Here is a 144,179-nt window from a genome sequence, read left to right as displayed (position 1 = left end):
TCCTCACAGTCACCCTGAATTTTTTGTCACTAATGTAAGTCTCCCCATGTCTGTCCCTTCCTTAAAGTCAGTTACAAATGTCTGTCCCCTCCTCATAACCAGCCTACCCTAGTCCGCCCACTCCTCAAAATCAGTCTCTCATTTCTGTCCCCTCTGTCAGCACCCATGTATATGCCTCCTCCTCATCGTCGGCTTCTTTATGTCTTCCCTTCTTCAAAGTCACCTTTACCTGTCTTTACTCACTGTCAGCCTCCCCTGTCCCCTTTCTGTCCTCTCCTCATAGTCAGCCTACACTTGTCTGCCCACTCCTCACAGTCAGACTCTTATGTCTTTCCCCACTGTCAGCACCCATATATTTGCCCCCTCCTGACAGTCAGGAGAGCAGATTTCCTCCTCACCTCTGTACCTGTCATCTAGTTGTGTTATACTAGTAGCGTCTATAGAAGATACACATTTAATAAAACATGTATCATCATGTAACAGAAACATATTACCACACCACTACAGGTCTAGAACTCATGTCTAGCCTGAGTGTTATCAGTAATTAATATAAATATTAATTACCTGTCCTGAGATCCTTCTCACTGCTGACAGGGATGGACATCACATCTCTTTTCCCTGGGAAGCCGTCACCTATAAAAAGTCAGAGGTGTGATAATATGTTCCTGCAACACGCTGTAGAGGCTACTAGGTATAACATTTTAAGGCTAGAATTACTTATCTCACAAATAATGTACCCATATGTCTGCCCACTCCTCTCTGTCAGCCTCCCCATGTCTGCCCCCTCTCCACAGTAAGCCTCCCATGTCAGTTTTTACAGTAAGCTTCCAATGTCTGTCTCCAAAGGCAGCCTTCTATGTCTGCCCCCTATTCACTGTCAACTTCCTCGTGTCTGCCCATCCTCACAGTCACCCTCAATTGTCTGTCCCCAAAGTCAATCTCCAAATGTCTGCCTTTTCCTTACCGTCAGCCTCCAATGTCTATGCCCTCCACATAGTCAGCCTACCCTTGTCCGCCCACTCCTTATTGTCAGATTTTTATGTCTGTCCCCACTGTCAGTGCCCATATGTCTGCCCACTCCCGACTGTCAGCCTCCCCATGTGTGCCCCTTATCTATAGTAAGCCTCCCATGTCAGTTTTTACGGTAAGCTTCCAATGTCTGTCTCCAAACGCAGCCTTTTATGTCTGTACCCTCCTCACAGTCGACTTCCTCATGTCTGCCCGTACTCACAGTAACCCTCACATGTCTGTCCCCAAAGTCAGTCTCCCAGTGACTGCCTTTTCCTTACAGTCAGTCTCCAATGTCTATCCCCACAGTCAGCCACCTATGTCTGCCCCCTATTCACTGTCGACTTCCTCGTGTCTGCCCATCCTCACAGTCACCCTCACTTGTCTGTCCCCAAAGTCAATCTCCCAATATCTGCCTTTTCCTTACCGTCAGCCTCCAATGTCTATGCCCTCCACATAGTCAGCCTACCCTTGTCCGCCCACTCCTTATAGTCAGATTTTTATGTCTGTCCCCGCTGTCAGTGCCCATATGTCTGCCCACTCCCGACTGTCAGCCTCCCCATGTGTGCCCCCTATCTACAGTAAACCTCCCATGTCAGTTTTTTACGGTAAGCTTCCAATGTCTGTCTCTAAACGCAGACTTCTATGTCTGCCCCCTCCTCACAGTCGGCTTCTTCATGTCTGCCCTTACTCACAGTAACCCTCACATGTCTGTCCCCAAAGTCAGTCTCCCAGTGACTGCCTTTTCCTTACAGTCAGTCTCCAATGTCTATCCCCACAGTCAGCCACCTATGTCTGCCCCCTATTCACTGTCGACTTCCTCGTGTCTGCCCTTCCTCACAGTCACCATCAAATTCTGTTACCAATGTCAGTCTCTCAAGTCTGCACCGTCCTCCCAGTAAGCCTCCCATCTCTGTCCCATCCACATAGTCAGCCTACCCTTGTCCCCCCACTCCTTACAGTCAGATTTTTATGTCTGTCCCACTGTCAGCACCCATATGTCCGCCCACTCCCGGCTGTCAGCCTCCCCATGTGTGCCCTCTACCCACAGTAAGCCTCCCATGTCAATGTTTACGGTAAGCTTCCAATGTATGTCCCCACAACCAGCCTCCCATGTCTGTACCCTACTCACAGTTGGCTGCCTCATGTTGGCCTTTCCTCACAGTCACCCTCACATGTCTGTCCCCAAAGTCAGTTTCCCCATATCTGCCCCTTCCTCACAGTCATCCTCCAATGTCTGTCTCCAAAGTCAGCCTCCCATGTCTGCTTCCTCCTCAGTCGACTTCCTTGTGTCTGCCCTTCCACACAGTCACCCTCACATGTCTGTCCCCAAAGTCAGTCTCCCAATGTCTGCCTTTTCCTCACACTCAGCCTCCAAAGTCTGTCTCCAAAGTCAGCCTCCTATGCCTGCTTCCTACTCGCAGTCGACTTCCTCGTGTCTGCTGTTCCTCACAGTCACCCTGAATTTTTTGTCACTAATATAAGTCTCCCCATGTCTGTCCCTTCCTTAAAGTCAGTTACAAATGTCTGTCCCCTCCTCATAACCAGCCTACCCTAGTCCGCCCACTCCTCAAAATCAGTCTCTCATTTCTGTCCCCTCTGTCAGCACCCATGTATATGCCTCCTCCTCATCGTCGGCTTCTTTATGTCTTCCCTTCTTCAAAGTCACCTTTACCTGTCTTTACTCACAGTCAGCCTCCCCTGTCCCCTTTCTGTCCTCTCCTCATAGTCAGCCTACACATGTCTGCCCACTCCTCACAGTCAGACTCTTATGTCTTTCCCCACTGTCAGCACCCATATATTTGCCCCCTCCTGACAGTCAGGAGAGCAGATTTCCTCCTCACCTCTGTACCTGTCATCTAGTTGTGTTATACTAGTAGCGTCTATAGAAGATACACATTTAATAAAACATGTATCATCATGTAACAGAAACATATTACCACACCACTACAGGTCTAGAACTCATGTCTAGCCTGAGTGTTATCAGTAATTAATATAAATATTAATTACCTGTCCTGAGATCCTTCTCACTGCTGACAGGGATGGACATCACATCTCTTTTCCCTGGGAAGCCGTCACCTATAAAAAGTCAGAGGTGTGATAATATGTTCCTGCAACACGCTGTAGAGGCTACTAGGTATAACATTTTAAGGCTAGAATTACTTATCTCACAAATAATGTACCCATATGTCTGCCCACTCCTCTCTGTCAGCCTCCCCATGTCTGCCCCCTCTCCACAGTAAGCCTCCCATGTCAGTTTTTACAGTAAGCTTCCAATGTCTGTCTTCAAAGGCAGCCTTCTATGTCTGCCCCCTATTCACTGTCGACTTCCTCGTGTCTGCCCATCCTCACAGTCACCCTCAATTGTCTGTCCCCAAAGTCAATCTCCCAATGTCTGCCTTTTCCTTACCGTCAGCCTCCAATGTCTATGCCCTCCACATAGTCAGCCTACCCTTGTCCGCCCACTCCTTATTGTCAGATTTTTATGTCTGTCCCCACTGTCAGTGCCCATATGTCTGCCCACTCCCGACTGTCAGCCTCCCCATGTGTGCCCCCTATCTACAGTAAGCCTCCCATCTCAGTTTTTACGGTAAGCTTCCAATGTCTGTCTCCAAATGCAGCCTTTTATGTATGTACCCTCCTCACAGTCGACTTCCTCATGTCTGCCCGTACTCACAGTCACCCTCACATGTTTGTCCCCAAAGTCAGTCTCCCAGTGACTGCCTTTTCCTTACAGTCAGTCTCCAATGTCTATCCCCACAGTCAGCCATCTATGTCTGCCCCCTATTCACTGTCGACTTCCTCGTGTCTGCCCATCCTCACAGTCACCCTCACTTGTCTGTCCCCAAAGTCAATCTTCCAATATCTGCCTTTTCCTTACCGTCAGCCTCCAATGTCTATGCCCTCCACATAGTCAGCCTACCCTTGTCCGCCCACTCCTTATAGTCAGATTTTTATGTCTGTCCCCACTGTCAGCACCCATATGTCCGCCCACTCCCGGCTGTCAGCCTCCCCATGTGTGCCCTCTACCCACAGTAAGCCTCCCATGTCAATGTTTACGGTAAGCTTCCAATGTATGTCCCCACAACCAGCCTCCCATGTCTGTACCCTACTCACAGTTGGCTGCCTCATGTTGGCCTTTCCTCACAGTCACCCTCACATGTCTGTCCCCAAAGTCAGTTTCCCCATATCTGCCCCTTCCTCACAGTCATCCTCCAATGTCTGTCTCCAAAGTCAGCCTCCCATGTCTGCTTCCTCCTCAGTCGACTTCCTTGTGTCTGCCCTTCCACACAGTCACCCTCACATGTCTGTCCCCAAAGTCAGTCTCCCAATGTCTGCCTTTTCCTCACACTCAGCCTCCAAAGTCTGTCTCCAAAGTCAGCCTCCTACGCCTGCTTCCTACTCGCAGTCGACTTCCTCGTGTCTGCTGTTCCTCACAGTCACCCTGAATTTTTTGTCACTAATATAAGTCTCCCCATGTCTGTCCCTTCCTTAAAGTCAGTTACAAATGTCTGTCCCCTCCTCATAACCAGCCTACCCTAGTCCGCCCACTCCTCAAAATCAGTCTCTCATTTCTGTCCCCTCTGTCAGCACCCATGTATATGCCTCCTCCTCATCGTCGGCTTCTTTATGTCTTCCCTTCTTCAAAGTCACCTTTACCTGTCTTTACTCACAGTCAGCCTCCCCTGTCCCCTTTCTGTCCTCTCCTCATAGTCAGCCTACACTTGTCTGCCCACTCCTCACAGTCAGACTCTTATGTCTTTCCCCACTGTCAGCACCCATATATTTGCCCCCTCCTGACAGTCAGGAGAGCAGATTTCCTCCTCACCTCTGTACCTGTCATCTAGTTGTGTTATACTAGTAGCGTCTATAGAAGATACACATTTAATAAAACATGTATCATCATGTAACAGAAACATATTACCACACCACTACAGGTCTAGAACTCATGTCTAGCCTGAGTGTTATCAGTAATTAATATAAATATTAATTACCTGTCCTGAGATCCTTCTCACTGCTGACAGGGATGGACATCACATCTCTTTTCCCTGGGAAGCCGTCACCTATAAAAAGTCAGAGGTGTGATAATATGTTCCTGCAACACGCTGTAGAGGCTACTAGGTATAACATTTTAAGGCTAGAATTACTTATCTCACAAATAATGTACCCATATGTCTGCCCACTCCTCTCTGTCAGCCTCCCCATGTCTGCCCCCTCTCCACAGTAAGCCTCCCATGTCAGTTTTTACAGTAAGCTTCCAATGTCTGTCTCCAAAGGCAGCCTTCTATGTCTGCCCCCTATTCACTGTCAACTTCCTCGTGTCTGCCCATCCTCACAGTCACCCTCAATTGTCTGTCCCCAAAGTCAATCTCCAAATGTCTGCCTTTTCCTTACCGTCAGCCTCCAATGTCTATGCCCTCCACATAGTCAGCCTACCCTTGTCCGCCCACTCCTTATTGTCAGATTTTTATGTCTGTCCCCACTGTCAGTGCCCATATGTCTGCCCACTCCCGACTGTCAGCCTCCCCATGTGTGCCCCTTATCTATAGTAAGCCTCCCATGTCAGTTTTTACGGTAAGCTTCCAATGTCTGTCTCCAAACGCAGCCTTTTATGTCTGTACCCTCCTCACAGTCGACTTCCTCATGTCTGCCCGTACTCACAGTAACCCTCACATGTCTGTCCCCAAAGTCAGTCTCCCAGTGACTGCCTTTTCCTTACAGTCAGTCTCCAATGTCTATCCCCACAGTCAGCCACCTATGTCTGCCCCCTATTCACTGTCGACTTCCTCGTGTCTGCCCATCCTCACAGTCACCCTCACTTGTCTGTCCCCAAAGTCAATCTCCCAATATCTGCCTTTTCCTTACCGTCAGCCTCCAATGTCTATGCCCTCCACATAGTCAGCCTACCCTTGTCCGCCCACTCCTTATAGTCAGATTTTTATGTCTGTCCCCGCTGTCAGTGCCCATATGTCTGCCCACTCCCGACTGTCAGCCTCCCCATGTGTGCCCCCTATCTACAGTAAACCTCCCATGTCAGTTTTTTACGGTAAGCTTCCAATGTCTGTCTCTAAACGCAGACTTCTATGTCTGCCCCCTCCTCACAGTCAGCTTCTTCATGTCTGCCCTTACTCACAGTAACCCTCACATGTCTGTCCCCAAAGTCAGTCTCCCAGTGACTGCCTTTTCCTTACAGTCAGTCTCCAATGTCTATCCCCACAGTCAGCCACCTATGTCTGCCCCCTATTCACTGTCGACTTCCTCGTGTCTGCCCTTCCTCACAGTCACCATCAAATTCTGTTACCAATGTCAGTCTCTCAAGTCTGCACCGTCCTCCCAGTAAGCCTCCCATCTCTGTCCCATCCACATAGTCAGCCTACCCTTGTCCCCCCACTCCTTACAGTCAGATTTTTATGTCTGTCCCACTGTCAGCACCCATATGTCCGCCCACTCCCGGCTGTCAGCCTCCCCATGTGTGCCCTCTACCCACAGTAAGCCTCCCATGTCAATGTTTACGGTAAGCTTCCAATGTATGTCCCCACAACCAGCCTCCCATGTCTGTACCCTACTCACAGTTGGCTGCCTCATGTTGGCCTTTCCTCACAGTCACCCTCACATGTCTGTCCCCAAAGTCAGTTTCCCCATATCTGCCCCTTCCTCACAGTCATCCTCCAATGTCTGTCTCCAAAGTCAGCCTCCCATGTCTGCTTCCTCCTCAGTCGACTTCCTTGTGTCTGCCCTTCCACACAGTCACCCTCACATGTCTGTCCCCAAAGTCAGTCTCCCAATGTCTGCCTTTTCCTCACACTCAGCCTCCAAAGTCTGTCTCCAAAGTCAGCCTCCTATGCCTGCTTCCTACTCGCAGTCGACTTCCTCGTGTCTGCTGTTCCTCACAGTCACCCTGAATTTTTTGTCACTAATATAAGTCTCCCCATGTCTGTCCCTTCCTTAAAGTCAGTTACAAATGTCTGTCCCCTCCTCATAACCAGCCTACCCTAGTCCGCCCACTCCTCAAAATCAGTCTCTCATTTCTGTCCCCTCTGTCAGCACCCATGTATATGCCTCCTCCTCATCGTCGGCTTCTTTATGTCTTCCCTTCTTCAAAGTCACCTTTACCTGTCTTTACTCACAGTCAGCCTCCCCTGTCCCCTTTCTGTCCTCTCCTCATAGTCAGCCTACACATGTCTGCCCACTCCTCACAGTCAGACTCTTATGTCTTTCCCCACTGTCAGCACCCATATATTTGCCCCCTCCTGACAGTCAGGAGAGCAGATTTCCTCCTCACCTCTGTACCTGTCATCTAGTTGTGTTATACTAGTAGCGTCTATAGAAGATACACATTTAATAAAACATGTATCATCATGTAACAGAAACATATTACCACACCACTACAGGTCTAGAACTCATGTCTAGCCTGAGTGTTATCAGTAATTAATATAAATATTAATTACCTGTCCTGAGATCCTTCTCACTGCTGACAGGGATGGACATCACATCTCTTTTCCCTGGGAAGCCGTCACCTATAAAAAGTCAGAGGTGTGATAATATGTTCCTGCAACACGCTGTAGAGGCTACTAGGTATAACATTTTAAGGCTAGAATTACTTATCTCACAAATAATGTACCCATATGTCTGCCCACTCCTCTCTGTCAGCCTCCCCATGTCTGCCCCCTCTCCACAGTAAGCCTCCCATGTCAGTTTTTACAGTAAGCTTCCAATGTCTGTCTTCAAAGGCAGCCTTCTATGTCTGCCCCCTATTCACTGTCGACTTCCTCTTGTCTGCCCATCCTCACAGTCACCCTCAATTGTCTGTCCCCAAAGTCAATCTCCCAATGTCTGCCTTTTCCTTACCGTCAGCCTCCAATGTCTATGCCCTCCACATAGTCAGCCTACCCTTGTCCGCCCACTCCTTATTGTCAGATTTTTATGTCTGTCCCCACTGTCAGTGCCCATATGTCTGCCCACTCCCGACTGTCAGCCTCCCCATGTGTGCCCCCTATCTACAGTAAGCCTCCCATCTCAGTTTTTACGGTAAGCTTCCAATGTCTGTCTCCAAACGCAGCCTTTTATGTATGTACCCTCCTCACAGTCGACTTCCTCATGTCTGCCCGTACTCACAGTCACCCTCACATGTTTGTCCCCAAAGTCAGTCTCCCAGTGACTGCCTTTTCCTTACAGTCAGTCTCCAATGTCTATCCCCACAGTCAGCCATCTATGTCTGCCCCCTATTCACTGTCGACTTCCTCGTGTCTGCCCATCCTCACAGTCACCCTCACTTGTCTGTCCCCAAAGTCAATCTTCCAATATCTGCCTTTTCCTTACCGTCAGCCTCCAATGTCTATGCCCTCCACATAGTCAGCCTACCCTTGTCCGCCCACTCCTTATAGTCAGATTTTTATGTCTGTCCCCGCTGTCAGTGCCCATATGTCTGCCCACTCCCGACTGTCAGCCTCCCCATGTGTGCCCCCTATCTACAGTAAACCTCCCATGTCAGTTTTTACGGTAAGCTTCCAATGTCTGTCTCTAAACGCAGACTTCTATGTCTGCCCCCTCCTCACAGTCGACTTCTTCATGTCTGCCCTTACTCACAGTAACCCTCACATGTCTGTCCCCAAAGTCAGTCTCCCAGTAACTGCCTTTTCCTTACAGTCAGTCTCCAATGTCTATCCCCACAGTCAGCCACCTATGTCTGCCCCCTATTCACTGTCGACTTCCTCGTGTCTGCCCTTCCTCACAGTCACCATCAAATTCTGTTACCAATGTCAGTCTCTCAAGTCTTCACCGTCCTCCCAGTAAGCCTCCCATCTCTGTCCCATCCACATAGTCAGCCTACCCTTGTCCCCCCACTCCTTACAGTCAGATTTTTATGTCTGTCCCCACTGTCAGCACCCATATGTCCGCCCACTCCCGGCTGTCAGCCTCCCCATGTGTGCCTTCTACCCACAGTAAGCCTCCCATGTCAATGTTTACGGTAAGCTTCCAATGTATGTCCCCACAACCAGCCTCCCATGTCTGTACCCTACTCACAGTTGGCTGCCTCATGTTGGCCTTTCCTCACAGTCACCCTCACATGTCTGTCCCCAAAGTCAGTTTCCCCATATCTGCCCCTTCCTCACAGTCATCCTCCAATGTCTGTCTCCAAAGTCAGCCTCCCATGTCTGCTTCCTCCTCAGTCGACTTCCTTGTGTCTGCCCTTCCACACAGTCACCCTCACATGTCTGTCCCCAAAGTCAGTCTCCCAATGTCTGCCTTTTCCTCACACTCAGCCTCCAAAGTCTGCCTCCAAAGTCAGCCTCCTATGCCTGCTTCCTACTCGCAGTCGACTTCCTCGTGTCTGCTGTTCCTCACAGTCACCCTGAATTTTTTGTCACTAATATAAGTCTCCCCATGTCTGTCCCTTCCTTAAAGTCAGTTACAAATGTCTGTCCCCTCCTCATAACCAGCCTACCCTAGTCCGCCCACTCCTCAAAATCAGTCTCTCATTTCTGTCCCCTCTGTCAGCACCCATGTATATGCCTCCTCCTCATCGTCGGCTTCTTTATGTCTTCCCTTCTTCAAAGTCACCTTTACCTGTCTTTACTCACAGTCAGCCTCCCCTGTCCCCTTTCTGTCCTCTCCTCATAGTCAGCCTACACTTGTCTGCCCACTCCTCACAGTCAGACTCTTATGTCTTTCCCCACTGTCAGCACCCATATATTTGCCCCCTCCTGACAGTCAGGAGAGCAGATTTCCTCCTCACCTCTGTACCTGTCATCTAGTTGTGTTATACTAGTAGCGTCTATAGAAGATACACATTTAATAAAACATGTATCATCATGTAACAGAAACATATTACCACACCACTACAGGTCTAGAACTCATGTCTAGCCTGAGTGTTATCAGTAATTAATATAAATATTAATTACCTGTCCTGAGATCCTTCTCACTGCTGACAGGGATGGACATCACATCTCTTTTCCCTGGGAAGCCGTCACCTATAAAAAGTCAGAGGTGTGATAATATGTTCCTGCAACACGCTGTAGAGGCTACTAGGTATAACATTTTAAGGCTAGAATTACTTATCTCACAAATAATGTACCCATATGTCTGCCCACTCCTCTCTTTCAGCCTCCCCATGTCTGCCCCCTCTCCACAGTAAGCCTCCCATGTCAGTTTTTACAGTAAGCTTCCAATGTCTGTCTTCAAAGGCAGCCTTCTATGTCTGCCCCCTATTCACTGTCGACTTCCTCGTGTCTGCCCATCCTCACAGTCACCCTCAATTGTCTGTCCCCAAAGTCAATCTCCCAATGTCTGCCTTTTCCTTACCGTCAGCCTCCAATGTCTATGCCCTCCACATAGTCAGCCTACCCTTGTCCGCCCACTCCTTACTGTCAGATTTTTATGTCTGTCCCCACTGTCAGTGCCCATATGTCTGCCCACTCCCGACTGTCAGCCTCCCCATGTGTGCCCCCTATCTACAGTAAGCCTCCCATCTCAGTTTTTACGGTAAGCTTCCAATGTCTGTCTCAAACGCAGCCTTTTATGTATGTACCCTCCTCACAGTCCACTTCCTCATGTCTGCCCGTACTCACAGTCACCCTCACATGTCTGTCCCCAAAGTCAGTCTCCCAGTGACTGCCTTTTCCTTACAGTCAGTCTCCAATGTCTATCCCCACAGTCAGCCACCTATGTCTGCCCCCTATTCACTGTCGACTTCCTCGTGTCTGCCCATCCTCACAGTCACCCTCACTTGTCTGTCCCCAAAGTCAATCTCCCAATATCTGCCTTTTCCTTACCGTCAGCCTCCAATGTCTATGCCCTCCACATAGTCAGCCTACCCTTGTCCGCCCACTCCTTATAGTCATATTTTTATGTCTGTCCCTGCTGTCAGTGGCCATATGTCTGCCCACTCCCGACTGTCAGCCTCCCCATGTGTGCCCCCTATCTACAGTAAACCTCCCATGTCAGTTTTTACGGTAAGCTTCCAATGTCTGTCTCTAAACGCAGACTTCTATGTCTGCCCCCTCCTCACAGTCGACTTCTTCATGTCTGCCCTTACTCACAATAACCCTCACATGTCTGTCCCCAAAGTCAGTCTCCCAGTAACTGCCTTTTCCTTACAGTCAGTCTCCAATGTCTATCCCCACAGTCAGCCACCTATGTCTGCCCCCTATTCACTGTCGACTTCCTCGTGTCTGCCCTTCCTCACAGTCACCATCAAATTCTGTTACCAATGTCAGTCTCTCAAGTCTGCACCGTCCTCCCAGTAAGCCTCCCATCTCTGTCCCATCCACATAGTCAGCCTACCCTTGTCCCCCCACTCCTTACAGTCAGATTTTTATGTCTGTCCCCACTGTCAGCACCCATATGTCCGCCCACTCCCGGCTGTCAGCCTCCCCATGTGTGCCTTCTACCCACAGTAAGCCTCCCATGTCAATGTTTACGGTAAGCTTCCAATGTATGTCCCCACAACCAGCCTCCCATGTCTGTACCCTACTCACAGTTGGCTGCCTCATGTTGGCCTTTCCTCACAGTCACCCTCACATGTCTGTCCCCAAAGTCAGTTTCCCCATATCTGCCCCTTCCTCACAGTCATCCTCCAATGTCTGTCTCCAAAGTCAGCCTCCCATGTCTGCTTCCTCCTCAGTCGACTTCCTTGTGTCTGCCCTTCCACACAGTCACCCTCACATGTCTGTCCCCAAAGTCAGTCTCCCAATGTCTGCCTTTTCCTCACACTCAGCCTCCAAAGTCTGTCTCCAAAGTCAGCCTCCTATGCCTGCTTCCTACTCGCAGTCGACTTCCTCGTGTCTGCTGTTCCTCACAGTCACCCTGAATTTTTTGTCACTAATATAAGTCTCCCCATGTCTGTCCCTTCCTTAAAGTCAGTTACAAATGTCTGTCCCCTCCTCATAACCAGCCTACCCTAGTCCGCCCACTCCTCAAAATCAGTCTCTCATTTCTGTCCCCTCTGTCAGCACCCATGTATATGCCTCCTCCTCATCGTCGGCTTCTTTATGTCTTCCCTTCTTCAAAGTCACCTTTACCTGTCTTTACTCACAGTCAGCCTCCCCTGTCCCCTTTCTGTCCTCTCCTCATAGTCAGCCTACACTTGTCTGCCCACTCCTCACAGTCAGACTCTTATGTCTTTCCCCACTGTCAGCACCCATATATTTGCCCCCTCCTGACAGTCAGGAGAGCAGATTTCCTCCTCACCTCTGTACCTGTCATCTAGTTGTGTTATACTAGTAGCGTCTATAGAAGATACACATTTAATAAAACATGTATCATCATGTAACAGAAACATATTACCACACCACTACAGGTCTAGAACTCATGTCTAGCCTGAGTGTTATCAGTAATTAATATAAATATTAATTACCTGTCCTGAGATCCTTCTCACTGCTGACAGGGATGGACATCACATCTCTTTTCCCTGGGAAGCCGTCACCTATAAAAAGTCAGAGGTGTGATAATATGTTCCTGCAACACGCTGTAGAGGCTACTAGGTATAACATTTTAAGGCTAGAATTACTTATCTCACAAATAATGTACCCATATGTCTGCCCACTCCTCTCTGTCAGCCTCCCCATGTCTGCCCCCTCTCCACAGTAAGCCTCCCATGTCAGTTTTTACAGTAAGCTTCCAATGTCTGTCTCCAAAGGCAGCCTTCTATGTCTGCCCCCTATTCACTGTCGACTTCCTTGTGTCTGCCCATCCTCACAGTCACCCTCACTTGTCTGTCCCCAAAGTCAATCTCCCAATGTATGCCTTTTCCTTACCGTCAGCCTCCAATGTCTATGCCCTCCACATAGTCAGCCTACCCTTGTCCGCCCACTCCTTATTGTCAGATTTTTATGTCTGTCCCCACTGTCAGTGCCCATATGTCTGCCCACTCCCGACTGTCAGCCTCCCCATGTGTGCCCCCTATCTACAGTAAGCCTCCCATCTCAGTTTTTACGGTAAGCTTCCAATGTCTGTCTCCAAACGCAGCCTTTTATGTCTGTACCCTCCTCACAGTCGACTTCCTCATGTCTGCCCGTACTCACAGTCACCCTCACATGTCTGTCCCCAAAGTCAGTCTCCCAGTGACTGCCTTTTCCTTACAGTCAGTCTCCAATGTCTATCCCCACAGTCAGCCACCTATGTCTGCCCCCTATTCACTGTCGACTTCCTCGTGTCTGCCCATCCTCACAGTCACCCTCACTTGTCTGTCCCCAAAGTCAATCTCCCAATATCTGCCTTTTCCTTACCGTCAGCCTCCAATGTCTATGCCCTCCACATAGTCAGCCTACCCTTGTCCGCCCACTCCTTATAGTCAGATTTTTATGTCTGTCCCCGCTGTCAGTGCCCATATGTCTGCCCACTCCTGACTGTCAGCCTCCCCATGTGTGCCCCCTATCTACAGTAAACCTCCCATGTCAGTTTTTACGGTAAGCTTCCAATGTCTGTCTCTAAACGCAGACTTCTATGTCTGCCCCCTCCTCACAGTCGACTTCCTCATGTCTGCCCTTACTCACAGTAACCCTCACATGTCTGTCCCCAAAGTCAGTCTCCCAGTGACTGCCTTTTCCTTACAGTCAGTCTCCAATGTCTATCCCCACAGTCAGCCACCTATGTCTGCCCCCTATTCACTGTCGACTTCCTCGTGTCTGCCCTTCCTCACAGTCACCCTCACTTGTCTGTCCCCAAAGTCAATCTCCCAATATCTGCCTTTTCCTTACCGTCAGCCTCCAATGTCTATGCCCTCCACATAGTCAGCCTACCCTTGTCCGCCCACTCCTTATAGTCATATTTTTATGTCTGTCCCCGCTGTCAGTGCCCATATGTCTGCCCACTCCCGACTGTCAGCCTCCCCATGTGTGCCCCCTATCTACAGTAAACCTCCCATGTCAGTTTTTACGGTAAGCTTCCAATGTCTGTCTCTAAACGCAGACTTCTATGTCTGCCCCCTCCTCACAGTCGACTTCTTCATGTCTGCCCTTACTCACAGTAACCCTCACATGTCTGTCCCCAAAGTCAGTCTCCCAGTGACTGCCTTTTCCTTACAGTCAGTCTCCAATGTCTATCCCCACAGTCAGCCACCTATGTCTGCCCCCTATTCACTGTCGACTTCCTCGTGTCTGCCCTTCCTCACAGTCACCATCAAATTCTGTTACCAATGTCAGTCTCTCAAGTCTGCACCGTCCTCCCAGTAAGCCTCCCATCTCTGTCCCATCCACATAGTCAGCCTACCCTTGTCCCCCCACTCCTTACAGTCAGATTTCTATGTCTGTCCCCACTGTCAGCACCCATATGTCCGCCCACTCCCGGCTGTCAGCCTCCACATGTGTGCCCTCTACCCACAGTAAGCCTCCCATGTCAATGTTTACGGTAAGCTTCCAATGTATGTCCCCACAACCAGCCTCCCATGTCTGTACCCTACTCACAGTTGGCTGCCTCATGTTGGCCTTTCCTCACAGTCACCCTCACATGTCTGTCCCCAAAGTCAGTTTCCCCATATCTGCCCCTTCCTCACAGTCATCCTCCAATGTCTGTCTCCAAAGTCAGCCTCCCATGTCTGCTTCCTCCTCAGTCGACTTCCTTGTGTCTGCCCTTCCACACAGTCACCCTCACATGTCTGTCACCAAAGTCAGTCTCCCAATGTCTGCCTATTCCTCACACTCAGCCTCCAAAGTCTGTCTCCAAAGTCAGCCTCCTATGCCTGCTTCCTACTCGCAGTCGACTTCCTCGTGTCTGCTGTTCCTCACAGTCACCCTGAATTTTTTGTCACTAATATAAGTCTCCCCATGTCTGTCCCTTCCTTAAAGTCAGTTACAAATGTCTGTCCCCTCCTCATAACCAGCCTACCCTAGTCCGCCCACTCCTCAAAATCAGTCTCTCATTTCTGTCCCCTCTGTCAGCACCCATGTATATGCTTCCTCCTCACCGTCGGCTTCTTTATGTCTTCCCTTCTTCAAAGTCACCTTTACCTGTCTTTACTCACAGTCAGCCTCCCCTGTCCCCTTTCTGTCCTCTCCTCATAGTCAGCCTACACTTGTCTGCCCACTCCTCACAGTCAGACTCTTATGTCTTTCCCCACTGTCAGCACCCATATATTTGCCCCCTCCTGACAGTCAGGAGAGCAGATTTCCTCCTCACCTCTGTACCTGTCATCTAGTTGTGTTATACTAGTAGCGTCTATAGAAGATACACATTTAATAAAACATATATCATCGTGTAACAGAAACATATTACCACACCACTACAGGTCTAGAACTCATGTCTAGCCTGAGTGTTATCAGTAATTAATATAAATATTAATTACCTGTCCTGAGATCCTTCTCACTGCTGACAGGGATGGACATCACATCTCTTTTCCCTGGGAAGCCGTCACCTATAAAAAGTCAGAGGTGTGATAATATGTTCCTGCAACACGCTGTAGAGGCTACTAGGTATAACATTTTAAGGCTAGAATTACTTATCTCACAAATAATGTACCCATATGTCTGCCCACTCCTCTCTGTCAGCCTCCCCATGTCTGCCCCCTCTCCACAGTAAGCCTCCCATGTCAGTTTTTACAGTAAGCTTCCAATGTCTGTCTCCAAAGGCAGCCTTCTATGTCTGCCCCCTATTCACTGTCGACTTCCTCGTGTCTGCCCATCCTCACAGTCACCCTCAATTGTCTGTCCCCAAAGTCAATCTCCCAATGTCTGCCTTTTCCTTACCGTCAGCCTCCAATGTCTATGCCCTCCACATAGTCAGCCTACCCTTGTCCGCCCACTCCTTATTGTCAGATTTTTATGTCTGTCCCCACTGTCAGTGCCCATATGTCTGCCCACTCCCGACTGTCAGCCTCCCCATGTGTGCCCCCTATCTACAGTAAGCCTCCCATCTCAGTTTTTACGGTAAGCTTCCAATGTCTGTCTCCAAACGCAGCCTTTTATGTATGTACCCTCCTCACAGTCGACTTCCTCATGTCTGCCCGTACTCACAGTCACCCTCACATGTCTGTCCCCAAAGTCATTCTCCCAGTGACTGCCTTTTCCTTACAGTCAGTCTCCAATGTCTATCCCCACAGTCAGCCACCTATGTCTGCCCCCTATTCACTGTCGACTTCCTCGTGTCTGCCCATCCTCACAGTCACCCTCACTTGTCTGTCCCCAAAGTCAATCTCCCAATATCTGCCTTTTCCTTACCGTCAGCCTCCAATGTCTATGCCCTCCACATAGTCAGCCTACCCTTGTCCGCCCACTCCTTATAGTCATATTTTTATGTCTGTCCCCGCTGTCAGTGGCCATATGTCTGCCCACTCCCGACTGTCAGCCTCCCCATGTGTGCCCCCTATCTACAGTAAACCTCCCATGTCAGTTTTTACGGTAAGCTTCCAATGTCTGTCTCTAAACGCAGACTTCTATGTCTGCCCCCTCCTCACAGTCGACTTCTTCATGTCTGCCCTTACTCACGGTAACCCTCACATGTCTGTCCCCAAAGTCAGTCTCCCAGTAACTGCCTTTTCCTTACAGTCAGTCTCCAATGTCTATCCCCACAGTCAGCCACCTATGTCTGCCCCCTATTCACTGTCGACTTCCTCGTGTCTGCCCTTCCTCACAGTCACCATCAAATTCTGTTACCAATGTCAGTCTCTCAAGTCTGCACCGTCCTCCCAGTAAGCCTCCCATCTCTGTCCCATCCACATAGTCAGCCTACCCTTGTCCCCCCACTCCTTACAGTCAGATTTTTATGTCTGTCCCCACTGTCAGCACCCATATGTCCGCCCACTCCCGGCTGTCAGCCTCCCTATGTGTGCCCTCTACCCACCGTAAGCCTCCCATGTCAATGTTTACGGTAAGCTTCCAATGTATGTCCCCACAACCAGCCTCCCATGTCTGTACCCTACTCACAGTTGGCTGCCTCATGTTGGCCTTTCCTCACAGTCACCCTCACATGTCTGTCCCCAAAGTCAGTTTCCCCATATCTGCCCCTTCCTCACAGTCATCCTCCAATGTCTGTCTCCAAAGTCAGCCTCCCATGTCTGCTTCCTCCTCAGTCGACTTCCTTGTGTCTGCCCTTCCACACAGTCACCCTCACATGTCTGTCCCCAAAGTCAGTCTCCCAATGTCTGCCTTTTCCTCACACTCAGCCTCCAAAGTCTGTCTCCAAAGTCAGCCTCCTATGCCTGCTTCCTACTCGCAGTCGACTTCCTCGTGTCTGCTGTTCCTCACAGTCACCCTGAATTTTTTGTCACTAATGTAAGTCTCCCCATGTCTGTCCCTTCCTTAAAGTCAGTTACAAATGTCTGTCCCCTCCTCATAACCAGCCTACCCTAGTCCGCCCACTCCTCAAAATCAGTCTCTCATTTCTGTCCCCTCCGTCAGCACCCATGTATATGCCTCCTCCTCATCGTCGGCTTCTTTATGTCTTCCCTTCTTCAAAGTCACCTTTACCTGTCTTTACTCACAGTCAGCCTCCCCTGTCCCCTTTCTGTCCTCTCCTCATAGTCAGCCTACACTTGTCTGCCCACTCCTCCCAGTCAGACTCTTATGTCTTTCCCCACTGTCAGCACCCATATATTTGCCCCCTCCTGACAGTCAGGAGAGCAGATTTCCTCCTCACCTCTGTACCTGTCATCTAGTTGTGTTATACTAGTAGCGTCTATAGAAGATACACATTTAATAAAACATGTATCATCATGTAACAGAAACATATTACCACACCACTACAGGTCTAGAACTCATGTCTAGCCTGAGTGTTATCAGTAATTAATATAAATATTAATTACCTGTCCTGAGATCCTTCTCACTGCTGACAGGGATGGACATCACATCTCTTTTCCCTGGGAAGCCATCACCTATAAAAAGTCAGAGGTGTGATAATATGTTCCTGCAACACGCTGTAGAGGCTACTAGGTATAACATTTTAAGGCTAGAATTACTTATCTCACAAATAATGTACCCATATGTCTGCCCACTCCTCTCTGTCAGCCTCCCCATGTCTGCCCCCTCTCCACAGTAAGCCTCCCATGTCAGTTTTTACAGTAAGCTTCCAATGTCTGTCTCCAAAGGCAGCCTTCTATGTCTGCCCCCTATTCACTGTCGACTTCCTCGTGTCTGCCCATCCTCACAGTCACCCTCAATTGTCTGTCCCCAAAGTCAATCTCCCAATGTCTGCCTTTTCCTTACCGTCAGCCTCCAATGTCTATGCCCTCCACATAGTCAGCCTACCCTTGTCCGCCCACTCCTTATTGTCAGATTTTTATGTCTGTCCCCACTGTCAGTGCCCATATGTCTGCCCACTCCCGACTGTCAGCCTCCCCATGTGTGCCCCTTATCTATAGTAAGCCTCCCATCTCAGTTTTTACGGTAAGCTTCCAATGTCTGTCTCCAAACGCAGCCTTTTATGTCTGTACCCTCCTCACAGTCGACTTCCTTATGTCTGCCCGTACTCACAGTCACCCTCACATGTCTGTCCCTAAAGTCAGTCTCCCAGTGACTGCCTTTTCCTTACAGTCAGTCTCCAATGTCTATCCCCACAGTCAGCCACCTATGTCTGCCCCCTATTCACTGTCGACTTCCTCGTGTCTGCCCATCCTCACAGTCACCCTCACTTGTCTGTCCCCAAAGTCAATCTCCCAATGTCTGCCTTTTCCTTACCGTCAGCCTCCAATGTCTATGCCCTCCACATAGTCAGCCTACCCTTGTCCGCCCACTCCTTATTGTCAGATTTTTATGTCTGTCCCCACTGTCAGTGCCCATATGTCTGCCCACTCCCGACTGTCAGCCTCCCCATGTGTGCCCCCTATCTACAGTAAGCCTCCCATCTCAGTTTTTACGGTAAGCTTCCAATGTCTGTCTCAAACGCAGCCTTTTATGTATGTACCCTCCTCACAGTCCACTTCCTCATGTCTGCCCGTACTCACAGTCACCCTCACATGTCTGTCCCCAAAGTCAGTCTCCCAGTGACTGCCTTTTCCTTACAGTCAGTCTCCAATGTCTATCCCCACAGTCAGCCACCTATGTCTGCCCCCTATTCACTGTCGACTTCCTCGTGTCTGCCCATCCTCACAGTCACCCTCACTTGTCTGTCCCCAAAGTCAATCTCCCAATATCTGCCTTTTCCTTACCGTCAGCCTCCAATGTCTATGCCCTCCACATAGTCAGCCTACCCTTGTCCGCCCACTCCTTATAGTCATATTTTTATGTCTGTCCCTGCTGTCAGTGGCCATATGTCTGCCCACTCCCGACTGTCAGCCTCCCCATGTGTGCCCCCTATCTACAGTAAACCTCCCATGTCAGTTTTTACGGTAAGCTTCCAATGTCTGTCTCTAAACGCAGACTTCTATGTCTGCCCCCTCCTCACAGTCGACTTCTTCATGTCTGCCCTTACTCACAATAACCCTCACATGTCTGTCCCCAAAGTCAGTCTCCCAGTAACTGCCTTTTCCTTACAGTCAGTCTCCAATGTCTATCCCCACAGTCAGCCACCTATGTCTGCCCCCTATTCACTGTCGACTTCCTCGTGTCTGCCCTTCCTCACAGTCACCATCAAATTCTGTTACCAATGTCAGTCTCTCAAGTCTGCACCGTCCTCCCAGTAAGCCTCCCATCTCTGTCCCATCCACATAGTCAGCCTACCCTTGTCCCCCCACTCCTTACAGTCAGATTTTTATGTCTGTCCCCACTGTCAGCACCCATATGTCCGCCCACTCCCAGCTGTAAGCCTCCCCATGTGTGCCTTCTACCCACAGTAAGCCTCCCATGTCAATGTTTACGGTAAGCTTCCAATGTATGTCCCCACAACCAGCCTCCCATGTCTGTACCCTACTCACAGTTGGCTGCCTCATGTTGGCCTTTCCTCACAGTCACCCTCACATGTCTGTCCCCAAAGTCAGTTTCCCCATATCTGCCCCTTCCTCACAGTCATCCTCCAATGTCTGTCTCCAAAGTCAGCCTCCCATGTCTGCTTCCTCCTCAGTCGACTTCCTTGTGTCTGCCCTTCCACACAGTCACCCTCACATGTCTGTCCCCAAAGTCAGTCTCCCAATGTCTGCCTTTTCCTCACACTCAGCCTCCAAAGTCTGTCTCCAAAGTCAGCCTCCTATGCCTGCTTCCTACTCGCAGTCGACTTCCTCGTGTCTGCTGTTCCTCACAGTCACCCTGAATTTTTTGTCACTAATATAAGTCTCCCCATGTCTGTCCCTTCCTTAAAGTCAGTTACAAATGTCTGTCCCCTCCTCATAACCAGCCTACCCTAGTCCGCCCACTCCTCAAAATCAGTCTCTCATTTCTGTCCCCTCCGTCAGCACCCATGTATATGCCTCCTCCTCATCGTCGGCTTCTTTATGTCTTCCCTTCTTCAAAGTCACCTTTACCTGTCTTTACTCACAGTCAGCCTCCCCTGTCCCCTTTCTGTCCTCTCCTCATAGTCAGCCTACACTTGTCTGCCCACTCCTCACAGTCAGACTCTTATGTCTTTCCCCACTGTCAGCACCCATATATTTGCCCCCTCCTGACAGTCAGGAGAGCAGATTTCCTCCTCACCTCTGTACCTGTCATCTAGTTGTGTTATACTAGTAGCGTCTATAGAAGATACACATTTAATAAAACATGTATCATCATGTAACAGAAACATATTACCACACCACTACAGGTCTAGAACTCATGTCTAGCCTGAGTGTTATCAGTAATTAATATAAATATTAATTACCTGTCCTGAGATCCTTCTCACTGCTGACAGGGATGGACATCACATCTCTTTTCCCTGGGAAGCCGTCACCTATAAAAAGTCAGAGGTGTGATAATATGTTCCTGCAACACGCTGTAGAGGCTACTAGGTATAACATTTTAAGGCTAGAATTACTTATCTCACAAATAATGTACCCATATGTCTGCCCACTCCTCTCTGTCAGCCTCCCCATGTCTGCCCCCTCTCCACAGTAAGCCTCCCATGTCAGTTTTTACAGTAAGCTTCCAATGTCTGTCTCCAAAGGCAGCCTTCTATGTCTGCCCCCTATTCACTGTCGACTTCCTCGTGTCTGCCCATCCTCACAGTCACCCTCAATTGTCTGTCCCCAAAGTCAATCTCCCAATGTCTGCCTTTTCCTTACCGTCAGCCTCCAATGTCTATGCCCTCCACATAGTCAGCCTACCCTTGTCCGCCCACTCCTTATTGTCAGATTTTTATGTCTGTCCCCACTGTCAGTGCCCATATGTCTGCCCACTCCCGACTGTCAGCCTCCCCATGTGTGCCCCCTATCTACAGTAAGCCTCCCATCTCAGTTTTTACGGTAAGCTTCCAATGTCTGTCTCCAAACGCAGCCTTTTATGTATGTACCCTCCTCACAGTCGACTTCCTCATGTCTGCCCGTACTCACAGTCACCCTCACATGTCTGTCCCCAAAGTCATTCTCCCAGTGACTGCCTTTTCCTTACAGTCAGTCTCCAATGTCTATCCCCACAGTCAGCCACCTATGTCTGCCCCCTATTCACTGTCGACTTCCTCGTGTCTGCCCATCCTCACAGTCACCCTCACTTGTCTGTCCCCAAAGTCAATCTCCCAATATCTGCCTTTTCCTTACCGTCAGCCTCCAATGTCTATGCCCTCCACATAGTCAGCCTACCCTTGTCCGCCCACTCCTTATAGTCATATTTTTATGTCTGTCCCCGCTGTCAGTGGCCATATGTCTGCCCACTCCCGACTGTCAGCCTCCCCATGTGTGCCCCCTATCTACAGTAAACCTCCCATGTCAGTTTTTACGGTAAGCTTCCAATGTCTGTCTCTAAACGCAGACTTCTATGTCTGCCCCCTCCTCACAGTCGACTTCTTCATGTCTGCCCTTACTCACGGTAACCCTCACATGTCTGTCCCCAAAGTCAGTCTCCCAGTGACTGCCTTTTCCTTACAGTCAGTCTCCAATGTCTATCCCCACAGTCAGCCACCTATGTCTGCCCCCTATTCACTGTCGACTTCCTCGTGTCTGCCCTTCCTCACAGTCACCATCAAATTCTGTTACCAATGTCAGTCTCTCAAGTCTGCACCATCCTCCCAGTAAGCCTCCCATCTCTGTCCCATCCACATAGTCAGCCTACCCTTGTCCCCCCACTCCTTACAGTCAGATTTTTATGTCTGTCCCCACTGTCAGCACCCATATGTCCGCCCACTCCCGGCTGTCAGCCTCCCTATGTGTGCCCTCTACCCACCGTAAGCCTCCCATGTCAATGTTTACGGTAAGCTTCCAATGTATGTCCCCACAACCAGCCTCCCATGTCTGTACCCTACTCACAGTTGGCTGCCTCATGTTGGCCTTTCCTCACAGTCACCCTCACATGTCTGTCCCCAAAGTCAGTTTCCCCATATCTGCCCCTTCCTCACAGTCATCCTCCAATGTCTGTCTCCAAAGTCAGCCTCCCATGTCTGCTTCCTCCTCAGTCGACTTCCTTGTGTCTGCCCTTCCACACAGTCACCCTCACATGTCTGTCCCCAAAGTCAGTCTCCCAATGTCTGCCTTTTCCTCACACTCAGCCTCCAAAGTCTGTCTCCAAAGTCAGCCTCCTATGCCTGCTTCCTACTCGCAGTCGACTTCCTCGTGTCTGCTGTTCCTCACAGTCACCCTGAATTTTTTGTCACTAATGTAAGTCTCCCCATGTCTGTCCCTTCCTTAAAGTCAGTTACAAATGTCTGTCCCCTCCTCATAACCAGCCTACCCTAGTCCGCCCACTCCTCAAAATCAGTCTCTCATTTCTGTCCCCTCCGTCAGCACCCATGTATATGCCTCCTCCTCATCGTCGGCTTCTTTATGTCTTCCCTTCTTCAAAGTCACCTTTACCTGTCTTTACTCACTGTCAGCCTCCCCTGTCCCCTTTCTGTCCTCTCCTCATAGTCAGCCTACACTTGTCTGCCCACTCCTCCCAGTCAGACTCTTATGTCTTTCCCCACTGTCAGCACCCATATATTTGCCCCCTCCTGACAGTCAGGAGAGCAGATTTCCTCCTCACCTCTGTACCTGTCATCTAGTTGTGTTATACTAGTAGCGTCTATAGAAGATACACATTTAATAAAACATGTATCATCATGTAACAGAAACATATTACCACACCACTACAGGTCTAGAACTCATGTCTAGCCTGAGTGTTATCAGTAATTAATATAAATATTAATTACCTGTCCTGAGATCCTTCTCACTGCTGACAGGGATGGACATCACATCTCTTTTCCCTGGGAAGCCATCACCTATAAAAAGTCAGAGGTGTGATAATATGTTCCTGCAACACGCTGTAGAGGCTACTAGGTATAACATTTTAAGGCTAGAATTACTTATCTCACAAATAATGTACCCATATGTCTGCCCACTCCTCTCTGTCAGCCTCCCCATGTCTGCCCCCTCTCCACAGTAAGCCTCCCATGTCAGTTTTTACAGTAAGCTTCCAATGTCTGTCTCCAAAGGCAGCCTTCTATGTCTGCCCCCTATTCACTGTCGACTTCCTCGTGTCTGCCCATCCTCACAGTCACCCTCAATTGTCTGTCCCCAAAGTCAATCTCCCAATGTCTGCCTTTTCCTTACCGTCAGCCTCCAATGTCTATGCCCTCCACATAGTCAGCCTACCCTTGTCCGCCCACTCCTTATTGTCAGATTTTTATGTCTGTCCCCACTGTCAGTGCCCATATGTCTGCCCACTCCCGACTGTCAGCCTCCCCATGTGTGCCCCTTATCTATAGTAAGCCTCCCATCTCAGTTTTTACGGTAAGCTTCCAATGTCTGTCTCCAAACGCAGCCTTTTATGTCTGTACCCTCCTCACAGTCGACTTCCTTATGTCTGCCCGTACTCACAGTCACCCTCACATGTCTGTCCCTAAAGTCAGTCTCCCAGTGACTGCCTTTTCCTTACAGTCAGTCTCCAATGTCTATCCCCACAGTCAGCCACCTATGTCTGCCCCCTATTCACTGTCGACTTCCTCGTGTCTGCCCATCCTCACAGTCACCCTCACTTGTCTGTCCCCAAAGTCAATCTCCCAATGTCTGCCTTTTCCTTACCGTCAGCCTCCAATGTCTATGCCCTCCACATAGTCAGCCTACCCTTGTCCGCCCACTCCTTATTGTCAGATTTTTATGTCTGTCCCCACTGTCAGTGCCCATATGTCTGCCCACTCCCGACTGTCAGCCTCCCCATGTGTGCCCCCTATCTACAGTAAGCCTCCCATCTCAGTTTTTACGGTAAGCTTCCAATGTCTGTCTCAAACGCAGCCTTTTATGTATGTACCCTCCTCACAGTCCACTTCCTCATGTCTGCCCGTACTCACAGTCACCCTCACATGTCTGTCCCCAAAGTCAGTCTCCCAGTGACTGCCTTTTCCTTACAGTCAGTCTCCAATGTCTATCCCCACAGTCAGCCACCTATGTCTGCCCCCTATTCACTGTCGACTTCCTCGTGTCTGCCCATCCTCACAGTCACCCTCACTTGTCTGTCCCCAAAGTCAATCTCCCAATATCTGCCTTTTCCTTACCGTCAGCCTCCAATGTCTATGCCCTCCACATAGTCAGCCTACCCTTGTTCGCCCACTCCTTATAGTCATATTTTTATGTCTGTCCCTGCTGTCAGTGGCCATATGTCTGCCCACTCCCGACTGTCAGCCTCCCCATGTGTGCCCCCTATCTACAGTAAACCTCCCATGTCAGTTTTTACGGTAAGCTTCCAATGTCTGTCTCTAAACGCAGACTTCTATGTCTGCCCCCTCCTCACAGTCGACTTCTTCATGTCTGCCCTTACTCACAATAACCCTCACATGTCTGTCCCCAAAGTCAGTCTCCCAGTAACTGCCTTTTCCTTACAGTCAGTCTCCAATGTCTATCCCCACAGTCAGCCACCTATGTCTGCCCCCTATTCACTGTCGACTTCCTCGTGTCTGCCCTTCCTCACAGTCACCATCAAATTCTGTTACCAATGTCAGTCTCTCAAGTCTGCACCGTCCTCCCAGTAAGCCTCCCATCTCTGTCCCATCCACATAGTCAGCCTACCCTTGTCCCCCCACTCCTTACAGTCAGATTTTTATGTCTGTCCCCACTGTCAGCACCCATATGTCCGCCCACTCCCGGCTGTCAGCCTCCCCATGTGTGCCTTCTACCCACAGTAAGCCTCCCATGTCAATGTTTACGGTAAGCTTCCAATGTATGTCCCCACAACCAGCCTCCCATGTCTGTACCCTACTCACAGTTGGCTGCCTCATGTTGGCCTTTCCTCACAGTCACCCTCACATGTCTGTCCCCAAAGTCAGTTTCCCCATATCTGCCCCTTCCTCACAGTCATCCTCCAATGTCTGTCTCCAAAGTCAGCCTCCCATGTCTGCTTCCTCCTCAGTCGACTTCCTTGTGTCTGCCCTTCCACACAGTCACCCTCACATGTCTGTCCCCAAAGTCAGTCTCCCAATGTCTGCCTTTTCCTCACACTCAGCCTCCAAAGTCTGTCTCCAAAGTCAGCCTCCTATGCCTGCTTCCTACTCGCAGTCGACTTCCTCGTGTCTGCTGTTCCTCACAGTCACCCTGAATTTTTTGTCACTAATATAAGTCTCCCCATGTCTGTCCCTTCCTTAAAGTCAGTTACAAATGTCTGTCCCCTCCTCATAACCAGCCTACCCTAGTCCGCCCACTCCTCAAAATCAGTCTCTCATTTCTGTCCCCTCCGTCAGCACCCATGTATATGCCTCCTCCTCATCGTCGGCTTCTTTATGTCTTCCCTTCTTCAAAGTCACCTTTACCTGTCTTTACTCACAGTCAGCCTCCCCTGTCCCCTTTCTGTCCTCTCCTCATAGTCAGCCTACACTTGTCTGCCCACTCCTCACAGTCAGACTCTTATGTCTTTCCCCACTGTCAGCACCCATATATTTGCCCCCTCCTGACAGTCAGGAGAGCAGATTTCCTCCTCACCTCTGTACCTGTCATCTAGTTGTGTTATACTAGTAGCGTCTATAGAAGATACACATTTAATAAAACATGTATCATCATGTAACAGAAACATATTACCACACCACTACAGGTCTAGAACTCATGTCTAGCCTGAGTGTTATCAGTAATTAATATAAATATTAATTACCTGTCCTGAGATCCTTCTCACTGCTGACAGGGATGGACATCACATCTCTTTTCCCTGGGAAGCCGTCACCTATAAAAAGTCAGAGGTGTGATAATATGTTCCTGCAACACGCTGTAGAGGCTACTAGGTATAACATTTTAAGGCTAGAATTACTTATCTCACAAATAATGTACCCATATGTCTGCCCACTCCTCTCTGTCAGCCTCCCCATGTCTGCCCCCTCTCCACAGTAAGCCTCCCATGTCAGTTTTTACAGTAAGCTTCCAATGTCTGTCTCCAAAGGCAGCCTTCTATGTCTGCCCCCTATTCACTGTCGACTTCCTTGTGTCTGCCCATCCTCACAGTCACCCTCACTTGTCTGTCCCCAAAGTCAATCTCCCAATGTATGCCTTTTCCTTACCGTCAGCCTCCAATGTCTATGCCCTCCACATAGTCAGCCTACCCTTGTCCGCCCACTCCTTATTGTCAGATTTTTATGTCTGTCCCCACTGTCAGTGCCCATATGTCTGCCCACTCCCGACTGTCAGCCTCCCCATGTGTGCCCCCTATCTACAGTAAGCCTCCCATCTCAGTTTTTACGGTAAGCTTCCAATGTCTGTCTCCAAACGCAGCCTTTTATGTCTGTACCCTCCTCACAGTCGACTTCCTCATGTCTGCCCGTACTCACAGTCACCCTCACATGTCTGTCCCCAAAGTCAGTCTCCCAGTGACTGCCTTTTCCTTACAGTCAGTCTCCAATGTCTATCCCCACAGTCAGCCACCTATGTCTGCCCCCTATTCACTGTCGACTTCCTCGTGTCTGCCCATCCTCACAGTCATCCTCACTTGTCTGTCCCCAAAGTCAATCTCCCAATATCTGCCTTTTCCTTACCGTCAGCCTCCAATGTCTATGCCCTCCACATAGTCAGCCTACCCTTGTCCGCCCACTCCTTATAGTCAGATTTTTATGTCTGTCCCCGCTGTCAGTGCCCATATGTCTGCCCACTCCTGACTGTCAGCCTCCCCATGTGTGCCCCCTATCTACAGTAAACCTCCCATGTCAGTTTTTACGGTAAGCTTCCAATGTCTGTCTCTAAACGCAGACTTCGATGTCTGCCCCCTCCTCACAGTCGACTTCCTCATGTCTGCCCTTACTCACAGTAACCCTCACATGTCTGTCCCCAAAGTCAGTCTCCCAGTGACTGCCTTTTCCTTACAGTCAGTCTCCAATGTCTATCCCCACAGTCAGCCACCTATGTCTGCCCCCTATTCACTGTCGACTTCCTCGTGTCTGCCCTTCCTCACAGTCACCCTCACTTGTCTGTCCCCAAAGTCAATCTCCCAATATCTGCCTTTTCCTTACCGTCAGCCTCCAATGTCTATGCCCTCCACATAGTCAGCCTACCCTTGTCCGCCCACTCCTTATAGTCATATTTTTATGTCTGTCCCCGCTGTCAGTGCCCATATGTCTGCCCACTCCCGACTGTCAGCCTCCCCATGTGTGCCCCCTATCTACAGTAAACCTCCCATGTCAGTTTTTACGGTAAGCTTCCAATGTCTGTCTCTAAACGCAGACTTCTATGTCTGCCCCCTCCTCACAGTCGACTTCTTCATGTCTGCCCTTACTCACAGTAACCCTCACATGTCTGTCCCCAAAGTCAGTCTCCCAGTGACTGCCTTTTCCTTACAGTCAGTCTCCAATGTCTATCCCCACAGTCAGCCACCTATGTCTGCCCCCTATTCACTGTCGACTTCCTCGTGTCTGCCCTTCCTCACAGTCACCATCAAATTCTGTTACCAATGTCAGTCTCTCAAGTCTGCACCGTCCTCCCAGTAAGCCTCCCATCTCTGTCCCATCCACATAGTCAGCCTACCCTTGTCCCCCCACTCCTTACAGTCAGATTTCTATGTCTGTCCCCACTGTCAGCACCCATATGTCCGCCCACTCCCGGCTGTCAGCCTCCACATGTGTGCCCTCTACCCACAGTAAGCCTCCCATGTCAATGTTTACGGTAAGCTTCCAATGTATGTCCCCACAACCAGCCTCCCATGTCTGTACCCTACTCACAGTTGGCTGCCTCATGTTGGCCTTTCCTCACAGTCACCCTCACATGTCTGTCCCCAAAGTCAGTTTCCCCATATCTGCCCCTTCCTCACAGTCATCCTCCAATGTCTGTCTCCAAAGTCAGCCTCCCATGTCTGCTTCCTCCTCAGTCGACTTCCTTGTGTCTGCCCTTCCACACAGTCACCCTCACATGTCTGTCACCAAAGTCAGTCTCCCAATGTCTGCCTATTCCTCACACTCAGCCTCCAAAGTCTGTCTCCAAAGTCAGCCTCCTATGCCTGCTTCCTACTCGCAGTCGACTTCCTCGTGTCTGCTGTTCCTCACAGTCACCCTGAATTTTTTGTCACTAATATAAGTCTCCCCATGTCTGTCCCTTCCTTAAAGTCAGTTACAAATGTCTGTCCCCTCCTCATAACCAGCCTACCCTAGTCCGCCCACTCCTCAAAATCAGTCTCTCATTTCTGTCCCCTCTGTCAGCACCCATGTATATGCTTCCTCCTCACCGTCGGCTTCTTTATGTCTTCCCTTCTTCAAAGTCACCTTTACCTGTCTTTACTCACAGTCAGCCTCCCCTGTCCCCTTTCTGTCCTCTCCTCATAGTCAGCCTACACTTGTCTGCCCACTCCTCACAGTCAGACTCTTATGTCTTTCCCCACTGTCAGCACCCATATATTTGCCCCCTCCTGACAGTCAGGAGAGCAGATTTCCTCCTCACCTCTGTACCTGTCATCTAGTTGTGTTATACTAGTAGCGTCTATAGAAGATACACATTTAATAAAACATATATCATCGTGTAACAGAAACATATTACCACACCACTACAGGTCTAGAACTCATGTCTAGCCTGAGTGTTATCAGTAATTAATATAAATATTAATTACCTGTCCTGAGATCCTTCTCACTGCTGACAGGGATGGACATCACATCTCTTTTCCCTGGGAAGCCGTCACCTATAAAAAGTCAGAGGTGTGATAATATGTTCCTGCAACACGCTGTAGAGGCTACTAGGTATAACATTTTAAGGCTAGAATTACTTATCTCACAAATAATGTACCCATATGTCTGCCCACTCCTCTCTGTCAGCCTCCCCATGTCTGCCCCCTCTCCACAGTAAGCCTCCCATGTCAGTTTTTACAGTAAGCTTCCAATGTCTGTCTCCAAAGGCAGCCTTCTATGTCTGCCCCCTATTCACTGTCGACTTCCTCGTGTCTGCCCATCCTCACAGTCACCCTCAATTGTCTGTCCCCAAAGTCAATCTCCCAATGTCTGCCTTTTCCTTACCGTCAGCCTCCAATGTCTATGCCCTCCACATAGTCAGCCTACCCTTGTCCGCCCACTCCTTATTGTCAGATTTTTATGTCTGTCCCCACTGTCAGTGCCCATATGTCTGCCCACTCCCGACTGTCAGCCTCCCCATGTGTGCCCCCTATCTACAGTAAGCCTCCCATCTCAGTTTTTACGGTAAGCTTCCAATGTCTGTCTCCAAACGCAGCCTTTTATGTATGTACCCTCCTCACAGTCGACTTCCTCATGTCTGCCCGTACTCACAGTCACCCTCACATGTCTGTCCCCAAAGTCATTCTCCCAGTGACTGCCTTTTCCTTACAGTCAGTCTCCAATGTCTATCCCCACAGTCAGCCACCTATGTCTGCCCCCTATTCACTGTCGACTTCCTCGTGTCTGCCCATCCTCACAGTCACCCTCACTTGTCTGTCCCCAAAGTCAATCTCCCAATATCTGCCTTTTCCTTACCGTCAGCCTCCAATGTCTATGCCCTCCACATAGTCAGCCTACCCTTGTCCGCCCACTCCTTATAGTCATATTTTTATGTCTGTCCCCGCTGTCAGTGGCCATATGTCTGCCCACTCCCGACTGTCAGCCTCCCCATGTGTGCCCCCTATCTACAGTAAACCTCCCATGTCAGTTTTTACGGTAAGCTTCCAATGTCTGTCTCTAAACGCAGACTTCTATGTCTGCCCCCTATTCACTGTCGACTTCCTCGTGTCTGCCCATCCTCACAGTCACCCTCAATTGTCTGTCCCCAAAGTCAATCTCCCAATGTCTGCCTTTTCCTTACCGTCAGCCTCCAATGTCTATGCCCTCCACATAGTCAGCCTACCCTTGTCCGCCCACTCCTTATTGTCAGATTTTTATGTCTGTCCCCACTGTCAGTGCCCATATGTCTGCCCACTCCCGACTGTCAGCCTCCCCATGTGTGCCCCCTATCTACAGTAAGCCTCCCATCTCAGTTTTTACGGTAAGCTTCCAATGTCTGTCTCCAAACGCAGCCTTTTATGTATGTACCCTCCTCACAGTCGACTTCCTCATGTCTGCCCGTACTCACAGTCACCCTCACATGTCTGTCCCCAAAGTCATTCTCCCAGTGACTGCCTTTTCCTTACAGTCAGTCTCCAATGTCTATCCCCACAGTCAGCCACCTATGTCTGCCCCCTATTCACTGTCGACTTCCTCGTGTCTGCCCATCCTCACAGTCACCCTCACTTGTCTGTCCCCAAAGTCAATCTCCCAATATCTGCCTTTTCCTTACCGTCAGCCTCCAATGTCTATGCCCTCCACATAGTCAGCCTACCCTTGTCCGCCCACTCCTTATAGTCATATTTTTATGTCTGTCCCCGCTGTCAGTGGCCATATGTCTGCCCACTCCCGACTGTCAGCCTCCCCATGTGTGCCCCCTATCTACAGTAAACCTCCCATGTCAGTTTTTACGGTAAGCTTCCAATGTCTGTCTCTAAACGCAGACTTCTATGTCTGCCCCCTCCTCACAGTCGACTTCTTCATGTCTGCCCTTACTCACGGTAACCCTCACATGTCTGTCCCCAAAGTCAGTCTCCCAGTGACTGCCTTTTCCTTACAGTCAGTCTCCAATGTCTATCCCCACAGTCAGCCACCTATGTCTGCCCCCTATTCACTGTCGACTTCCTCGTGTCTGCCCTTCCTCACAGTCACCATCAAATTCTGTTACCAATGTCAGTCTCTCAAGTCTGCACCGTCCTCCCAGTAAGCCTCCCATCTCTGTCCCATCCACATAGTCAGCCTACCCTTGTCCCCCCACTCCTTACAGTCAGATTTTTATGTCTGTCCCCACTGTCAGCACCCATATGTCCGCCCACTCCCGGCTGTCAGCCTCCCTATGTGTGCCCTCTACCCACCGTAAGCCTCCCATGTCAATGTTTACGGTAAGCTTCCAATGTATGTCCCCACAACCAGCCTCCCATGTCTGTACCCTACTCACAGTTGGCTGCCTCATGTTGGCCTTTCCTCACAGTCACCCTCACATGTCTGTCCCCAAAGTCAGTTTCCCCATATCTGCCCCTTCCTCACAGTCATCCTCCAATGTCTGTCTCCAAAGTCAGCCTCCCATGTCTGCTTCCTCCTCAGTCGACTTCCTTGTGTCTGCCCTTCCACACAGTCACCCTCACATGTCTGTCCCCAAAGTCAGTCTCCCAATGTCTGCCTTTTCCTCACACTCAGCCTCCAAAGTCTGTCTCCAAAGTCAGCCTCCTATGCCTGCTTCCTACTCGCAGTCGACTTCCTCGTGTCTGCTGTTCCTCACAGTCACCCTGAATTTTTTGTCACTAATGTAAGTCTCCCCATGTCTGTCCCTTCCTTAAAGTCAGTTACAAATGTCTGTCCCCTCCTCATAACCAGCCTACCCTAGTCCGCCCACTCCTCAAAATCAGTCTCTCATTTCTGTCCCCTCCGTCAGCACCCATGTATATGCCTCCTCCTCATCGTCGGCTTCTTTATGTCTTCCCTTCTTCAAAGTCACCTTTACCTGTCTTTACTCACTGTCAGCCTCCCCTGTCCCCTTTCTGTCCTCTCCTCATAGTCAGCCTACACTTGTCTGCCCACTCCTCCCAGTCAGACTCTTATGTCTTTCCCCACTGTCAGCACCCATATATTTGCCCCCTCCTGACAGTCAGGAGAGCAGATTTCCTCCTCACCTCTGTACCTGTCATCTAGTTGTGTTATACTAGTAGCGTCTATAGAAGATACACATTTAATAAAACATGTATCATCATGTAACAGAAACATATTACCACACCACTACAGGTCTAGAACTCATGTCTAGCCTGAGTGTTATCAGTAATTAATATAAATATTAATTACCTGTCCTGAGATCCTTCTCACTGCTGACAGGGATGGACATCACATCTCTTTTCCCTGGGAAGCCGTCACCTATAAAAAGTCAGAGGTGTGATAATATGTTCCTGCAACACGCTGTAGAGGCTACTAGGTATAACATTTTAAGGCTAGAATTACTTATCTCACAAATAATGTACCCATATGTCTGCCCACTCCTCTCTGTCAGCCTCCCCATGTCTGCCCCCTCTCCACAGTAAGCCTCCCATGTCAGTTTTTACAGTAAGCTTCCAATGTCTGTCTCCAAAGGCAGCCTTCTATGTCTGCCCCCTATTCACTGTCGAGTTCCTCGTGTCTGCCCATCCTCACAGTCACCCTCAATTGTCTGTCCCCAAAGTCAATCTCCCAATGTCTGCCTTTTCCTTACCGTCAGCCTCCAATGTCTATGCCCTCCACATAGTCAGCCTACCCTTGTCCGCCCACTCCTTATTGTCAGATTTTTATGTCTGTCCCCACTGTCAGTGCCCATATGTCTGCCCACTCCCGACTGTCAGCCTCCCCATGTGTGCCCCTTATCTATAGTAAGCCTCCCATCTCAGTTTTTACGGTAAGCTTCCAATGTCTGTCTCCAAACGCAGCCTTTTATGTCTGTACCCTCCTCACAGTCGACTTCCTCATGTCTGCCCGTACTCACAGTCACCCTCACATGTCTGTCCCTAAAGTCAGTCTCCCAGTGACTGCCTTTTCCTTACAGTCAGTCTCCAATGTCTATCCCCACAGTCAGCCACCTATGTCTGCCCCCTATTCACTGTCGACTTCCTCGTGTCTGCCCATCCTCACAGTCACCCTCACTTGTCTGTCCCCAAAGTCAATCTCCCAATGTCTGCCTTTTCCTTACCGTCAGCCTCCAATGTCTATGCCCTCCACATAGTCAGCCTACCCTTGTCCGCCCACTCCTTATTGTCAGATTTTTATGTCTGTCCCCACTGTCAGTGCCCATATGTCTGCCCACTCCCGACTGTCAGCCTCCCCATGTGTGCCCCCTATCTACAGTAAGCCTCCCATCTCAGTTTTTACGGTAAGCTTCCAATGTCTGTCTCAAACGCAGCCTTTTATGTATGTACCCTCCTCACAGTCCACTTCCTCATGTCTGCCCGTACTCACAGTCACCCTCACATGTCTGTCCCTAAAGTCAGTCTCCCAGTGACTGCCTTTTCCTTACAGTCAGTCTCCAATGTCTATCCCCACAGTCAGCCACCTATGTCTGCCCCCTATTCACTGTCGACTTCCTCGTGTCTGCCCATCCTCACAGTCACCCTCACTTGTCTGTCCCCAAAGTCAATCTCCCAATATCTGCCTTTTCCTTACCGTCAGCCTCCAATGTCTATGCCCTCCACATAGTCAGCCTACCCTTGTCCGCCCACTCCTTATAGTCAGATTTTTATGTCTGTCCCCGCTGTCAGTGGCCATATGTCTGCCCACTCCCGACTGTCAGCCTCCCCATGTGTGCCCCCTATCTACAGTAAACCTCCCATGTCAGTTTTTACGGTAAGCTTCCAATGTCTGTCTCTAAACGCAGACTTCTATGTCTGCCCCCTCCTCACAGTCGACTTCTTCATGTCTGCCCTTACTCACAATAACCCTCACATGTCTGTCCCCAAAGTCAGTCTCCCAGTAACTGCCTTTTCCTTACAGTCAGTCTCCAATGTCTATCCCCACAGTCAGCCACCTATGTCTGCCCCCTATTCACTGTCGACTTCCTCGTGTCTGCCCTTCCTCACAGTCACCATCAAATTCTGTTACCAATGTCAGTCTCTCAAGTCTGCACCGTCCTCCCAGTAAGCCTCCCATCTCTGTCCCATCCACATAGTCAGCCTACCCTTGTCCCCCCACTCCTTACAGTCAGATTTTTATGTCTGTCCCCACTGTCAGCACCCATATGTCCGCCCACTCCCGGCTGTCAGCCTCCCCATGTGTGCCTTCTACCCACAGTAAGCCTCCCATGTCAATGTTTACGGTAAGCTTCCAATGTATGTCCCCACAACCAGCCTCCCATGTCTGTACCCTACTCACAGTTGGCTGCCTCATGTTGGCCTTTCCTCACAGTCACCCTCACATGTCTGTCCCCAAAGTCAGTTTCCCCATATCTGCCCCTTCCTCACAGTCATCCTCCAATGTCTGTCTCCAAAGTCAGCCTCCCATGTCTGCTTCCTCCTCAGTCGACTTCCTTGTGTCTGCCCTTCCACACAGTCACCCTCACATGTCTGTCCCCAAAGTCAGTCTCCCAATGTCTGCCTTTTCCTCACACTCAGCCTCCAAAGTCTGTCTCCAAAGTCAGCCTCCTATGCCTGCTTCCTACTCGCAGTCGACTTCCTCGTGTCTGCTGTTCCTCACAGTCACCCTGAATTTTTTGTCACTAATATAAGTCTCCCCATGTCTGTCCCTTCCTTAAAGTCAGTTACAAATGTCTGTCCCCTCCTCATAACCAGCCTACCCTAGTCCGCCCACTCCTCAAAATCAGTCTCTCATTTCTGTCCCCTCTGTCAGCACCCATGTATATGCCTCCTCCTCATCGTCGGCTTCTTTATGTCTTCCCTTCTTCAAAGTCACCTTTACCTGTCTTTACTCACAGTCAGCCTCCCCTGTCCCCTTTCTGTCCTCTCCTCATAGTCAGCCTACACTTGTCTGCCCACTCCTCACAGTCAGACTCTTATGTCTTTCCCCACTGTCAGCACCCATATATTTGCCCCCTCCTGACAGTCAGGAGAGCAGATTTCCTCCTCACCTCTGTACCTGTCATCTAGTTGTGTTATACTAGTAGCGTCTATAGAAGATACACATTTAATAAAACATGTATCATCATGTAACAGAAACATATTACCACACCACTACAGGTCTAGAACTCATGTCTAGCCTGAGTGTAATCAGTAATTAATATAAATATTAATTACCTGTCCTGAGATCCTTCTCACTGCTGACAGGGATGGACATCACATCTCTTTTCCCTGGGAAGCCGTCACCTATAAAAAGTCAGAGGTGTGATAATATGTTTCTGCAACACGCTGTAGAGGCTACTAGGTATAACATTTTAAGGCTAGAATTACTTATCTCACAAATAATGTACCCATATGTCTGCCCACTCCTCTCTGTCAGCCTCCCCATGTCTGCCCCCTCTCCACAGTAAGCCTCCCATGTCAGTTTTTACAGTAAGCTTCCAATGTCTGTCTCCAAAGGCAGCCTTCTATGTCTGCCCCCTATTCACTGTCGACTTCCTTGTGTCTGCCCATCCTCACAGTCACCCTCACTTGTCTGTCCCCAAAGTCAATCTCCCAATGTATGCCTTTTCCTTACCGTCAGCCTCCAATGTCTATGCCCTCCACATAGTCAGCCTACCCTTGTCCGCCCACTCCTTATTGTCAGATTTTTATGTCTGTCCCCACCGTCAGTGCCCATATGTCTGCCCACTCCCGACTGTCAGCCTCCCCATGTGTGCCCCCTATCTACAGTAAGCCTCCCATCTCAGTTTTTACGGTAAGCTTCCAATGTCTGTCTCCAAACGCAGCCTTTTATGTCTGGCCCCTCCTCACAGTCGACTTCCTCATGTCTGCCCTTACTCACAGTAACCCTCACATGTCTGTCCCCAAAGTCAGTCTCCCAGTGACTGCCTTTTCCTTACAGTCAGTCTCCAATGTCTATCCCCACAGTCAGCCACCTATGTCTGCCCCCTATTCACTGTCGACTTCCTCGTGTCTGCCCTTCCTCACAGTCACCCTCACTTGTCTGTCCCCAAAGTCAATCTCCCAATATCTGCCTTTTCCTTACCGTCAGCCTCCAATGTCTATGCCCTCCACATAGTCAGCCTACCCTTGTCCGCCCACTCCTTATAGTCAGATTTTTATGTCTGTCCCCGCTGTCAGTGCCCATATGTCTGCCCACTCCCGACTGTCAGCCTCCCCATGTGTGCCCCCTATCTACAGTAAACCTCCCATGTCAGTTTTTACGGTAAGCTTCCAATGTCTGTCTCTAAACGCAGACTTCTATGTCTGCCCCCTCCTCACAGTCGACTTCTTCATGTCTGCCCTTACTCACAGTAACCCTCACATGTCTGTCCCCAAAGTCAGTCTCCCAGTAACTGCCTTTTCCTTACAGTCAGTCTCCAATGTCTATCCCCACAGTCAGCCACCTATGTCTGCCCCCTATTCACTGTCGACTTCCTCGTGTCTGCCCTTCCTCACAGTCACCATCAAATTCTGTTACCAATGTCAGTCTCTCAAGTCTTCACCGTCCTCCCAGTAAGCCTCCCATCTCTGTCCCATCCACATAGTCAGCCTACCCTTGTCCCCCCACTCCTTACAGTCAGATTTTTATGTCTGTCCCCACTGTCAGCACCCATATGTCCGCCCACTCCCGGCTGTCAGCCTCCCCATGTGTGCCTTCTACCCACAGTAAGCCTCCCATGTCAATGTTTACGGTAAGCTTCCAATGTATGTCCCCACAACCAGCCTCCCATGTCTGTACCCTACTCACAGTTGGCTGCCTCATGTTGGCCTTTCCTCACAGTCACCCTCACATGTCTGTCCCCAAAGTCAGTTTCCCCATATCTGCCCCTTCCTCACAGTCATCCTCCAATGTCTGTCTCCAAAGTCAGCCTCCCATGTCTGCTTCCTCCTCAGTCGACTTCCTTGTGTCTGCCCTTCCACACAGTCACCCTCACATGTCTGTCCCCAAAGTCAGTCTCCCAATGTCTGCCTTTTCCTCACACTCAGCCTCCAAAGTCTGTCTCCAAAGTCAGCCTCCTATGCCTGCTTCCTACTCGCAGTCGACTTCCTCGTGTCTGCTGTTCCTCACAGTCACCCTGAATTTTTTGTCACTAATATAAGTCTCCCCATGTCTGTCCCTTCCTTAAAGTCAGTTACAAATGTCTGTCCCCTCCTCATAACCAGCCTACCCTAGTCCGCCCACTCCTCAAAATCAGTCTCTCATTTCTGTCCCCTCTGTCAGCACCCATGTATATGCCTCCTCCTCATCGTCGGCTTCTTTATGTCTTCCCTTCTTCAAAGTCACCTTTACCTGTCTTTACTCACAGTCAGCCTCCCCTGTCCCCTTTCTGTCCTCTCCTCATAGTCAGCCTACACTTGTCTGCCCACTCCTCACAGTCAGACTCTTATGTCTTTCCCCACTGTCAGCACCCATATATTTGCCCCCTCCTGACAGTCAGGAGAGCAGATTTCCTCCTCACCTCTGTACCTGTCATCTAGTTGTGTTATACTAGTAGCGTCTATAGAAGATACACATTTAATAAAACATGTATCATCATGTAACAGAAACATATTACCACACCACTACAGGTCTAGAACTCATGTCTAGCCTGAGTGTTATCAGTAATTAATATAAATATTAATTACCTGTCCTGAGATCCTTCTCACTGCTGACAGGGATGGACATCACATCTCTTTTCCCTGGGAAGCCGTCACCTATAAAAAGTCAGAGGTGTGATAATATGTTCCTGCAACACGCTGTAGAGGCTACTAGGTATAACATTTTAAGGCTAGAATTACTTATCTCACAAATAATGTACCCATATGTCTGCCCACTCCTCTCTTTCAGCCTCCCCATGTCTGCCCCCTCTCCACAGTAAGCCTCCCATGTCAGTTTTTACAGTAAGCTTCCAATGTCTGTCTTCAAAGGCAGCCTTCTATGTCTGCCCCCTATTCACTGTCGACTTCCTCGTGTCTGCCCATCCTCACAGTCACCCTCAATTGTCTGTCCCCAAAGTCAATCTCCCAATGTCTGCCTTTTCCTTACCGTCAGCCTCCAATGTCTATGCCCTCCACATAGTCAGCCTACCCTTGTCCGCCCACTCCTTATTGTCAGATTTTTATGTCTGTCCCCACTGTCAGTGCCCATATGTCTGCCCACTCCTGACTGTCAGCCTCCCCATGTGTGCCCCCTATCTACAGTAAACCTCCCATGTCAGTTTTTACGGTAAGCTTCCAATGTCTGTCTCTAAACGCAGACTTCTATGTCTGCCCCCTCCTCACAGTCGACTTCCTCATGTCTGCCCTTACTCACAGTAACCCTCACATGTCTGTCCCCAAAGTCAGTCTCCCAGTGACTGCCTTTTCCTTACAGTCAGTCTCCAATGTCTATCCCCACAGTCAGCCACCTATGTCTGCCCCCTATTCACTGTCGACTTCCTCGTGTCTGCCCTTCCTCACAGTCACCCTCACTTGTCTGTCCCCAAAGTCAATCTCCCAATATCTGCCTTTTCCTTACCGTCAGCCTCCAATGTCTATGCCCTCCACATAGTCAGCCTACCCTTGTCCGCCCACTCCTTATAGTCATATTTTTATGTCTGTCCCCGCTGTCAGTGCCCATATGTCTGCCCACTCCCGACTGTCAGCCTCCCCATGTGTGCCCCCTATCTACAGTAAACCTCCCATGTCAGTTTTTACGGTAAGCTTCCAATGTCTGTCTCTAAACGCAGACTTCTATGTCTGCCCCCTCCTCACAGTCGACTTCTTCATGTCTGCCCTTACTCACAGTAACCCTCACATGTCTGTCCCCAAAGTCAGTCTCCCAGTGACTGCCTTTTCCTTACAGTCAGTCTCCAATGTCTATCCCCACAGTCAGCCACCTATGTCTGCCCCCTATTCACTGTCGACTTCCTCGTGTCTGCCCTTCCTCACAGTCACCATCAAATTCTGTTACCAATGTCAGTCTCTCAAGTCTGCACCGTCCTCCCAGTAAGCCTCCCATCTCTGTCCCATCCACATAGTCAGCCTACCCTTGTCCCCCCACTCCTTACAGTCAGATTTTTATGTCTGTCCCCACTGTCAGCACCCATATGTCCGCCCACTCCCGGCTGTCAGCCTCCACATGTGTGCCCTCTACCCACAGTAAGCCTCCCATGTCAATGTTTACGGTAAGCTTCCAATGTATGTCCCCACAACCAGCCTCCCATGTCTGTACCCTACTCACAGTTGGCTGCCTCATGTTGGCCTTTCCTCACAGTCACCCTCACATGTCTGTCCCCAAAGTCAGTTTCCCCATATCTGCCCCTTCCTCACAGTCATCCTCCAATGTCTGTCTCCAAAGTCAGCCTCCCATGTCTGCTTCCTCCTCAGTCGACTTCCTTGTGTCTGCCCTTCCACACAGTCACCCTCACATGTCTGTCACCAAAGTCAGTCTCCCAATGTCTGCCTATTCCTCACACTCAGCCTCCAAAGTCTGTCTCCAAAGTCAGCCTCCTATGCCTGCTTCCTACTCGCAGTCGACTTCCTCGTGTCTGCTGTTCCTCACAGTCACCCTGAATTTTTTGTCACTAATATAAGTCTCCCCATGTCTGTCCCTTCCTTAAAGTCAGTTACAAATGTCTGTCCCCTCCTCATAACCAGCCTACCCTAGTCCGCCCACTCCTCAAAATCAGTCTCTCATTTCTGTCCCCTCTGTCAGCACCCATGTATATGCTTCCTCCTCACCGTCGGCTTCTTTATGTCTTCCCTTCTTCAAAGTCACCTTTACCTGTCTTTACTCACAGTCAGCCTCCCCTGTCCCCTTTCTGTCCTCTCCTCATAGTCAGCCTACACTTGTCTGCCCACTCCTCACAGTCAGACTCTTATGTCTTTCCCCACTGTCAGCACCCATATATTTGCCCCCTCCTGACAGTCAGGAGAGCAGATTTCCTCCTCACCTCTGTACCTGTCATCTAGTTGTGTTATACTAGTAGCGTCTATAGAAGATACACATTTAATAAAACATATATCATCGTGTAACAGAAACATATTACCACACCACTACAGGTCTAGAACTCATGTCTAGCCTGAGTGTTATCAGTAATTAATATAAATATTAATTACCTGTCCTGAGATCCTTCTCACTGCTGACAGGGATGGACATCACATCTCTTTTCCCTGGGAAGCCGTCACCTATAAAAAGTCAGAGGTGTGATAATATGTTCCTGCAACACGCTGTAGAGGCTACTAGGTATAACATTTTAAGGCTAGAATTACTTATCTCACAAATAATGTACCCATATGTCTGCCCACTCCTCTCTGTCAGCCTCCCCATGTCTGCCCCCTCTCCACAGTAAGCCTCCCATGTCAGTTTTTACAGTAAGCTTCCAATGTCTGTCTTCAAAGGCAGCCTTCTATGTCTGCCCCCTATTCACTGTCGACTTCCTCGTGTCTGCCCATCCTCACAGTCACCCTCAATTGTCTGTCCCCAAAGTCAATCTCCCAATGTCTGCCTTTTCCTTACCGTCAGCCTCCAATGTCTGTGCCCTCCACATAGTCAGCCTACCCTTCTCCGCCCACTCCTTATTGTCAGATTTTTATGTCTGTCCCCACTGTCAGTGCCCATACGTCTGCCCACTCCCGACTGTCAGCCTCCCCATGTGTGCCCCCTATCTACAGTAAGCCTCCCATCACAGTTTTTACGGTAAGCTTCCAATGTCTGTCTCCAAACGCAGCCTTTTATGTCTGTACCCTCCTCACAGTCGACTTCCTCATGTCTGCCCGTACTCACAGTCACCCTCACATGTCTGTCCCCAAAGTCAGTCTCCCAGTGACTGCCTTTTTCTTACAGTCAGTCTCCAATGTCTATCCCCACAGTCAGCCACCTATGTCTGCCCCCTATTCACTGTCGACTTCCTCGTGTCTGCCCATCCTCACAGTCACCCTCACTTGTCTGTCCCCAAAGTCAATCTCCCAATATCTGCCTTTTCCTTACCGTCAGCCTCCAATGTCTATGCCCTCCACATAGTCAGCCTACCCTTGTCCGCCCACTCCTTATAGTCAGATTTTTATGTCTGTCCCCGCTGTCAGTGCCCATATGTCTGCCCACTCCCGACTGTCAGCCTCCCCATGTGTGCCCACTATCTACAGTAAACCTCCCATGTCAGTTTTTACGGTAAGCTTCCAATGTCTGTCTCTAAACGCAGACTTCTATGTCTGCCCCCTCCTCACAGTCGACTTCTTCATGTCTGCCCTTACTCACAGTAACCCTCACATGTCTGTCCCCAAAGTCAGTCTCCCAGTGACTGCCTTTTCCTTACAGTCAGTCTCCAATGTCTATCCCCACAATCAGCCACCTATGTCTGCCCCCTATTCACTGTCGACTTCCTCGTGTCTGCCCTTCCTCACAGTCACCATCAAATTCTGTTACCAATGTCAGTCTCTCAAGTCTGCACCGTCCTCCCAGTAAGCCTCCCATCTCTGTCCCATCCACATAGTCAGCCTACCCTTGTCCCCCCACTCCTTACAGTCAGATTTTTATGTCTGTCCCCACTGTCAGCACCCATATGTCCGCCCACTCCCGGCTGTCAGCCTCCCCATGTGTGCCCTCTACCCACAGTAAGCCTCCCATGTCAATGTTTACGGTAAGCTTCCAATGTATGTCCCCACAACCAGCCTCCCATGTCTGTACCCTACTCACAGTTGGCTGCCTCATGTTGGCCTTTCCTCACAGTCACCCTCACATGTCTGTCCCCAAAGTCAGTTTCCCCATATCTGCCCCTTCCTCACAGTCATCCTCCAATGTCTGTCTCCAAAGTCAGCCTCCCATGTCTGCTTCCTCCTCAGTCGACTTCCTTGTGTCTGCCCTTCCACACAGTCACCCTCACATGTCTGTCCCCAAAGTCAGTCTGCCAATGTCTGCCTTTTCCTTACCGTCAGCCTCCAATGTCTATGCCCTCCACATAGTCAGCCTACCCTTGTCCGCCCACTCCTTATTGTCAGATTTTTATGTCTGTCCCCACTGTCAGTGCCCATATGTCTGCCCACTCCCGACTGTCAGCCTCCCCATGTGTGCCCCTTATCTACAGTAAGCCTCCCATCTCAGTTTTTACGGTAAGCTTCCAATGTCTGTCTCCAAACGCAGCCTTTTATGTCTGTACCCTCCTCACAGTCGACTTCCTCATGTCTGCCCGTACTCACAGTCACCCTCACATGTCTGTCCCCAAAGTCAGTCTCCCAGCGACTGCCTTTTCCTTACAGTCAGTCTCCAATGTCTATCCCCACAGTCAGCCACCTATGTCTGCCCCCTATTCACTGTCGACTTCCTCGTGTCTGCCCATCCTCACAGTCACCCTCACTTGTCTGTCCCCAAAGTCAATCTCCCAATATCTGCCTTTTCCTTACCGTCAGCCTCCAGTGTCTATGCCCTCCACATAGTCAGCCTACCCTTGTCCGCCCACTCTTTATAGTCAGATTTTTATGTCTGTCCCCGCTGTCAGTGCCCATATGTCTGCCCACTCCCGACTGTCAGCCTCCCCATGTGTGCCCCCTATCTTTAGTAAACCTCCCATGTCAGTTTTTACGGTAAGCTTCCAATGTCTGTCTCTAAACGCAGACTTCTATGTCTGCCCCCTCCTCACAGTCGACTTCTTCATGTCTGCCCTTACTCACAGTAACCCTCACATGTCTGTCCCCAAAGTCAGTCTCCCAGTGACTGCCTTTTCCTTACAGTCAGTCTCCAATGTCTATCCCCACAGTCAGCCACCTATGTCTGCCCCCTATTCACTGTCGACTTCCTCGTGTCTGCCCTTCCTCACAGTCACCATCAAATTCTGTTACCAATGTCAGTCTCTCAAGTCTGCACCGTCCTCCCAGTAAGCCTCCCATCTCTGTCCCATCCACATAGTCAGCCTACCCTTGTCCCCCCACTCCTTACAGTCAGATTTGTATGTCTGTCCCCACTGTCAGCACCCATATGTCCGCCCACTCCCGCCTTTCAGCCTCCCCATGTGTGCCCTCTACCCACAGTAAGCCTCCCATGTCAATGTTTACGGTAAGCTTCCAATGTATGTCCCCACAACCAGCCTCCCATGTCTGTACCCTACTCACAGTTGGCTGCCTCATGTTGGCCTTTCCTCACAGTCACCCTCACATGTCTGTCCCCAAAGTCAGTTTCCCCATATGTGCCCCTTCCTCACAGTCATCCTCCAATGTCTGTCTCCAAAGTCAGCCTCCCATGTCTGCTTCCTCCTCAGTCGACTTCCTTGTGTCTGCCCTTCCACACAGTCACCCTCACATGTCTGTCCCCAAAGTCAGTCTCCCAATGTCTGCCTTTTCCTCACACTCAGCCTCCAAAGTCTGTCTCCAAAGTCAGCCTCCTATGCCTGCTTCCTACTCGCAGTCGACTTCCTCGTGTCTGCTGTTTCTCACAGTCACCCTGAATTTTTTGTCACTAATATAAGTCTCCCCATGTCTGTCCCTTCCTTAAAGTCAGTTACAAATGTCTGTCCCCTCCTCATAACCAGCCTACCCTAGTCCGCCCACTCCTCAAAATCAGTCTCTCATTTTTGTCCCCTCTGTCAGCACCCATGTATATGCCTCCTCCTCACCGTCGGCTTCTTTATGTCTTCCCTTCTTCAAAGTCACCTTTACCTGTCTTTACTCACAGTCAGCCTCCCCTGTCCCCTTTCTGTCCTCTCCTCATAGTCAGCCTACACTTGTCTGCCCACTCCTCACAGTCAGACTCTTATGTCTTTCCCCACTGTCAGCACCCATATATTTGCCCCCTCCTGACAGTCAGGAGAGCAGATTTCCTCCTCACCTCTGTACCTGTCATCTAGTTGTGTTATACTAGTAGCGTCTATAGAAGATACACATTTAATAAAACATGTATCATCATGTAACAGAAACATATTACCACACCACTACAGGTCTAGAACTCATGTCTAGCCTGAGTGTTATCAGTAATTAATATAAATATTAATTACCTGTCCTGAGATCCTTCTCACTGCTGACAGGGATGGACATCACATCTCTTTTCCCTGGGAAGCCGTCACCTATAAAAAGTCAGAGGTGTGATAATATGTTCCTGCAACACGCTGTACAGGCTACTAGGTATAACATTTTAAGGCTAGAATTACTTATCTCACAAATAATGTACCCATATGTCTGCCCACTCCTCTCTGTCAGCCTCCCCATGTCTGCCCCCTCTCCACAGTAAGCCTCCCATGTCAGTTTTTACAGTAAGCTTCCAATGTCTGTCTCCAAAGGCAGCCTTCTATGTCTGCCCCCTATTCACTGTCGACTTCCTCGTGTCTGCCCATCCTCACAGTCACCCTCACTTGTCTGTCCCCAAAGTCAATCTCCCAAAGTCTGCCTTTTCCTTACCGTCAGCCTCCAATGTCTATGCCCTCCACATAGTCAGCCTACCCTTGTCCGCCCACTCCTTATTATCAGATTTTTATGTCTGTCCCCACTGTCAGTGCCCATATGTCTGCCCACTCCCGACTGTCAGCCTCCCCATGTGTGCCCCCTATCTACAGTAAGCCTCCCATCTCAGTTTTTACGGTAAGCTTCCAATGTCTGTCTCCAAACGCAGCCTTTTATGTCTGTACCCTCCTCACAGTCGACTTCCTCATGTCTGCCCTTACTCACAGTCACCCTCACATGTCTGTCCCCAAAGTCAGTCTCCCAGTGACTGCCTTTTCCTTACAGTCAGTCTCCAATGTCTGTCTCCAAAGGCAGCCTTCTATGTCTGCCCCCTATTCACTGTCGACTTCCTCATGTCTGCCCATCCTCACAGTCACCCTCAATTGTCTGTCCCCAAAGTCAATCTCCCAATGTCTGCCTTTTCCTTACCGTCAGCCTCCAATGTCTATGCCCTCCACAAAGTCAGCCTACCCTTGTCCGCCCACTCCTTATTGTCAGATTTTTATGTCTGTCCCCACTGTCAGTGCCCATATGTCTGCCCACTCCCGACTGTCAGCCTCCCCATGTGTGCCCTTTATCTACAGTAAGCCTCCCATCTCAGTTTTTACGGTAAGCTTCCAATGTCTGTCTCCAAACGCAGCCTTTTATGTCTGTACCCTCCTCACAGTCGACTTCCTCATGTCTGCCCGTACTCACAGTCACCCTCACATGTCTGTCCCCAAAGTCAGTCTCCCAGTGACTGCCTTTTCCTTACAGTCAGTCTCCAATGTCTGTCTCCAAAGGCAGCCTTCTATGTCTGCCCCCTATTCACTGTCGACTTCCTCGTGTCTGCCCATCCTCACAGTCACCCTCAATTGTCTGTCCCCAAAGTCAATCTCCCAATGTCTGCCTTTTCCTTACCGTCAGCCTCCAATGTCTATGCCCTCCACAAAGTCAGCCTACCCTTGTCCGCCCACTCCTTATTGTCAGATTTTTATGTCTGTCCCCACTGTCAGTGCCCATATGTCTGCCCACTCCCGACTGTCAGCCTCCCCATGTGTGCCCCCTATCTACAGTAAACCTCCCATGTCAGTTTTTACGGTAAGCTTCCAATGTCTGTCTCTAAACGCAGACTTCTATGTCTGCCCCCTCCTCACAGTCGACTTCTTCATGTCTGCCCTTACTCACAGTAACCCTCACATGTCTGTCCCTAAAGTCAGTCTCCCAGTGACTGCCTTTTCCTTACAGTCAGTCTCCAATGTCTATCCCCACAGTCAGCCACCTATGTCTGCCCCCTATTCACTGTCGACTTCCTCGTGTCTGCCCTTCCTCACAGTCACCATCAAATTCTGTTACCAATGTCAGTCTCTCAAGTCTGCACCGTCCTCCCAGTAAGCCTCCCATCTCTGTCCCATCCACATAGTCAGCCTACCCTTGTCCCCCCACTCCTTACAGTCAGATTTTTATGTCTGTCCCCACTGTCAGCACCCATATGTCCGCCCACTCCCGGCTGTCAGCCTCCCCATGTGTGCCCTCTACCCACAGTAAGCCTCCCATGTCAATGTTTACGGTAAGCTTCCAATGTATGTCCCCACAACCAGCCTCCCATGTCTGTACCCTACTCACAGTTGGCTGCCTCATGTTGGCCTTTCCTCACAGTCACCCTCACATGTCTGTCCCCAAAGTCAGTTTCCCCATATCTGCCCCTTCCTCACAGTCATCCTCCAATGTCTGTCTCCAAAGTCAGCCTCCCATGTCTGCTTCCTCCTCAGTCGACTTCCTTGTGTCTGCCCTTCCACACAGTCACCCTCACATGTCTGTCCCCAAAGTCAGTCTCCCAATGTCTGCCTTTTCCTCACACTCAGCCTCCAAAGTCTGTCTCCAAAGTCAGCCTCCTATGCCTGCTTCCTACTCGCAGTCGACTTCCTCGTGTCTGCTGTTCCTCACAGTCACCCTGAATTTTTGGTCACTAATATAAGTCTCCCCATGTCTGTCCCTTCCTTAAAGTCAGTTACAAATGTCTGTCCCCTCCTCATAACCAGCCTACCCTAGTCCACCCACTCCTCAAAATCAGTCTCTCATTTCTGTCCCCTCTGTCAGCACCCATGTATATGCCTCCTCCTCACCGTCGGCTTCTTTATGTCTTCCCTTCTTCAAAGTCACCTTTACCTGTCTTTACTCACAGTCAGCCTCCCCTGTCCCCTTTCTGTCCTCTCCTCATAGTCAGCCTACACTTGTCTGCCCACTCCTCACAGTCAGACTCTTATGTCTTTCCCCACTGTCAGCACCCATATATTTGCCCCCTCCTGACAGTCAGGAGAGCAGATTTCCTCCTCACCTCTGTACCTGTCATACTAGTAGCGTCTATAGAAGATACACATTTAATAAAACATGTATCATTATGTAACAGAAACATATTACCACACCACTACAGGTCTAGAACTCATGTCTAGCCTGAGTGTTATCAGTAATTAATATAAATATTAATTACCTGTCCTGAGATCCTTCTCACTGCTGACAGGGATGGACATCACATCTCTTTTCCCTGGGAAGCCGTCACCTATAAAAAGTCAGAGGTATGATAACATTTTCCTGCTACAAGCTGTACTGGTTGCTATGTAGAAAACATTAAGGGCAGAATCAATTATCTCACAGATAATCTACCCATATGTCTGCCTCGTCAAAGTTAATTAAAGATAGGCAGATGCAATAGAAAAATATAATAATCTTTATTCAAAATAACAAAAAATATTTAAAACACCAACAATTCGGGTGAGAGCTCAAATCTCCCCAATATCGACCATTAAATAAAAATAAATAAATACAAAGATATACACCTTACAATAAATAAAGTTGTCCTCCTAAAAGCAGACTTGGGCAAAAATATAGTTAACAATAGTAGATGCTAGTGTCATGGCAAAACATGCAAAGTAGTATTATAATGTGCAACCAAAGCTAAATTGCAACCACTGCTAAAGTGCAATAGAATATTGTCGCTATTTTATGGTCGATATTGGGGAGATTTGAGCTCTCACCCCAATTGTTTTAAATGTTTTTAATATATTTTTTTAAATTTTTAATAAAGTTTATTATATTTTTCCATTGCATCTTTCTTTTTTTGATGAATTTTGGCTATAACTCTATAGATGTGGAAGTATAGTTACATTACAGACCCCATTTATTATCACTGTCAGACCCCTTATGTCAGCTCCCTCCCCACAGTCAGCCTACCATGTCTGTGCCCACAGTCAGCCCATCATGTCTGTAGCAGCAATCAGTCTCCCATGTTTGCTCCATCCTCGAAGTCAGCTTCCCCATGTCTGCCAATTCTTCACTGTCTGCCTCAAAGTTTCTATAGTAAGGCTCCAATGTGTATCCCCAAAGTTAGCCTCATTTGTCTACCGTTCCCATTGTCAGCACCCTGTCCCCTCATCATAGTCAGCTTACCCTTGTCTGATCACTTCTGACATTCACACTCTCACTCTGTCCCTAATTTCAGCACCCATATTTTTCCCCTCCTCACAGTCAGGAGAGCAGATTTCCTCCTCACCTCTGTATCTATAGTTGTGTTATACTAGTATCATTTATGGAAGATAAACATATAAAAAACATGTATCATCATATAACAGAAACATATTACCACACCACTATAGATCTAGAACAGTGGTTCTCAACCTGTGGGTCGGGACCCCAGCGGGGGTCGAACGACCAAAACCGGGGGTCGTCTAAAGCCATCGGAGCCGAAATTTTACTGTGTTTTTACTGCGAGTTGCATGGTTTGGGGTCACCACAGCATGAGGAACTGTATTGCGGGGTCACAGCATTAGAAAGGTTGAGAACCACTGATCTAGAACATGTCTGTACCCTCCATGTAATCAGTACATTATATGCCATACAAAAACAAGCATTGCTCAGTGGTAAAATATTAAAATTCTTTTGTTAGCACAGCTTTTATTAAGATAACAAAATTCATTTTAAAAACTTTATTGTAAACACCAAACTAGAAATGTTCAGCTTAAAGCCAGTTTACCAGATTTTAAGATTATATATATTTATTGTCCACTCATAAAGAGCGACTTACCGTATATACTCGTGTATAAGCCGAAAAAAATGTGCTGAAAAAACTCACCTCGGCTTATACACGAGTCAAGTAAAAAATTAAAAAACGTAATACTCACCCTCCGGTGTCCAGATCGTTGGTGCATGGACGCGATCTGCCGGCTAGAGAAAAAAGAAGAGAGAAGAGGAGCCGCCGGGAACAGTACCGAGGATCGGGAGCCTCGCGCTGAAGATTGGGACCCGCGCCAACGATCCGGACACCGGAGGGGGAGTATTACGTTTTTAATTTTTTTATACGCTTGGCAGGGGGCTGGCTGTATACTTCATGGGGACTGGCTGTATACTACATGGGGGCTGGCTGTATACTTCATGGGGGCTGGATGTACACTTCATGGTGGCTAGTTGTATACTACATGGGGGCTGGCTGTATACTACATGGGGGCTGGCTATATACTTCATGGGGGCTGGATGTATACTTCATGGGGGCTGGCTGTATACTACATGGGGGCTGGCTGTATACTACATGGGGGATGGCTGTATACTACATGGGGGATGGCTGTATACTTCATGGGGGATGGCTGTATACTAGATGTGGGCTGGCTGTATACTAGATGTGGGCTGGCTGTATACTACATGGGGGCTGGCTGTATACTACTTGGTGGCTGGCTATATACTACATGGGGGCTGGCTGTATACTACTTGGGGGATGGCTGTATACTTCATGGTGGATGGCTGTATACTACAGGGGGCTGACTGTATACTACAGCTGGCTGACTCTATACTACATGGGGGCTGGCTAGCTGCATACTACACCCTCAGCTTATACTCAAGTCAATAGGTTTTCCCAGTTTTGGTGGTAAAATCAGGTGTCTCGGCTTATATTCGGGTCGGCTTATACTCGAGTCTATATGGTACCTATCCTTCAAAAAATGGCTGAGACTAATACAATTACAACATTCTTCATGACTACTCAAAAACTCCAAATCTAAAAGAAAAATGTAGTGGTTGAGGGGCAGCTCTGAAATAACTCTGACAGGATGATTGAACGATCCTGTCAGAGCAAGTATTTATCTCACAAACCCCACTTTCTCACCCAATCCAGCAGTGTCACCAGGGGAAAGATGGAAAAGCCACTCCGGTGACAATTCCCCATTAGTCCAAACCTTTGTTCAATAATAATGTAGAAAGTTGCATAATAACCTAAGCTTCCAGAAGCGGGAAATTTCACCTCCTAAAACAGGGGTCGGGAACCTATGGCTTGCGAGCCAGATATGGCTCTTTTGATGGCCGTATCTGGCTCGCAGCCAGGGCTCCTATCCAGGGGCATTACTACAGCCGTGGCATCTGCTGCGCTGCCTGTCAAGACCAGGGGCCCTTACCTGGCTCCTGTTGTGCCCCTGGCTGTAGTAATGCCCCTGGATGTAATGGGCAGAGCAGCGCAGGGTCCGCGGGGTTAATTCTGGGGCGGCACCTCCGTCTCCCTCCCTGCAGCAGTCTCCTCCGTGTGTGAGAGAGGGAGGGGAGGAGACTGTGTGCCTGCAGCCAATCCCGGGGCTGGATGTAGCAGCGCGGGAGATTCAGACAGAGGAGACCAGAGAGCTGCATACTGAGGAGACATCCAGGACCTGAGGAGAAGGAGTCAGCAGCCGGGGATCAGCCACAGATAAGTGCTCCCTCCCCCCCAGTGTCTCCTCACACTCTGCACTAACCCCTTAGTGTCCTGTGTGCAGGAGCAGCTATGAAGCTCCTAAGTGTCCCTTACAGACCCCTCTGCATCATCCCCTCATATCTTCCCCCACCACTGCATTTCTACATTAATGTGAGGTTCTGCAGCAGCTGAGATACAAAATAGCTAGGACCTAAGACAAAATTGTGGTGCATGTCAGTAATAAATGTGGCACATGGTCCGGCTTAGCAGTAACAACAGTCTAACAGTCTTGTGGGACACAGAGCAGCCGCCACATAAAACTGGCGCAGACACTTTAACAAATGTGTATTGGGATGTTCTGCGGGGGGTGGCGTGTGTATTATAATGTTCTGCGCGGGGTGGCGTGTGTATTATAATGTTCTGCGGGGGGTGGCGTGTGTATTATAATGTTCTGCGGGGGGTGGCGTGTGTATTATAATCTTCTGCGGGGGGTGGCTTGTGTATTATAATGTTCTGCGCGGGGTGGCGTGTGTATAATAATGTTCTGCGGGGGGTGGCGTGTGTATAATAATGTTCTGCGGGGGATGGGGTGTGTATAATAATGTTCTGCGGGGGATGGCGTGTGTATAATAATGTTCTGCGGGGGGTGGCGTGTGTATAATAATGTTCTGCGGGGGGTGGCGTGTGTATAATAATGTTCTGCGGGGGGTAGCGTGTGTATTATAATGTTCTGCGGGGGTGGCGTGTGTATTATAATGTTCTGCGGGGGGTGGCGTGTGTATTATAATGTTCTGCGGGGGGTGGCGTGTGTATTGGGATGTTCTGCGGGGGTGGCGTGTGTATAATAATGTTCTGCGGGGGGTGGCGTGTGTATAATAATGTTCTGCGGGGGGTGGCGTGTGTATAATAATGTTCTGCGGGGGGTGGCGTGTGTATAATAATGTTCTGCGGGGGGTGGCGTGTGTATTATAATGTTCTGCGGGGGGTGGCGTGTGTATTATAATGTTCTGCGGGGAGTGGCGTGTGTATTGGGATGTTCTGCGGGGGGTGGCGTGTGTATAATAATGTTCTGCGGGGGGTGGCGTGTGTATAATAATGTTCTGCGGTGGGTGCCGTGTGTATAATAATGTTCTGCGGGGGGTGGCGTGTGTATAATAATGTTCTGCGGGGGGTGGCGTGTGTATAATAACGTTCTGCGGTGGGTGCCGTGTGTATAATAATGTTCTGCGGGGGGTGGCGTGTGTATAATAATGTTCTGCGGGGGGTGGCGTGTGTATAATAATGTTCTGCGGGGGGTGGCGTGTGTATAATAATGTTCTGCGGAGGATGGGGTGTGTATAATAATGTTCTGCGGGGGATGGCGTGTGTATAATAATGTTCTGCGGGGGGTGGCGTGTGTATAATAATGTTCTGCGGGGGGTGGCGTGTGTATAATAATGTTCTACGGGGGGTGGCGTGTGTATAATAATGTTCTGCGGGGGGTGGCGTGTGTATAATAATGTTCTGCGGGGGGTGGCGTGTGTATAATAATGTTCTACGGCGAGTGGCGTGTGTATTATAATGTTCTGCGGGGGATGGCGTGTGTATTATAATGTTCTGCGGGGGGTGGCGTGTGTATTATAATGTTCTGCGGGGGGTGGCGTGTGTATTATAATGTTCTCCGGGGGGTGGCGTGTGTATTATAATGTTCTGCGGGGGGTGGCGTGTGTATTATAATGTTCTGCGGGGGATGGCGTGTGTATTATAATGTTCTGCGGGGGATGGCGTGTGTATTATAATGTTCTGCGGGGGGTGGCGTGTGTATTATAATGTTCTGCGGGGGATGGCGTGTGTATTATAATGTTCTGCGGGGGATGGCGTGTGTATTATAATGTTCTGCGGGGGGGTGGTGTGGGTATTATAATGTTCTGCGGGGGGGTGGCGTGGGTATTATAATGTTCTGCGGGGGTGGCGTGTGTATTATAATGTTCTGCGGGGGGTGGCGTGTGTATTATAATGTTCTGCGGGGGGTGGCGTGTGTATTATAATGTTCTGCGGGGGTGGCGTGTGTATTATAATGTTCTGCGGGGGGTGGCGTGTGTATTATAATGTTCTGCGGGGGTGGCGTGTGTATTATAATGTTCTGCGGGGGTGGCGTGTGTATTATAATGTTCTGCTGGGGTGACGTGTGTATTATAATGTTCTGCGGGGGGTGGCGTGTGTATTATAATGTTCTGCGGGGGTGGCGTGTGTATTATAATGTTCTGCGGGGGGTGGCGTGTGTATTATAATGTTCTGCGGGGGTGGCGTGTGTATTATAATGTTCTGCGGGGGGTGGCGTGTGTATTATAATGTTCTGCGGGGGGTGGCGTGTGTATTATAATGTTCTGCGGGGGGTGGCGTGTGTATTATAATGTTCTGCGGGGGATGGCGTGTGTATTATAATGTTCTGCGGGGGATGGCGTGTGTATTATAATGTTCTGCGGGGGGTGGCGTGTGTATTATAATGTTCTGCGGGGGATGGCGTGTGTATTATAATGTTCTGCGGGGGATGGCGTGTGTATTATAATGTTCTGCCCGGGGTGGCTTGTGTATTATAATGTTCTGCGGGGGGTGGCGTGTGTATTATAATGTTCTGCGGGGGGTGGCGTGTGTATTATAATGTTCTGCGGGGGATGGCGTGTGTATTATAATGTTCTGCGGGGGTGGCGTGTGTATTATAATGTTCTGCGGGGGGTGGCGTGTGTATTATAATGTTCTGCGGGGGGTGGCGTGTGTATTATAATGTTCTGCGGGGGTGGCGTGTGTATTATAATGTTCTGCGGCGGGTGGCGTGATCCCCGACAAAAATGTGGCCTCAGGACCCTCAGTAAATAAGCCCCATTGTACGGCTCTCGCAGAATTATATTTTAAAATATGTGGCGCTTATGGCTCTCTCAGCCAAAAAGGTTCCTGACCCCTGTCCTAAAAGGTTAAAAGGTCAATAATGCTATGGCATTATATGGTATACAAAAACAAGCATTAAATAAGAAAACAATAACAAATGCTTAGTGGTAATACAGTATATTAAAATTGTTTTGTTGCTCTTTATTAAGATAACAAATTTAACAATTCATCTTAAAAACTTTATTTTTCTCACAATACCTTAAGTCACAGCTTCTCAACCATAATAGTCTAGGAATACTTTCAGAAACAATTACCTTCACCTCTGGAAATGAACAGTAGAGCTACAACAGACTTTGTTTCTTTTTGAATACCAAATCCACTGTCCCTTCTTTACCAATATCATTACCCTTAAAGGGAACCTGTCACCAGGAGACCCATTTTTAGCACTCTTCCAGTCCCCACAGAGCATAGTACATACACTGCCAAAGTGTTTTTGTATAAAAAATAGGTTTTACAGAAAAAAAATATATGTTATATTGTACCTTTCATTAGCATGTGCTGTGTGACTAGGCAGTTGCCTTTTGGGAGGAGCTGGAAAGGAGCAGTTCCCCCCCCACCCTTGGGGAACAGCTTCTCCATGTGACCTTTTCAAATATATGAAAACACCCATCACTGGGCTTACCGACGCCCCCTGTTCCTCTACAGCCAATCCCGAGTGTTGGGAGTTATCCATATATTTGAAAAGGTCACATGTTTCCCAAGGGTGGGGGGGAAACTGCTCATTTCCAGCCCCTCCCAATTGGCAACTGCCTAGTCACACAGCAGATGCTAATGAAAGGTACAGTATAACATCTCTTTTTTTCTGTAAAACCAATTTTTAATACAAAAACACTTTGGCAGTGTATGTACTATGCTCTGTGGGGACTGGGGGAGTGCTAAAAATGGGTCTCCTGGTGAAAGATTCACTTTAAGATGCACAACAATGAATTCAGGAGGAGGAACCATGCCAAGCATAAATAAGACCTGCTCCAGCAAACCTCTTACTCCCATCTAGAAAATCCTTGCTCTGTCCCTTGGTAACAAAAAGTTGGTAGAATATGAATGAACAGCAGCTCTCCTCTATGCCCAGAATATAAAGGAATGCCATAAAATCCACACATTATGAACTGTGAAAACGAAATAAAAAGGATAATCAACGAACATATATACAATAACATTTTGAATCCCTCCACCCTAAATGCTTTATGACAGACTCGCTGAGCCCAAGGAAAGCGTGCGTAGAGAAATATTTATCACCTAAACCTATATGGAACAAACACTTCTTGAGAACCACCCTAAACTGAAACTTTGTTAGTGGAGCATAGTCTCTCAGAAACTGAGAGACTGAGAAACTGTAGGCCTATATAATTGGTAGCGTCTAATACAGGCCACTGGGCAAAACGCAGAACCCAATTCCTGCTATGAGATCCAAGATTCCTACCACACTGGTCAGTTTTTGGAATAAGGTTAAAATAACAAAACAAACTCCCCTTGAAGTTGAACATGTTGCAACAAGAAACCCTTGTCACTGACTCCACTTCTGGGCATCAACTCCCCAATATGCAAAGCGCCAAAATATAATAATATAAAAGGAGTAGAAAACAAAATACATTCAAAGTTAGAATAACAGACAGAAGTAGCTGCACAAATGGCCAACAAAATCTCTGGAGAAACATAATGATCTGTTTTATATCCTTTTTAAAGCTGTTTAATAAAAAAAAATTCTGTCAAAGGCCGTTGACCAAACACTTTCATAACAAATATTCCTGCCAATTTTTTACAAACACTTGAATGAGCAAGATAAAAATGGGGCACATCTACTAAGGGCAGTGCACCAGTATTCTGTCTGACTTTTCACATTCTGTTAGGTGCAAACTGCTTGCACGGGTATTTAAGAAGTGCCTGCACCATAATTGTGTCGCACGCAACCCTTTTGTGGCGCAGCTGCACTAGTATTCATGCAACACAAATTAGGGGGTGTTCCGCTGCTCAATCGGACCATGCGCCAGATTTGTCATGCCCTGTTCTTAGTAAATGTGCCTAAGATGTGCTTCTGTTCCCGCAAAAATATACTATGACCAAATTAATCTTCAAAGATGATCAGGGATTCAGCTGACTCCGCACCCCAGCACCAGCTCAAAAAGCCAGTGAAGCTGAAAAGAGAGGGAGTCAGCTATGGAATTATCAATCCCAGGAATGTGCAGAGCCTTTATTCAGATATTTAATTTTAAACAAAGGAACACCAAATGTCTCAACAAATTAACTTCCAATGAGGATTAAGATCACAGACAGTTGACAGCAAATATTATTCCTTTGTTATTAGAATTCAAGAGGAGCCGCTTATTAGAAAAATAAGCGACAACTACTGGAAATAACTCCAACAAGACTAAATTATGCATAACTTTAGCCTATACCCACGATGGATGCCATTTTTTCAGCACACCACCTACCTCGTCAAAAATCACCAAAACCTACAGAAGCTGAAGCATCTTTATATAACTCTAAAGCATGGGCCGACACTAAACTATCCTGGAACATAAACTGGCCATTAAAATGAGCCATGAACTCCATCCATACTCCTAAATCCTCCTTAAAGAGGACCTGTCACCCTTATATTCCCTCTAGGGGCTGCTTACTAAAGTTAGCAGCTCCCTAGCCCTACCCCAGTAATAGCAGTGTTAAATCACTAGCTTAAATGGAACATACCCATTAGCAAACACTGCATTACAAGCTTACAGCGGTCCAGCGTGTTGTTCAAGAGGGGGCAATCCGAGGAAATCCCCTATCTGTAGCTTCTCCCCCGGACCGCCCCTCCCACACCATATGTTGACGGCGATTGGCAGGCTTCAAGCAGCAGTCACCGCCTGTTGGGTACTGCTTTAGCCAAATGACATACTCTTTGGTTGTAGGCTGGCCCACTGCAAACGATTTCTTAAAACATCTGGACCACGGATAATGCCTCCACATAAAGAGCATTAAAGGGGTTTTACCACCTCAGCATTTTTTTTTATGTTTATTCAAAAGAGGTTGGGTAGAGATTCATGTGACTAATATGCTTTATTTTAAAGAAAAATATGTGCAAATGGCGATAAATGTTTTTACATGGGGCTAACTTGGCCCTTAGTTACAGGTCATGTTGTCCCTAGATACGGCCAGCGCCCATGCAGCAGCAGAGGTGGCCGTGCAGGTGCTTGGTATGTAGCTTTACGACAGTGAAATAAAGATAAGAATATGTGAGCACGCATATCACTTGTTCAAGCTCTTATACAGCTTATACAGTGCAATACAGATTGCGCTGTGTAATGCGCATGCTCAGTGTCTTACAGCCGGGTCAGCGTAATAGTACTGCAAATTGAGGGAACGCACCTCCCGCGATGCAGTACTATTACGTCAAATGTCGGGAGGGGTTAAATAATGCATATTAGTCACATGAATCTCTACCCAACCTCTTTTAAATAGACATTAAGAAACAAAAAAATTGCTGAGGTGGGAATACCCCTTTAATGCTTGTACTTGCAGGAATGTGGCCATAGACACTGAGATTCATTAAAGGGGTATTCCCATTTCGGCAAATTAATGTTATTGTATGTATAATAAAAAGTTATACAATTTTCAAATATACTTTCTGTATCAATTATTCACTGTTTTCTAGATCTTTGCTTGCTGTCATTCTATAGGAAGCTTCTATGTTTACTTCCAGTGGACAGAAATCTGACCATGGTCACACAGGTGCACAGCTCGTTATATCACAGAGAGTAATCAGAGCTGTGTGATATAGCGAGCCATGCACCTGTGTGACCATGGTCAGATTTCTGTCCACTGGAAGAAAACATAGAAGCTTTCTATAGCATGACAACAAGCAGAGATCTAGAAAACGGTGAGGAATTGATACAGAAAGTATATTGGAAGATTGCATAACTGTTCATTATAATATAATAACATTAATTTGCTAAATAACTCTTGAAAAGCAAAGCAAGTACCCTTCCTAAGTGTGGAGCAATTAGAAGATTGACCCTTTGAATTTAGAGAATAAGAAGAATTTAGCCAAAAACCCACATCTTTCACTCCCCATTTAATGGAAATCAAGTCAGAGAGCTTCTGGCGAAATTTTTTGTCATCATAAAACCATTGTAAACAATTGTATAAGCATCCAATATAATGGGGCAGATTTACTTATCCGGTCCATTCGCGATCCATCGGCTCGTTCTCTGCGGTGGATCTGGGTCCGGCCGGGATTCACTAAGGTAGTTCCTCCGACGTCCACCAGATGTCGCTGCTGCACTGAAGTCCGCCGAGGCCCGCCGGAATGCACTGAAGTTCACCGGCCTATTCCTAGTGAAGGTAAGCGCGAGTCCCGCGACACTTTTTTTTCTTAAATGCAGCAGTTTTTCCGAATCCGTCGGGTATTCGTTCGGCCACGCCCCACGATTTCCATTGCGTGCATTCCGGCGCCGATGCACCACAATCCAAGCGCCAAAATCCTGGGGCAATACAGGGAAAATCGTCGCAAATCGGAAATATTCAGGGAACACGTCGGGAAAACGCGAAACGGGCCCTTAGTAAATGACCCCCAATATCTACATGGCAGAACATACCCGCACAACACTCAGGGAACTTTTCAACCACCAAAGAAGCATATACTGTATACAAAATGCCTCCAACCAATTATTAAAACTTTTAGTCATAGGACATCACCTGTCATCCTTAGAATGCTAATTCTTATCCAATTTCTTATCTTAATAATGTTCAGAAACAGACGAGATAAAATGTCTATATAATAACCCCTCCAAATCTTCTCTTTAACAGTAGCAGAGAGGTGAAAGCGGAGTGATGTCACACATCATAGCCTCCTTGTAAGAGAACTTAGAAGCCCCTTTTACACAAAATTGTGTGGAAAGAACACTATCAGTGTCAGCATCCCAGCAATCTATCTAAATGACACCATGCATCCGCTACATAACCACTTACCCTACCTACCCCCTTGAATCCCTAATGAGGGGAACTACTTGGGCAGTCTGAGGGGGTTTGCACTGATGATGAGACCACGGCAGGGGGATTGTTAGGCAAAACTCTTTGCAAAGTGGATAGTAAGGAGGCCAAATTGGACATTATGGGGGAGACTGATCAGAAGTGTCTGAGGTAAAATTGTTCTAGTTGCCCATGGAAACCATTCAGAGCTGAGCTTTTAATTCATAAACAGCTGTGGGAAAATGAAAGCTGAGCTCTGATTGGTTGCCATGAGCAACTAGAACGATTCTGCTCTAAGAGACTTCTGATAAATTTCCCCTTTGTGCGGTAGTGCTGCAATGCAGTTCAACTCACCACCTCCACCTGAGCGCCGACTCCATCCGAGACACGACTGCTTGAGCGGCTGACAATTCTTCTTCTGCTACGGGTCCCAGAGTCGCAAGACCAAGCTCTGCCAGAGGCTGCGGCTGGTCACTGCCACTCCGCCTCCCATGCCTACGATCCACAATGGAGAATGCACTCACCAAAACACAGCTCCTGCGCTCCTCTTCTCTGCACTCCTCTGACATCGGCCGCTCTCAGCTGCTCTTCCTTTTTGAACGCTCTGCACGTCCGTCTGCTGGGCTTCTCCTTCGGTCATGGCTCCACTATCTGCAACACAAGTAACTCCGGACACTCTTACCGATGTCCCAACCATTGGCAGCCGCAATATACAAGAATATAGCAGTTCCTGGGCACCATATTCTCCAGCTAGCCTCCACAACCTGGATACCAGTTGGACGATACATACAGCTGCAGCTCTTGGGTAACTCTGACAGGATAACTGAACCATCCAGAAATGTCACCAGGGGGAAGATGGAAAAGCCACCCTGGTGACAATTCCCCATTGGTCCATACCTTTGTCCAATAACTAGCCACCCTGGTGACAATTCCCCATTGGTCCATACCTTTGTCCAATAACTAACCACCCTGGTGACAATTCCCCATTGGTCCAGACCTTTGTCCAATAACTAGCCACCCTGGTGACAATTCCCCATTGGTCCATACCCTTGTCCAATAACTACGCAGACAATTTGAAAATTACCTCAGCTCCTGGTGACTCCATTACCTGTCTATACACATAAGGCAATAATTACTTCTCTCAGAGATTATGGGTGAGATTTATCAGAAGTGTCTGAGAGCATAACTGTTCTCGTTGTCCATGGCAACCAATCAGAGCTCAGGATTCATTTTATAAACAATTGTGGGAGAATTAAAGCTGAGCTCTGGTTGGCTGCTACAAGCAACTAGAAAATCTCTGCTCTCAGACACTTGTGATACATATACCCCAATGTACCCACATGTTTGCTCACTACTCACTGTCAGCCAGTCATGTCTGTGCCTACAGCCATCCTCCATAGCTTCCTCATGTCTGCCCATTCTTCACTGTTATCCTCCATGGACCATATCATCCCTCTCCCCACAGCTATACTTGAGTATCCACATAGTCAACTTCCTCATGTCTGCCCTTTTCTCAGAGTCCGCCTTGCATATCTGTCCCCACAGTCAGTTAAACTGAAGCTAGCAGTAGGATTGCCCACAAACCAGCGACTATTAGCACCTGGAGGCTGCTGCCAGTGTTGTCCAGTAATTTACTGGTGAATTTCAACTGCTCATCACTCAATGACTTAAATCTAATGTGGTTTGGAGCAGGGGCTATATGTAGATGGGGAGTTTGATTTGTGGTTTGTAAAAATAAAGCTGTCCATTATAGAAAGTCATGCCTGGTCTATATAGCTGAAAAATGATTTTGGAGTTCTAAATATCTGGATGGTTTTATAGGTATGGTTGAATATATTAGAGATTCTGGGGTCTGTTGACACTGGGAGGTTGGATATGTGTAAACTTTACTTATGGGCGGGGAACAAAGGATGTATTGATGACACATTATTCCAGAATTAGTAAATTTGGGAAGTTCATTGAATTGGTAGTTAAGGGGATGCATCACTTTAAATATAGAGAGTTAGAAGTATAAACATTCCTCACCAGTGTTGCTAAGACTTGTATCTCCATTAGCTGCAGATGCTTTATCTATCCTACTGTGATTTCCTAAAGTCTTGCTGTTCCCCTCTTTACATCTTGCTGTTACCTGGTCAAGACCCGGACTGACTGATCTTGTTGCATGCAGCAGCTTCTATACCTTTGCTAGGTAGGTGGATGGGACTGCAATATTTTGCTCCTGATCGGTCGCTTCAGGATTCTAGAGCTAGTGACATCATAATGGAACCATGGTAATACGATTATCCACACACTATCTACTATTAGTACCTGGAGGCTGCTGCCAGTGTTGTCCAGTAATTTACTGCTAAATTTCAACTTCTCATCACTAAAGACTACATCTAATGGGGTTTGGGGTATGGGCTATATATAGATGGGGACTTTGATTTTTGTTTTGTAAAAAAAAGCCGTCAACAGATAGAAGATCATGCCTATGGTCTATATAGATGGAAAAATGGTTTTGAAGATCTAAATAACTAGGTGGTTTTATAGGTATGGTTGAATAGATAACGGGTTATGGAGATACTGGGTGGTTGGATATGTTTATACTTTATTTATGGGCTGGGCACAACGGATTTATTGATGATACATTATTCCAGCCTTAATTAGCCAATATGGGAAGTTCATTGAAATGGTAGTTAAATAAATATAGTTAAATAAATATAGAGAGTTAAAAATATAAACATTCCTCACCAGTGTTGCTATCTCCATTAGCTGCAGATGCTTTATCTATCCTACAACGATTTCTTCAGGTCTTGCTGTTCCCTTCTTTACGTCTTGCTCTTACCTGGTCAGGACCCTGGAAAGACTGATCTTGTTGCATGCAGCAGCTTTAATACCTCTGCTAGGTGGGCGGGACTAGAATATCTTGCTCCTGATTGGTCGCTTCAGGATTCTAGAACTAGTGACATCATAATAGAACCATAAATGGAAGCTGGAAATGGGATTATCCACAGACCAGCTACTATTAGTATTGACCAGTAATTTACTGTTGAATTACTCATCACTCAAGACTACATCTAATGGGTTTTGGGGCAGGGTTATATGTAGATGGGGAGTTTGATTTGTGGTATGTAAAAAAAAGTCGTCTACAGATAGAAGGTCAAGCCTATGGTTTATATAGATGGAAATATGGTTTGATATGTTCGATCTATCAAAATATAATAAACATTTATTCCCAGAGTTTAACCCCAAAACGTAAAATAGCGCCAAAATGTCCAAAACGCCCAAATGTGCCATTTTGAAACCTATTAAAAAATGTTTAAAAAGGGATCAAAAGGTCATACAGTCATCAAAATATCATCTTGCAAAAAATGACACCTCTGTACATTGAAGATGGCAAAATGAGGATTTTTTTTGTACAGAATTCTTAATGTATGAAAACACAATAAAACCTGTATAATTTAGTATCCAAGTGATCGTACCGATCCAAAGAATAAAGGAGACATGTCATTTGGGGTGCACAATGAAATTGGAATGTTAAAGAGGACCTGTCAGCTCGGAAAACCCACAGACCAAATGTGGCCCCCATAATCCTCCCCCAGCCCCTTTCTCCCTAGCCGGTCTTTTTATTAATTTCTGTACAGTAAATTGATTTAACACGATCCGACCTCTTACCAAATAAGAGGTCGGATCGTGTATCTGACGCGCTGGCAGTCGGCGTTATTCATTAGGGGGAGTGCCGTCACACCCCCAGCACGCCCCCGCCAGCGGTCTCATTGTAGGAGAAGCCGGCAGCACCGCATCACTGCCGGCTCTCCGTGCTGTTTTAAAGAAGCCTGGCTCGGCCACAGCCGCTGACAGTGCGGCGCGGCCGACCGGCAATGTGAGTGAGCCAGGTTGCGGCCGCTGTTAGTGCGGTGCGGTCGAACAGCGGAGAGCCGGCAGCGATGCGATGCTGCGGGCTTCTCCTACATTGTGACCTGTTGGCAGGGGCGTCATGGGGGTGTGAATAGGGGGCAGAATGAATGAAGCATAATGAAGCAGAAAACAAGCCCTCACACAGCTCTGTACATGGAAAAAATAAAAAAGTTACCGTATGTATTTTTGAAGGTGGGGAGTGAAAATTTGAAATGGAAAAATAAAAAAGGGCCTGGTGGTTAAGGGGTTTAATATCAGAAAAATGGGCCCATGTCTTCTTTCTGCCATTAATTATGGCAACATAATGGTTCTGTATACTGAAGTCAATGGGGAACAAAAGGTGAATAGAATAGCTAATATTATATTAAATTAAAATGTAACTGCAAGCAAAAAGTGAAAATTCAGGCTTTATTTATTATGCTCCCTGCCATATAATGTGCCATTTCCAACAACTCCCCTCTAAAATTCTCTATTCTTGCAGCTGCCCCCTTTTCTGTAGCCTCCTGATTCTGTTGTGCTCCTATAAGAAGGGAGAAAAATATAAATATACCATACATTCCCGAGTATAATAGTATAAGCAAAGGCACCTAATTTTACTACAAAAAAATCTGGGAAAAAGTATTGACCAGATAAGTCAGTCAAGCTGGATAAGCCATATAAGCCCTAGGGAGGGAAGTTCGGCTGCTACTCTAATAAAATGTCCAGCAGCAGCCACACCCCATTAATAAAATGTCCAGAAGCCTCCCATCACTAATGAAATGTCCACTGTAGAGTCCAGCGGCGTAACTTGGGAAGGCAGCCCCCCTTAGCAGACATCTGAATGGGGCCTCCCTACACCCTCAGAAAATATACATATTTGTATACTTACACATTTATACACTGCTGTATATTATATACAATGTGCAGCATAATATGTATATAATGGTGCAGATGCTCCATTCTTTAATGAGTCAGGTCAGATCCCAGGGTTCCCTGACACTGTGGGCCCCATAGCGGCTGCTATGGCTGCTACTGCTGTAGTAACACCCCTGGAAAGAATGCCTCTTTAAAGATATGTCCACAGCAGAGCCCCCTTTAAAGAAAGGTTCAAAGCAGAGCCCCTCTTTAATGAAATGTCCACTGCAGAGTCTCCCCTCTATTGAGAGGGGAGGAGTGAGCAGCACTCACCTCTCCTCCTCTCCAGCACGCTATGGGTGGGCATACGTCCATGTGATTGCAGCCTAAGGTATCTACGTGTTTTTTAACCCTAAGTGTGTTGCTTGAAGATTTCTTATTCTATCTATCTATCAAATTCTCCTTAAAGGAATTGTAGCAGTATCGATAAGACAAAATAGATGGAAAATACTCACCCACTCTCATCTTCATGTTGATCCCTGTGGTGGTCTTTGTTAATCTTGACACGCCGGGATCAGCTAGAAAAAATAATTATAATTAGCAGCCTCTGCCGGAGAGGGAGATGATGTCACGCAGGAGGCGTGAATAATTAACATCTCGTCCCTGCGCTCTGACCTGCTAATTACAAGTCTTTTTTTAAAGGTGTGCAGGGAAGCGACCCAAGTTGGGCGCACGATGTTAGTGAATCACGGCACAGTGCATTGACGTCGGACAATGCACTTTCGGGATCTCCTCCAGACCGGGTAAGTAAATGTGCCCAATGTTTCCTATCAGATTCAAATAAATTAAACTTTAACCACTAAAATGAATTGTGGACCGCTTCTTCTCTGTCCTCACGACTAAGCAAAGGTGAGTCTAGCATTTTGATTATTTTTGCTAATGAGAAGTTTAGTCACTGCAGTCCAGTTTAGCTTTCAGTTCAAATGCTCTTAAATGTCGAAACACTGTATGACAAGACAGATCCTTACCCTGTACAGTGCCAAACTAGCTAGAAATACTAGCTGCAGTGTGAAAACAATTACTTATGGAGATTCTCTGCATTATCCTGTCCTGTCTTCCATTTGTCTTTGGAGGGCGACCAGCCTTCCTTGGGACTTAAAAGAGTTTTTGATGTTGTACAGATGCCTTGTTCTAGATATCAAAGAATTGGAATAACCAATTGCTCTTGCTTTGACCTTCATTTGGACAACCTGATACCAGGGGGAAAGGTTGTCCAGTCAGTTTGCAAATGCACACCATTTTTGCAAAGTCAGTAAAAACTGGAAAGTTAGGCTACCAGTTAAATTAGGTTTGTCAGGTTAATAAAAGGAAATCAACCATTTAGAGATTCATTATTCCTTATTCATTATTCCTAATTATTCCTTTATGTATATATATATATATATATATATATATATATATATATATATATATATATTCACGTATGATAATATTCATACGTGAAATATTCATATGACTACTGGAACTTGCACTGACAACAAGAGTTCTGTTCCCCCACTTAAAGGAAATCTACATCAAAATCAAGTAGGATAAATCAGGGACACTTACAGATTCCAGTACAAGACTGTGGGAATCTTCTTATCTTTGAGATCCATGGCCTCCTTCCTTCTAAAGTTTAAAAATTTTACTAATGACCCAGAAGGGCTCTGGGGCGCGTTGCCAGAGCCCCTCATTGCTGCAGGTAAGAAGAGCCCCTCCCCTTTGCTCCCTCAACATGTCCCCCTCCCTTTGCCTGATGTAATCTCACTGTAGCAGAGAAAGGTTCAGCACGCAGGAGGAGGGGGGAAGTGCTTCTGCAAAACTGTGACAGCCTGTGAAGCTACAGCACAGAGAGGCTCTGGTAACAACCCCCATCATAATTTTAAAAGTTCATTTTTGTAGGAAGGAGACCATGGATAGCAAATATAACATTAACACAGTCACGGTGCCTGTAAATATGAGTAAGTGTCCCTGTTTTATAATTATTGATTTTGTTGGTTGATTTCCTTTAAATTGATCTCCAGGTCATGCAGGTTTATTGCTTTCCAAATAAGTGTCCATGGGACTTCTGGAGATAGTGAAGTGTTTTACTGAACTATCTCTAGTAGTTCCATAGAGAATTAATTGAGCATTAGTTAGTTAGAGGGACCCGACACTTACTTCAAGTACATTGAATTTCGGTATTCTGCAATGGACAAGAAAGGAATTTGAGTTGATCCGAACAACTGTTAGATAAATAACCAGGTGATTAATACGGTCCATTATACAGACCTTCCTTATATATATGCTCTAGCTGTAAATCAGCCCCTTCTTATAAAACACAGTGGGGCACATTTACTAAGAATGTAGGAAACTGCACTAAAAGTGCTCTGCCTGTGTATAATGCTCAGTGCACCAGATTCATTAACCCCTTAATGAGGTTTTTTCGCTCATTTCTCGCTCTCCGTCTTCAAAAATCCATAACTTTCATTTTTCCGTATACAGACCTGTGTGAGGGCTTATTTTGTGCATAATAAATTTTACTTTGCTGTGATGTTATTTATTATTCCCTGCCATGTATTGGGAAGCCGGAAAAAAATGCATGTGCATCACGTCCTTCAGGGCTCAGTTTTTACGGCTTTCACTCTTCGCTCCAAATAACACCTCTACTTTATTCTTTGGTTCAGTACAATCGCGGTGATACCAAATTTATACATGTTTTATTGCGTTTTAATATATTTTTAAAAATTAAACGATGTGTGTACAAAAAATGTTTCCTGTTCTTAGCTGAAAGGAGTGGCACTCGGTGTGGTCTTCTGCTGCTGTAGCCCATCTGCCTCAAAGTTCGACGTACTGTGCGTTCAGAGATGCTCTTCTGCCTACCTTGGTTGTAACGGGTGGCGATTTGAGTCACTGTTGCCTTTCTATCAGCTCGAACCAGTCTGCCCATTCTCCTCTGACCTCTGGCATCAACAAGGCATTTCCGCCCACAGAACTGCCGCTCACTGGATGTTTTTTATTTTTCGGACCATTCTCTGTAAACCCTAGAGATGGTTGTGCGTGAAAATCCCAGTAGATCAGCAGTTTCTGAAATACTCAGACCAGCCCTTCTGGCACAAACAACCATGCCACGTTCAAAGGCACTCAAATCAGCTTTCTTCCCCATACTGATGCTTGATTTGATCTTGACCATGTCTACATGCCTAAATGCACTGAGTTGCCGCCATGTGTTTGGCTGATTAGAAATTAAATGTTAACAAGCAGTTGGACAGGTGTACCTAATAAAGTGGCCGGGGAGTGTACCCTTCATAGCACCGTGGCGGATATATCAGTCATGGAGCGTGAAGGGGTTAAGAACGTGCATCAGAAATCATGAATCTGGCGCTTCCCTGCACTGGCCTGAGTTCACCAACTTTTTTGTGGTGCGACTTTAACATAGGCGTGCAACAGACTTTGCGACATAAATCTGGCGCACGCGCCGACTAAGCATCCAGAATGCCCCCTTATTTGTGTCGCACGGAGGCTAGTGCAGCTGCGCCACAAAATGGTTGCTTGCAACACATTTGTGGTGCAGATTCTTCTTAAATTCCTGACCGAAAACTGTCCAAAACCCTTAGTAAATGTGCCACGGTATTCTAAAGAATGTGCAAGTGACAGCACACGGCTATCCTGTCAGTCCCATAGACATTGCATGGAGCAGTGGCCACTTGTGCAATGGTGTGCCATTATCACTTGGATTCTGACCCCTCGTTCTCCTGATTGTGGGTGGTGCCCAGTGGTAAGTCCCCCACCAATTATAAGTGCAACACTCATTTTGTGGAAATATAATATCGAAGATCATCTTTTACAAAAATTTCCATATAATCTACAAAAATACATTGATCATGATCCATGTACAAAAGTTAACTTTTCTTTTATTTGCTAAAGATGAAATCACAACTTTTTACATTTTATAAAAATATGTTATGCAAATAAAACAACACATTGTATCTTTTACATTATCATTGGAGGACATTATTGGAGGAGTCTCATGCATATAATGACCAGCAGCTCTTTCCAATGACTGTTCTTGTAGATATGACTGCCTCTACATGGGAATGTAGCTGTGTGGTCACCAGTCTCCCCTCAGGAATTGCTCTTTGTCAATTCAAAAGTCATTTCCTGGGCGAACAAGAGACTATTGAGCAAAGAAAAAAAATCAGGTTAAATGTTACAGATTTTTATACATCAACTCAACTTGGGTTTCCATTTTTTACCATTTCAATATCTCTGTGTTTCATCAGTGGGTGAAAACATTTTCATTGTTAAGGCGCAACAATGTAAAGACTCCTTATGCTTTCATATGCAACAATTTTTAAACCTATCAACCAATTATCAGGGATTTGCAAAATGTTGCCAATTTAGATGAAAGATTACTATTGCTTTGTAGGGGGAGGGGTTGCAACATCTGACCACAAGACAGCATTGCCAAACAAACATTTATGTTACATATGGTGCTGCATATTAATCTATTTAATATTCCAAGCTAATTGTGACAATACATGGAGAATTCCATTAGGCCTTATCAGAAGCTGTTTAAAAAAATTTCCAGAATTTTATGTTGACAGCCTATTCTCTATATAGGACATAAATATAGAACGATATAGAAGTAAACTTAGGGCTCTTTCACATTGGGTTGTTTTTCACATGTGTGGTTCAGTGATTTCCACAGATGCCTCGCTGAGCCATTGTTTTCTATCTGTATTTTCACATTAGTGTTTATTGTCATTGATTTGTTGTCTGGAAAAAAAATTAATTATGTACCATTTTTCAATAGTTGCGGATCATGGAAGGCAATAGAAGTCTATTAGAAAGCAAAAAACCTGATCTGTGTTTTTTTTTCACTGATGAGTCTGAGAATCCAGGTGTGATCTTTTCAAAGCATTGTCAAACCTTCAGCAGAGCCAAGACAAAATCAAAACGGAGACACAACACAGTTCAGTGATTTTCACTGATACCTCACTGACCCATTATTTGTGTGTTTTCACATTGGTTTTTATTTTCACTGATCCTTTGTTCGTGGAAAAAATTTAGAAACCTGTCCTTTGATTTTCACTGATGCGATAGAAGTCTATGGGTCCGCAAAAAAAACGGACAACAGGTCAGTTTTTTTCCACTGATGAGGGTGAAGTCACACGTGGTGTTTTGAATCCATTTTTGGCCCATTTTTAAGCAGTCCATTAAAAAAAAAACACATGCATGTTTTCCCAATTATCTTAATTAAAACCAGTCAAAAACGCATGCGTTTTTTAACGGACTGCTTTAAAAAGGGCCAAAAAGTGTTCAAAACACCACGTTTGACCTTACCCTGAGGCTGGAAACGTAAGCGGAGCACACACGCCAATGTGAAACCAACCTTGGGGTAGCTTCACTGTGGCATTTTTTTTCTCTGAACCCATTTTGGCCTATGGACACATATATATAAAGAGAAAACCATCTGTATGTGTCCATAGGCCAAAATGGGTTCAGTGAAAAATCACTCATGTAAAAAAAAACACCAATGTGAGTCCATCCTTATAGGGAGGATTTTATCATATGCTGGCCTGTGTATGATGAAGGCACTGGCCCACTCTGCTGCCCCTTCACACCCCTCACTTGGCTTGGAGATGGTGTAAAAGGGGAAATTAAAAAAAAAGTGTAAAAGTGATTCCCCTATCTAGAGGGTAGGCAAATCTATCAGATTTATCTACTGTGACCTGAACTGACAACAAGAACAGTCCTGTTCCTCCTCCATTTAAACGGAGCCCCTGGTCTTGTAAGCTGATATACTGACTCTGTTTAAAACTGTCTAAGTTGCTAATATTTTGTGAAAAAAAGGATTTGTTTCTTGTAGCAAACCCTACATCTAAAATAGACAATCTTGCCCAGTGCTCAGATTTTGTAATAACCACCCCTACACACAAGTAATCTTTACCACCACTGATAATTTCCATATGAAAATGTCAAAATGTGCAATAAGGTAGGAAATTAAAGGTTGTGTTATGCACTACTAAGGATTCTAGATATGGAATAAGGAAATAAGTATTCCATCATGGAAAAAGGAGAACTTGGCCTCCAGTGATACCTTAAATAAGGCATGAGTGTCTGAATGGACTTCAGACAGTTCTGTTTCATAATCATTGTTCCTCATCACTACAGAGTAGGACAATGGTTTGGTTAGGTGCGAGGCTAGAGATGTAGATCAGAAAGGAAATGATTCTTGGAGATTCAGAGTCACTAAAGATTCTGGGTATGAAATGTAAAAATAAGTTTTCCAGGGTGGAAAAAATGGAAAATTATGCCTTCAATCCAACCTTAAATAAGGCATCTCCCTATACAATAATGTCTACTTGTTCAGTCCAGAAATCTGGTTTGGCTATTCACCACTAAACTAGTTCCCTTTACTGTTCTGAGAAGATGCAATATAATCCAAAAAGTCTTCTGTTGGGTGTCTAATCCTTTTACAAAATACTTCCTGGTTCGGTTATTATAGTATGCCATGTCACTAGGCTTCTTGAATGAGACATAGATATTGATGCCTTATTTAGAGTGAATCTGTCAGGGAGATTAAGTACACTAAACCACTTGCAGGTCCTTATGGAGGGTTAGTTTAGTGTCTCAAATTGTTCACTACACAGTAGCATTGAAAAAAAAACATTCATACTTACCTGCAGTCCTGTGCATTGCGGCTAGTGAAGCTGACGTAGTACACCCCAACTTCACTGTGCAAACACTGAAGGAACGGAGCACGCGCAGTGAAGCTGGGGTAGTGTCTCGGCTACACTTCCCACAAGAGGAGGGGCTGGCGTGGGATCTGTTTATGTGTGGCCGATGTGCCTCATCAGACTCACATCTAGGTAAGTATTAATGTTTGTTTTTAGACCACTCTAATTTAATATTCTGGTCGATTGGGGGCCTAAAGCCCAGGTCCATACAAACCTCTAGGTGATTTAGGGTCCCAAATTGAAATTTTCCAAACCATATGGAAAACATATTTGTATAACTTCCTCTGGTTGCAAAATTACAAGGGATGATTCATCACTGAAGTGAGGACAGGCCATCTTGATTAACCCCCTTTAAAGATTTTGTTATAGGAACAGAAAAACAAATATTCTGGAATCAGTATTTGACACTCCTTTCACCTCTGGCACTGATGTGAACCAAGCCTAGATTGGAAGACTGGATACAATCTATGTCATAGCTGAAAAAAGATTCTGACTGTAATACCATTCACTGAAAGCAACTAGAGATCTTGAAGATGGGAAGTAAATGCAGCACATATGACATTTGAAAGTTGTATACATTTTGGGGTAAAAATCTTTATTGACACAAAGCTGGAAACCCCTTGAACCTTGTCAGAGTCTATTACATGTGAAATTTACATTGTCTTGTAGTATAACGAATGAGAAGACTATTCTTCACTCTCACCTTGGTCATGGCCTTATAGTGCGCTCGGGACTCTGCGTGAGATTCCATCCATTGCTGCACTTGAAAAATTAAAAATTATGAAAGGATAGATAAGGCAGATCCGGAATAACTGAGAAGTAATTCAATTGCTGATTTATATACTAAGCCGGTGATGTCTACTGGGTCAGTGCCGAGAAAGGTTCTGTTCCATAGATGACTTACATGTGCATTGCTGGAAGTGTTGTAGTAGGACCAGTGACATGGTGCACAGCCTGAGGGAATCCCCCCATTTGCCCCATGGTGTTTGAAGGCATCATTTGAGGCCACATTGGATATCCCATTGGTGGCTGCATTGTTGGAGGCGCTGCCGGAAGGCCTGGTGGTGTATAGTGGTGGTGATGGTGTACTGAAGATGGACGGATCTTCTCAGTTTTCAGCAGTACAGGGTTCCCAATCTGAAGATCCTGTAAAGATGTAGAAATATAATGAAAATTCATTTAATGGCCTATTATTAGGCTATAAGAATTAACCCACAAAGGTAATCTTTGCCATATGACCTCTTAGTACTAGGGGAAACCAGTGCTTGAGATCTATCTATATGAGCCAGAACATAGGTATGTTCTTTATAAGTGTCTCTCTTTCTAATTGAGCTATCCTTTTATTATATGAATGGCAACTGTGGCTCCAACTCTACAGCAAACTAGTAATGATCATAATGCCAGTTGCTCAAATCAGGGCGCATAGCAACCTAGACACACATAGGAAAAAGACAACTCAAGCCAGCTCACCAGGTGATGAGAGTCTCCCAGTCAATCTGTTTCCCACAGCTGAGAGGTAGGGATAAGTTCGGCCATGAAAAAAAGGGGGGAAAGATGCACATTTGTTGACGCGTTTCGGAAAATTAATCCCTATTCGTTATTCCACACACTATATATATATATAAATAAATAAGGATTTATTTTACGAAATGTGTCAATAGGTGTGCATCTTTCCCCCTTTTTCACGTGCACATGATAGTTTTTAAAGGACATCTACCACCAGGATGAAGGATTGTAAACGAAACACACCGACATACTGGTGTGTGCCCCCTCTGGCAGGATCTGCTCTTCTTTTAGCTTCTTATGCCCTGGTTTTCACAAAAAAAATTTTTTTTAATTATGCACATGAGCATAAGGGGGTCCAGGCTCCAAAGGAGTTAATCCAGCCTGGAGCCCCTCAGGCTCATTTGCATAATGAGCTTTCTTAAAAACAAGGGCATAAGCAACTAAAAGAACAGCAGAACCTGCACACCAGTATGTCGGTGTGCTTGGTTTACAATCCTTGATCTGGTGATAGATGTCCTTTAAAATGGACTAAATAAATCTTTGTTTTTAAACCTTCCCTTTTTCCCACGCTGGAGCAACCATTATTTATACTATTCACATAGCAACCTACCTGTGACTGAGGTAGTGCTTGTGGTGCATTTCCAGCAGTTTGTGACAAAGCCATAGGGGGCAGTGCTTTCAGCATCATGTTCTGCATAATGATCTGGTGCATCTGAGCGTTCTGCATAAGCATCATCTCCACCATATCTGTAAGAAAGAACAGGTTATAACTAGCCACATTCATGTCTGGGTAGATGGGTGATCAGTAATATCCATGAGGAACAAAAGTCTTAATCCTATTCAAGTACATGGACAACCTCCTACCTTCTTTAATGCTCCCAGAACGTGGCGGATAGGCTTGTGGAGGAGGAATTTGAGTGATCAGTGGCTGCTGAGGAGGTAACTGCTGGATTATAGTTGCTGGCTGCTGGGGTAACTGAACAAAAAGGATTTTTTTGATTTTTTCATATTTTTATTAAGGCAGCACATTACAAAGGAAGCTAACAGATCCAAACTAACAGACTTCAGCGAGTTTGACAGGTTTTACAATATTCTGATTTTTTGGGAAAGTAATTAATCTTAAGGATATTGTAGTGGGGATTCTACAAACTGGAGGCCTCTATGAGCCATATGAGAGCACCATAAACATGTAGTATCTGTCATTTGAATAGTTATATGTAAGAGATCAGGGGATTTATCGAACATTATATAATAATAATAATAGTATTATTTTATAGGAATTATGTATTATGGGAACATTATAAACTGACACGCTGGTGTCACGGATCGCACTTTCATCGGACTTTCCATATTTTTCAGGATTTGCGCAGCTTGGACAGGTATTTAGCAAGTGTCTGCGCTGGGAATGTGTTGCACGTGATTGTTTTTTGTCTCCGCACGTGTGGCTTGTATGCGACACAATTTAGGGGTAAAAGGTGCACCACAAAAAAGATGGTGCACTCTGTGGGACCTGAGCAGGGAAGCGACACATGCAGGATATCGGGCACACAATCTTAGTGAACTACGTTGGACAGGTAAGTAAATGAGCCCCATTGTGTTTTTGTAAAAGAATGGCAAATTGGTCCTCTAATATTGAGCATGTTATAAATCAGAAAGAACTAAGCAGATTATAAATAGTATACTGAGGGCAGCATGTTACAGAACAGGAGGAGCTGAACAGATTGGGGCACATTAACTAAGAGCAGTGCAAATTGAACTATGTGCAGTTTGCCTGTGTAGTGTGTCCCCTACACACTACACAGGCAAACTGCACATAGTTAAATTCAGGATTTCTGGCGAACATTCGTCATGAATCTTGCGCCCTCTGCACCGCTCCGTCAGAGCGCACCGCATTTTTTGGGGCAACTTAAACATGAGCTGTGTAACACAATTCTGTCGGACTTTGCATGTTAAATGTCCGAATCTGCACCGGAATACCCTTCAGTGCAAAACATGTTTGGCGCGGACCCTTCTTAAATACCTGTGCAAGCAGTTTGCACTAGAAAGAACTTGAAAAGTATGACAGAATACTGGCGCACAGAGCTTAGTAAATGTGTGCCATTGTTCATAGTGTCCCATCCGTAGGCAGCAGTTTATAGAGCAAGAGGGACTGAGGAGACTGTACAGTTTCCTGTCTTTACATATTGTAGATAGATAGGCAGCATGTTATAGAGCATTAGTAGCTGAGCAGACTGTACAAAGTGCCCAAAGTGTAGCTTTGCGCATACCTGTTGTTGGATGATCCTTGGTGGCTCTGGTGGCGGTGGCGGCGGCGGTGGAGGATAATAACGCATTGGTGGTTCTGGAGGAGGCGCAGTGTGATAGAGATGTAGGGGGGCAATTTGATCTATGTTTACTTTTTTCCTGCGTGTCCCTTCCCAGGTATGAGGCCTAGCTATCTCATCTAGGAGTTGTTGCTCCTATGTTCAAAAAGTCATAATAAAGAAAATTCAGGAATGCGCCAATATAAAGGATAATATGAATTGTCTTACAATTTCAGATGGTCTAGAGACATGATAAACTTACTCGTAATTTGTGCAGCAGATCTTTTCTCCTGCGTAGTGCAGATTGTAAAGCCTCTTCCTGACCATCAAAGCTCCCTGATAAAACAGATTATGGTCATAGTGTATTCAACCCTCCTTCATGAGTCACAAAAGTGTTTTCACTTGTGTTTTGCAGTGGGATATGTGCAGGCATAATATGCGCACCCACCACCCCCAGACTCCTTGTTGTAATAATAAATGGTCAGTATACTGCATGTCTCTGTCCATAATGATGCAGCAACCAATGCTGTTCTATACAGTAGCAAAAAGTTTTGCATTCCTGGCTCATACTCCTGTTGATTGCATGATGAGGGGTCATTTCAAAAGTGAACCCTGTTAACATAAACATTTAGAGTGGATTTTAATCAATTTCTCCGTTCAGGTAATAAAGATCTTCAATCTGGGGGTTTTGGCTGTTACCACCAATTGTCCAAGGACATAGCATGGAAGCACGAAACATACAATACAATTTGTGATTAAGATCTAAATTCTTACTTGCTGTCACTGGTTCTATATCAGACGAATCATCAGCAATATCACGCTCATTTTCTAATCTCTATAATGACAAGATAAAAATTTTATCTGAAAACAACACACAGCGTCACCAGGTATGCGCTATCATTGGACAGTGGTCACCAATGCTCACGGCTGTAAGCACATCCAAACTAGCAATATTATAATTCCATTTCCCAATCAATTAGCAATATCAACATGGATGGTATAATATAGCATAATACTATACATTGAGTTACATTTTACATTAAATATTCAAAGTTATATCCAGACGATACTGTCATCATAAATGCTGGCTAAGCCCTTTCATTTTTCTTTCAGTCATATGTATAAAAAAAATATACGTTTTATATTGCAAGGTGATGGACAATTGGACAAATATATATTTAGACTATAGGCATATGGTAAAACAAATATTAACCTTACCTTTTCTAAAAGTTTTAGTTTGAGCCTAGTCATATGATCCACCATATTGGGGTCTGTCATGTTTGAGAATCTATTAAAAATATGAAAAAGACTTTGTGAGTTTTGTGAATGGGGCGGCATTTATGGGGGGAGGAGAATAAAATGCTATACTTCACTGAATGCTGCGCAGCCATCCATACCCAAGTGCTCCTTTTCTGACAACCATTGAAATCATAATCAGCAGGGAATGATTGAAAACCAGTTGCACCCTCTGAAGTGGTAAGTATAGAGTTGCATTTTAGGCTGCGATGACAGGTGGCGATTGCCTTGTTGCCCTATCACATATATGCTTCCATGATAACACATGCAATTGGTAACCTGCCCCTGTTGTCTTGCATTGTTCCTGGCTTGGGCAGTATTTTTCGCTTGATATTGGTGTGTTTTAACTGTTCTTTGCTGCCGAGAGCAGTCTATATTCATATGCATGAGAAGTCAGGTTCTGTTTCCATTGCATTCTGAGATGCAATTCAAACGCTAGGGGGATGGACTTGGTGTGATGGCATATGGGTTTCCACTGAATCACACTCTATCGGTTACGAGCACCTCATATTTTGCATTGTTTCCAAACAATACACATGGTGCTCATTCCCAATCGCATGCATTTCAGTAAAAACACATCTGCTATTGGGCCAAGCACCTTCCCGTTGTGTTTGAATTGCATTTCAGAATGCAAATGAAACACAACTTGTGAACGCAGCCTTAGTCTATGTGCAGTCCAAAATGACCAGCTTGAACCCAGTTCAGCTGTATTTAGTTTAGATGTACAGGCAATTCCCAGGTTATGTACAGGATAGATTGTATAGGTGCATCTTAAAAGAAATCAATGATTAAAAAAAAACATATATAAAAATACTAACCCTCACTCTTCTTGATGTTGATCCGGCGCTGTTCTCCACACCAGGAGGCCTAAAAAACAAACTTATAAATAGGAAGCAGCACCAAGCACAGGGACAAGATATCCGGCACTCCGGGCTGATTATTATGCACACCCTCGCTCTTCCCTCTCCCATCCTGGAAGCATGGGGAATTGATGTGATATCACGTGAGATGTGTCAATTCATAATTAGCATGATGAAATGCATAATTAGCAGCCTGGAGCGCTAGACGTCTTGTCCTCGGTCTCAGGGCTGCTAATTATAAGTTTCTTATATCCTTGCGTGTCAAGACTAGCAACGGACGACGCAGGGATCAACATCAAGAGGAGTGGAGGTGAGTATTTCTATGTGTTTTCTTGCTTTTTCAAATGTTTGATTTTGTTTAAGTTTTGTATGTAAGTTGAGACAGGTATATTTAGTAAGTGTTACTCTGGACAAATTTCTGGTTGACAAGAGAACAAGGATTAACAATAAAGCTTCATTGCAGACACCTTTCAACCTATGATTGCAACCTAGGGCTAAAGTTCAACAAATAACCAGCTTCCTGAGAGATTCACCAGAGGTCACCGTGGATAAAAAGATTGGTCTGTAACTAGGAATTGTCTGAGGGCGCATTCACACACTTTGTTACGCTTTGGTTGCGTTTTCATTGCGTTTTAAAACTTATTACAACAGGTGATAAAACAGGAGGAGAGGTGATTTGCCTAATTACATTATTGTTAACATTTGCGTTTACAATCGTGATGTCAAAGCATGATGACAACAATTGTCTCATGTCTTATTTGCTGATTTAAGGTTTTAAAAGTTAACATAAGCATAAGTTTAACATGTATACACATGTAACTTAACATAAGCATTTAAAGATTTTATATATATATATATATATATATATATATATATATATATATATATATATATACAATTGTGAACAGATCCTGACATAAATTTGCCGCAATATCTTTTACTTAAGACATCTTATTCCAGACTAATTGTGTAGATCACAATGTTGAAGATGGGTTTATGTAGTGTAACGTCATAATAAGCCTCAAATTGAAATACAAAATATATCACTATAATAAATCTGATATACAAATACAGCTAAATTTGCCTACGAGACCTTGCAAATGATAAATTTACCTTGATGTGTGACCCCTGCTTCTAGTAATGGGTCCTTAAAATCTGTGTTTGCACTGATTCACCCCACCGTTCGAGGTTGATGTATGTAAGAGTGCAGTTACCTGGATCCTTTCGTCTTTATCCGCAGCAATATATTATCTCTGATGTGGTCTTATTCCCTCTGCTGTAGTGCTTGTTGCCGGTCACTACCTGTAAACAATCTTGTATCTAAGGCATGTGACTAGTGATGACAATCCCCCTCCACGCCCAGGATCACTCACTATTCATTGTGCTATGTGTACTGTTCCATAGAGACAGTTATCTGATGTCATCCCTGACTCCTCACCCATCCTCAGTGTATTGATCTGCCTGTGGATTTAACTAGACCAAAACGTGGGAAACTTACAGGACAAATGGCAATACTTCCAATTTAAAGGAAATCTACCACCAGGATCAATGATTATAAACCAAGCACACTTACATGCAGGTGTGTGCCCCCCTGTTCTGATCTAGGCCCCGGCGGGGGATGTTGCACTTCCTGCAGTATATACTCAGTGAAGGCCATAATAACCTACGGATGTCACTTTATGGCCTCCATCCCTGGCTGACGCTGAGTTTATACTGTGATTGTTCCCCAGTGGTATATGAGATTCATAAAACAAAAATCGGACTCCGAGGCGCCACTTCCACATAGACAGAATAATTTATTTATAAATAAGAGGGATGTCCTCCCTCGAAACGCGTCATCCTCATATTTATAAATAAATTATTCTGTCTATGTGGAAGTGGCGCTTCAGAGTCCGATTTTTGTTTTCTGAATCTCATGAAACCCTACTGGACAGTACTATCCAGGTTACAGGACATTGTGCGGCCATCACTACTATAGGCGTACCTTCTAGCCTATCTCAGGTAATTCCCCACCTATTGGGACCCAGGACACCTGTGGGTTAGTCCACCTGATTTGACTCCTCTTACTACTCTATGGGAGAACGATCTCTCTTTTTTTGTATTTTTTCCAGTGGTATATGGGGATACCATGAACATCAGCAGCAGAACCTTTGGAGGACCATCAATGGTCCTGAAATGGCTCTTGTGTACAGGAACAGATGTATGAGGATTTCATGGGTGAAGGTTCTTCTGTGTATAAAGTGTGGTAGGTTGTTTGGGTGTCCATGGACCCCCTAGAAGACTTGAGCCCCTGCCTAAAATATAATACACAACTGATGCTGCTGCCCTCCGTTGTAAAGCTACGTCAGGAATCATCCTGAAATGTTTACATCATAGGGAATAAAACGTGATCTGAATATAGCCTTATGTGCAGGCACAATTTAAAGGGTGTTATGGTGACATTGGAGTGGCTGAGACAGACGCGTTTACTTTCAATTCTGACCTGCATTAGGGTAATACAGCAAAAATTATAATACTTTAACCCCTTCACGCTCTGCACGGCATAGAGATGTGGGGGCTGCATGAAGAGATCTCACGGGCTGAGCCCTCTCCATGCAGAGGAGGGATCTGCTACATATTGAAGCAAACACCCACCGCCAAGGGTGATGGCACACGTGGCGTTTTGAACGCGTTTTTGGCCCGTTTTTAAGCAGTCCGTTTTTGACCAGTTTCAATTACGATAATTGGTCAAACCTTTCAAAAACGCATGCGTTTTTTAACGGACTGCTTAAAAAGGGCCAAAAACACGTTCAAAACGCCACGTGTGCCATCACCCTTATACCCGTGGACGGTGTTAGCACCGATCGAAGGTATTAACCCTGCTGATGCTGCCGGGATGGTGGCACGTGGGCGCTGCCATCTTTGTTCCGATTGTTGCTGCCCGGAAAGGAGGAATTGAGGAGCAGCGATCAGTTGCTAAGACAGCCTCAGGTCTTCATCAGACGCGAGGCTGTCTGGTTTCTGCAGTTTCGTTACAACGAGCCTTTGGCTAATTGTAATGAATACTGTGTAAAAATGCTATATATTGCAATATATTAGTATTGCAGGTTATGGTAGGAACAATCAGACTATCTAGGGTTAATTTACCATATAGGGTCTAAAAATAATAGTAAAAAAAGAGAAAGTTAAAAAAAAAGTTTAAAAAAATTATAAAAACCTAATAATTTAAATCACTCCCCTTTCCCAAGAACTGATGCCCGATCAAAATATAAAAACAGTTATTGTTGGTGGTGAACCCCATACCGAAAAATAATCCCCAAATGTCCAAAACGCCAATTTTACATCATTTTACATCACAAAAAAATATAATAAAAAGGGATCAAAATGTTGCACACTCCTCAAAATGGTAGCAATGAAATCGTCAGCTCATTTTCGCAAAAAATGAGACATCACACAGCTCAGTACGCCAATGTATGAAAAAGTTCTTAGCGTCAGAAGATGGGAAAAATATATTATTTTTTTCGTACACATTTGTTTCATATTTGAAAATGTATTAAAACACAATAAAACCTGTATAAATTTGGTGTCACCCTGATCGTACCGAGCCAAATAAAGCAGAGATGTTATTTGGTGCGCACAGCAATAGTCGTAAAAACCCACAAAAAAAAGCCCACAAAAAAGTGACGCAAATTCTTTTTTTTTTTTTTTGCGAATTTTCCGGCTTCCCAGTACACAGCATGGAATAGTAAATAACGTTACTGTGACATAAAATTTGTCATGCAGAAAATGAGGCCCCTTCCACACTAGCGTTGCATTTCACGTCATGGTGCAATGCGTGAAAAACTGACGTTTTTGGCTGCTTTTTTGTTCCATTTTGTTCCGTTTTAAATGGATGGGTTGCTAGGTGACATGAATCAGTGATTTTCAACCTGTGTGCCGCGGTACACTAGTGTGCCGCGACACATGGTTGAGTGTGCCGCGGGGAAAGTTCCCCGTACCATGGTGTCCATGTGTAATGCTGCCGCCGCGCCCCCTGTGTTTCTGCCCCATACTTACCTACAAGCCCCGCGTCGGCGATCCGCCCATCTTCTGTAGCTCCTGCACCGCACGGCCCATGTCACGTGACTGGCGCATCCTGACGTCAGGTTGCGTAAGTCACGTGACCAGAGGCGCGCGGTGCAGGAGCTACAGAAGGTGGTCAGATCGCCATTAGGATTGAAGGTACGCGGAAGAAGACATCAAGGGTAAGTATATAAGGTTATTATTTGTATAGGGAAGGAAGCTAGGGTCTTTTTTTTAATTAGTAAAGGGGGGCCTCTAGGGCCCTTTAATTAGTAAAGGGGGGCCTCTAGGGCCCTTTAATTAGTAAAGGGGGGCCTCTAGGGCCCTTTAATTAGTAAAGGGGGGCCTCTAGGGCCCTTTAATTAGTAAAGGGGGGCCTCTAGGGCCCTTTAATTAGTAAAGGGGGGCCTCTAGGGCCCTTTAATTAGTAAAGGGGGGCCTCTAGGGCCCTTTAATTAGTAAAGGGGGGCCTCTAGGGCCCTTTAATTAGTAAAGGGGGGCCTCTAGGGCCCTTTAATTAGTAAAGGGGGGCCTCTAGGGCCCTTTAATTAGTAAAGGGGGGCCTCTAGGGCCCTTTAATTAGTAAAAAGGGGGCCTCTAGGGCCCTTTAATTAGTAAAGGGTGGCCTCTAGGGCCCTTTAATTAGTAAAGGGGGGGCCTCTAGGGCCCTTTAATTAGTAAAGGGGGGGCCTCTAGGGCCCTTTAATTAGTAAAGGGGGGCCTCTAGGGCCCTTTAATTAGTAAAGGGGGGCCTCTAGGGCCCTTTAATTAGTAAAGGGGGGCCTCTAGGGCCCTTTAATTAGTAAAGGGGGGGCTCTAGGGCCCTTTAATTAGTAAAGGGGGGGCTCTAGGGCCCTTTAATTAGTAAAGGGGGGCCTCTAGGGCCCTTTAATTAGTAAAGGGGGGGGCTCTAGGGCCCTTTAATTAGTAAAGGGGGGCCTCTGGGGCCCTTTAATTAGTAAAGGGGGGCCTCTAGGGCCCTTTAATTAGTAAAGGGGGGCCTCTAGGGCCCTTTAATTAGTAAAGGGGGGCCTCTAGGGCCCTTTAATTAGTAAAGGGGGGCCGCTAGGGCCTTTTAATTAGTAAAGGGAGGCCGCTAGGGGCTCTTAGTAAAGGGAGGCCGCTAGGGGCTCTTAATTAGTAAAGGGAGGCCGCTAGGGGCTCTTAATTAGTAAAGGGAGGCCGCTAGGGGCTCTTAATTAGTAAAGGGAGGCCGCTAGGGGCTCTTAATTAGTAAAGGGGGGCCGCTAGGGTTTTTTTTATTAGTAAAGGGAGGCCTTTTATGACTGTTTTAGTGTCATTTTGTGCTATTTTGGTTGGTGGTGTGCCCCAGGATTTTCTAAGTATAAAAAGTGTGCCGCGGCTCAAAAAAGGTTGAAAATCACTGACATGAATAATTCCCCTGCTCGAGATCGAGCATTTAATTAAAAAAACACAGTGAAGAACAGTGAAGAATAGAATAAAAACAGTGAACACAGGATCATTTAAGTGAAAAACACAGTGAAGAATAGATTACAGATGTTCGGCACATCTGCTTACTTGTCGGGAGATACGTGCGGAGCGTTGCGAACAAAATAGCATGTGAAGAACAATATATATGTGTGAAGAACACATTGCAGAACTTGCATTGCACTCTGTCCCATTGTTTCCAATGGGTCTTTCCTCATTTGCGTTGTTTTTCACGCGCGTGCTTGCGTTTGTTTTGACGCGCGTCAAAATCGCAGCATGCTCTACTTTTGCATCTCGAGCAGGGGAATTATTCATGTCACCTAGCAACCCATACATTTAAAACGCATTGCACTTGCAATGCTTGCGAGTGCAATGCATTTTTGATGCGTTTCCATAGACTTGAATTGGACGGGAAAAAACGCGCGTGAAACGCAAAAGTAGAGCATGCTGCGATTTTGACGCGCGTCAAAACAAACGCAAATGAGGAAAGACCCATTGGAAACAATGGGACAGAGTGCAATGCAAGTTCTGAGCGTCAAAAGCACGCGCAGAACTCGCGCGTGAAAAACGCTAGTGTGGAAGGGGCCTAAGCCTCACAAGAAAAAAGTTATAGATTTTTGAAGGTGGAGAGCGAGAAATGAGAGAAAAAAACCTTAAGGGGTTAAACAATGTTAATAATGCCAATAATAATAGTTAAGGGCACGGTCACGCAGTGTGTTTTGAAACGCATTACAACAGATGAGATGAGGGGGATTTGCCCAATTACATTACTTTTAACATTTGCTTTTACAAAACACGACGTTAACGCGTGTGTTAACAATGTGTTAACAAATGCATTAACATCACATGTACACTGCGTTTTGTAAACGAAAATGTTAACAGTAATGTAATTAGGCAAATCACCTCATCTTAGCGCCCTAAAGGAGTTTGCCATTTTTGGACCTTCTCTGTAATGTGATTTGTATCAGCTATGGCCATATAACAATCCCCATGTAGTGTTTGTAATTGTCACCGCGCTTGTCCAATCACTCTGTACGTGTCTTGACTGAGGAATGAAATCTCGTATTTCCCGGTCCACTATATGCCCCTCTCTGATTGGTGGTTTAGCCCAAGGGGGTGTGGCTATACCCAGATGATGTTTACTGAGAACGGTCACTGTGCAGGAAAAGAAGAAGAGCCGCAAGGAATCCAATCCAATACCATAGCTACGAGGACACGCCCCCTTATAGGGGGCGGCACCAAACTTATTATTCTCACCAATCACATAGCCGCGATACAAGTTCGTTTTGTGGGCGTGACGACAGTGAATGTTAGAGAGTTGATTGGCCGAAACTTTATAACGATTGGGTACGGATTTTGGCGGATGAGGCGGGCTCGTTAGCGCCATGTTGTTGAGTCTTGGAAGTGACAGTTAGTGCAAAGTATGGAGGGGACCGAGGAGGAGCAGCGCAACAAGAAGCTGCAGGCGGGCAGGGAGAAGGTGAGGCTGTGCTGGAATGTGCTGAGATCCTCTGTGCTGCTGTGCGCGGCCTCCAGGGCTATTGTGTCTACTCAAACTTCTGCTACAGGTGTCAGCTGATGAGCAGAGCCTGCTGGTTATAGCAGTGTATGGAGACCCCGGATGCAGGGGCAGATATAGGGGGCACATCCTATGTCAGATATAAGGCTACAGGCTGGTGGGAGCCTCGGGCCACAATTTACCTGACTCAGATGTTCTGGGCCTAAAGTTCTCTTTTTCCCACCCATGAAGTGTACACTGTGCTGGATACACTTGTGGGTTTTGCACCAATGTGTGTGTTTGTAATGTGTGTGTGTGTATAGATATAGAGATAGATAGATATAGATCTTTAGAGGATTCCCCTTTTTATGTGAAATCTCACCCGTTAACCTCCCCTATAAAAAGCATAGAAGCGTCATTTGTTGCCTCAGATGAGTCATGTTTTGAGGCTGAAGGAGCAGAATTTCTTCTGACCTGACATTACCTTTGGTTCTATGATGCCTAAAAACAGTTGATTTTTGTCATAGTAAAGTGAAGAGTTTAATCTTTAAAGGAAACCTTCATATCAGCAATCTACCCGTTGCGGTACATCTGATGGTAGGTTCCCCACTTAACTGGAACATATCTTTAGGTAATCCTAGAATACACAGAATCAGGGAGGCAACACCTTGGGAGGAGCAGGTAGGCAGGAGCAGAAGTGTGGAGTAGCCTTTGCCCCCACTGGCTGGAGAGGCTAGTCCACGCCCCAGTAGCCTCTGCTGTAAAATTAGCATATTGGTTATATAATCTGTAGTTTAATGTAGAAAATAATATAAGATAGATTAGGGTATAGAAGGTCACTGGGAACCTACCATCAGATCTGCTTTAATAACTAGGTTTCCTTCAAAATAAAACCAGAATTGTGATTCTGTATGTATAAAAAAAAAACTTGGATACAAACAGTTATTCTAGGAAATGTGAGCTGCAGATAAGAATCTCATTCAGGCCTATGTCATTAGCTTCCTCTATCTCTGGTTCTATAGCTCCCAGAACCACAAGCCTGATGTAATTTGAAAGATTCCTGTGTTCACTATCGTAACCGCATGGTTCTAGGTCAGTGATGGGGAACCGTCTAGAGAATGAGCTACCAAAACCCACATAATTATCGCCAACAAGTGCCAACATGGGAATTTCAGCAATAACTTATTGCTCCCTGTCATGCCAACAGCTTCAATAGTATCTTTGTCCTGAGGACACCAATGGCATCCCTCCAGTCCATCTGTCCACTGGGACAATGTCCTGAGTGCCACCTTTGGTACCTTCCTATAGGTTCGCCACTACGGTTCTCGGTACTACAGAGCCCATGATAGTGATTTTTCCTTCTGGCTCAGTGACTCACCTCAGGCAAATATGACAATTCGCTACTTATTTTCCCATGACTTTAAAGGGATTAATAAATAAATTAGGGATAGGCTGGGGCAATCTTTTAAAAAAAAAATAAACGTGTCCCCACCTCCTCCGGCGCTGCTGATATCCCCCGCTGCGGTCCATCTGATCTGTGCTCCGGTTTGTTTACAGGGGCGCACATCCGACACCCTCTCCCAGCGAGGAACAGGGACCGATTTGGCGAGCTCTGTGCAGTGTAATCTGTGTAGTGCTATATAAATGAATTATTATTAATTACCTGGAGAGGCTCTTGGTTAAGTGGTATAGTTTGTCTTTTTAATGTCCATTCATCCCAGTAACTGCCATGTAAATGTTCCTAGCTGACTGCTGCTTTCATCAGAACAATGGGCAGCATGCCAAGAGCGGGCACCCAAGCCCATCAGCAGGTCTCCCTGGGGTGGACACTAGGAAAGGTTTTGGTTTTGCAGAATCTGTACTGATGAAGGTTTCCTTGCTCTCTTGTACAGATGTTGTGTCTATACATAAAATTCTGGATTAATGAGAATGTTTAAACTATTCCGTGACTAGTGAAAGTTCTGTGTGGTACACCCCTTTGCTTCTCAACTGAAAGATTTTTTTTTTTTTTTTTTTTTTTTTTTTTTAACTTAAAGGATAGGTGATAAGTTTCTGATCAGTTGGATTTGACTACTGGGATCACGGGAATGGGATTTCTGTACTCCACATATGATTAAAGTGGGGGCACTGCTTGTTTGACTGTTGCATGGCATTGAATGGATCAATGTGCTTTTACAGTAGGGTCTGTAGACATTCTGTGGATAGAGGAAAACTTAAGTGCGTTGCGACCCCTTTAAAATACGGAATATTTATTGGGAAGTATTGAAGTGCATCATAAAAATAACTATGAATCGGTGATCTCGATTCATGGATAAAGATTTTGATCATCTTTACTTGGGGAGGATTATAAATATCAGATTGGTAAAACAACTTTAACCGATAAACCGCAGACATCCGAAAACGCAACTAAAACAGAGATTGAAACTGGAAGCGCCACTGTTCATGTCGTGGCCAAGTCACTGCAGCTCAGCTCATATTCTAGAGGACTAGCAGTTATAATAATCTTTATATAACATCTTCAACAAAAATCGGCAGCACCGAGCTCCACTTTTTTTGGCTAGTGTTGGGCATGGCTGCACATGTTCTGCAGAGAATCTGATGTAGATATGATTCGTATTTTTCCCATCCTGTGGATCCAAAACCTGCCGCATAAATTAATGCGCTGCAGGATTTTCTCTTTACACAGCATGAGAATGGGATTTGTATAAACGTCATCGGTTCCTTTTTATAACTCCTGTGTATCCTTAGCCTTGGGTATTTTGCATATTGAAATGTAGAGTTGAGCAGTGTACCTGACGTGGTGCAGGTGGATCACCATCACCTTTGTTGTCTACTTAGTGATGCTTTAGCTTTTCTAGGCAGTATTTATGCCGTCACACTGCAGCCCGTATTCTGCAGCATCTTCCGGTTATGCAGGGGTCCTACAAAGAAAGAGAATAGACTTCCTCCCCCAATTATATACAGGTGAAACAGAGGCCCATATACAAAACCCCAAATGTGCAATTATACCTGCAGACTGTGAAGGCATCACCCTCAATAATATCTCTTAGCAATGTTTGGATTACCTAGCTGGTGCATTCTGGTGCTGAGTACTGGAGCACAACTCAAACACCACTATCTCCTCTCCCAGTGATTCAAATCTTGTGCCTGTGCTATGCATGCGCCCACCTGAAGCAAGATGACGACTTTTCAGGCACCTTGAAGTCTCTCCCTTTACTCAGAAGAGCAGTGGTTCTCTTAGGTTCTGGTCACACGTTCTGTTAGCATTGCGTTCACAATGCAATGCTAGCTCGCGGGCCTAGGTCCGATCGCTTATGGGTTTCTAGGGAAACACATGCGATTGTTAACCATGCCACAGTGTCTTGCATTTAAACAATACAAGACACCGGGGCCTGGTTACTGATTGCATGCGTTTCCTTGAAACACTATGGGGGACATTTACTATGGTGTTTCCGCCAGTTTTGTGGCGCTCTCACCACATGTTCTGCTCTCAGACCTATTTATTAGCTGTCGGGGACAGAAAAAATGCCTTTTTCCGTCTGCTCCGACTCTTCTCCGAAAAGGGGCGTGGCTTTGGCGGAGTGGAAACTCAGACAGAATTAATATGTGTCACAGCCATTTTTGGGTGCTGTAAACTGGCGGAAAGTAGACCAAAAGGAAACTGTTGGACATATTTCTGGTGCTCTGGACAGATTTTGGTCCCAGGGACAGAAAATGGTCTCGGGGACAGAAACGTCTCTGCACAGCTCTACAAAATTAAATGTGTATCTTCTTTCCGAGATCAGGTCGGTAACAAAGCCAATGCAGACACCGACACTTTAAGTAAATGTCCCCCTATGAATGCAATGCTAGCGGAACGTGTGACCGTGGCCCAAGGTCAGCTGTCCAATTGGAAGACTAGACTATGTGCCAGCCAGTGGCGTAACTTGAAGCTGTTGGGCCCCAGTTCATTCATGGCAGACTGTATGGTTTATAATACTAGCCTTCTCATATGGGTAAGTGACACCTTAAAGGGGACCTGTCACCAGCTGTATATGTGCAAATGTGGTGACATTTAAGTGAATTCTCTTTAAAGAAAATTCTGATGTAAACTTTACCAACTAATAGCTGGTGAACTCCACAGTTCTAAACTACTCCAAGTACACCATCCATATGGGGCAAAATAACACTCTGGAGTCTGAATCTACACTGATCTATTCACTTTTTAAACATCTCAGTTGTATTCTTTGATCGTACTAGACTAGAGGGATGCTATATATTCATTTTTCTAATAATTGATACATGTATCATTGCTCTTGTCTTTGTTGTGTGAGCCCTGTGTGTAATATTTAAGCAGGTGCGCTGTACGTCTAAATCCCTAATCCATCTCAATCTTCTTATGACTGTAGTGAAGTGTTTAGGTGACTATATGTGGCTTCTGCCGTTGAGCTTGAGTGCCTTTACTCTTGTCTCTACGCAATGCTTTCGGTTCATTTTTGGGGGATTTTTTACGTTTGCCGTTATCTGTGTACTCATGGACGTCGGAGTGAGGACTGAAGGTGTTGCTGAGCGGATCCCTGGCGCATCCATGCGCTCCACACGTTATAGGAACAATGACGGTTTTGTGGCCCTGCTACCTCTTCCTCACCTACCTCTCACTTTATCTTTCCTTTACTTTCCTGTGCAGCTTGCTCACTTCAGACAGCGCAAAACAAAAGGGGAAAGCTCAAAGGCGCAAAAAAAGGCGCAGAAGAGGAAGAATAAGGCTGTACACGCGAATGACGTTTCGAAGAAGGAGGACTCGCTAGTTCAAGACGAATACTCAGAACGGGTGACGCTGTCTGGGGCGGATGATGTTACAATAGAGGTATGAGCTTAGGGCACTTAAACCCTTTAAGGTGGTGGTCACTTATCTAACCAACATGGACTCTACACATTCTGGTTCTTGTCCTCTTGTGTAAATAATGTGTTACATATCTCTGCGTAAGATGGGAGCTCTATAGTATGCTAATATAGATGAAATTATTACCTGTACGTCCAAAGAACTTGTTTGATCTTCAGCCTTCTAAGTACGCCTATAGAAATGTGACCTACTTTATATCAACAGTAAAAGTATAGTCGCCTATAGGCCTAAAAAATTGCAGCTAGTTTAGGAAGGTAAAAGCTGATGACAGGTTCCCTTTCAAGGTAACCTGTCATCCCACTAAACTAGCTGCCCCCACGGGTAATCCTATATCTTGGATTCTATTGCGACTAGATTCATGTTTCTAGTATCGAATTAAGGCTACTTGCATAAGAACTTAGTTGGTCCAAGGAAACTGATTTGTGCACTAACTAGTCTGTTCCTACGGGAGACCTTGCATTTTAGTGAAATTATTGTGCCAATTAAATTGGTGGATTAGATGTCTCAGAGTGTAGTATATAAAATGTATATAGAACTTATTACTATGGAAAGAATATCAGATTTATTTTTTTTATTTGTGTAGATCCTAATAATAAGGTTAATAAATATTCTTTTCAGCAGAGCATGAACAGCTTGTTGGATGTGTCTGAATGTCAGGACAAGACAACGGATCTGGAAGCCAGACTGAAAACAAATGACTTTGAGGTCCTGAGAAAACCTCTGCATGGATTCCAAACACCATTGGAAGACAATCTGACCCCAGAGCCACATGAGGTACTTGGATTTTCATGAATTGGCAGAATAGTACAGTGAATGACTATTCTGTGACTCTGAGGGGGAGGAGGTCCACTTGTAGAAAAGCCCCATTCACATTAGATGGTTGGCTGATCCAACTAATTTGATATAAAATGTGTATGGTGGCTTTATTCTGAAATGTCATCATTTTACGATGTATAACCACAGTCAGTATGTTGCATGGACACGTCAGGCGGACATAGCTTTACAATGTAGGTCTGGAATCTAGCTTATAGCGTGATACGTTGTACTGTCCACTGCTGCATATTTCCATCCATTGTTTTCTACTGGATGGGATGTATACTGAACAGACGCCTCCGCCTGCCAGTATATGCCTTTGGATACCTTCAGAGTGTATCCCCGGAGCTTTCCAGTCATATACGGTGAATGTATCCAAAAATTGTGATGTGGATGTAACCTAAACGCTTTAGTTAAGTCACTATAGCCATCTTACTACAGCCATTTTCTAGGTGTAATTGTATAGTAGTTGCTTCTCCAATGCTGTTTATTTTAAAAAAATATATATATTTTCCCCTGTAGGAAACTAAAGAAAATGAGTATAAAGTAGCAAAACTAGAACATTTGATGCAGGACCAACAGCTGAAAGTTGAACTTTTGCAGAGGAAGCTGGAGACATCTGAAAATTCTGTGTCTCTTTTGCAGCAAGAACTTTCTGATCGAAACCTTGAAATTACACAACTTAAAAATAAGATGTCTGGGTCCATTCGGACAGAATTCTCACCCACCAGTCTTCAAAGTGACATTGGAGGTGGTGGGGAATCCTCACGAAGTTCCAATGGAATGGACACTGAATCACTGGCTGCATTGGTTGTAGATCTGAAAGAAAGACTTGCAGAGTCAGAAACTCTCCGGGAGAGCTTACGTCTGAAAATTGAAGAACAAATGAAGGCATTTGAGATGGAAAGGTCTGCCTGGGAACAAAAGCACAATGACACGGTGGCTAATCTGACTCTTCGACTCCAGCAAGCTGAGGAGATGGCCGTCCAGGACAAGGATGAGAAAGAGCGTTTGAACCAAGAACTCCGCAATCTTAAAAATAATCTTAGGTTAGAAGCTGAAAGTAGTCAAGCCTTGAAACTGCAGCACGAGCGAGACCTGCAAATGTACGATCTTAAACTACAGAGCTTGGAGGAGGATAAGACTAAACTCAACCAACAGCTGTCCATTACCTGGAAACCTCTGGACTCTGAAGAAAGAGTTGATATAAAGGTGATTGATAAAGATACTAGAGTTGATTTTAGACCGGAGTTAGAAGATCTTAAAAAGAACCTGAACAAAGTTAAAGCCAGAAAAGAACTTGAGAATTCGAAAGCCATGGAACTTCCCATAGAGGAAGATGAAGTGGCTACTACACCAGCTTTGACTTCCATGGATAGATACCTGATCCCAAATCTCTCTGAACTTGATACTAGCCAAGAGGACTTGAGTGAACATAGTAAATTTGAGCTTGATAGTGACTTTCTTTTGGAACAAAGTATAAACTCCACTATGGATGGGAATATTAATCTCCTTTCTTCTCCGATGCCCATTACTGGTGTCCTGGCAGATGGCGCTACCTTAGGGAGGCTCTTGGATCCAGAGTCGTTTGCGGTCTATCTGTCTAGCAATACTGGGAGTAATGTGGAGGCAGAGCTCAGTCCTGTGATGACCAAAGACTTGGTACAGAAATGCACAATTTTGATAGAAACTCTTCAGAACAAGGAAGAAATGTTACAGAGAAGCTCTGAGGCTCTGGAAGAAGCTTTACAGAAGTGGAGAGATGTGACTAGTGAGCTTGCAGTTGCAAAACTAGAACTGGAGAAGGCCCCCAAGATAGAAAACTGGGAAGAACAACAGAAAATGTTAGAGGAAATAAAATCTGAGAGGGATGATCTAAAAACAAGGATAACTGACCAAGAACAACTTCTAAGAGAGGTCCAAGAGCAGAAATCTACAAATGAGGAACGATTATCACATCTGGTGGAAGAGAAGGCTTCCTTAGTGACCAAGCTGGCTGCAGTAGAGGAAGAGCTGGAAAAGACTCTGGAGTTGTATAAAGATCTAGAGAATAGCCACCTTAATCTTTCCCAGAACTTGCAGAAATCTGAAATGTCTCGAGAGTCTGAACGTCAGGAATTTGATAATAAGCTTAATTCTAAAGGTGTAGAGCAGCAGCTACTGGAAGAGTCAATACGGGCCAAGGAAAGCGAATTCTATCAGAGAGAGGAGAACCTGCAGGAAGAAGTGGCATTATTAAGGCAGGTGAAGGAAGATCTAGAGAGCAAGCTGCATGAAGAGGTTCGTAGAAGTGTATAGTAATATAAACTGGGGTCCTATTCTGTGTTTGATCTTTTTATTTCTTATTTCTCCTCCTAAACAATGCTTGTTTAACCTAATCTATAGTTTATCTAATATGCAAATTAGATAAGAGGCTACTGGGACGTTGAGTAGCCTGAAACGGGAGCAAAGGCTACGCCACACCCTAGTAGCCAGAGCTCTGCCTTAGGCGCACACATCGTGTGCTTGTGCCCAAAGTTCAACCCATTCTCTGGTTGAGTTGATTGGGAATGGATTGTGATCATGGGTTTAAATCCTGAAAAAAACACCCTGGAACACAGGAACAGAGGTCCAAAATGTTGGTCATCCCTGCTTGAATTTAGAGATGGTCTTTATTGACCTTTATGGAGTTGCCAAACGTAACAGGGTCCAGTTCATACAGTGTGTTAAGGCTGTGTGCATGTAAGTGTTTAGCTGTTTATAGGTGACAATAGCCTTTGCTATTCTAAATTTTAAAATGCCTTAGTTTTATAAAAGTGCTGAAATAATTCAGAATGCAAACAATTTCACATTACCTGGCTTCCTGCCAGCAGCATGGGGTGAGTCCTAGGGGTAGAGCTGCAGCAAACTGTTTGTCTTCTCTCGATTGACACCACCACCACCACCTTTCTGGCATGTGCATTGAGCAGGCAGGGGAGTGATGGGGATGGTGTGTAGGAGAGGAAGAATTAAGCTATTGGAACCTGTCACAAGCCTCAAATGACATTTCTTGTGACTGAAAATATCAAGCATTAAAAACCAGGGATACTTGCTCACAGATCCAGGGACTGTGACCATGGCTCCCAACTATCCTGGATTTGGTAGGGCAGTCCCAGTTTTTGAGAGCTGTGCTGGACAGTTGGGAGTTTGTGCCAATTTTTTTTCCCCGCACATCTCCTCTGCGTCCAGCCTCCTGGTTCCGATTTTAGTATTTCAGTGCTTCCCTTCACATGTAGACTGCCCCTCCACACTCCAGCAGATGCTGGTGGGGGGTGCACAGTACGAAGGGGATCTGCTTCGGGAGGCACAGTTAAAAGGGGAGCTGCTGGGGGGAAGGAAGTACACTATGATGTGAAGCTGCTGAGGGAAGGGGGAACACTATGATGGGGAGCTAGGGGGACGTATACTGTGTAGGGGTGAGGCAAAAGGTGAAGAAAGAAATGTAGTTGGCACGTTATGCTCACGACAAATTTTGTCCTTCTTCCGCTCCGTAGGTTGGGAAGTTTAGCTATTACTGTGGCAGGAGTAGTGGGTTTGTACAAAGCCCCCCCCAATACCTCAGCTGTTGTGTCGTTTTCCAGAATTCTTGGTAGATTCCAAAAAGACAAACTGGTATGGAAATTGAAAGTGTAAAAAAGAAGAAATTATATTTGCATAAAAGGAGGTGTTTTCATTTGCTCAGAGTCTTGTTGAATTATTTGCAAGTTTTAGTTCTTGCCCTACCTTTATGGACTTTCCCATTTTCTTTAGGTAAACCGTCTAAATGCTGACTTTGAGAAGAGGATGGATATTTCTGGGGAAAGCTGGAAAGAGCAAATTGCATTAGTAAATGAGGTATGTAATGCTGAGCGCTCATCTGTTACAGGTTTGTATACACTTGCTCATCCGAAGCTTCATTCAATAACCTGTCTTCTGCAGGAGCACAAAGGAGAAGTTTCCCTTCTAAAAGACGCTCATGAGAAAGAGCTGCAAAAGTTGTTGTCGGACCTGAGTGTGGAAAAACAGAAACTGGTGGAACTCCAGCAACAGCTGGAGGACATGCAGAGGACAAAGGCCGAGCAGATCCAGGTATGTTAATGAAGGACCTTTACTAGACCACTGATGGTGCACTTTTTAGAGACTGTGCCCAAATTACAACCAAAACCCACTTATTTATCACAAAAATAACTTATTGCTCCATGATCTGTGTTCTGAGAACACCCATACCATTAAAAGTTAGAGAAGAATTTTGGATAATCGTTTTAGCCTTCCACCAGTCCCCTGAACAGGAAGTATCAGGGTCTGGTGCAGGGGCTCCAATAAAAATCGGGCACTGTCCACACTGCTAAACTCGTCCCGTAGTCCCAGTCAACCATGGATGTCTCGCTTTAAAATGGCGCTTAGCACTGCTCACACGGCACCCGTTCAATAGGTTTGCCACCACTGCACTAGACTGTTGTTGAAGCTTTTAACAAATAAAATATTAGGGGTTTTTCTCATAATTGTTAACTTTCCAGTATAAAAATGGCTCTTGGTTCACTGTCCTCTGTTCTAGTGATCATGCACGCATGCTGTCACGCAATTTCAAGTCTATAATACTGACAAAATGCTAGAGTGTGGAGTGAAACTATATTATTCCCTATCAACATTGAATGGATTGATGGTGGCTATCCCCAAACACCACTGTATTTTATGTAGGGTCACTGTACTTTTGGTCTTATAATTGGTGGAGGACCGAGTCTTCGGGATCTTTATTACTTTGTTCATTTCTTATACTGCAATCTTCTTTACAATCTGTTTGGTTTATTCTGTTTTTTTTTTTTTTTTTCCCCTATATGCAGTCACACAATATGGAAATGGAAGCCTTACGTCTTAGTCTAAATACCCTTCACACGGCACACCTTGAACTAAGTCAATCAAACCTAGTTAAAGAGAAAGAAGATGCCTTGGTACAGCTACGGGACCAATTGAACAACAAGTGGGCACAAGACCTAGCAATGCTCCAGGGCAAGAATCAGTTTGAAGTAGAGCATTTACGCAATGAGCATAGCCAGGCTTTAGAGAGTTTACGAGAAGAGCTTTCAAAGGAGATGTTGCGACACCAGAAGGAACACTTGAAAGAGATTGAGCATCTGAAGAAAAAACATGTAGAAGAAACGTCAGTGTTGGAGGAAAGGCATCAGAAAGAGGTTGAGATGTCAGAGAGGATTTCTGAGGAGTTTGAGCAGAAACTAGAGATGCTACAAGGAGAACATGCTGAGAAACTTGATAGAAAGTCAGAGGAACTCAGATTGGTAGAAGAGGAAAGTGTAGTGAAATTGTCAAAATTGAAAGAAACCATCTCTAAACATTACGAAGAGTTGGAACAGGTTCGAGAAGAACTTTCTGACACCTTAAAGCAAAATGAAGAACTTTCAAGGCAGATTGACTTTCTTTCTGAGGAACATGCTCTAAAGATATCAGATATGCAAGCGCAGCAGAAGGCGGCTATAGAAAGCCTTGAGCAGGACCGTTCAAGAGAAAATAAAGATCGGGAGAAATGTGGAAACCAACAATCGGAACTGCTGGAACAACTAAGGAAGGAGCTTTCACAGACGACTAAGCTGCATTCCAACCAAATGGACAAACTTCTAGAGAAACATTCACATGAATTGTTAAACTTGCAGGAGGTTCATTCAAGAGAAGTAGCAGATCTGCAGGATCTTCTTGCCCTGGAAAGAGAGTCAAAAACAAGGCAGCAAGATGAGACTGCAGAGAAGGTTATGCAGCTGCAAATGAGGTGTGAAGATCTGGAGGCCTTACAGAAAACCCATCTTCAGGAGAAAGGAGAGTGGGAAAAGCAGACACAACAGAACCTAGAAACTCTCAAAAGCCTAAAAGTAGAAATTATACATCTACAAGAGGAGCATTCAAAAGCATTGGAGCAACACAGCAAGGATATTGAAGAAATACAAGAGCAACATGTCCTGGAAAATGAGGAATGGGAGAAGCAGAGAGACCTGCATGCTCAGGAATTGGATCTTCTGGTCAATCAGCATTCGCAAGAGCTGAAGCGTATTGGGGAAGAACTGTTACAGAACTCCTTGCTGAAACAAGAAGAACACGCCAAGCAGTTAGAACAAACCCGAGAAGAATGTTCCAGACAAATATTAGAGTTGCAACAAAAGCATCTTGCTGAAATCCAGAGTGTGAAGGATATTCATAGGCAAGAGAGAGAGGAGTGGAAGAAAGAGTTGGATCAACTGCTCCAGCAGATTCACTCTAATGAAATGCAGCAACCAACTGATACAGACTTCCCCGAGTCCAAGGATCTACAAGATCAACACATGAAGCAGATTAAGGACTTGCAGGAGCATCAAGGACAGATGAGAGTATTCAGTCACCAGAACCAGCTGGGTAAAGTCTCAAGTATGATCAGAACTCTCATCATAAACAAGGGGTTGAATTAATAGTCCTAAAGTTAGATGCTTGGGCTAAGAATTAGTTGTGATGAATCAAATTTATCATGGAGGCTGTTGCTGTATGGTAAATTTGGTATCTTAGGCCTGTTTCTCAGTTAAAGCCTTTGGTGGTGGGATCTAATGACTGGCTGTCAAGGGGATCCAGCCTTGTTCTGCTCCATAGATGGAAAATGCTGACATGGCTCTTATGGCACATAGTTAGGAAGACACTTGTGGTTCATGAACTCTACGGTGACGAGTACATGCATCTTTTTATATCAGCCAACATCAGTTGGAGTAGATAGTTTTCATGATAAGATTCCTACAGTTACAATGTAACTTTACTTGGATGCATTAAATCAAAGTAAAAAATATATATTTTCTTTGTTTAGCATTGCTACTTGACTCAAGCTATAATCCAACTAAAGCCATTCCATTGGAGCTGGAGAAACAGCACCAGGTATTGAATTAATGTCCAGTTAATCTTCACTCTGATGTACATCTTAAAATCCTTCTAAAATGTCAGTTTCTTTTATTACCCAAACCTGTTACAGAATTGTAGTGGGAAACAAATTGAGTCCAGTGAAGAAATCCATCTTCTATGGTCCCAGATCGACCGGTCCAGAGCAAGTCGCCAAGAACTCAACGGTAAGTGCTTCATTCCAGACTTGTAAAAAAAAAAAAAAATTCTCATTGGGACAACATGCACTTAAAATATTGTATATATTTTATATTTAGAATTAAAGGAGCAGCTCCTTGCTCGCTCTACACAGCTGGAAGAAATTGAGAGGATGAGGAAAGAGTTTGAAAAGGAACGCCTGTTGATAAAAGCCGAACACGAGAAGGAGATGGAAGAGCTTAGAATTTACTTTGAACAGAAGTCCATCTCCGCGGAAGAGACCTACAGAGAGGAGCTGGAGATATTACATCAACGCCTTCGAGAAATGAACGATGATGAGAAAGTGGAAATGACTCCTCTGAACTGTTCTGCTTTGTCTTTAGAAGAGTCTTTTGACAGTGAAAAGCTAAATTTTCTGCAGCATTTGACAGACCAGCTGGTGGAACACAAGGTAAGGCCTCAAGCACAATATATGGGGGAGTCAGCCGTGAGCTAGCAGCAAAATTGGCAGCTAGATCATGGCTGCCACCCTTTGTGACCACATATTGTCTCACTGCACTGTGCATTGTCTCACCAAGCTGTTCGGCTGCACCGCAAACTATAGCTCAGGTCCTATACTTATCCTGATTTGTGGAGCAGTCGCTCTGCTTGCTATGGAGAGGGAAGGGGTGAGCGCCCCCACCATCCTGTTTTGCCACTCATGGCACTCTCCGCTGCAGCAGACATGTGCATGAGAGCTTAGTCTGTAGGATAGAATGGTTTTGGTCAACACTTTATACATCTATAAATCTCTATATATTTTACACATACAATATATACAGTGCCTTGCGAAAGTATTTGGCCACCTGGAACGTTTCTACCTTTTGCCTTATTTCAGGCTTCAGACATTAAAATTGTAATTTTTTGGCGAAGAATCAACAAGTGGAACACAATTGTGAAGTGGAACAAAATTTATTGGAGATTTTAAATTTAAATCCTTATAAGTACACCTGCTATGTCGTAGTCTCGGGGTTCTGCATCATGAAGGAACACACCAGGCAGGTCTGTGATACTGTTGTGGAGAAGTTTAAAGCTGGATTTGGATAAAAGGTTTCACAAACTTTAAACATCCCAAGGAGCCATTGCAAGTGATCATATTGAAATTGAAGGAGAATCTGACCACTGCAAATCACCCAAGAACTGGCTGTCCCTCTGAACTTTCATTTCAAACAAGGAGAAGACTGATCTGAGATGCAGTCAAGAGGCCCAGAATCCTTCTGGATGAACTGCAAAGATCTACAGCTGAGGTGGGAGAGTCTGTCCATAAGACAACAATCAGTCGTTCACTGCACAAATCTTTGTGGAAGAGTGGCAAGACGAAACCCATTTCTGAAAGATATCCATAAAAAGTTTTGTTTAAAGTTTGCTGCAATCCACCTGGGAGATGCCAAACACATGGAAGAAGGTTCTCTGGTCAGATGAAGCCAAAATCCAACTTTTTGGCCATAATGCCACACGATAAGTTTGTTGTAAAAGCATCACAGGTCATCCCCACTGTCACACATGGTGGTGGCAGCATCATGGTTTGGGCTTTTCTTTATCAGGAACAGGGAAGATGGTTAAAATTGATGGGAAGACGGATGGAGCCAAATACAGGACCATTCTGGGAAAAAAGCCTGTTTGAGTCTGTAAAAGACCTGAGACTGGGATGGAGATTTATCTTCCGACAAGACAATGATCCCAAACATAAAGCTAAATCTACAATGGAAGGATCACAAATAATTGTATCCAGGTGTTAGAATGGCAGAGTAACAGTCCAGACCTGAATCCAATCGAGAATCTGTGGAAAGAGTGGAAAACTGCTTTTCAAACACGCTCCATCTGTTTTCTAGGGAAGAATGGGCACAAATTTCAGTTACTTGATTTGCAAAACTGACTTGCAGCTTTAATCACAGCAAAAGGTGGCGCTACAAAGTATTAACTTAACAAGGCTGAATAATATTGTACTCCCTGCTTTTCAGTGTTTTTTTGTTTTTTTTTGTTTTTTTTTTTTATATACAAAAGTTGTCAAAATTGTGTCCCACTTGTTGATTCTTCACCAAAAACTTCCAATTTAATATATTTTTGAAGCATGAAATGTGGCAGATGGTAGAAAACTTCATGGGGGATAAATAAAAATTTCACGTGTGTGTGTGTCTATCTCATAATAAACTTTTTTTTTTTGAACAGGAAGAGCTTGCTTATTCGCGACTTCACGATGAAGAGAAACATAAGCAGGAGCTAGACAACCTACGTGCTGCTCTCAGCTTGCAGTACAAGGAGGACATGATCAACCTAAGAAATGACCTGTCTGAAAAGTATGCATTGGAGATCGAGACTTTGAAAAAGAAGCAGTGTTTAGAGCTGGAGCAGCTGAGAGCCAAATTGTCTGAAGAGCACATCAAAGGTAGATGAACACTAAAAATGTATATAGATATATTTTTGTATGTTGTCATAACATTCAAAATAAAACTAATTTTGGTACCTAGAAACACTGTCATATTAAAGATGGGAATCTCCTCCTTCTGATTACGTCAGGCCTGTGCTTTTGTGAGCTACAGAACTGGAGATTGATTGATTGGATTCTTGTATTTTAATATGCCACAAAGCATTTCTAGATCCTCTAGAACCGAAAACATGTTGCTCCTGCAGCCTCTAAACCAGACTCCTCTCCTCTTCTCATTAAATTTTTTTTTTAACATGACTTTCCAGAGATTTTTTTTTTATAGCGGTAAAAGTGGGATTTCACATGAATTCTAGAAAAAAACTTCATATCCTATTTCATGTAGTTCAATGGGGTATAAACTGTTGACCTGATCCCATTAAAGTGCAACGAAGAATGTATAGTACTCTCTGATTCCTTTTTTTTTTTCCCCCCTTCATAGGCCTTAATTCAGAAATTCACTCTTTTTGTCAGTGTTTAGAAGTGTTTATTGTAATCTATTTTGCAGAGATAACACAAGTTCAGCTTCAGTATACCCATGAATCTATCCACCTTGAGGAAAAAGCGGAAACGCAGAATTTTGGCAGCGGGCATCAAAATTTGGATACGGAGCGACCAGATAAGGATATGAAGATTTCACAGTTGCACTTTAGTAACCTTCATGTACCTTTACAAAAGCTGGAGAAGGTAAGTTAGAAGGGAAAAAAATACAAGAATGTTTCCAGGAACTTTATGATGACTATAAAGGAAGCCTACCATCCGAAATCTACATATTAAGATAGATGGTAGGACTATTTTTAACCTAATTCTGAAATGCTTTTAGGGCATGGAGTCGCCTTTGCTCCCATGGTCAGGAGAGGCTAGTGCACGCCCCAGTAGCCTCTGCTGATAATTAGCATATTGGCTACATAGTGTCGTTTTGGAAGTTTTTTAGGATCCTGTTAAAAGTTTAGGGCTTATGTTACTACCCACCTACCATCAGATCTGGCTAATGGATTTCTCATGGTAGGTTTCCTTTAAATTTATAAACTACCAATATCTGTCTAAAATACAATTTTTTTTATTATTATTTTTTTTTTATATTCTTGAATTCTTTCTTTCAAACAGAATTCCAAAATGTGCCAAACAGATTTTGATTCTAGATCTACTGATGAAAGGTCAGATCAAGGGGATGGTTTAGTACAGATGTCACAGCTAGAGATATTGCATTCCCTGCATGCTAAGGAGTTGGCCGATGTCCGAGAAAAGATGGCAAGTGACTTGGAGGAAGTCACAAAACGGCTGAAAATAGAAAAAGAAAATGTACTAAAGGAAGTGGAAGACAGGTGAGTCATGTGCATCTTTTTTTTCCTCATTATTGAGAGAACCTACATGTTAAATAACTGGATGGACACCAACTATTATGTAACTGGTAAATGCAAACCCCGTTGCACCTCATCTTCCCTATAGGTTTCTGCAGGTCTTTGGTTATGTTCTCTGCATGTGTCATGTTGATTCATGGATCTGATGCTGCTATTGCACCTTGTGATCCTTGAATTATCATGGAGCAGTAGTCTACTTGCTGTGGACACTGACATGTGCTGGAGCTGTTTATTAAGGCTACGGCCCTTTACACACCGACTTGTGCTCGCTCGGCTGTAACCCGCACAAGCACGCATCCAGGCACCGTAGAGTGCTCACAGCACAGTGACTGGATACCATAGATCTCTATCTGGGCTGTGATCTGACCACAAATTTTGCGGCCAGGTCATGTCCCCTATAACGGTCGTGTGCAGAAGGCTTATGGGACAGGTGGAGATTAGGGTCTACAGAACTCATCCACGTGCTTGGGACGGCTTTGTGCAAATCAGATAAAGCTTTTCTCCGCAATTATGAAGAAAAGATCCCGGCACTAGCAAACTTCTGCAGCTTCAATCTTTGATGGTAAAGTAAATCTTACATCGTATTAACGCATTACGATGTGTTGCTTTAATACAATGTAAGATTTACTTTACCATTAAACATTGAAGCTGCAAAAGTTTGCAAGTGCCGGGATCTTTTCTTCATGTTTGACCGAGGCATTGCCCGTCCCCGGAGCACCGGTCATACTCAGAGTGCCGTCTACCTGCTTTTCTTGATTTCTCCGCATTTCTTGATGTCCCCATTAATACATAGAGGTGTTTGCACACCTTTTTCGGCACAATACCCAGCACTTTAATTCAACATCATTCAACACATTGGTCTGGTCCAAAATTCAGCACCGCAACAGATTAGCTGTTCTCTGTATCCAATCAACTGGTGATTAATACATGAAGTATACAGCTCTTTTCCCAGTGCAGTGGCTGAACCATGTCACTGCAGCTTAGCTCCCAGGTGATCTGTAGTTACTGCGTGCTTGAACACCAGATTTCCATGTATTTCTAGGGACTCCTACACAGGGCCATGAAAACCAGCGCTGTGTGTATAAGTAGGCGGCTCGAGATGATAATTATAGAGGAGGTCCTATTCCTGCCAGAGTTTGTCATGCATTTTTTTTTTTCCCCATTGTGTGATTGGACCTCCAGCCGCAAACCACGGTCCACACAACTTTTATGTGCAGAGGCCTAAAACAAAGGTCCTATACTGAATATGGGTCATTAATAATTTTACCCTTAAACAACAAAAAAAATAACCCTTTTCAGAAGGGAACAGACAGGCTCCCCTGTTTAAACATTTGCTGCCCGTCTGGTTTTAATGTAAGAAAATGTTCTAACTGATTGACTTGTTCTAGGTGTGCCCAAATAAGCATGGAAAACGCAAAGCTACAGCAAGATCTCTTGAGAGAGACGGTCATAAGAACATCCTCTGAGGAATACAAGGAGGTTGATAATGATGATCCCAAGCCACAGGCAGAAGAGAATTTCATCTCCCCTACATCTGAGAAGTGTGATCAAGAGTCTGGTGATGGAGACTTGTTCTTTAAAGGTCCAGAGAAGGATACTATATTTTTGTCACGACTGTCTCCTATTAATGAGTTAAATGCCTGTTTATCTGAGCTGCCAATCCATCGCAAGAAGGAGTTGTACTCCCAGATAACAGAGCTGCTGCGGAAGCACCAAGAGGAATTACACGCTCGAGATCTGGGCCACGAAGCTCACATTCAAAACCTGGAAGCTTCACATCTGGTAAAACTGGATACTTTAGAGTCTTCATATCTGTCAGAGATACAGAAGATCAGAGATGAACATGCACTTGCTGTGGAAGAGCTGGAGAAATGCTTGTGTAACCGGCTCCAAGAGAAGGAGAAAGAGGTTCAAGAGCAGCTGGAGAAGTCCAGGACGCAGTGGTTACAGCAGCAAGGGCAGGATCTCCACCGCCTGCGCCAAGAGCTGGCATCCGTGCATATGGAGAAGTTCCAGGCTATGGCAGAGGAGCTGGAAGCTGCCCATAGGGTGAGATTAAACTTCTCGTGTGGCTTTCTTGTACATTTGTGTTATATACAACCTTGTATATACATAGAACTGGAGTGCAAGGTACATGTTACAGACAAGACTGATCTTGTAGCTGCGGGAAGTTAAACCATATTTCATTTCTTCTTTTTTTTTTTTCTTTTTTTTTTTCTTATATTGTACATTGCAACCATGGGATCTTAAGATGGTAGGGTGAGTGACCTCAGCTTGCTTTTATCTTGACTGAAGTGTTTTGTTAAGGTTTCCTTTTTGTTTTGGGTTTTGCTTAACCAGATCAAGCATTGCACCTTTGTCACGGGCCCAGCCCCTTACCTGCCAGGTGGTTACCCACTCCCAAAGCACCTTGTTGCTAGGATAGGATTTCACAGCAGGTGGCCCATTATGTCTAAGCCGTAGCTCATGTTTACAGAGACAGTCACACCGGGAAATAATGAAGAGATTATACAATGCCTTCAAGACGCCTGTCATGGTGGCTTCCCATATAGGGAGGGGGATTTATCAGGTCTCGTCATCCAGAAGTCTGGCATCCAAAAGCTGCAAAATGTGCTATATGGATCGTGGGTGTTAAACTGTTGAGTGGAGGTACCAGATTTATCAAATTTCAGGTAGCGGATCGTCCCAATCTCACTCCATTTAATTTGTGGTATTGATTGTGGAGTCTTCTGTCAGAACTGAAATGCCAGACATTATGGGGTTGTACCAAGTTAGAACGTCATCTCCTATGTTTTGGGAGATTCACAACTTTGCCTCTAATCCCTTAGATCAGCAGCATTCAGAGAAGAGTCACGCTGTTCTGACTGCTACTCGCCTGAATAATATCATAGGACAAGTATATCATTATAAGATACATTCAGCAGCTGCCAGTCAGACCTGTAGTGAGGAATCTGTACTATGGGACACCAGTTAAGTCAGGAGGGAACATCCCAGCATGACTCTTCTCCGCCCCCATGACTACTTGCCATTTGTAGTCAACTTTCAGAGATCTTATTCTATGTTATACTAAACCTCCAAGAATATAGAAGGACTTTGCTGTGATCCTGGACACAGGCCCCCAAGCCGCTTCCAGTCTGTTATACAGGTCCTGTAGACAATTTCTTAAGAAGAGTTCCCTTTAAATCATTGTGCATTACAACCACGTGGTCTGTTACAACCATGCTGACATTATAGAAGGAAAAAATCCATATGATATTGGAGGGAAACCAAGAGAGATGCTAGATGTGGCAAATCCATGCAGGTTCTCTCTAAAATAAAGGAGCATAACTTTTTCTAATACCTGTAGCAGAACAATTGCCATCAGGGGAGTGTGACCTGTCCAGATGCAATGACAAGTTTACAGTGTATGGAGTCCTTAAAGGAAATCCTACCAATAAAATCAAGCATAATCTACTTACTTACTCCTCGATCCACCATGACTGTGGTAATCTTATATTTGTTATTCATGGCCTCCTGCCTTCAAAAATCAACTTCTAAAATTATAAGCCAGAAGCTCTCTGGGGATATTACCAAAGCCCCTCTGTGCTTTTTCACAGGCTGTTACACTGTGCAGAAGCAATCCCGCCCCCACTGTACGAGATTACGCTAGGCAGCGGGAGGGGCAACAGTGTAACAGCCTGTGAAGCTGCGGCATGGTGGAGCTCTGATAACACACTCTTACCCTTAGAGCCCTTTGGGCTCATTATTTTCATTTAAACGTGGATTTTTGAAGGAAGGAGGTCATGGATAACAAATGTAAGAAGATTACCACAGTCACAGTGCCTGGGTCTATGAGTAAGTATTCCTGATCAGTCTAGCTTGAATTGGATAGATCTCCTTTGTTTGCTTGAATCCATATATCTTAAATTATTTGTGGTACAATTTACCTGATATTATGCTGTCCTCTGATGGGATGGATGGACGGACTTGTGAATTGCATGAAGAGGTTTTATAAATTTCAAGTGTATTGCCACTAATCTATCATTGCTGTGAGTTATGTCTAATGCTTTGAGGGGGGCTTACTCTAATTCTGGGTTACTAGCATGTCTATTTCAGGATTTCTTAGCTATTGCATGAGGGGCAGAGAATGGTTTCCACCTTTTTATGGGGTATTTCTCCATGTCCACATAAGAGCATTTTTCTGTGATAAATGGAGTTGTCAGGAGTTTCACTTGTGCTAATGTGTCCATGGACTTCTGTCAGACGGAGGCCTTAAAGGACATCTACCACCAGGATGAATCATTGTAATCCAAGCACACTGACATACTGGTGTGTGCCCCCTCTGGCAAGTCCCGTCTTATTTTAGATTATGTCCTTGTTTTTTAAGAAAAAAAGGCTGTATAAATTATGCAAATGAGCCAGTGGGCCTCCTGAGGGGGGGGGGATTGTTCTAGATTCAACTTATTCCAATTCTTCATCATTGCTCCCCTTATTCATTTTGTATCATTATTTACCTGCATCCTCTGCATTAATGTCCATCCTTTAGGACTAGAATGGGCTTTCTCCATCACTAACTTTTATTGCGCCAAATATAACTGTAGCAGATTTGACTACCATGTGCCTAATTCTTTCATTTTAACTATCAAGGAGGATATGAGGCAGAAGCTGGAGCAACAACTCTACCAGTTGGAGGAGGAAAAGAAGCGGGCTTTGGATATCTTGCAAGAAGAAGTCCTAAAAATGGAAGCTCAGAACCAGCATGCTGTGCAGGAGCTCCGTGACCTGCACAAAGAAGAAGTAGAGCATCAAACTATTAAACTGCAGGAAGAGCTGAAGATGAAGACCGAGGAGCTTCACAAGCAGGAGGTTGGTGATCTGACCGCACTTTGGATCAGTGTCTATGGTTCCGGGTGCCTGATCTCTCCTGCTCTAAAATATCTCTTTTTCAGCTGTTAATTGCAGAACTTACTAGTGAACGGCAGGCATTGTCTACAGAGCTAGAGAGCCAGTCCAATCAGCAGCTGCGGTACCAGGAGGAGATCGAGCTATTGAAGTGTCAGTCTGAGATGTTACTGGAACAGCAAATAGCTCTCCTGAAAGTAAGACTTGTTGCCCTTACGCAATACTTTAACTATAAAGGGTGAAGGACCCCATAAGAGCTTCTACAGATCAGCATCTTCTGGATTGGCTGATATAAGTTATTACTAAACATATGTGCTATAAATGATCTGGTGGCAATGACAAATTTTGTTTTGTTTTCTTAGGATGAATTTAGTGCAGAGAAAAAGTCTGCATTACAGGAGCTGGAAGACCACCTTAGTGCGAAGCTGAGAGCCGAGCATCAGGTGGAGAAGGATCACATTGTAAAGCAGCTGGAAGATAAAAATACACTAGTGTTACAGGTGTGTGTACCCAAAGATTCAACGAAACGTGACCTTGTATGTGGAGTATGAAAATTTACTCTAAGCAATTTATCAGATGCAAATACAAAGGTTGTCAGGCATAAAGGGAATCTACCACCAGGATGAAGGATTGCATGCAAATGAGCCTGGGGGGGCTCCAAGCTCCATAGGTGTTAAAGGACCCTGAAGGCCCAAAAACTCTTTTGCATAGTCTTTCATCCTCATGGTAGATGATCTTTAGAGTTGGGATCTGCCATAATTTTATGTTCACAGGGTGTCCCAAAAGCTAGCACCCAACTCAAAGCTCCACCCATGATTGCTTTTGAAAGGGAGTTTGTGTACAGCAGTGAGAATGTGTTGGTGACACAGGCTGTCATAAGCTGCCAATGTGACTGCCGAGTATGGAGGTCACTGAGGGTCTGTAAAGGTGCCTTCAATCATAGGGTTCCTGCTAAACCAGCAAACTAGCAATTCTAAATATTGTGTCAACGATCAGACCTCCAATCACATAATGATCATAAATGCTTGTAATACACCAAAATGAGAACTCTGAGGATCCTATATTTTTCTTGTCTTCACTATTAACCATCTGTCTGGTATGAATAGTTAGCCTTTAACTCTGTTAAATTATAATAGACGTCTATTGAACTCTGCGGTGATGTGGACGAGTGAACACGGGCTACAATCCCAATTTTTATCTCCAAGTGACACAACATGCGACTAGTGCTGTTCAGAAACAATTGGGTTTTGTGTCCTTTGCATCTGCTGCATGGTTTGAATGTTTCCAGTTCTAACTTTGTATCTTCTTTATTTAGTCTAGTCCAGTAGAGGCTTTTCCACGTTTTCACACCAGACGTTGACATGTTTGATGTCTGAAGGTGTCAGACCGCTGAATTATTCACTTTGCATGTAAAAGGAATCTCTGGGCGGGGAGGTGGCAGGGAGGCTTCTTGTGTTTTGGCTTGTCAAGCTTCCAAGCTGTTGTCTTGGTGACTGGGCCAGAAGTAACGCTGGGAATAGTGGCTTTTGCATTCAGCAGTGCGAAGCGCTTGCTTACTGCTTTCTACAACTTTGTACAAGATGTTTTAGTTACTGCTAAGGAATGGGAACCAATAACTCAACCCCTCGTGCAAAACTTTTGTTGCCTCTTCCAAAACCACTTTAATACAGGGATATCATGCCCGGGTCATGATCAGCTTTCTGACCATATTATCAATGTTTCAAACCCCTCAGCTGCAGGAAAAAGTTTCTGATTTATCTAAGGAAATGGATGCTTCACAGTCGCAGATGGACGTCCTTGTGCAGACGAGAGAAAGGGAAAACCAGGAAGGAGAAAACTTGGTGTCAATTCTGCAACTGGATGCGCAAACTGCACAACAGGAATTGTGAGTACTCGCCTGTCTTATGTACTAGCTGGGGGGGATAGGAGAGAAGTTGTAAATGCTCATTCACACGGCTGTTCATGGGGACGTACATGCGGCTGCATATACTTCCCTATAGATGGCAATGGCGGCCCGTTGCGGTACAGGTGTTGCACCGATCCACGCCACACACGCTGCAAAAAGATACTCTATCTTTCTGCGAGTGTGCGGCCGTGCGCCGCTGTTTCCTATGGAGGGAGGAGGGGTCACCTCCTCCCCACCTCCAGCACATGGCGGGCATACCGCGTGTGAATGAACCCTAACTTTGTGAAATACAATTGTGGTTTGTTTGTTTTTCGCACATGTTGTAGTCTGAATGTATCTATATTACTAGAACTGTGAAATATAATAAGCCATATAAAAACTCTTTTCTTTGTCCATGACATTTAATTATGGCTTGACTAATGGTTCTTTGAAAAATTCATGAATGGTCTATTTTTTTGAATCCTCTTTAAAAATAGAAATTCCCTGTATGTTACAAAATGATACTCGTCCCCTACTTCTCTCTACTACTACTACTACTACTACTACTACTACTCTCATTCTGCTTGCTGGGCCATTCACTGGCTAAATGGTCAGATGTTGGTGGCATAGGCTGCCATGAGATGGCAACAAGACTGAGCCCACTACAGAGACATTAAAACTACACCAGCCAGTTTGACATGGGTGTTGGTCACTAAATTCATTAACTGCTTAATTTTGTTTGCCTTCCAGGAAAAGATTTCAAGATTCCTGTCAGCGGCTTCTTAAGATTTTTGCTGATGTGCTTAAAAGCACTCTGGTCACCGAGGATCTAATCAGCAAAAAGATTGGCCTCTGCCTGGACAATAGCCTATCTCAAGCTGAGGATGAGAGAACCCATGATAACATGGGGAAACCAACAGGTAAACTACCACTGTCTATAAGATTGCTTGAAAATACATACGCCCTGAAAGATATGTTTGTGAAATTCCTGCTCTAAAGGACCCACCGCTTCCCTGATCTTTACCTGTAATTTGGGATGATTGAGAACGTATTATTTTTCTTTGCTGTCCAACTCTTACTGGACCTTGCTAATCCCTTGCAGGTAGTCAGACCTCTTAGAGGGACAGACTTGAGCTTTTTACATAGCATTGTTGCCCCCTGCACCACCTTTATGGTTGATTTGAGGTTTCACCAGTGTTGTTGGCTCTTCACTCCATATCAAACTGGAGGTGCTGGAGACGAAGCACTATTGCCACAGTAGGTCCAAACAGACGGTCTGTTAGTGTAAAGAGCAGTGTCTAAAACTTATGTAAGCAAATCGTCTAATCTTGGTTCAAACTGAAGCAGAGAACAGCATTTATCTTCATAGAGCTGAAATGAGCAGTAGCACAACTCCTGGGCCTTTCAGAAAGTCCTATGCTTTACATATATATTTTTTTTTTTGGTGAGCCAGTCTTTAACATACCTCTTAGGCTATCTGCATTAGCATGCAGCAAACAGACCATGGGCACGTATACCTTTGGCCTGTTAGGTCCACTCATGTTTTAATGACCATGGAAAAGATTGTCCTGTTGGCTCATACTTGTCTGTGCATGCAACAGACGTAAGTATTGATTATGAGCCCATTGAAGTACCGGCAGTCCCCGGGTTACATACAAGAGAGGTTCTTACGTTGAATTTGTATGCAAGTCGAAACTATATTTTATAATTGTAACTCTAGACAAATTTTTTTTTTTTGGTCTCTGTGACAATTGCATTTTAAAAATTTTGGATTGTCATAAGAACCAGGATTAACAGTAAAGCTTCATTGCATACACCTGTGATAACTGTTAAAGCTGTTTATAGTAGCCTAAAGCTAAAGTGCAGTAAGTTACAAACATCCAGAGGTCAGTTTGTAACTAGGGGTTGTAAGTCGGGTGTTCTTAAGTAGGGGACCACTGAAGGTTGTGTATAAACTGTTCATGTGCATGAGGCTTGGAGAAATATATTAGGTGCTTGTTTTCAAAAAAATTTTGTTAAATTATGATCTTTCTTCCATATATTGCTTTGTGAAAAGTAAAGACCATCTTCAGCTCTTAAAAGATTATTTCATACGTATTCTAGATGTCACCCGCCTAAGCCCAGATTGTGACACTATGACGGAGCACAGTCTTATGTCTACTGATGAAGGCTATGAAGTGTCTGAATACCTGTGTGACAGCGTACTTGGTAGCTTGGAGGTTGGTTTGGAGAACGAGGAGAAGATTGTCCGTATGGGCCATCGGTTACGTGCTGCTGTTGAGAGGCTCCTAGACATGGTTACTGACTCTACGCTTCAGGTATGACATCCTTACTTTGGCTTGTAGTTAGAGATGTCACATTTCTATCAACTTGATCTGATATTAAACCTTCTAAATATATGATGACAACATGACTGGAATTTCTTCACCCTTAATGCAGTTGGAGCAGACCCGGGAAATGCAGAAATGTTTGGAGGGGGAATTTAAGAGCCGTAATCAGGATATGGCGCAAGTGGTGGTTCAGAATCAGGAGTTATTGAAACAGCTGGAAAAAGAGACAGAGGAAAAGAAGCTTTTACAGGTGGAGCTGCATAAATCTCAAGGTAAGGAGGCAGCTCAAGGGAACTGAGGAATAATAATCATAGAGACCATATATAAAATGTCACACTTTGTATGAAATGGAGATGCAGCTTGATCTATTGTGTGACACAGGACTCATTGAGGGTTTTGCACTTGAGAAAGCTGCACTAGAAGAAGCTGTGTTGTCAAAGGAGAGCTCCGAGCATCAACTCATTGTGGAGCTGGAAAGGGCACGCGAGCAGCTGAAGATCCTGACACAAGAACCCTCTGTATTTGGAAAGGAGAAGGAAGTCTTAGAGAGACTGCAGGAGGTCTTGTCGGGCAGTGACATCGAATCCGGTGAGAATCTTGGTACCTTACGTGTTTTGCATTCTACTCTACGTGCAAAGTGGTTTGCGAAGCAATGTATGTAGGATTTATTTGTTAAAAACATTTTAATAGTTAACTACTGGGTCATGATGGAGGCGCTCATGGCATGGCTTTTGAAATACTCTTTAATAAAAAGTTGCCTTTCTTCCTCCTCCAGTTTAGAGGATCACAATTGTTGCATGCTCATACAGTAAAGGGGGACAGTAGATGTTGCTTTTACAGGGTGTATATTGTTTTGAGATCCTTCACTGAATAAATGAGCAGGGCTATAGCGTGTAAATGGCAGATCTCAATACAGCAAGTACAATAGGTTTACATATTCTTGATTTTCTGTACCGTGTCCCAGAACTACTGCAAGAAACGGAGCGTCTCTTAAAGGAAGAGCTAGAGTTGCACTGTCAAGCAAAGCAGGACCGCGCCAACCTGATTTCCCAGATGAAAATGTTGGAAATGGAACTGGAAGAGCAGATGGCCCGTAACCAGGATCTCATGAAGAAAACAAATCAAATGACCGACCTTCAACAGCAAATCCAATCTCTAGAGAAGCAGCTGAAGAGCCAGAGGCACTTCATGGATGTAAGCTCTTCAGATTCTTTATATATGGTATTTGCTTATAATGTAATCATATAAATCCCTAAAAAATGTCTGCCAATCTGCTTGCCAAAAATATATATAAAATGAGGTCATTGATGTCTTGCAACAATTATTTTTTTTTCACCCCTAAAACTTTAAATCCCGGTAAAGTCCCAATGAAATGGCAAAAACTTCTGACAAAATTCTGATGTAGATTACTGAATGATTGAAAGACTATCTAGTGATGATGCGTTGTTGGCCCTTATAGGAGCAAGCAGTGGAGCGAGAGCATGAGCGAGATGAGTTCCAGCAAGAGATTCAGAATCTAGAGGAACAGCTGAAACAGGCATTGAAAAATCATGGAGACTCTAAGGCCTATGGAGTGAGTAACAGCCGCACAAATATTGGCTATGAAAAATGTATTTTTTATTTTTTTTTTTTTTTTTTTTTTTTTTTTTTTTTTAGTGGCCATACTACACTACTGCAGCCACTACACGTGGATGCAGCTCTCAACTTATTGTCCACAAGAACGACTATTATCAATGATGGCTTTTGGACACTATCAGATACTGATGGCATATTCTAAGAATAGGCAATCTATACCCAAAAGCTGGATATCTACTTAACTTGAAAGAAAATCGCTAAAGTACTGTGTAAATGAGCTGTCAGAACAGTCACTTGACAGCGCAAATCTTAATTTACTTTTAATGCTTTGTTGTTTTTTTGTTTTTCCCTCTTGTTCTTTTTCTGTATAAATGGCACAGCTCCATGACTGGAGTGCGCAGGTATGATCGATCATGTCTAGCTCTGTAGTTAGCACATAATGACTAATAGATCCACAGCGTGTCCTATGCATCCATTAATTTTCCTGCATGATTCCCTCGGTAGTAGACCCTGCATGGCAATCCCAGCTTAATCGCTTTTAGTTTAGCTTCTAGCACTTTTCTCAAACTCAATTATTTAATGGCTCCGCAACTAATGTCCAATACAGATCGAGTCTTTGGAGGCTCGTGTGAAAGAGAAAGCGGATGACTGCAAACTACTGCTGCAGGGAAGAGAGCAACTGGAGCAGCAGATCACAGAAAGAAATGAAGAAATAGATAAGATGTTATTGAGAATACAAGAGCTGGAGCAGGCCGCCCTGAGCAATGCCGACGCTGCCAAGAAGTGTAGCCAACTGGAGGCAGAAATGCAAAAAATGCAGAAGATGGAGAAGGAACTTCTACAGGTAAAGCCACATTCACACAACCTTGTGGGGATGTATAATCGCTCCCATATATATGGTTATTGCGATACATGTGGCACTGTACACGGGGGGGAAAAGAGAAACCATGCTTTGCCTTTCCCCATGTGTATGGCCTTGTGACGCTCTTTCCTATGGAGCTGCTCGCCCTTATCGCCAGCGCGCTGCTGTATCCTCACCTGTAGGTTAGCCACCATACTATATATAACTTGTTACAAAAATCTAGGAATTAGACGGATGTGTAGGCTTATTTCAATAGTCTGTGTAATAATTTGAAAAACCTGTAAAAAAATTTCTTGTGAATGTTTTTAAGGACAAAGAAGCGTTACAACAACAGCAGTACAATAATGTACTACAGATCTCGGCTCTTCAGTCAAAACTTGATGAGGCCCGCCATAGAATACCTGTTGATGGGGAGCCCGACCTACTCTTAAAACAAGAGCTTCAGGCAGAGCGAGAGGCCCTGCAAAGTAAAGAGAAAGAGGTAAGTTCTCATTTCATTCACTCGCATACTCCTCAGGTGTGTTGAGTCACTATTTCACCGGTGTCTTAAAGGGGTCGTCCACTGACAACAAATTAGCCCCTTTCTACTTGCTGATTGTGGAGGGACCCCCACAGGTCATCACAATGGTGGTCCATTGCACCCCATAAAGAGTGACCTGTCAAAAACGCCGAACATGGTGCTAACTGCTCTATTTTATTTTTTTTGGCAATGGACAACCCTTTTGGTATAGGCAGCAAGTTAAGGACAAGTGCACTCGACCGTGAAATTCCTTGTGTCGTCCACTTTTGAACGCGCTGCATGAAATACAATGCCTTTTCATAGGATCCATGTCTTAAGAAGCTGTTCTGTTAAACAGTAGAGAATGTACTATTCGGTTTTTCACAGTGATTTATAGACTATAGTTTGAGGATCTGTGAAAAATTGATTCCAGACAGATTCAAATCGGCCAGGGGGAAAAAAACTGGTTTAAACATGTTTTTTTTTCACAATAGTTGGAGATTTAGAATCTGACTAGATGATTTGGCTTTTAGTGGTTCTAGAATGTCCTCCATTGAGAGTCAGAATTACTTGTCTTTTGTGTTACTTTCTCTATGCTCTTTACAGGCTGAGAGCTTGGTGGAGCAGCTTGAGCAGTTTAGAGAAGAGCTGATGAACAAAACTGAGGAAGTCTTCCAACTTAACCTGCAGCTTGACATCCAGCGTAAGCAGTATGAACAAGCGATCCAGCAAACCCAGGAGGAGTATTTACGATTAAAGGCGAGTATATAACCCATAGTGTGAATATAGTCTAGCTGAATGACTTCAGGTATAACCTATTCTATTTTGTGTTAATAGGATGAAATTTCTACCCTGCACTCAAAAAAAGCTGAAGATACTGCTAGCTCTACCTTGCAGCTTCCTCAGGCTCTGCTTCAAGAGAAGAACCAAGAGATCGACCATTTGAATGAGCAAATCTTGAGATTGCGGCAAGAGGTAAGTGCTACGTTTGTTCACACTCCTGAGCTGCACAGCAATCTCCTAAAAATGTTCCTGCACGTTTCTCTAGCACATGCAGTTATCTCAATGGTCGCCTTAATTTCTCACGTTTTTGTCCCCCCTAACTCAGGCAACAAACTCTCAATCTGACGAAGTAGAGGAATTGAGATCCCTTGTCGAACTTCTTCGCAGCGACCTAGACAGATCACGCAAAGACAAGGAAGAGGAAGTTGAGCAGCTCCACGAAGTGATAGAAAAATTGCAACAGGAGCTCGAACAATTGGGACCCAACAGACATGAAATCAGTGACAGCCAAGAAAGTTTGGATCAACTTGGGCTTGGAGAAGTGGAGAATCTACAGCGGGAACTGAGGAAAGGAGCAAAACAATGTTTAGGTAGAAGCACAACACCGGACAGTGACTCTGAGCCTTCTTCCCAGGCCAAGTTGGAAGCTTTGCAACAAGAACTAGTGGAAAAGGAAGCTGAAATTGAGGTCCTGGAGAGGAATCTACAAAATATTGAGCAGTCCAGCCGACAGCAAGAACAAGTGCTGGAGACTCTTCAATTGCAACATGACCATCTGCAGGAGGAGTGTGAGCTTCTCCGGACTCGATATTCACAGCGGGAAGGAGATAATATCAGCCTCTCCTCCCAGCTGCAAGAACTGCAAGATAAATTACGGGAGATGGATGGGTTCCTCATGGAAAAAGAGTTGCTGGTGCAGACCCTTCAGGAACAAAATGGAGCTGATCGAGCAGAATTTGAGAACAAGCTGGCCAAAAATGCAGTGTCTATAGAAACCATCAAAGGGGATCTTCAGAAAGTGCAAGAGGAAAATGTTTCTCTTCAAGGTGAAATGGCAAGATGTTCCAGTGAACAAAAGGAGAGAGAAGAATACCAGCAAGAAGTGCAGCATCTGAAGCAGGTGGTCAGTGACTGGAAGGAGAGAGCACTGATCCTCACCGAAGAGGTGCAGACGCAAACTCAGGAGGATGAATTTATGGAATTGCAGGTGTCTCCCCATTTGGTGAGTCGGTACTTGTTCTACTCCAGTACTTTTAATACTGACTAGGAGTCTGAAGCTGTCATCAGGACACCACATTTTGTCTTAATGACAGGTACCCATAGACTGTTTTGATCTACAGTCATATTTTATAATGAACATTCTTGGATCCATTCAGTTTTAAAAGGATATAATAGCCTATGGCAATCTGTCCTTTAAGTCAAATATTGGTTTCGAAACCTTTAGAAAAGATTCATATTATTATGGTACCAGTTGTGCAAGGTCCAAAAGTATGAGGTGCTTACCATAGATTTCTCTCGAGGCCCCTAACTTTGCCACAAAAAACTGGGAAAGCCTATTGACTTGAGTATAAACCTAGGGTGGGAAATGCATTGGTCACATCTAGTATATAGCTGGTAAGTTCCCCCCGCCTTCGTGTATAGCAAACACTAAAATGTTTGCCTAATTCCTAAAAAAATTAAAGTTCAAACTCACCTTTGCAGCGCCCGCTGCAGGTCTTCGCAGAGAACCTGCAGGGGTGCCAGAAAGGTGAGTTTTGACCTCCTTTTTTTTTTTTTTTTTTTTTTTTTTTTTTTTTTAATATTACAGTGAATACTGTACCTGTAAAAATGAATACATGCTTTCATACCCTACCCGAGTTTGGGTACAATTTGGTAACCGTGTCCCTTTAATTTGTTTATTTCTTAGGTAACTCTAAAGGAGCAGTTGAATACAGCAGAAAATCTGGCAAGTATGAGGGAAGCTGATCTTCATGGTGCACAAACTGAGCTGGCGAAGTTGAAGATAGAACTAGAAGAGTTGCATGCAGAGTGTGAACGAAGGGAAGCTAAAGCTCAAGATGTTCTGCAGCAGCTACAGGTGCAATATAGAACCATTACAATGACTTGTGGTGTACACTGGTTTTTCTGATTATATTTTGTGGACCAAGGGATTGCAGCTTCTCGGGGGTGAAGCTGCTTTATAATGAGGGGGGGGGGGGGTTTGTCACATCTGCTAAGTCTTTATGTACTGTATAATCCGAGCCACCTAATTTTACCACCAAAAACTGGGAAAACCTATTGACTCAAGTATAAGCTGAGGTTGGGAAATGCATTGGTCATAGTCTAACAGCAGAGAAACAAAGAGGAGCTGCGCTGGAAGGCAAGTATAATTTAAGCCGAGGTGGGGTTTTTAAGCACTTTTTTTGTGCTGAAAAACTCTGCGTATTATACGGTACAGGCAGTCCCCGGGTTACATACAAGATAGGGTCCGTAGGTTTGTACTTAAGTTGAATTTGTATGTAAGTCGAAACTGTATATTTTATAATGGTAGATCCAGACAAAAAAATTTTGCCCCAGTGACAATTGGAGTTTCAAAATTTTTTGCTGTAATGGGACCAGGGATTATCAATAAAGCTTCATTACTGACACCTTACAGCTGATTATTGCAGTCTGGGACTATACTAAAGCATCCAGAGTGCTTCACCAGTGGGCAGAGGGGTCATCTGTAAGTCGGGTGTCCTTAAGTAAGGGACCGCCTGTACTCTAAAATGGTACCATTGTAGAACTGATGTTAATATATGAAAACAGCTTGTATCTACGATTTTATCAATCTTTATTTATTTATTTTTATTTACTTTTTTTTTTTTTTTTAAATCAAATCAACAGAAACGAGAGATTTTTGTGGCAGAATTGCAGACCCATTCCCTAAATCTTAGTACTCAAGTTAAGAAATTGCAAGAAGCTTTAGTGAGCCAGGAAGCCATGCTTGCCCTGATGTCAGGGGACTTGCCAGACAAGAACATTGAAGATGTGACACACAAGTCCGACCTGTCAAGACCTGGAAAATCTAAGAGCTTCTCTGAAAGCCTCACAGACTTGAGTACATGGGATTCCCCCGACATGGTGCGAAAACAAGAGGAAGCGATGCACAGCCTGAGGGCGTTTACCCCCTTCTCTGAACTGAGCATAGATCACAGTGCTGAGCTAATGAGATCAAAATCTTGTAATAGAAGACCTGAAGGTCGGGAACTTATAGGATCCAGCTCCCCATCCTTATCAGAGAGCAATTTCTCGGCACAAAGAGCTAGTCCGGTAAGTTTCTATCACACTTATGCACGAGAGTCTAGTTATAATACAATATTCTTTTTTTTCCGTTATCCACAACTATAAGCGTGTTTATTACAGTAGTGACTTCCAGGATGACAAAAGTTGCATAGTCCATTATATTCATGTGGAGCCTTGCACTTTTTTTATTTTTGTAATAAATATTAATAACTTGTTTCTTCTTCAGCTTAGAGATGCAGAACACACAGATTATGGCTCTTGTGACGACCTGAGGAGCTCCAGGGACGATCAAATGGATTCTGAGAAATCTGAAGTTGGTAAGTGCAAAATTTAGTTTTTTTTTATTTTGCCATTTACCATGCCCCAAATAATAATCTTTGTTTCTATAGTACCATTATATTTTGTAGCACTTTACAAATCATAAGGGACATGTACAAATAAAATACTTCCTTCCATTTAACTGGTTGTAATAGGGGTGAGGTCCCTGCTCACAAGAGCTTACACTCTATATATACTTTAAAATATATGTGTGTTTACAGATTACAGGCCTGAAGAAGGCAGCATGTCCAAACCAAATTATATGGAGAACTTGTTACACCTCAAGCAGAAGATGGATTCACTGGGCAGTTCTGGTTTGTCTCCACAACTTCAGGTAAACTTTCATTGCAATTACTGTTCTTGGCATACTGTAGTTTCTGCTCCAAAATTTGCAACTCTGCATGCCACGTTTACAAAAATTGGAGGTCAGGATGGTTCTTACAGGCTATGACCTACCAGGGGGCTGGCAAATTTCTGGCGCCAGAAGCTCCTTAATCATACCTAATTGGCTGCACCTGTCAATATATCAACCCTACCATGTTACTTACTGTCCTCTTAAAGGGTCTTGTAGTAGTGAGTTTCCCTAATCTACTGAATACAGCATAATTGCTGCAAATCGCAAATACTTGGGTTCCCTTTCTTAATTCTAGGGCAATGGTGACGATAGTCTAGCACTGTACTGCTTCTTCCATTCTAGTGATTTTTGGTGGTCACTTGAGTCTCGTTCTATTAATTAATGCCTATTCCATTAATGGGACAGAATTGGTTACCAGAAACCCCCATTACAATCAATATGGGGAGTAAAGGCCGGTGCATGGTTTTTATACTCCCCGCACTGGCACACGGCACACCAGAAATGCTAGGAAGTTCAAGCACCAAATGAAATCTACACCTCTTCCTGTATGGCTTATATTTTAGAAATAACCTGGCACAGGCTATAGTAAAATTACCTGCCCTGTCCCGCCGTGCCATGTCACACAGGAATTACACCTTGTACTAAAAGTTGTGCTGAATGCCCCCATATGTTTTTTTTTTTTTTTTTAATTTGAAATCTCATATGCATCTTCTATGGTTCTTGTGCAGAGAATGCTCAATATGGTGCACGAGGAAAGCTGCAAAATCCTGGAGTTGTCTGAACTTCCCCTGGTTAAGTCTACCCTTCAAGATGGTTCTGATCTTACTGTGAAGATAGAAACCTGGCAGAAGGAAAAGCAGAGCTTGCAAGAAACGATCCAGAGCCTAAGTTCAGCTTTAGCACAGGCTGCTGACAAAGGAGATAAGGTAAGGTTTGGGGTTTTTATGTTTTCCCTCTTAATATTTTTAATATTTTTCTTGAACCATTCTTCACACAAACCTTACCCCCAATGTTTAAAGTTAAAGGTATCCCTGGGGCACTGCTTTACAACCCCTTGTCTTCGAGACCAAGCCCATTTTTAGAGTCTGACATGTGTCACTATAGTTGGTTTTAACTTTGGAAAGCTTGAACATATCCAGGTCCAGGTGATTTTAGAGATTGGTGTATGGTGTTTTTATTTATTTTTTTTTGTTTTGTTTTATTGGTGCCACATAGTACTTCAAATTTAGTTGAAAATTTTGGATGACATCTTTTGCGTTAAGTTATAAATAAAACTGACATTTCTAAAAATTTTTCAAGTTCTCAACTTCAGAACTAACATTTTCAATGTGTGGGGGCTTTTTTCATTTGTTTTTTCCCTTTTTTTTTTTTTTTTTCCTTCCTCTTATGTTCTGGAGCTTAGATCTTTGGTTGCAATTCTATTACATTATGCAATTTTACATTTTTGGGGACCTGCTCAACTTTCAAATGACTATGTGAGGCCTAAATAATTGTAAGAACCCAATTACCCTACTTTATAAAGTGTGTTAAACCTTTTTAGGTGTTTCAATGGAGTTAATACAACACGGAGGTGCAATTTAAAAGTTGTAATGGAAAATTAATTTTGGTGCAAAAAAATTTAACCGACTAAAAGCTCTGCAACATTTGATGCTCGACTTCTCCTGAATATGCCAAACACCCCATTTGTGGTGGTAAACTGTTGTATGGGCACACAGCAGGGCATAGAAGGGAAGGAGCGCCATGCGGAACAGATTTACAACATTTTTTAAACTTTTTTTTGTTGTGTGGACATATGGGGGCTTCTCTGATCATGGTATTTACATAATTGGGGCTTGCACTGATGCCGTCTTTCAGTACTTCTGCTGCCGATCACAGCAAGTACTGAGAGCTGAAGTAGAGCAGGGAATCGCTGACAGTGCAGGAAGAGCTTCACAATTAACGGGCTTCAGGCACAAGGACCAGTCTTTGGTCTGCTAATTAACGTATTTTGCGTGTCAAAGGGGTTAATATTTTTATATTTTCTACTAGGAGAGCACCACCTTGGACTGGAGAAGGGACCTCTTGCAGAGTGTGCAGGCACTGTTGGAAAGTGAGAGAGAATATCTGCGTTTGGAACTTCAGTCGGATATTCGGCATGGCTCCGGTGATAAAAGTTTACTGTCAGAAAAAGTGGAGCATCTAATTAAGGAACAGGTTCGGTGGAAATGAGATGCCGTATTGAACTGGTATTGGGTTTGTTTTTTAATTGTTGTTCATTAAACACTGAAAATATTCCTTGCAGGAGGAGCAGAAGCGTCTTGTCCTGGAGCATGTTCTCTCGGTGGATCGTAGTAGTCTACTCTCTGAGATTCAGGACCTTCGCTCACAGCTGCGTATGGCTCATCTACAAAATCAGGAGAAACTTCAGAAATTGCAAGATACTCTTACCAGCACCGAGGAAAAAGGACATACGAGGGAACACCAGCTCCGTAGGCAAGGTAAGGTGGCAGAATGTGTGAGGTATCCACATGGTAAGGATTCGGGTGTCTCAATCTACACCCAATGTTTTCTGGACATTGTTTGTGACCTATCTCTAGGATGGGTCAGCAATATCCATAACATTGAAGCCCCTTAACAATTTCAACCCACGTTAAGCCTACAATTTTTGGATTGGTAGTGCACATTTGATCTTTTATCTGTAGTTTGACCAGTTACAGTATTCAGTATTTTTCGGCAGTAATACAGCCCCCCTCCCCCACTAAGCTTTTTGGCTGACCTTATAACTGCAGAACTGATCTGAAAAGTATTTTTACCAATAAAACGAATGGCATTGTGACAGTATGGATACTGGTGCACAGTGACAATCTTGTTCCCACTGTTTTTGGCTGGTTTCTGTTGCATTTTATCATCAGTGGGGCTCAACCACTTAATTGCAATGGTTGAATCGGCGATCTAAAGCAATCTGCACTTTATAGATCACAAATCCCATAAACTATATTCTTATTATGCTCTGGTTTTTGTTTTGTTTGTTTTTTGTTTTTTTTTGTACAAAATATGGTTATGAAATGCTGTTTGTGCAAACGCACCTAGTCTTTTATTGCACTTTCTTTTACAATGATTTTTCTATATCTTATTAGTTGAGTTGTTGGAGTACAAACTACAACAAGAGGCATCCATTGCTGAAGACCTAAAAGGATCTTTGTCCCGTGAGAAGGAACGAGCAACAGAACAGTACAAACTACTGGTCCAGGAACAGTCCATTGTCTCCCAACTCCGCTCTGACCTAGAGGACAAAATGCAGGAGGTAGAGAGTGTAAGGAAATCACTAAAGGAGGTGCAGAATAAGCTTCAGATGGAAACCTCCAAACTCAGGTGGGGTTTAGAAAAGAGAACCAGGCAATCATCTTGCACAATAAGCTTTACATATAGCAATATTTAACTTGTCGTCTTTTGTCTCATTTAGGGTCGAACTTGAAAGTAAAGAAAAGAATATGTCTGAATATATAAAAACCGTTCAGAATGAGAGCCAGATGGAAAAACAGAGAATGGTTGAGGAGAAGTCTCTTATCCAAAGAACTTTGGAAATGACGGAGAAGTCTTTTCAGGTATAAAATATGGGGAATATTACTTTGCCAGTTGTTCTTTATTTTTTTTCCATATATTGAGTATGCGATAAATATTTGATCATGCTAGAGTTAGTCCATCAATTATCACATGTGTAGAGCAATAGCTGATCATACTCTTTGTCTGTAGATGAGCCTTGAGAGTTAATATGACAATAGTGGGTAAAGCGATGTAATTCTTTCTTGCTTGTTTACTACTTTTTCAGGAAGCCTCACGGTCTCTCGAGGAGGAAAAAAAAATAAACGCCAAAATTTCAGCAGCATTGTCTCAAGAGCAAACATTCTGCAGCAATGTGAAAAAAGAACTTGAAATAGAACAGTCTCGTTGTAGAGCCCTCCTCGCTCAGGAACACGGCAGGCTGTCAGAGGTAGCGAAAGAGTTGGAGAAGGAGAAGCAGCATTCAGTAAGTCTTTCTAATACCCTGACACTTGAGCGTGGTGTACTGGAACAGCTAAGACTACAGCATGCCCGAGAGCTGTCCACCAAAGAAGAGGAGAGGCAACAAGAACACAAGTTGGTACAGATGTTGCAAAGTGAGCTGGAAATCGAGAGGAAGCGTGCCAGGGAGCTTGCTGCCATGATAGAGAAGACCCAACAGCAGGCCGTCCATGCCAAGCGACAACTCGAATCTGACATACAGACATGTCGTGAGGAGCTACAGAAGGAACGAGAGGCTGCAGTCAAATTGCGTGCAGTGATGGAGTCTTTACAGAGTCAGAAGCAACAACTGGACAATGTCCTGGAACAACAGAAGGAACGTGAGCTTCGCCTGCAGAAGGAGCGTGATCAGTACCAAGCTCAAGTCCTCATTCTTCAGGAAAAGGAAAGAACCTGGATAAAAGATCTTGAGCAAGAGGCAAAAAGATTGAAACAATCCGAAGCCAGTAAAGCGCGAGAAGAACAACAGGATCGCCGAGTAATGGTAAGTCCTTAGATTTTGGTATTTTGTACTGCTATAGAGAGGAAATCTTCGGTTTCTATTATAAAATTGTTTCTTTTTGCATGCTCGTAGAATTCGGTCATATAGTGCTTGGTAAATTTCCCCTACGATCAGTTGCATGAAACGGTACACTACACGCTTTTAGATTTTACCACTCCCATTTCCATCTTCTGGGTCTGAATGTTTTGTTGTTATCTAGGGTGAAGGTACGAAATGTCAGTTACTGTGCCTAGATTTAGAAAACCTACTTAAAAATTAAGGGGGATGTGACTTGGTAAAAATACCACTTTGCTATGAATTGTAAAGTCTGGGAGATGTAAATTATGATTGTATTCTTGAAATAGGACTTGCAGTTACAACATGAGCGTGACAGACGCCGCATTCAGGAACTTCAGCAGATGCTGGCAGACCTAGAAGAACAAGAACGTGCAATGGCATCCCGAAGGGGTAGACTCCGGAATGACAGCAGTACCCCTCCTCAAAATGTTGCTCTTTTAGCCACTAACATGCAGAGAGTGTGGCAGCAGCTTATCCATACTGTGCTACAAGTAAAGAAATGGGTCCAGAACAAGAATGATAGGTAGGACCACTCGATTCCATCTTGTACTGCTTAAAATTTGGATAATCAGTCGTAGGGGCTTTCTAACCTCTAGACTGTAAGGTTAAAGAAGCCCTGTTGGGCCACTATGGATCTGTGGTTTGGGATCATATATATAAATAGATCTCAAAAAATAAACTTTTACACTTGCCTAGATGTGAGTCTAATGAGGCACATCAGACGAACATCATCAGGTCCCGCGCCAGTGCCCCCTCTTGGCATATGCGCTGTGAAACCTGGGTGTAATTTTTGCAGGTGAGGGGAGTATAATGAGTGTTAGCATCGTTATCCTTATGCAGCTAGAAGCCATTATTCTAAAACCAATTATAACAAATTAATGATGAAACATTTTGTAAAATATATTATGTTATATGAAATTATATCTTCTTATGGAGTTTATTCAATGCACTTTTCCCCCTCAGAACACATGAAGTCTTCCCTGATGAGGCTGAAGTGACTGCTTTGTTGGAGTCTCTATTAGAGCTGAAGTCTGACCTGCAGAAAGGATATGTACAGGTAAGTGATAAGCGTGACAAACATTATCCCACTAGCGTAGAGAGACCTTCCAGCCACTGTTCTAGCTTCTTAATTCCTGGAGTGAAACAGCTGACCTTGGATGTCCCTTCAGTTACAGAAGAAATGCATAAGTAATTTACATGTATACATGGGTTAGATATGCCAGAGCAATAGCTTCCCTATTAGTTGCTCCCAAATAGTTGAATATTGTCTTTGTTAAGCTGTTACTTTAAAGGGAATCGCTACCCCCCAAAAGCTCCAAACAGTACCTTATTCACCACTTTTTCAATGGTGTTTTTATATCTTGAAAACCTTCATGCATTCTTCTATAAAACACTTATTTATGCTGTTACAAAGTCCAGGAACCAGGGTAGTTCACGTATGCAGTGAAGCGGTCTCTACTCATCACAGCTGACCAGCAATGTCATTTTTAGCTTGTGACTCGTTCCAATAACCTATGCTGATTTTTAAAAATGCCTGAGAGACATTGTGGCACATCTACTTACCCATCCCACGGAGTTCATGAAAGTACATAGTCCGACAGTCGTGCACTCTGCCGCGATTCACGAAGATCGTGCGCCCGATATTCTGCATGTGTCTCTTCCCCGCTCAGGTCCTACAGAGTTCACCTTCTTCCTGGTGCATGTAAGTGCTTGATCTTGCAACACCATTTGAAAGGTAAATCCCATGCTCAGTCCAAATCATTTGGACACCCCCGATTTCTGTTGCATGAAAGTCAGCGCAGCCACGCCACTATCTGATCAAGTGCGACACCCTCAGGATTATGTCGTACTTGATCAGATAGTGGCGTGGCTGCGCTGACTTTCATGCAACAGAAATCGGGGGTGTGAGGCGATCCAAATGATTTGGACTGCGCATGGGATTTACCTGTCCCAGCGGTGCAAATCCCAAAAACACAGTAAAAACCGAAAGTGCATCTGCAGACCCTTAGTAAATAAGCCCCATTGACTGCTAAAATGATTCAGAATGCCATTTCTCCTCTCCTCCATTTCCCTCCCCACTTCCTGACATGTGCATTGAGAAGGCAGGGGAGGAGGCTGAGATTGACACATGCTGCTGGCAGTTAGCCAGGTAATGTGAAATAAAGTTTTATAGAGTACTGAAATAATTCTGAATGCTGATATATATAAAATTAGAATAGCATATGCTATTGGAACCTTTCACCAGCTAAAGATTACATTCCTGGTGACCTGTTCGCTTTAAGCGTAGTCTGGAGTTATATTATATCCTAGTGCAGTGGTGGTGAACCTATGGCACTCTGAGCCCTCTATGGGCACCCAGGCCATTTAGTTCTCAAGACGTCGTCCTGCAGTCACAGGCAGCCCAGGACGTGCCACGTTTTAAAGTGACTTCAAGTGTAAGAGGAGCAAGGAGGTGTGGACAGAGCCGGATTATCATTGCGGACCCTTCTCCGGGTCTTTGATTCATGCTCTTAAAGGAAACCTACCATTTCAGATCGTCGGTGTAACCTGTAAACACCGAGCACCAGCTCAGGGTGAGCTGGTGCTTAGTTTCGTTAGTGTTATAAACCGCGGTATCGCGGTTTTAACACTTTTTAAACTTTATAGCAGAAGCAGTTTCTGCTATAAAGTTTCGTTAGTGTTAAAACCGCGATACCGCGGTTTATAACACTAACGAAACTAAGCACCGGCACCAGCTCACCCTGAGCTGGTGCTCGGTGTTTACAGCTTCCACCGACGATCTGAAATGGTAGGTTTCCTTTAAGTGGACCTTAAAGGGAAGCTACAATGATAATCCGAATATCTCCTCCTTCTTTCTACTGTATTGGTGTCCCCAGGACAGAGCAATAAGCCATTTTAAATTGGCATTCTGGCACTTTGTGAAAAATATGTGGCTTTTGGTTGTAGTTTGGACACTCAATCTCTAAAAGGTTCGCCATCACTGTCCTAGTGCATGAGAGGTTTTTTTGGTACTAGACCAGTGACCTCTTTTCATCCTTTTTCTTCTATGTTGGTTTGACCATCAGGATAGTCAGAATTCTCTTTTTGATTCTTTAAACAGCCGGTGCATTCTCCATCTAGCATGGTTGAGGTATTGAAATGTGAGAATGAGGAGCTTTCAATCTCTGTATCACAACTGACTAAGGAGAAACTGGATCTGAAAAGTCAACTATCCAAGCTTTCTAAGAGCCATCAAGAGATGCTTCAAAAGACCAAAGATCAGGTATCCACAATTCATCTTGGATGTACTGTTGGGTTTTATGAAGGTTCCAAAACGCTGGATCTCTACTGCTTGGGACTTGGTAAAAGTGCAGTGTATGTAATTCTCAGGAGATGGAACAGGGTTTATGTCCACTTTGGCATTGAACTCTACTTCACTTTTGAGGAAGATTCCTTATAGGAAACATATTACCAAGCTCAAGGATTGTAAAGTACTTACATGCTGATGTGTGCCCCCTCTGACAGTATCTGCTCTTTAAGCTTCTTAAGCCCTTGTTTTTACAGAAAAAAATATGCAAATGAGCCAGAGGGGCACCAAAGTCACTTGGGCTCATTTGCATAACTTCTAAAACCATTTTATAAAAACAAGGGCTTAAGAAGCTTAAAGGGGACCTACCACCACGAATCTACCTATAAAGGTAGATTGGGTGGTAGGTGGATCAATAGGACGTGAGGATAGCCCTTTTAAGGGCTAATCCTCACGTCCCCGCACTGTTTTGTGAACTTATATTAAAGGTTTATGCTAATTTAGTTATGCGGCTACTGGGGCGTGGAGTAGCCGCAGCTGTGGCTACACGGCGCGGCTACTCCACGCCCCAGTAGCCACTTTACCCCTCCTACCCACAATCTTCGGCGCGCAGCTCCTTGTAGCTGCGCGCCTGTGCGGTCACTGCTCCAAAACAGGCACGGGCCTGCTGTTCTGCGCATGCGCAGACGGCAGGATCTCCGGACAAGGGCGCGCAGCTGCAAGGAGCTGCGCGCCGAAGATCGTGGGTAGGAGGGGTAAAGTGGCTACTGGGGCCACGCCCCAGTAGCCGCATAACAAAATTAGCATAAACCTTTAATATAAGTTCACAAAACAGTGCGGGGACGTGAGGATTAGCCCTTAAAAGGGCTATCCTCACGTCCTATTGATCCACCTACCACCCAATCTACCTTTATAGGTAGATTCGTGGTGGTAGGTCCCCTTTAAAGAGCAGATCTTGATAGAAGGGGGGCACACACCAGCATGTAAGTGTGTTTACTATCCTTGATCCTGGTGGTAGATGACCTTCAACTTCTTAATGCTCACTGACTGATATATCTGTCAGCGAGCCGTTAAGGATGTGTGAAGATGACTCGCCCATTGCCAACACCAATTGTGGGTTTTAACCCCTTCAGGCAAATACACTGGTGGTATTTAAAAAATGGGGGCGCGACGATGACTTCCACAGGAGCGGTGGTCAGTTGCCATGACTGCCTCGAGTCCTGGTCAAACCAGAGTCTGTGTGGTTTCTGAAGTTTCCTTACAATATGCCATTGGCACATTTATAATGAATCCTATGTAAAATTGCCATATACTGCAATACAGTAGTATTTAAAGTTTAAGTACCTATAGGATGTAAAGAAAGAACGCTGATTGTATCCCCTAATAACAATAATGTCAAAAGTATCTATATAGGTAGTAGATCTTTTGTTAGTAACCACAGTTAGAGGCACACAGGGGTCATCTCATTTGGTGCAGGTAAGGGTAGAAAAATACATGTTACATACCAATACAGGTTCAAATAGTGTTGAGAGTCCATCATGGGGTATTTAAAATGTTATAAATCAAGCTGTATTGATGTAGTGTTATCTGTCAAACTTCCACGGACTAGGACACAAGTAACATAAACGGCTAAATTCAAACCAGCAATGAATTAAAAAACTGAACTCCGAATTAACACTAGGAAATCGCTCCTGCACCAGGGATAACACCGTCCCCGATGCACGTTTCAGCTTGCATCGCCTTTGTTTGGGGGTCCAAAAAAAGGTAAAAATTAAAAATGTAAATTCCGCCCCCTCCCCCAAGAACTGATATAAAACAAAATAAACTGTAAAAATCACGAACCTGTTGGGAATTGCCGCATCCCAAAATGCCTGATCCTATTAAAATATAAAAGCAGTTATTGCCGGTGGTGAACCGCATAAGGGAAAATTGCGCCCGAATCTCTGAAACTTGACTTTTCCACCATTATACATAATATAAAAATTTTCTTTTATAAGTGACCAAAGGGTCTCACAGTCATCAAAATGGTTGCAATGAAAGTCGGATCATCTTGCAAGCAATTATGTCTTAAACAGCTGTTCACAAAGTTATTAGGGTTAGAAAATGGCGAAACAATTTATTCCCCCCCACCCCCATACATATGGTTTTAATTTTTGAAAAATTTTTAAAACCTAATAAAACCTATATAAATTTGGTATCACAGTGCTCGTACCGACCCAAAGAATAAAGTAGACCTATCATTTGGAGCGCACAGGGAAAGTCTTAAAAACCCGGCCACATAAATGTCAATGAGAAGTAAAATTTTTTTACACAGAAAATAGACAAGAGGTATAGCTTTTTGAAAGTGGGGAGCAAAAATTAATGGAATATATGCTGAATTGCAAAATGGTTGATTGTCCTATTGAAGTAAGGTTGCTTGACCCATGAAAGGGATTACTTTATTCACTAAATATTCTTTATTAGGTACACACTGATGTTGTGGACTCCGTCCTGGAAGCGGAACGTGCCGTGTGGCTTCGTGAAAAGCGCCTCTTACAGATCGCATTGAAACATGCAGAGTCAGAACTGAACAAAGCTACTCTGGAAAACAAACCACTCCAAGATGTGCCAAATGCCAAGGTGAGGTTATGTCCAGTGGGATCATTGGCAGTGTACACGGGATCCTTTCTCCTGTTCATAAATACACACAACACATACACACTGAAGTAAAATTTTCCTTTGTTAGTATCACAGTTCAGAAATAAATGGCAACATTTTTTCTACTTTTTGTATTTGCCGTTTGTATTACTGAATTGCGATACTACAAAGGAAAACTTTATTTCTCAGAAACTTATTATGTATGTATTTATGAAAAGAATATGAGTTTCCTTTCATGGGGAAAAACCCTTTATGGGTCACTTTTATGGATGTGTACAGGAAAGTTCTAAAATTTGAATCCCCCAGTGATTCAAAAAAATCTCCTTTTCAGTCTTATTGCTGTTTTTGGTCCTTTGATTCAGTGATGATTGGTGTAATATTCCAGGGTGTTGGTGGGGACTTGCTAAGCAGACCCTGCATGATCCCTCTGTGCTATAAGATGCTGTGTGCTGAGAATGTGCTTAGATTATCGGGGTCCAGGTTTATCTACACTTTTTAATTTTGCTTCTGAACATTCTAGCGTCTGTAGCTAGTAGAGTAAGTCTTTGAAGGCTGCTGCTTGGCAACAGGAAGTGTCTGTGTCTGAGCTGGTCTTGTAATGCACGGGGGGAAGGGGCAGGAGGCAGAGAGCACTGCAGTGTGCAGACATGAAAAGCTATTCGAGAAAGAATCCGACCATAGTCGAATGGATCCAGAGACCATCAAATTAACACCAGGACTGATAGGTTGTAAATATCTTTGAAATGCTGTTTCTTTGTTAATAACATATACTTATGATAACAAAATAACACATTCTCTAATTCTATTTTAGACTCTTGTCTTCATGGGAATAACCCTTTAAGGTTACACAACACTCAAATCTGCTTAAATCTTTGTTTCTTAGATCCAGCGTCTCTACCGCAAATACCTCAGAGCTGAAAGCTTCCGCAAAGCCTTAGTCTACCAAAAGAAATATCTTCTCCTCCTCCTTGGAGGCTTCCAAGCTTGTGAAAAGGCCACACTGTCTCTAATTGCACGTATGGGTGTATATCCTTCACCGGTAGAACTACAGAGTCCCAGCAAATGCAAGACTGGCCTTGGCAAATTTCGCTCCGCTGTGAGGGCTGTAATCGCCATTTCTAGGTATGCACATTATCGTGACATTTCTACAGCATTCTGTTGTCATATAAGGTTAGATTAAAAAATGTGTTTTGTGAAACCTTTGACTTCCAGCTATTTGGAATTGTAGTCAGGTCATAGCTTTGTACACAGGGTTTTTTTTAATGGAGGGTATTTAATTGTATTGTTATCGACATGTGAGAATGGTAATTGGGGCCTTGTGAGAATATATACTGTCTGGCACAGAACCAGATTTAGTGCTGGATACTGAAAGTGTTTTATAAGGAAATGTACAATGCATGTTATAGTATAGCAAAGCAATGCCATTATGCGTCACTGCATAGTACATCATTGCTGTCTTGTTGTTTTCATCCAGGTTAAAGTTCTTGGTTAGAAAATGGCATAAAGTAAGCCGGAAGAGTGGTGGTGGTGGTGAAGATTCGGGGACCCGGCAAGGTAAAAACATTTTGATTCAAACTCCTCCTCTTTAACACAGTATCATAGTAGGTAAGGTTGGATAAAGACACAGGTTAATAAAGTCCGACCTATAAGAGCGGACAAATGTATTTTTCCCATAACCTGCAATATTTCTTCTCAAGAAAGGCATCCAGGACTCTCTTGAACATGTACAAAGTATCTACCATAACAACCTCTTGTGGCAGAGAGATCCATAGTCTCACTGCACTTAGTTACGAAACCCTGTCTATGGTGATGGTAGAACTGCCTCTCCTCTAGGTGTAGAGGATGCCCCCTGTCTATGGTGATGGTAGAACTGCCTCTCCTCTAGGTGTAGAGGATGCCCCCTGTCTATGGTGATAATAGAACCGCCTCTCCTCTAGCTGTAGAGGATGCCCCCTGTCTATGGTGATGGTAGAACTGCCTCTCCTCTAGGTGTAGAGGATGCCCCCTGTCTATGGTGATGGTAGAACCTCCTCTCCTCTAGGTGTAGAGGATGCCCCCTGTCTATGGTGATGGTAGAACCGCCTCTCCTCTAGGTGTAGAGGATGCCCCCTGTCTATGGTGATAATAGAACCGCCTCTCCTCTAGCTGTAGAGGATGCCCCCTGTCTATGGTGATGGTAGAACTGCCTCTCCTCTAGGTGTAGAGGATGCCCCCTGTCTATGGTGATGGTAGAACCTCCTCTCCTCTAGGTGTAGAGGATGCCCCCTGTCTATGGTGATGGTAGAACCGCCTCTCCTCTAGGTGTAGAGGATGCCCCCTGTCTATGGTGATGGTAGAACCTCCTCTCCTCTAGCTGTAGAGGATGCCCCCTGTCTATGGTGATGGTAGAACCTCCTCTCCTCTAGCTGTAGAGGATGCCCCCTGTCTATGGTGATGGTAGAACTGCCTCTCCTCTAGGTGTAGAGGATGCCCCCTGTCTATGGTGATGGTAGAACTGCCTCTCCTCTAGGTGTAGGGGATGCCCCCTGTCTATGGTGATGGTAGAACCGCCTCTCCTCTAGGTGTAGAGGATGCCCCCTGTCTATGGTGATGGTAGAACTGCCTTTCCTCTAGGTGTAGAGGATGCCCCCTGTCTATGGTGATGGTAGAACTGCCTCTCCTCTAGGTGTAGAGGATACCAGCTGTCTATGGAGTTGGTAGTCCCGGAGAGGATTTTTAATTTAAATTCTGATTTCATTTGTTTGTTGTGTGAAAAATCTCTTGCAGCCAATGGGTTAAATCATTTATAAGTATTGTCTCTTGCAATTTTTAAGTTTTTTCTTTTCTCTTAGTACCAGGAAACAGAATGGATATTTTACAACCACTGGGTGCTACGACACTGAACTCTCCTCCAACCAGAGACCAGCCATTCAGCCTCTGTCGAAGTCCAAACACTAGCATTGGTACGATACATCAAAGGCAATCGCCATGGCAATCTCCAAAATGGTATGTAAAAGTGTTAAAGGAAACATGTCACCTGTTTTGTGGCCTATTCTGACATTACTACCTTTTTTATAGCAGCTCATAAGGATTCCATCACAGCCTTTGTTTTGTTGATCCATATCATTAAACAATCCCCTTTTTCTTTCTTATGCAAATGACCTTTGGTACTCTCCCTGAGTAAGGAGGAGACTATCACCTGTCATCCACTGCTCATAGCTGTGTAAAGCAAAGCATTGCCTGTGTAGTTATTTTGCTCTTGCTGCTGTCTGTGTGAGATACAGACATGGCAGCAGCTACATGAAGTACATAACCTCCCTTTTACTCTGATGCGGTAAAGCTGTAACCTGTAATAATAATGTTTATTTATATAGTGCCATCAGGTTCCTTAGCGCTTTACAAATCATAAATGCACACTGGCTGCAATAGCCACTAGATTTTACTGGTGGCAGCTGAATCTCTGCTCCTCCCACAAGCTGCCATACACTTCTGTAATAAGTAGGACAGAGGGAAGGTGCGTTCTCTCAACACCATGAACTGTAGAGATCGCGTAGGAGAGCATCAGAAGCGGCTGCACAGCTCTGAATGTCAGATTATCATATGGCAAAATATGCAAAGTTTTCCAGGATGGGATAAGGAAAAACGCCTCTTTTAGCTACCTTGTAAGGCAGCTCCCTTGACATCAAGCATGACCTTCAGGAAGCCTTATGAACTGATGCTTGATGTCAAGAGAGCTGCCTTACAAGGTAGCTAAAAGAGGTGTTTTTCCTTATCCCATCCTGGAAAACTTTGCATATTTTTGCCATAATTGCCCTAGTGGAGCATCCATGGCTCTAAGACTCCACAGACCTACATTGCGGCCTTAATTGTCAGTCTCCGTAAGGAGAACTCTTACTTCATCATCATGGGCTGTCAATCAAGGAGGCTCTCTGTATGCACATGACCTGAGGAAAGTCTGATCAGCATCTTCCATGAAGCAAATTAGGAAATCAATAAAAAGTGTCCTAAGGTTAGACAGTCTTGGGCATACATCGTGTGAATGTAGCCTGCCGCACTGTAGTACGGTGGGCATACATCGGTGCCGGGGAGAGGAGCAGGGAATGCTCACCCCCGCCTCTCTCCATAGGGATGCACGGCACCATATTCCGTAGAAAGATAGTACATGTCCTATCTTTCCAGGGGCTACGGAACGGTACGGCACGGCGGCCATAGAAGTGTATGGGGAACGTATATACGTCCCAATAAATTCGTGTGAATGTAGCCTTATTCTGTAACAGATTTATAAGTGTCTAATGCTTGATGATAAATCTGTCCTAGGATAACTGTCTAGTCGTACTTTGCACCTCTATTTAGTGGTCTTACTTCGCGCCAGAAAATTAGTAGACAAATCTGTCTGGTCAGCAGTATTTCTGGCGCACTGACCCCTTTGAGCTAGTGGTAGAAAAGTGACACTTAAACATTGGGGGAGATTTATTAAAGTTTATAGAAAAGTAGAGGCACAATGTAAGGAAATGCTCTGACTGACGGCTCCTTTTTAATTGTAATTTTTTACTGCTCTTCTAAGCATGAAAGTGATCGATATTTTATTTTTTGTGTTTGTTTACAGGGCAGCACACTCCCCATCCTTAACACCTGAAAGATCTCACCATTCCTCTCAAGATCCCGATCATTCTATTACAGAGTATATTCAACATTTGGAGATTGTTCAGCGACGGCTGGGTGGACTTCAGATTGGTAAGTTTTTGTTGGGGTTTTTGTAGGTATTGGCCCTGGAGATCTGTGTTTTCCATGCCCCTTTGTGATTTTTGTTTTGTAGTAGCGGCATTGTAAAAAATTCATTAATATTTCAGGATATATTTTTCACAGCTCTGCTGCTACAAACATGCACAAAGGTCATGCAGATCTCCAGGGCCAAGGCTGAAGAATTCTTCCTACAGCCTTGTATAGCCAAAACTGATGAATGATTCCTTTTTCTTTTTTAATTACAAATTTTACTGAATCCTGGAAAAGTTCTTAAAATATTACAGCACTTTTTTCTTCTTCTGCCTCTGTAGGTCAATCACCAGAACAAATGCGTGGTAAATATCCCCGGAAATGAGCAGTCCGCCTGCTGCGTTTACTTTTTTAATATGCAAAAAACTTATTTTGTATTTTTCTATTATGACATAAACCTATTTATATACACTGACTATTTTAGCACTTGTAAAAAGTACGTCTTTATTTTCTCAAAATATTGTAACAAGTTTGTATGTTGAAGGGGTGAGCACAATCACTTAAGTCTTGGTTCAGAGACCTCTTAATTCGGGTGATCACTGGTTGGTCAATGCTTTTTATGTATTTTATGTATGATGTTTTTGTCATTTTTTTGTAAAATAATAAATTTATAATCTACATTTTTAAAGGTAGTTTTTTGTTGGTTTTTCTGTCATATTAAAGGGTTTTTTTTTCAGGCTGGTGCAGTTTTAATACTTATGACTTCTCCTCATCAGCTTCATAGGGCTGGTACCAAAATATTTAAATGATCCTCTATCCTAGACATCTGGTGGGTGTGAAAATCATGGATGCAGATATAATATGGACAACTCTTGGACTGTTAACCGATGCAGCGGTCTGAATAAGCCCAAAATCATACAGATTGTGCCAGATCCCAACCCCTTGAGTCAGGTTAAAAAAAAGTCTAAAACCCATGCAAGGCATGTAATTTTTTAATTTTTTTTTCTTCACTTATTTTGACCAGATTCCGGTGCACATAGGTAAACTTAGAAAATCGCCACAATTTTTATTTATACAACGCTTTGGGTCTGGTAAAGATCCAAGTGCATTCTGACATTTTAAATTGGGAGACCCTTGATGGCATATGATGTGCTGACACTAGATAGACTTTAGATATTGGATAGAAATATCTTGAACTATGTGCAGCACATTTTATTTTATTATTTTTTTAACCAAAAAAAAACCTCAATAGCACTGAATAGGTAAGATAACCAATACTTCATATGGTACACATAATTAATCTTTATTATCACATCAGTCATACACAATGACCAGAAAAAAATATTTAAAAACACCCCAGAATAGGTGATAAATGGCATATTGGTGGAGGTCTGACACCCTCACAGATCAGTTGTACTCAGCAGATTATAAATAGAATAGTAAGTAGATGGTGCAGGTATTTGTGTACTGGATGAACATAGTTGCTGCAGCTTGGCTCTCACTTACATATATCTAATCTGCAGTAAACTTGTCTGTCCACTAAACCGCACGTAGCGCTATTTGTCTTAGTCCCTTTCACTGACCTTGAGTAGCTGGTACTAGGCCCAACTGGATAACAAATGGGCACAATCATCCGCATCTATAGTGGACATGCTGGAAAAACTCTACAAACCTGCCTAGGCCTTAATGAGAGAGTGGTTCCCTTAAAAGGTTCACAAACTGCAACCCAACCCCACAGCAAAAAGCGCAACCACAAGTTTTAGTAGTAACTTAATCAACTTATTGCCCTCTGTCTGCCATAACTTTCAATACATCATCATCATTAGGATACCAATGCTGTGGAAATAAATATCATCTGGTTATCATGGTAGCTTTCCTTTCAGGTTTTGGAGCAGGAACTTCAATAGCCCCAATAATCCAGGCCTGACTGCACCTTCTCACTGCAGTCTATTTTAAAGTGACACATCAGAGTGCAGGATATCCAGGGATGCCTGGCACAGAAAGGGGTTGTCTGGAAGTAGAAAAACATGGCTGCTTTCTTCCACAAACAACTCCTCTACTAACCATGAATAATGTCTACCCCATCTATGTATCTGATAACATGTCTGCATGGAAGATGGCGAGGAATAAAATTCCATGGAGGCTGCTGTGATTTCCTGCGATCGGATGCATACATGGGGTAGACATTACAAATGTAACTGGGTAAAAAACCTTAGCATCTAAGAGGAGACATGGGGAGTCGTAGATGGGAGTTACAGGCTGAGCCCCCTCTGATGCCAGGTTGATTAAGATAATGTTGACTATATGGGGATCTGAGGGAAACCATTTTTAGCTAAAAGGCGGTTGTCTGTTAATATGGATCTATGGAAACCTGTCACTAGCTCTATTTGTGAAAATATGGTGACCTTTAACCCCTTAAAGGCGCTTGCCGTAGTAGTACGGCGCGCAACGGGTGCGGGTACAGAGGTCTACACGTGTAGAGGCTGATTTACTCCCCCAAAAAATTGTGTATAAGTACACTTGGTGATTTTCCTGTCTGAATGTGGGCTGCCGACTCCAAGCGGTGCAAAAGAGGAAAAAATCCTTTACAGGTTCGCAGCACTGAGTGGCTGATAGGGAGGGACTTCCTGCTCAGCGAGCGTTGGGTGGGGGATGAGCCAAGTGAGGGGTGGGCCAGGATATCTGTTGCCGGGGCTGTGCTACTGTACTGCCCCTTCCAATGTGTGTGCGATCGTGCACACAGCCATTAACCGCATCGCGCTGTCTGTGACAGCCCGATCGTGTACTGTGACAAGGTGCCGATTATTATCAGTCCCCTGTATACAGTGGCATTGCTGGGAGGGTGCTGTGTGCATCCTCTCTGCATGTCTCTGTATACAGATCACTGATGACAGTGATCCAATGGGCTTTTACATATAGATCACAGAGAACAGTGATCGAATGGTAAGTAAAGCTAGGAACACATTATGCCCCTGTAAAAAAAAAAAAAAAAAAAAATTCCCAAACCCCAGAAAATAAATTAGACCTGTCACCCTCAAACTGCTAAAACAAACGCAGCAGTGTTAGGCCCCTTTTCACGTGCGTTTTCTGCGTGTGCTTTTGACGCGCAGAACTTGCATTGCATTCTGACCCATTGTAAGGGTTTTTCATACTTGCATTTTTTTTCACGCACACACGCGCGCTCTTTTTAACGCGCGTTTAAATCTCAACATGCTCTGCTTTCACGCGCGTGAAATACGCACCATACAAGTCTATGGAGATGCATCAAAAACGCATTGCACTCTGAGACACTTGCAAGTGCAATGCGTTTTTCACGCATCAATTGCCATAGAAAAGATAGAGCTCAGTCCTGAGTCCATTTCACGCACATTTTCTGCGTGTGAAAAACCCATTGAAATTGCATTGAAAATGCGCGTGAAAAACTGAGACACTGAACAAACTCTTACACTGTTATCGGAAACCTCTGATAACGCTAGCAGACACTGCTGCGCTGTACACTGGAAATGCCAGACTGCTCTCAAAGCGGTCCTGCATATTCATGAGGGGGCGGGTTTGGGGCGGTGGCTGGCCAATGGAGCGAGCAGGGCGGCATGGCAGTGTTAGTTAGCGTTATCGGTATACAGGTTTACTATAACGCTAAGTGTAACACTGCTGCGTTTATTTTAGCACTAGGAACTGCTTACTTTAGTGAGCAGCTCCTAGTGCAATATTTGAGGGTTACAGGTCCTCTTTAAATAAAAATTGAGTAGCATCAGCCCCAGGCTGGTCTGGTGGCCGCCGTCAGCCATAGTCTGCTCTGTAGGTTGAAATTTCTGATGAGACAATAAGGCTGTATTCATACAAACGTATGGCCGCCAGGTCGTAGCTGGGCAGGCATGAGTTCGGCACCATGGAGAGGAGGAGGGGTGACCCCTCCCATCTCCATTGAAATACATTGCGTACAGGACGTAACACTGGGAAAGCTAGGACATGTTCTAGGACAAGCTTGCGGCCATACACATGTCCCCCACATGGTAGTGTTAATGTAGCCTACATTGTGCCGATTATTAATAATGTATATACTCGAGTATAAGCCGACCCGAGTATAAGCAGAGACCCCTAATTTTACCACCAAAAACTGGGAAAAACTACTGACTCGAGTATAAGCCGAGGGTGGGAAATGCATTGGTCAAACCCCCCCAGTAGTATACAGCCTGCCAGCCCCCAGAAGAATACAGCAAGCCCCATGTAGTATACAGCAGCCCCCCTGTAGTATACAGCCTGCCCCCGCGGCCCTTAAAAAAATAAACTTAAATACTCACCCTCCGATGTCAGCGCGGATCCCCGATGTCGGCGCGTCCCGTCTTCTTTCCTCTCCGCGGCTCCTCTTCACTCTTCCCGCGGCCATGTTTTCTTCTAGCAGGCGCATGATAGATGACGACATCGGGGAGCCGCGCTGACATCGGAGGGTGAGTATTTAATTTTATTTTTTTAAGTGGGTAATTTTTTGGGGGTAATAGACTCGTGTATTAGCCGAGGGGACGTTTTTCAGCACATTTTTTGTGCTGAAAAACTCGGCTTATACACGAGTATATACGGTAACATTAAAAATAATAATAATCATCTCAATAATAATAAATAATAATTTTAAAAAATACAAAAAATTATAAAAAAATAGTCTCAATAGTCTCACACATAGCGCTTTGTCTGCGCCGGTGTTTTGCGTTAATTTAATGCAAAACACCAGCGTCTCGTTCCCGATCGCAGGCGTTTCGCGGTGGGCGCGACTTTGTCTGCGTTTGCAAGCGCAGACACGTTGCAGTTAAAACTGAATCGCAACTAGTTTTGGGGTGGTTTTAGGTGGTTTTACTTATTTTAACAAGTGAAAGACATCAAATCAACAGGTGAATGACATTTGTGGAACAGCTTTCTCCTTCAAAATCAAATTCACCCGTTCAGTTCATGTCTTTCACCTGTGAAATTGACAAAACTGCACCTAAAACCACCCCAAAACTAATTGTGATGCAGTTTAAACTGCAATGTGTGAACGCAACCTTTAAATGAGCCCATTGTGTCTGAATCTGCCCTAAGATTAATGTCTTTTGGTCAACAGTCCTGGAATTCCTAAATAGACATTTCCCAGCTTAATGTCCCCTATGGTGTGTCTCTTGAGTGCTATATATGAAGTCATTAATGGCCACTACTACAAAATCTTCTTCTGGTTTACCCTGTATTATGCCTGGAAAGTGGTGATGATGTCTTGGAAGGATCAAGACCCGCCCCCCCCTTAAAAAAAAAGATGGATCTTACTCATTAATAGTGTCACCCCCCTTACCTGAGAATGTCTGTTTGTCTTGTGTCACTGTGGTTTCATGTTACAAACAAGTGGGCTGTCTACAGTACTATGGCCTTTATTGCTGCATATCAGTATACCAAATTTATCCCTACTGAGGATTTAATATACTGGCTGACATAACTGTGATTCCACTTAATGTACTGCCTTAATGTGGAGAATAATATGAATAAAACACTGTAGCCTGCTATCTTGGCACTTAGTTTAAGTTTATTGTAATTGTACAAAATTTAAAAATGAATAAATAAAAACTTAAAAAAAAATGTACACTCTGCACTCCATACAGAAATGTTGATATTTTTGCTAATTTATTAAAGAAGAAAAACTAAAATATCACATGGTCATAAGTATTCAGATCTTTTGCAGTGACTCTTATATTTAACTCACATTCTGTCCATTTCCATCTGATCCTCCTTGAGATGGTTCTACTCCTTCATTGGAGTCCAGCTGTGTTTACTTAAGCTGATTGGACTTGATTAGGAAAGGCACACACCTATGTATATAAGACCTCACAGTGCATGTCAGAGCACATGTGAATAATGATGTCTAAGGAACTGCCCAAGGAGTTCAGAGACAGAATTGTGGTAAGGCAAAGATGTAGACAAGGTTACAGAAGAATTTCTGCAGCACTTTAAGTTCCTGAGAGCACATAATCCTTAAATGGAAGAAGTTGGGGTGACCACAACTCTTCTTCAACCTGGCCATCCAGTCAAACTAACCAATCGTGGGGGAAGAGCATTGGTGAGAGAAGTAAAGAAGAACCCTAAGGTCACTGTGGCTGAGCTCCAGAGATGCAGTAGGGAGATGGGAGAAAGTTTCACCAAGTCAAAGTCACTGCCGATGGAAGCATAGATAGACCATACAGTGAGTAAGGGGCCTGTAAGGGGAAGGGGTCTTAGGCTGATCTCCTCCTGACAATGATTGCTGCATTTCCCTGCAGTCATCACTATTGCTCAATGCAATATGATTTTTTAGCTTCCATTGAGTTATAAAAAGCTGCATTACATTCTATGCACTGAGCGCCCCCTAGTAGTGGCATTAGACAGAAAGTTTCATCATTTAGAGATGTGTAGGAGAGATTAATCTTTGTATTTATACCAATTGTCTGCTCTTAAGACATTGAATTCTTAAAGGTTGGCCTTGATGGACTTGCGTCTTTTTCCAGCCTTATATACTATGAATTATATCATGTTATGAATGATCACCATCTTTATAATGTGTAATGTTTTCATTAAAAACTTTATGACCTGTCGACCCCAACAGGACTCATTCCTGTTTTGTTTTTTTAGTTTCTGGATTTTACTACCTCTCATTCCAAAATCCATAACATTTTTATTTTTCTGTTCACATAGCTGTATATATTCCATGCATTTTACTAGAAAACTGGAAAAAAATCAAAGTGTGGTTAAATTTCACAAATAATTCTTCTGTGGCATTTTCTTGTGGGCTCTAATTTAACGGTTTTCACTGTATGCGCCAAATGACAACTCCCCTTTGTTTTCTGGTTTGGTACGATCAGAGGGATACAGGTTTATTATGTTTTAGTATAGTTAAAAAATGTAAATCTATTGTACAAAATTTTGTTTTTCTATTTTGCCATTTTCTGCGGATAATAACTTTTCTATACATCGTGTGCGTTGCTGTGTGAGGCGTCATTTGTATGTGAGAAGAACTGACATTTTCTTTACTACAATTTTGGGACTGTATTACCTATTGTCCACTCTTTATTAAAATTTTTATTTATTGCAAAATGGCGAAAAAAGTGGTGATCCAGACATTTAGGGGCTATGAGGCCCTTAATGCCACATAGACCACTCAGTGTACCCCACTGTCATTACCAGCATAAATGTCTTCCCCCCAGCAGATCACTTAACTACCATATGTAATAAATGTATAGGAGTCTCTCCTTTCCATTCTCTTTAGGTGGTCCTGGCGTCATTCCCTGGCCGAAACACCTTTATGGCCGTGAAAGTTGTCCTCAAAACACCGGACAATACAGCAATGTTGATGAGAGAGCGACGGATACTCCAGACAGCCCGAGAGTGCCCATTCCTATGCCATCTGTATGCCGCACATCAGTCTCAGCACGGGGCGTATTTCATCACGGAGTATCTGTCTGGCGGCAGCCTGCAGGCGTTAATCACAATGTGCGGCAGCTTGAACATTGATAATGTGAGATTCTACACAGCAGAGATAGTATGTGGCCTCCAATTCCTCCATGGACATAACATCGTCCACAGAGATATAAAGCCAGGAAACATCATGCTGGATAGAAGTGGGCACATCCGCATCATCGACCTGGGCCTTGCCCGCGATGGTGTCACCTCCTCCAATAAGATCCGTGGAGTGGTGGGCACAACCTGTTTTATGGCCCCAGAGGTGCTGCTGGATGAGGAATATGACACAGCAGTTGACTGGTGGAGCCTGGGGATTGTGTCCATAATGTCATCTGGATACTCCCCATTTTACTATGGGCCCATCGGGATTGAGGCGGCCGAGTCCATCATCACCGAAATGCCAGAAATACCACCCTGGCTGGCCGCCGATTTAAAACATCTGATTAAACAACTGCTGCGGAAAAATCCTGAGAGGCGGCTGGGTGTGTCCGGTAACATCAGACAACATCCCTTCTTTGACAGCATTGGCTGGGAGGATCTTGAGGCCGGGAGAGCACAGCCCCCATTTACACCATTCAGGGCCGTTCTGAAGAACAAACACCTGCAGTGGCCGGGAGATGAAACACCTACTGACCCGGTGGCCGAATTCTCCTACATGTCACCTAGCTGGGCCCGGTAAGATCCTTCTGTAGAAAGCTTACATGTAATTGCCATTATTAACCTGATGCAGTCTCTTCCATAGTCTTTCTCCTTCTATTCTTCATTATTATTACTCCTAACAATTACTATGTCTCTGCTTATTCTTAGTATGATGGAGAGATCCAGATTGTAAGATCTATGACTGGTGAGTTCTCCATATATACATATCTAAGCACCTATCACATCATATCTATATACACACTACACATAATATGCAACATATACACATTACAACAGATTTATTTAAAAAACAATTCCTTCAAATTACCTTCCAAGAGTTAGATCTGTTTTGGTTCACCTTGGCTCCCTCATGGGCAGGACTAACAATACATATTATTGGCAAATATAGTTTTGAACTTTGAGTTTTTTACAGAAATTTACACATTTATAAATATGACACAAATCTCATAAGAATAAATATTTTCATGTTACATTAGTTCTCTTGTCTATATATGTACAAGTGGTAGAACTAACATTTCCCTCTTGTGTCCTGTAGGATCAGCCCGTGCCACTTCCCAGAACTTAATGCCTCCTGTACCCACCTCTGCTGCTGTGTAAGACCTCGGCTCGCCTACAACATCCTCTCTATGACATCAGGTTGCTGAAAAATTCCATCATGACGTTGCCTCGGTGCTTGGCTTCGATCCTCTGATATCCGGCAAGCGTCTGACATCACTACCCTCCTGAAGAAACGATCAGCTCCAGGAGAGGCCTGTGTGTCCATCTCAGCCCAGGCCTGGTAAGTTACACACACTACACACACATAGATACATTAATAAACACCCACTTAGATAGATATAGGTATAGACACAGACATAGATATATAGGATAGCTGTAGATACCGGCTTTGGTCCTGGGAATTGTTCCGATCGCCATATTTGGGGTCAGGAAGGAATTTTTTCACCTTGAGGAGCATTGGTTTGCTCTTCAAGGAGGTTTTTGCCTTCCTCAGGATCATACAGAGCCAAAATAGGTATAGTATGATAGATTTGTAATCCCCCAAAATAAAATAATTATTTTTTTTTATTATTTTTAATTATTTAAGTAGATCAACCCCCCCGCCCCCCCTCCCCCCCCCACACACACACACATATATTAGGTCAGATATTATAGGTTATAAAGTGAATAGTGGAGGTAAGGATTGTTAATTTTAGAAATAACAATAAAAAAAATCTAAAAATCTAAAAAAAAAAAAGTATAGTCTCATAATAATAAATGTCATAGAAAATATTTAATGAGTAAAGATATAAATCCTCCCACACACACATAAAGTTAGATAATGTAGGTTATAAAGTGAATAGTGCAGACAAGGGATTATTAATTTTAGAAATAACACAAAAAAAAATTATTAAAAAAAAAATCGGTATTGTCTCATAATAATAAATGACAGAAAATATTTAAGAAGTAAAAAATATAGATTATCATCTCCCCAAACACATAAGGTAATATAATGTAGGTTATAAAGTGAATAGTGTAGGTAAGGAGTTTTAGAAATAACATTAAAAAAAAATCTAAAAATCTCAAAAATATAAGTACTGTATAGTCTCATAATAATAATTTAGAAAACTTTCGAGAAGTAAATACCGCATATTCCGGCGTATAAGACGACCTGGTGTATAAGACAACCCCCCTACTTTCCTGTTTAAAATATAGAGTTTAAGATATATTCGCCGTATAAGACTACCCCTTTTCCAACGCATACAAAACACAGGTAAAAATTAAAAAAAAAACAGATTTGAATTTAACATGGTCCTTTTTTTAATTTAAATTCTTATGACATGCAGGTATATAGCAGGAAAACGGTCGCTCATAAACATAAGGCATACAACAACAACATTACCATCGTCCATTTTACTGTAAATGTTACCATACTGTACCTTAAATTTTTATTTTATTAAATATTCCATGCCATTTTCTTGTGGGCTTGGGTATTACGTCTTTCACTGAGCGCCCCAAATGACATGTCTACTTTATTCTTTGGGTCGGTACGATTAAGGGGATACCAAATTTGTATAGGTTTTATAATGTTTTCATACATTTACAAAAATGAAAACCTCCTGTACAAAAATTATTTTTTTTATTTTGCCAACTTCTGGCACTAATAACTTTTTTATACTTTGATGTACGGAGCTGTGGGTGGTGTCATTTTTTGCTAAATTTGATAATATTTTCAATTATATCATTTTTAGGACTGTACGACCTTTTGATCACTTTTTATAGATTTTTTTATATTTTTCAAAATGGCAAAAAAGTGCCATTTTCGACTTTGGGCGAAAAACCGTTATCATATTTTGATAGATCGGGCATTTTCGGACGCGTCGATACCTGATGTGTTTATGATTTTTACTGTTTACTTATATTTATGTCAGTTCTAGGGAAAGGGGGGTGATTTGAAATTTTAGGTTTTTTTATTATAATTTTTTTTTTTTTTTACTTTTTTTAATTTTTATTTATACTATTTTTCAGACTCCCTAGGGTACTTTAACCCTAGGTTGTCTGATCGATCCTATCATATACTGCCATACTACAGTATGGCAGTATATGGGGATTTTCTTCCTCATTCATTACAATGTGCTATCAGCACATTGTAATGAAGGGGTTAAAACGAAATAGCCTCGGGTCTTTGGAAGACCCGAGGCTACCATGGAGACGGATCGCCCCGCCCCCCCCAAAACACATACTTAGATTAGATAATGTAGGATAAAATGTGGATAGTGTGGTTAATTAAAAAATATTAAAACAAAAAAATAGTTGTAGTCTAATAGTTTTTAGATTTTATGCATAAATAGTAATATAGACATTAGTTCTATAGCTCATATTTCTAAAATTAAAATGAGAAAAAAAATAAATGAATATTAAATAGAAAATCAATAGTTTTAAATAAAATCTTCCCCCCTCCCCCTTACATCTTGGTTTCTGTGTCTTTATTCCGATTGTATTTCAATGAAGTGTTCTAATACAGCTGTCACTGACTTCTGAGTTGTGGCTCAAGTCTGGTCCATGGATCACCTGATCCTGGGTCGATGCTGCTGACTCTGAACAGTATGATGGGAGCATACATGCAGGGGGCTACACATATGTGGCTATTATAAGTGGGAGGCTAGAGAAAATAGGGTGCTATGATGCTTCTTTCTCTGTGGTCTGCCCTTAAAAGGAACCTGTCATTTTTCAGTGATGACCGGTTCCAAAAGGGCATTTAATGCTCAATATGAATCATGTTTTGGTTAGTCCTTAAAGGGAACCTATCACCAGGGACCTCATTTTCATTACAGACAGGTTACAGAAGCCCATTACAGCTGCATTGCAAATCTGCCTTTCTGCCTTCTCTAAGCATTTGCATTACAATATAATTGTGTGTTACCCTGCACCCTGACAGAATCCTCTGTGTAGTCCCAGGGCTTTGGTTTGGATTCATTTCAAAATACAACATGTGACTTGTCTGTGTTACTCACTCCTCACATCTTGGCCCCCATCTGTGTGCTCCTGTACAGCTCCTCCCTCTCCCATTGATTTAAGCTCACCAGGCTGTGACCTCTGTGAAGGAGCAGGAGGGAGGAGCTGTACAGGGGGACAAAGGTGGGGGCCAAGAGGAGTCTGTAGCACAGACAAGTCACATGTTGTTTTTTTAAATGCATCCAAACCAAAGCCCGACCCCTAGGACTACACAGAGGATTCTGTCAGGGTGCACGGTAAGTTATAACACACCATTATATTGTAATGCAAATATCGGAAGCAAAGCTGATGTGGGCCCAGCTCGAGATCTGAGCCGATCCAGCATCGGGATACACGGGGTGCCGGTTGTAACTAACAGCCAACACCCGTGGTCGAAGTGGGCTCCGATCGCGGGTGTTTAACCCCTTAAATGCTGCTGTCAGTGTGACCACGGCATTTAAACTGCATTGTGGGGTTCCCCCATGATCGTCGCTCCCCCTGCACCGTCTGTGGGAGGCGCCGATCATTTCCCCTGGCAGCCCTGAGGTCCGATTAGCACCACAGGGCTGCCTGTAGGCAGTGCATATAAGATAGCCTCATCTTAAAAAAAATGAAGATGTCAGGGTAGGCGGAACGCAAGAGGCTACTGGAGCATGGAGTAGCTGCGCCGTGTAGCCTCAGCTCTGGCTACTCCACACCCCAGTAGCCTCTTTAGATAATATGAATATTGGGTGAATAAAATTTACAGAAGTTATGGGCCACAAAAAATTAGCCCTTAAAAGGGGCTTTACTACTCTACATTACAGGAACCTGCCGCCGGGTCTACCTTAATAGGTAGATCTGTGGGGGTTGGATTTCCTTTACGCTACAAAATGGCTGCATCCTTAAGGTGTTAAAGCAAGTATCTGAAGAGAAGGCCTTCATACTACTGTACATAATATAACAGCTGTGTAGGAACCTATATTGCATTAAAAATCATAAGGTCCAACTCCCTTCATTCATCTGAAAGGTTATTGGAGAATACAATGGTGCAACATCCCATGTCCGCATAGAGAACGCAACCCTCCAAACCTAAGCCAGAGTACAGATGTGAAGCAGAGGGGTCCAACCAAGGCACATCACTGAAACCCCCCACTAATCAGCAAGTTAGCCCCTATCCTGTTTTGTGAGAAAACCCCTTTAACCCATTAGCGCTCTGCGAGTGGGCTCCGATTTTATTTAACCCATTAAATGCCGCCGTCAGTGCGACCGCAGCATTTAACTTGCCTTTGGGGGTCTTTTCCCCACAATCCCCTTCTTGGGTTAAGGAAGGGGGAGGGGGGGGTTAAGGGGTTAAGTGAGCCATTGGTCACTGCAGAGAGCTGACTCCTATCATTCACACAAGAAAGACGGCTCTCAGGTTGGTGTCACACATTAACGCTTTGATTCAGATAAGAAGCGGCTGATCGCAAATGTTTTTCTATGGACACACATATGATTGGCAACCAGCACCCCGTGTCTTGTATTTTCTAAATGCAAGAAACCGGGTGCTGGTTACCCATCACATGCATTTCCATAAAAGGAACAAAAGCGCTAACATGTGGTAGCACACTTAGTTCCGGTTCGTTTGCAAACAACACATCACTAGAGGGATGGGAAGAAGTGGTTGTGGTTGTGTGTGCGTGTGTGTGTGTGTGTGGGGGGGGGGGTGTAACAGACA

General features: G+C 44.6%; 2 protein-coding genes and 1 long non-coding RNA gene across 15 annotated transcripts; 1 reads left to right on the top strand and 2 right to left on the bottom strand.

The window, feature by feature from the left end:
* Positions 1-46,825: 46,825 nt before the first annotated feature.
* On the bottom strand, positions 46,826-60,744 carry LOC140074691 (uncharacterized). 2 transcript variants are annotated; one of them, XR_011849249.1, is made up of 3 exons: positions 60,646-60,744; positions 58,440-58,566; positions 46,826-46,896 (listed from the first exon to the last, which is right to left on the bottom strand). It is a non-coding gene; the product is annotated as an uncharacterized lncRNA (long non-coding RNA). The 2 variants fall into 2 exon arrangements; XR_011849248.1 differs by lacking the exon at positions 60,646-60,744 and adding an exon at positions 59,941-60,086.
* Positions 60,745-66,650: 5,906 nt separating this feature from the next.
* Positions 66,651-82,275, bottom strand: C8H21orf58 (chromosome 8 C21orf58 homolog). 9 transcript variants are annotated; one of them, XM_072121526.1, is made up of 12 exons: positions 82,120-82,274; positions 76,486-76,674; positions 75,331-75,379; positions 74,435-74,504; positions 73,991-74,051; positions 73,479-73,552; positions 73,181-73,372; positions 71,778-71,889; positions 71,524-71,660; positions 70,312-70,553; positions 70,111-70,164; positions 66,651-66,841 (listed from the first exon to the last, which is right to left on the bottom strand). In XM_072121526.1, the coding sequence occupies exons 4-11, from the start codon at positions 74,492-74,494 to the stop codon at positions 70,116-70,118; spliced, it is 927 nt and encodes a 308-aa protein (XP_071977627.1). In that variant the 5' UTR covers positions 74,495-74,504; positions 75,331-75,379; positions 76,486-76,674; positions 82,120-82,274; the 3' UTR covers positions 66,651-66,841; positions 70,111-70,115. The 9 variants fall into 9 exon arrangements, with proteins under 9 accessions (XP_071977627.1, XP_071977631.1, XP_071977622.1 ...); XM_072121530.1 differs by having other exon boundaries at positions 70,111-70,169; positions 76,587-76,674; positions 82,120-82,273; XM_072121521.1 differs by having other exon boundaries at positions 76,587-76,674; positions 82,120-82,273.
* PCNT (pericentrin) lies at positions 82,025-131,599 on the top strand. 4 transcript variants are annotated; one of them, XM_072121517.1, is made up of 49 exons: positions 82,025-82,342; positions 87,027-87,206; positions 87,861-88,016; positions 88,578-90,335; positions 91,824-91,907; positions 91,992-92,141; positions 92,894-94,460; positions 94,885-94,952; positions 95,047-95,140; positions 95,231-95,562; positions 97,320-97,536; positions 98,081-98,259; positions 98,680-98,897; positions 100,322-100,982; positions 103,560-103,778; positions 103,862-104,011; positions 104,177-104,314; positions 105,548-105,699; positions 106,450-106,619; positions 107,803-108,017; positions 108,139-108,301; positions 108,411-108,617; positions 108,994-109,223; positions 109,489-109,602; positions 109,985-110,005; positions 110,212-110,448; positions 110,777-110,947; positions 111,572-111,724; positions 111,803-111,940; positions 112,074-112,970; positions 113,655-113,825; positions 114,614-115,039; positions 115,239-115,329; positions 115,552-115,664; positions 116,414-116,611; positions 117,714-117,878; positions 117,967-118,162; positions 118,802-119,036; positions 119,128-119,269; positions 119,494-120,210; positions 120,573-120,808; positions 121,249-121,342; positions 123,386-123,547; positions 126,035-126,190; positions 127,092-127,330; positions 127,683-127,762; positions 129,040-129,193; positions 130,794-130,921; positions 131,242-131,599. In XM_072121517.1, the coding sequence occupies exons 1-49, from the start codon at positions 82,286-82,288 to the stop codon at positions 131,283-131,285; spliced, it is 12,843 nt and encodes a 4,280-aa protein (XP_071977618.1). In that variant the 5' UTR covers positions 82,025-82,285; the 3' UTR covers positions 131,286-131,599. The 4 variants fall into 4 exon arrangements, with proteins under 4 accessions (XP_071977618.1, XP_071977619.1, XP_071977620.1 ...); XM_072121518.1 differs by having other exon boundaries at positions 87,864-88,016; positions 131,242-131,598; XM_072121519.1 differs by having other exon boundaries at positions 92,894-94,448; positions 131,242-131,598.
* Positions 131,600-144,179: the final 12,580 nt, after the last annotated feature.

This window comes from Engystomops pustulosus, chromosome 8 (genome assembly GCF_040894005.1).
Source record: "Engystomops pustulosus chromosome 8, aEngPut4.maternal, whole genome shotgun sequence".
Classification (NCBI taxonomy): domain Eukaryota; kingdom Metazoa; phylum Chordata; class Amphibia; order Anura; family Leptodactylidae; genus Engystomops; species Engystomops pustulosus.
This window is presented reverse-complemented; position numbering and strand designations above follow the sequence as displayed.

Coding starts and splice junctions, on each gene's coding strand:
- C8H21orf58 (XM_072121529.1), bottom strand. CDS start 74,494: ATGACAGACCCCAATATGGTGGATCATATGACTAGGCTCAAACTAAAA. Junction 73,553..73,990: donor TATAGAACCAGTGACAGCAA/GTAAGAATTTAG, acceptor CTGTTTTATCAG/GGAGCTTTGATGGTCAGGAA. Junction 71,890..73,180: donor CAAGGATCATCCAACAACAG/GTATGCGCAAAG, acceptor CTTTTTGTTCAG/TTACCCCAGCAGCCAGCAAC.
- PCNT (XM_072121517.1), top strand. CDS start 82,286: ATGGAGGGGACCGAGGAGGAGCAGCGCAACAAGAAGCTGCAGGCGGGC. Junction 95,563..97,319: donor ACCAGCTGGTGGAACACAAG/GTAAGGCCTCAA, acceptor TTTTTTGAACAG/GAAGAGCTTGCTTATTCGCG. Junction 119,037..119,127: donor ATGGAAACCTCCAAACTCAG/GTGGGGTTTAGA, acceptor TGTCTCATTTAG/GGTCGAACTTGAAAGTAAAG.